Source organism: Anas acuta, chromosome 5 (assembly GCF_963932015.1).
Source record: "Anas acuta chromosome 5, bAnaAcu1.1, whole genome shotgun sequence".
Taxonomy (NCBI): Eukaryota; Metazoa; Chordata; class Aves; order Anseriformes; family Anatidae; genus Anas; species Anas acuta.
In genome coordinates, this window is record NC_088983.1 from 4,317,796 (window position 1) to 4,421,693 (window position 103,898).

General features: G+C 45.3%; 1 protein-coding gene across 2 annotated transcripts; it reads left to right on the forward strand.

Moving 5' to 3' along the window:
- Nucleotides 1-7,338: 7,338 nt before the first annotated feature.
- PELI2 (pellino E3 ubiquitin protein ligase family member 2) lies at nt 7,339-78,871 on the forward strand. 2 transcript variants are annotated; one of them, XM_068682377.1, is made up of 6 exons: nt 7,339-7,544; nt 32,055-32,184; nt 66,236-66,337; nt 72,395-72,592; nt 73,301-73,489; nt 76,533-78,871. In XM_068682377.1, exons 1-6 carry the CDS (start codon nt 7,468-7,470, stop codon nt 77,097-77,099), a joined length of 1,263 nt encoding a protein of 420 aa, XP_068538478.1. In that variant the 5' UTR covers nt 7,339-7,467; the 3' UTR covers nt 77,100-78,871. The 2 variants fall into 2 exon arrangements, with proteins under 2 accessions (XP_068538478.1, XP_068538477.1); XM_068682376.1 differs by lacking the exon at nt 7,339-7,544 and adding an exon at nt 27,508-27,590.
- The last annotated feature ends 25,027 nt before the right edge of the window (nt 78,872-103,898 follow it).

Sequence of the window (103,898 nt, forward strand, 5' to 3'; positions counted from 1 at the left end):
AAGCAGGGACATCTGCACTTGTTCTGTGCTCCCTTATCTTACCCCAGACGCTGCTGCAGCTCAGAGGAGCTCCTGCTCACACACAGACGTTTCGGAGAGGATCCAGCACGCGCTGAAATATTTAAATGTCTCGCCGTGCTCAGGCAGTGACCTCTGAATACTGAGGGACCCTTTTCTGTTCCTGATCCTGGAAATCGCCCGCGGCTTCTGCCTTTGTTCCGCTCGCCCCAGCCTCCATATGCTCCGTTCACACCCTCAAGTTATCGATGGGCTGCGTGTGGCAAACGTAAAGGTTTGCAGGCGGGGGCTGGCAGCTCACCCGGATTTTTGGCTGCTGCAGATGGGGCGAGCTGCGGGTCCGGCCATGCGGGTTGCACATTGGGCCAGCTCCTGGGCGAGGGAGGCTTCCCGTGGCCCCGCTCCCATCTGTTCCCAAAATCCCATGATTGCAGCACCAAGTAACTCACGCAGGGCTGTCAGGTCCTGCTCTTCCTAATAAAGATGCCAGCGTGTTCCTACCAACAGCCTCAGCACCTCCCCTGCACTGGGTTTTGCAGCCTGCAGAGAGGAGAATGGTCCACGTGTGTTTTCCTCAGGGCACGTTTGGGGAGTTTTTGCCGAATAATCAGCTGGGCAGGGGGCTGTGGGTGCTGCCTGGTGGGGGTTTTACCCTTTGGTAGGACCTCATCCTTCCCTGTGAGGTCAGTGAGGGTTTGCCACCGGCTCCGTGGGTGCTCGCTGTCCAGATGGGATGGATACAGGTGCTTTCTCTTGCATGAAAAAATGACCGGCAGCCTCATTTTTGACTAAAATACCTGAAACAGGGAGTCTTTCATTCCAGAAGGTGATTTTTATTAGCAAGCGGCTGCCTGTTCTTTCTATCCCTTCAATAATGGATTTTTCATTGCTTTGGTTGGACGTCTGCTCTATCTACGGCCACTAACACTTAGCAATGAATCCGTGTTGATTTTCTTTCAGCTCAAAGGCTTTTTTCATTCATCTTGCGTCTCTTACTGTCAAAAAAAAAAAAAAAAAAAAAGTCTCATGGTCTTTTTTCTCATGGTCTCGTGAGCTTCTCCTCGTGTTCCCATACAAAATCTCCCCCAGTTTAACATCACTGGTAAATCTCAGCAGCGCAGCTTACGGCCATGCCTTTTTTCTGGCCCTAAAGGCGAGGGGTTCTCACCCTCTTCCAAAATAACTCCGCTCCCTTGTTAAGGCAAGTCATTATCTGATGAGGTACGAGGCGTCTTCATCTCCTAATGATGCCAGCAAAAGCCAGCAGCAATCAGGGGGCTACCAGAATTGCATTTCCCAGTCATTACCCTATTGCTGAGAAATACACTTTTCGGCCATCCATCTGCTGAAGTGCCCATAATAATGACAACTCAACCGGCGGCTCGCCTGATCCCCACGCTGATGGTGATCCTTTCAGCTTACAAAGCTAACGACTTCATAATTGCCCACAGCCTGCAGGTGTAGGAGAAGCCACCATCGATAACTGCAGACGCTCCCACGGCCAGGAGGAAGGCAGTGCTGGGGGGCTGCCCTTGCGCGGTGCCTTAACAGGATGTTGCAGGACGTTGTTCCTTTGGCTACATCTTCCTGACATCTGTGCCCATCTGTTGTTTGCTTTCGCTGGGGTTTTGTTTGTTTTAATTTCTTTCCTCGTGCTTAGATTTCAAGGTTTTGGGGGTTTCAGTGTGGTTGTGTGTTTTTTTTTTTTTGAGTTTATCCATTGCCTGGCTGAAGGCAGCCTGGATGCCTGCCAGGAGCACCTGGCAATGCACTCACTTAGTAAATTATAGTAATGAAAAGAATGTCAGATGCTAGGAGGTGGTTACAGGACTTCACTGATGTATATACTTTGCAGACCAAACGCTGCTTTTAACATATTCAGCTATGACCCAGCCCCTCTTTACCCTAAGCAGATGCAGGGGAGAAAACTGATTAGCTGTGAGTTCTTGCTGCTGGAGAAGTCCGAAATTGGGAGTAGGATCTATTAACCACAGATCCCACAGACCTCAGCAAAACGATGTTATTTTTTTCCTTGTAAAATCAGGTGCATGTATAAGTGAGACAAGGACGGCGTGGTCCTGCAGGATGAGCAGGACCCCGTGGGTCCTTGGGGCTTTGGGATCTGCTCCCTGCTGGGGAGCAGCGTGTGGGATCGTGCCGGAGGCTGCTGCTGCAACGTGCTGGTGATCCGCTGCCTGAACGGCAGCCAGGGGACCCTCTCTCCTTTCTAATATGCAATAATTTCTAAAGCGCATTTCATTCTCTGCCGCGGAAATATGTGCAAACGGTGCTCGGTTTTAAGTGGCTTTGTGGGTGTTCCTGAATTGCTGCTGGGTGAAATCCTTCAGCGGCTGCAAACTGTGAAAGTTTGGGGTCTGAGGTTCACCCTGCTGGCATAGCAGAGCTCCCATCGCATCCCAGCTAGAAAAGAGGAGCTCCTCTCCCCCCTTATATCCTGCAGCGATTTGGGCATTCTCATTAAGTCCAGTGGATGAGGTCTGGTTGATTTATGGGCTGGCTGATTGTCGCTTTGTGGATGTGGACCCAGCCATCTGCTGCAGGAGCTCCTCTCTGGGCCTTCCCAGGGGAAAGTGTCATTGCTGGGGATGGTTTTTGCAGTAGGATAGGGTGATCTGATCCTGGGAACTGGTTGATCACCAGCTTTGTCTGCTGGGATGAAGGTTGGAGCAGCAGAATTTTCCCTAAATTGGGTCCAAGGAAATTCAAGGGAAGCTGTCCCCATTCCCTACCTCCCACCGTCGCTGTGTTAGTATTAACTTTTAAACAAAGAGGACATTAAGAGGAAAAAGGGCAACATCTTGGACAGGGAAAGTCCATTCATGGGTGAGCAACTGGGATGGGAGAGAGCATCCCACAAAGGGGACGTGGTGATGTGAGAGGGAACTCAGCTCTGGGGCTGCAGGCGGACCCATATCGAGAGGCGATGCTGAGAGCCGGGTTGCTGCTGCTTCTGATTTTGGCAGACTCATACAAAATATGTTTATTCCCCCTTAGCCAGCCCCTCAGGAGAGGAACTACACAGGTGAGCAGCTGGGGCACGGGGAAAAGTAATGCCCTTGGCTCTACCCCATAGGGAAAGGGATGGGGAACACCCAGCCAGGGACATCGCATATTTTCTCAGAATAACCCATGCTGTTGGAAAAGACAGACACGTTTACGTACAGCAGCTCCTTGGCACATTTTATTTGTCTTTGAGACTTCTGTTGATCTCTGGGCTAATGTTGCAAGAGAAGGACCTATAGTGACTAAAATCTCAGCGTGTCTTTGCTGAATGATAATAGCTCAATTAGAGCCAGTCATTAGGTAGATATGTCTAAGGTCATCTTCTCTGTGTACTTCACTTGGACGTTTTCTTGCTAGGTCCTCCTATAACTCTTTGCAGTCAGCTTAAAATTTTTGGCTTCTCAGCAAACATTTCCATTATAAGCGAGCTGCCCGGCCAAGGTCCCACAAGAAGACCACGGTGTCCCGGCAGTAACCTCTCCCCACCGTGAAAAGGAGAACTCCAAGCCTTTGGTTTCTCATGCTGTTACCCCATGAAGAACTTTCTTATCTCATGCTGCTTTTATTTCTTTCACAGCCCTTATGTGGCAAAACTCTCGTGAAATGCAGGTATGCGATCATCTTTTTTGGCTGCTTTAGAGGGAATGAATGGCTTACAAACTTTGACTTCTTTCTGCAAAAGCCCCTGCTGCCCTCTCAGGTTTATTAATTGTGTCCCTAAGCATCCATATTTACCTGCTTCTTACTGCATTTCCTACAGATTTGGTGGTACAGAAGCCAGACCGAGTGGATCACAGCTCTCAAGCTTGCCCATGATGTCAAATTTGGTGTTTCCCATCTGCTGGAGACAAACGCTGTTCATAATTCAGCCCTGTCATACCTGAACCTCTTTACAACCCCTGGGCCAGTGACATCTCACCCCAGCAATCTGCTCCGCTCTCAATTAACCTGTTTGTTTTAAAATCTCTGCTGCTGACAGTGGTATTTAAGAAGTTCCCCAGCCCTGATGAAGACAGCTTTGTTCTGGGAGCCTCCAGCCCCCATCCTGGTGCAGAGGCTTCACTAAGCTAAGTCACCATGATTTTATCCCTTTTTATCCCAATTTCTTTCACCCTTGTACTGTGGGCTGTCCCCAGCCTGTCCCTGATATATTTTTTTGTGCATCTCCATGCCTTTGGCAAACTGTTCTGTAACATCTTTTTTGCTTGTCTTGTTGTGGTTTTGTATTCACCAGTGTTTATGCTGTATTCCCTCTTCCTCATTTAGATGTAGCCTTTTGATGACTGCCTTTTTGCCTCCTAACAGCCTTTGTCACTCTGTGTAGCTACTCTGCTTTTTAAAACTCCTTTAGGGTCTTTAGGAAAGAGTTATGTGTTAGGCACGAGCCTGCAACACATTCTTAAGGTGCCACCATGATACTTGAGATCATTTTATCCTTTCAGCTCTTCCATTTTATTTTTGTTGCCATTGCCCTTTCTAAATTTTCGCTGCTACCGTAAATGAAAATTAAGTGGAAAATTAAGACATTACCAGGTCCAAAACATACAAATGTCTCCCAAATATTGTAAAGAAATGCAAACCTGTTTCAGTCTGGGTCGGGCACCAAAACCCACATGTAACACAAGGAACTGGAAGGGTCCTGGTGCCGTATTAAGCCCAGCAGCACATCCTTACCAGCCATCACCCTAAAAGCTGAACACAGACCTGCAGGATCATTGGCCTGGTGATGGAAACCTGTGCCCCTGTTCATTGCCAGAGCTGGGATGTTCATGTGCAACATGAGCCACACGTATGGTGGGAGGGCTATTGATGTCTTTCAATACTTTATATTTCAAGCTGGTTCCCTAAGCCCCGATTCATGAAAGCACTGAAGTACTTACTCTGAGTCCAGCACATCTGTAAGTACTTTGCTGAATTAGAGCCTTATTAATCTTCCTGTATTTAAAATAACTTTTTACTACGTTTTAAAAACAAACGGGCACGCATTATTTCTCCGTGTCTAGGATTTTTTCAGACACTGATTTTAATGCTCTCCTGGCTTTGCTGGATAGCCCTCCTGCAAGCTGCTGCCCTGGCCAAGCAGCTGCTCACGATAAAGCCGGGAATGAGCTGCCTTTCGCAAGGAAGGGGCTCAAAGTCATCATCAATTCTCACTTCAGGGGATGCTCCCCAAAAAAGCTGCCCCGAGAAGCTATGTGGAGCCATCCCAAAGGCGAGAGCGCAAGACAATTCGAGCTTAAAAATAATTGAATGCAGCTGTAGGTACATTTCTCCATTCTTTCAATGGACTTAGGGAAAAATGCCAGCTACGGTTTGTTTGCTCCAGTTGCAAAAAGGAATTTTTGGAGCTCTAGGAAGCACTGGTGTTGGTGTTGGTGTGGGACATGGAGCTGTGCAGTGTATGGCAAAGCAGCTCTCTGCCCCTGTCTCCACCTCGTTGCTCTCATTAGAAAATTAAAAGCAGGTTTCCAGTGCTGGGAGCAGTGGGTCCTTGGGAGCTGCAATGAGAAAACCAGCGCTTTAGGAAGAAAGGCCCTTTAACACCTTGTGGGGCTGGGGCTGCACCTCCCCTCTCCATTTTCCAGCCTAAAACAACCAACGTGGGACTGCCAAATGAAGAGGCTGTTACTGCTGCTCACCCCTCACTGCAACATAAGTCACTGTCAAAACAACAGACAGTCGCATTTCCAAGGGAAAAAAACTACATTAACCCAAAGCCCAGGGGTTATCTCACCGAATACACCTCCCTGAAGCCTGCTCAGCTCTTTTTCTCAGCCCTGCACTTGTCTTTTTTTTTTTTCAGCAATGCAAACCGGTGTATTTTCTTCATTCATTGCATTGCGATAGCACTCACGAACCTCTCTGTGCAAGGCTCTGTCCATTTTGGCCTCTTCTCCCCAAAGTGCACAGTGTTAGAAAATGAGAAAAAAGGAAACAGGCAAAAAAAAAAAAAAAAAAAAAAGATCTTCAAGGTCCTTCCTCATCCTCCATCCCCACAGGGCATGGGGGGCATGGGGGCAGGACAAAACGCTGTAAATCCAGCCGGACAGCGGGACTTTGGGCTTACAGGAAGCCTGAAACTGTTTCAGAGCACTCCTTGGAAGACAATTTCAGCTTGTTTACGCCATGTGAAAGCAAAGCTAACACGAAGGCCTTGCGTTTGGGGGGAGAGAGGGAAGGACTCGAAGAGGATGCAGCCAGGAGGATTGTTTTTCACACTGTTTTCCAAGCTGTATTTGTTTTCTTTGACAGTGACTTACGGCCCGGCTTTCTTTTCTATTTTGTTAGGGCAATAAAGAAGATAAATCTGTAATAATTCAGCTCTCTGTCTTTAATAAAACCTTGTCTTCTTCGCACAGCCCCTGGGAAGATCTCCATCCTGCAGCCCTGCAAGATTGGCTGGATTTTTCCATTTCACCTCTTCACCAGAAACGGCAGAAAAATAGCATTACCAAGAAAATTAATAGCTAAATACAATTTCAGCCAGGGGAAAGCTCCCGGCAGGAGGAGCAGGGCTCGCTCCCCAGCCCATGGCTCCGACCGGGGAAGATTTCCATTGAGGGCCACAAGCGGCAGCAAGGCCATTGAAATTACTTCTCTTTGTCCTCAAACAGGGTGCGGGGACCTCCATTTAGGGCCAGTGGGGATTCCCATCCTCCACAGGCATCGTTTTGGGGCTAATTTTGTGGGTTTTCTCCTTGGTTGGGTACTGAAGGAAAGCGAACGATGGGTGTGCTTGGGGGCTGCCACGGCCATGAGCAGCACAGGGTGGCGATCCCTTGGGTGTCACTACAGAAAATTTAGGGTTTTTTTGCACCTCACTGTCTCAACAGAAAATTTAGGTTTTTTTTTGTGTGCCCCGCTGCCTTTTTGGCCCAGTTTTGTGCTGCACAAGGCCTGGCAATGGTGGGACATAGGAACATGGGACCATGACGGGATGGCCTGAGGTGCCTGTGGCTGGGACGTGCGGATCTGGTGATCTGGGGCTGTGCGGGACCCTGAAGGGATCAAATCCCACTGTGGATCCTGGCCCCACAAGGGACCTGCACCCCCCACAACCACAGTGCGCGGCCCCTTTAAGCGCAGCCCCCTCCCCTTTACTCTATGTTTACATAACACACCGCGCCCGTACCACCACCACTCCCGGAGAAAAGGAGGGGGGGGGGAGGCACCGGCACCTCCTCCAAACCCCACCCCCTCAGCGGGGCGGCGAACGGGCGGCCGCGGCGCTCCTCCCCCTCCCCCGCACTTGGTACGCCCCGCGGGCGCTCCCCCCCCCCCCCCCGGGGTGTAGTGGCCGGCGCCGGGCGGCCGCGGGCTCAGAGCGGGGCTGGGACCGGCCCCGGCGGGAGGGGGGGGAGCGAGCGAGGAGGAGGAGGAAGCAAAAGGGGAGGAAGAAAGGGGGCGAAACCTCTTGGCGCCCCCATGTTCTCCCCCAGCCAGGAGGAGCACTGCGCCCCCAACAAGGAGCCCGTCAAGTACGGGGAGCTGGTGGTGCTGGGGTGAGCTGCGGATGGGGGCTGGTTTTTGGGGGGTGTGGGGGGGGCTGCGATGCTTCATCCCTCCTTCATCATCATCATCCTCATCCTCGTCCCACCCCCCTTTATGAATTTATTTGGTTTTATTTTATTTTTTTTCCTTCTTCGCTGGGCTTTGCGGGGTGCTGGGGGGGTGGTTTGGGGGCTTTGGGGGTCGTGGAGGGGTGGTTTTGGGGTCAGGGGGGTGTTTTTAGGGGCAGGGTTACGTGGAGGGATGGTTTTGGGGTCAGGGAGGATGGTTTTGGGGTCGGGGGTATGGAAACACTCAGGTTTCCAGCCGGGCGCCCCGTGCGAAGCGTTGTTCAGCCTCCCCCAGGAGCCGTGCCAGAGCTGCTGGGAGGTCAAAACCTTGATTTTTTTGGGGGTCGTTTGGGATTTTTTGGTTGTTGTTTTGCTCGAGGTGCCCTCCCGAGCTGGGCTCGCCTCTGCAGAGCCCAGTGCGGCCAGCCTGGTGCCTGCCAACCTTTGGGGCTCCTCGCGGCCATACAGGTCAAGATCCAGGCACCGGGGGACAACGCTCAGCTGCCAGCAAGAACACAGCGCCCAAAGACTCAAATTTAACTAATTTGGTTTGGGAAGAACGCCCGTATCAAAGTAAATCTGAGAAAGCAGCGATCTCGCTGTGCTAACTGCGAAAATGGAGGGTCCCCTCAGCTGGGCAACGCCGTCGCCGACAATAAAGTCTCGGCATAACGCTGAATCTTTAATTACAGCGGGGCCCGTGGATCGGTGCTGTGCTGCAGAGGCTTTTTTGTGCACAGCTGGAAGCGTTTTCCTTTCTGTTGCTTGACTATTTTTAGCCGCCGTTGAAAGTACAGAAGTATGAAATGTTTTGGCTCCGGTCTCACCATAGCAAAGTGCGGCGTGCTTGTATTTTTTTTTTATTTTTTTTTTTAATTATTTCCTTTCATATGGAAATGCATCGATCTCTGGCTTATCGGCTCTGCCCAAGGTCTTGATCTTCCCTGCAGTGTGTTGAAACACGCCAATAAAATTTAAATAAACTTCCGATCGCCCGAGCCTAGTTATTATTTGCCTATCAGCTGTTCCCTAAAGCTACTGAGCTTATATTGCCCTGCTATTGCGTGTACTTAAAAAAAAAAAAAAAAAAAAAAAAAAAAAAAAAAAAGACAGAAATCTTCTCGTCCTTGTAGTAGGAAGCCTGTGAGCTGGCAGCTGAGCGTGTCTGTGGCCGGTCTGTCTGCGTAGCCTGCAATGGGACGCGGCGAGGCACTGGCTGGCACGGATGTGGAGGTGATGTAGAGAGAGGTGGACGTGATGGGGACGGTCCAGGGAGTGCTGTGACTTCGATAATTACACTTGGGTTGGTGTTTTTGACGCTTTCGGGGTTGATTGCCACGTTTCCCATCGGATGTTTTAAATGGTAATGCCATAAATAAGACAAACTTGCTCTCTTTTTTTTTTTTTTTTTCTTTGGTGACTCAATGCGTGTGGCTGGGAATTCTTGGAACAGCTTAAGCATCTGTTCAGTAGCATTTAAAAAAAATTATAAATACCTGTTTTGTAGTTAAAAATCTTTCAATCTGGAGTTCAGTGTAGATAAGACAGGATAAATCTGCTCTGCTCGTCAAAGGGGAGACCGAGACCCATCAACTGCGAAAGCCTGGCCTTGCAGCTCTTGTTGTAACTGATAGCATGACCTCACAGCTAATTTGACCAAAAAAAGTTGTTCTGAGATACCTTGGAGTGTTTTTTAAAAAAAAAAAAAGTGTTGGTTGTGATGCTGATGAATAACTTCTGTCTTGAGCTGTGAGACCTTTACACTGGGTGGGGGAAAATGATGATGAACAAAGAAACTGAGCTGGCAAACTGCTGAGAGCTGGGTTTTTAAGATGATAAAACTTTCCCTTCGTCTTCTGCACTTACTCTGCCTTAATATTAAAGATGCTTCGATGCTTGGTGTTGACATCGAGGGGGAGGTATCCCCTGGTGGGTCTCCCACCTGGACCATCCTGAGTTGTCTCGTGGTGGCTGTGATCCCGTCTGTGCTTTGCAGAGGGTAAATCCAGGTGTCTGCAGTCGGTCACTGCAGCAAATGTGCTTCTAATCACTTCCCCCAGTAGCCCGTTACGTGCTTTCTGTAAGTGCTGTGGCAGTTTGTGTTTGGTTAAGGTTTTGCTGAGGTTTACATAATCAATGCTGTCGCGAACAAACCCGGTTTATATAAATCAAGCCAGGCAGGTCAAGATGGCTGGTAAAGAAGAGATCATCTGGCTGTGTACATCTGCTCGTAGCATCATCTGTTCACAAAAGGCTGTGGATTTCTTGAAGTAGAAACACTTGGAGTCTTTTTTTTTTTTTTCTTTTTTTTTTTTTTTCTTTGAGCATTATTTGAAGTTCCTTGGAAGTAGTATCCCATTAAGTGCTTGTTGGGAAGGAGATGCTGAACGCAGGGTGTCGTGGTGTTAGGGAATTGTTTGGTGTGCCTGGTCAGGGACTCAGAATGGGTCAAGATTTGGCTCTGGGCTGGACAAAACTGGGCTGCCCAGCGAGGTGGTGGAGTCACCATCCCTGGAAGTCTTCAAAAGACGTTTAGATGTAGAGCTTAGGGATATGGTTTAGTGGGGACTGTTAGTGTTAGGTTAGAGGTTGGACTCGATGATCTTGAGGTCTCTTCCAACCTAGAAATTCTGTGATTCTGTGAAAACCAAGCAGCTCCCTCAAGTTGCCTCTCCTGTGGCCCATGGCAATGTGGGCACGATGTTCACCATTGGGTTTGTGGCTGCTGCTTGTAAGATCTTTGCCTTTGGACTATGTCAGCACCTACCTTAGGCTGTGCATGCATATTTTTGCAGGCTTCTCCAGCATTTCACAGTGTTGGTGAGCAGCTGGGACCTCTCAGGTGAGCGGTGTGGGCAGTGGTGTCAGCTGGAGGAGGAGCACCAAAGCAGCAGGTGTCTTAGTGGCTGAGTTCTCTCGCAGTCAAAGATTTGAGCCCTGACATTAGATGAGCTGAGTTTGGTGTCCTACCACCAGTTCTAGGGGTTTCTGAGAAGTGTGTGCGTGTAGGTTTAATATTTCTCACTAACAAACACTCCTGTTGGCTATTCCTTAGCAAAGAAGTGCAGCACGTTGAGGGAAACTTTCTTACAGACTTTGTGGATTTTGCAGTATCCAATATTTATTTTGCGGAGCAAAAAATAAGGATTGTCACTCAGTCTTGTTACAGTGGCCACTTTGAAATCTGTCAATATTCACGTATAAATTTTCATTGCAGTAAATGAATGAGTGAACTTGTTAATGGTGATGCCCAAGGAGCTGCTGTGAGTTGTTCTGCAGCTCTGTTTGGTGTGGGCCACTGGACCTCCTTGGACAAAGAGACTTCATGCAGCTCTGCTTCAGTTTAACCTTTTTCAAAACTACAATTCTGATCTATGTTTACAGCGATAAATTTGATGATAACCTTTGGGAAGTTCTGATTGATGGGCTGCTCCGTACCTTGAGCAATTTAGACTTGAAGCTTGCCTTTTGTGTTCATCTGAAGGGACCTTCATTTTTAGACTCCTCTTTCTCACACCGGCTTTTTCTGACTGATCAGAGTTCCTCCTTAATCACTACCTTCGGGATGAGCTAAATAAAGTCCTTTAAGTGTTTCCTACTTCCAAGTACGTTTCCAGTTGTTAAATTATCTGTTTGGCTTTTCTTAGAACTCTTTTGTTAATCTTCCCGACCTGCACAGCGAGAGAAGCTGCTGCAGGGAGCCAGCAGCTCTGTCGGGTGCAGGAGCAACGTGTTCCCTGCTCGTCCTTGGTGTCCATCTCCTTCTGCTTGCGGTGAAGGCAGCAGGAGGAGTGGTCCTGGCTTTTGCTGCACTTGCTTGGGTTTGCTGCTGGATGCGAGCCCCGAGGCTTTGTTTTTGTGATTCTGTAATTTTCTTTGCTATGCTTTGCTGTATATATTAGTGAAACCGCTTCGGTACCCTGGGTTCTGCTTTTGAACCTTATTTTTGACTTTTGAACCTTATTTGGGAAACGTACTTCAGGCTTCGTTTAAAGGACGGAGTAGCAAAGACTGGTAGCCACCCGTTAAATGTGTTCAAGGTCACGATTCTCCCAGGGAATCATTTGCTTCGGCAGTCATAGCTGGAAGGCTGCTGTTCTGGAGAAACCGATACATAAATGTGTGTGTGTGTGTTTGATACTGATGGTGGCTTCTTGGGCACCTTTGAGCTTCGATTCTGTTAGATCTTAGATGCTACATATCAAGAATGTGATCAGTGCCAGCTCAGAGCTCGTGGGTAGATTAATCAAACACCGGGAATATTGTGTCTGAATAGAACATGAACTGCGGGGTAGGAAAAAAATCGCAGGAAAGGTTATATCCGAGGAAAGATGGGCGGATTTTTTTTCAATGAATTTATGTATGAAAGTTGGGTAGAGCAAAGGTTCTGCTTCATTTACACTGGGAAACAAAACACATCCCAGTCAGTTCTGTGACTGTCATGTTCCTTGGAGGACTTCTGATTTTCTCAGCTTTGCAGGAGTGCAGATCTGTGCTCAGCTGTTGGCCGCGTTCACAGCAGCTTGGTCCCGATGTAAAATCAGAGGGCAGGAATCTCAAACTCAGGAAGTTAAGATCTGTGTAAGTCGAAGCAAATCACAGCATCAAACATCTGTGGGTTTAATGCTTGTTATGGAGGGAGGACAAAAAAAAAAAAAAGGAAACTGGGTGCATTTGGGAAGCTAGGCTGTAATCCCTCTGGCATGTGCAGGCAGTAGGTCACATGTAGAAGTAGAAGACAGTTTATTTATTTTTTTAAATATGGAAAACAGACTGTTTACTCCGAGTAAACAAGTTTGATAAATGTAAGGCTTTGTTGCCTCTGCCTGATGCACTTCCCGTGCAGAGCCAAATAACTGCGCCTTTCCCCCCTTGGCAGAACCAGGGCTTCATAGTTTCCATTTTCAATTGGAATTTATAAATGAGGAGACGCTATGAAAGTCCACTTGGCTCTACTTAAAAATGTGCCTATAAAACTAGGAATGACTTTCTAGGCTATTAAGATTTGTTTTTTTGTTGCTGAAAGCAGCATCTTGTTGAAGCTATTTCATGCTCCATCTTAACAGCAGGCTGTTCTTCAACTGTGATTACAAGGTTGCTTGAGAACAGATTTTTCTGAAGAAGTCAGGAACTTTTTATTATCCAGTTCAAACGAAATTAAGGCTGTTTTATCCTCGTTTATTATCGAGTTAATGCTGCCCTTTAACTCGCTTAATTCTTGTTTGTTAGTAGTGATAGCACACGTCAACTCGATGCTTTGGGAAGATGCAGCCTTCTTTGTGGGTACTCCAGGCTGTGTGAATGGAGCGTGGCACTGAGCCTGAGCACCTTGCTGAAGGTAGGGTTTATCCGTGCAGAATGCCAGCAGAAAAAGACTTCCAGCTGTTTGCAACACACCTGTAGGCAAAAAGATGTTAAGGTGGGCTGAACCAGCCCTTCCCTTGTGTAATTTTTTTCTTTTGGGTGTTGCCTACACGTGTTTTTGATTCTGAATTTGCCTCTTGTCTGTGACTAGTATGGGTGCAAAGCCGAGTCTTATAAAGGAGACACCTCTGCCATGTTGTGCAGTTGGCAGTATGTCCTCACGTTTAGCAGGAGTGCTGCTGGTGGTGTCACCCAGGGATGTTTGGTTATTCTGCGCTGTCCTGTATGTGGCTCGCTTGTCCCCGGTCAGCAAGGCAGGTGAAATTGGGGAGGATTCAGTCCGAGTGCCCAGTTTCATGCAGCAACTCTTGTTTCCAGGTGTACTTCGTGCTGTCCGATAACCCTAAATCTCATTTCCGTTGAGGATAATTTTTATTTTATCAAGAAATTTGCTTGGTGTTTGCTCTCGCTCCCTTACAAGGTCAGCAGTGAAAAGCTCATGTGAGGTTTGTCCCAGCTCTGAACACTGAGGGACAGGAACAGGGATGCAAGTCTTTCCAGAAAGACTTGTAAGGCAAAGCTACTCACTTTTTTTTCTTTATAAACACTTAATTCAGTAAGTGGTGGTCTCATGCCATTCACTTCTACCACCTGCATGTGCTAATGCTGTATTGGAGGGATTCCTCTTTTCTTTTAGCTGACTTGTTTCCCTTTGGACAAGAAGCTGTTCAAAACTTTATACTTTAAGTAGAGGCTAGGATATTCCATCAGTTCTTTCTCTCTCTAAGGTCTCTACTATTCCTGGGTTATTTCTGCTGAAGCTCCTTTTATTCTTTTAGCAGGGAAAAGTCTGGCCACTTTGAATCAGATGAAAGGTTGTTTCCATGCCTACGTAAATGTGTGCCGCTTGTACCAGGGCTCCTTTCTCGTGTTTACTATTTAACAGGTCTTTGCTTCAGTGAGGTGTGAAACTCTTCTTTAGTTGGTAGCTACTTGTCAGTTCTTGCAGAGGAGTGACAATTCTCCTTTTATTTGTAAGATAAATATTATTTATTCTCATGGTTCAGGCAGCTACCGGTAGAGCTTTACGCAGTTTATTACTGGGTCTGGAGATCATCATGTCCTTCAGGTGCTTTGGGGTGGAGGACTAATTTGTAACTTCTCTGGCAAGCTGTAAGTAACTGGGATTAGACTTTTATAATCCTATTACTCAGTGGCTTGGGACAGGCCTTGCTTGACCACCAAGCAAGGGCAGGAGGGGTTTCCAGAGCCGCAGGTGAGTGTGCTGGGCAGGATGATAGCGGGAGCAGTGCTGTCCAGCTCTGGCACCCCATCTTACATCCTCCCTGGGTGATCAGATGTGCCCCTTGTGTCATATCCCTTATACATTTAGCCTTGTAGTCTGGCCGCACGTGTGAGTACTCTCCCTGGGTCTCTGTACTGTTGAAATCTGTAAAATTGGCAAGTTTCTGGCTGTGTGATTTAGAAACAAAAAGACTGGGGCAGCAAGGGAAGGGAAGGGTGGCAGGCACAAAGCTGTCTGTGGGGTTGTCTTCATGTCACAACGGGCACCATAGGTCAGGGGGTTCAGCAGGAAGAGTCACCTATCTTTTGGGGTTCGGCTAGCTCTTTTGAAATAAATGTCTTTCCTACTAACCCCAGCCACAAGCAGCACTGGTTGACTAGAGCTGGTAACAGAGCGTAAGGTGCAAGACAGACAGTCCTTATAGGAAAGCTTCAGCAACATTATTAGCAATGTTCAGAGTCTCTGAAAGCTTGATACCAAAGGGCTGTGTGGCCTGAGAATAGGGGGTTTTGGTACAATTGGGTTATCAGTGGTGTGTGAACAAAGTGGCACCGGACTTGGATTAGTTGGGTGCAGCATTTTCTTGTTCTGATTAGTGCAACTTCTGTGCCTAGCTATAGGGCCCTTCTGGGCAGGATGGGTGAGCATTGACTGTTTGCACGTGAGGTTTGTTCAGTTCTTCCAGGGCTCGACTATAAGGTCCCATAAGGTCAGCCAGAAGCATGTGTGCTGCTGCTTTATAGGGTCAGTTATTAGGTCAGGATGAAGAAAGAACAATTTGCCTGAAAACTTTCCTGTTTCACAACAGAAGGGCTCTATAGATGAAATGGATTATAAATGGTTGTGAAAGTGGGTACAGGCAACATCTACAGTGCTTCATTTTTTAATTTTTTATTAAAAACAAAGTAGTTTAGAGCTGAGCTTGATTAGGCACGATGTGAAGGTGCTGACTGCTGAGGACCTGTTAGGCACGCTTCTCTCGATAGCAGCTTGTTCCACTGGTAGGCAGGGAAACTGAGCAAGCCCTGTCTTGTGCTGCTGGAAGGGATTTATTTTGGCTGATTTTTCCCTATTTAATAATATCATCTTTAATATAGGGCTTAAGTACACCGTATATCCGGACCTAATACTCATCTGCCATATCTTATTGCTTATGTTAACTACAACATAGCTACATGTCTGACTGCAGCAGTTAATTGTGTTAAGCAGAGACAAAAGCAGTCATTTGCAGAGTGAGACAAATCCCTGAAATGTCAATTTATTGTGCTGCCTTCCCAGAGGAGTGGGGACAGGCAGGAAAACACAGATAGCTGACAGTGTGTTAAAAAGGAGAAGGCCTAAAAGCATTAGTCCTCTCCTTGAGTACTGTAATGCTAACTAATCCCTGTTGTGAAATTCTCCTTTCCTCCTTGCATCCAGTGAATTGAGGACAAAGGAGAAACGGTGGCATCATTTTTCTTTGATTGATAAACAACACTTTTTAGAAGGCGGTCATGTCCAAGTGTAGTGACGTGGTTAGTAGGATTTCTAATTGCTCCTCACCTTGAAATATACACGCTGCCTTAATTTTAGGATCCAGTAAGTTGATAAATTGTCATGAAAGAACTTTATTCTCCAAACTCAGTGGCTTTAGTAATGCTTAAACAAACAGGTAAGCTTCAAACTCACGAGGTATATCCTCTTAGGGCATATAAATGTCATGGAAAAAGACAAAGTGATACTGACTGTGAGGACAATTAGTCACTATATGAAAGTAAACTAAATAAATAGAAGCATCTAAAAGCCTAAATCTCCTTTTGCATATTCCAAATAAACTGGAGACCAAATGTGCAAACTCTCTAGCACGTGCCTTTAGGAAGAGTGAAAGAAATGTTTAGTCTAGACACAGAAGTTAATGGGCTGAAACTTTGATATAAGCACAGCTGTAGTTCTTCACGCGGAGCAGCACGACTTTATTTTGATTGTTGCTGTCTGATCTAGTAACGGCGTGGTTGTAGTCTTTGAAACAGAAGTAGTGTGCGTGTGCTTTTTGTAGGAAAAGACCGGACTGCTGAAAGATACCGAGAGCTATACAGTTCCCAAACATTCTGTGGCAGGGTTCTGCTCATCTCTATAGATCACCATGTATTTGAATGGAACATTAACTAATAAATCAAAATGTTCTTCCATTTGGCTGTTCTTCCAGCTCACTTTCCTCCTAGTCCGCACTCTGCCTCTGAGAGCAGAGAGCTGTGAAACCCAATGCCTGGGTTCAAAAATCCCTTTGGCTTCAGAGGGGAACATTTTGGAGCAATTAAGGTTCATTATCTTGTAGTAATTGTCCTCACCTTCCTGCTAAAAGACATGTAAGACATTGTTTGAATTATTTTCTGGATCTTAATGCTGGAATAGTTTCCTGGTGCATCAAGGGATGAGTAGTGAATTCACACGTTTCGTGTGCGGCCTCTTGTCGCGGCCTGTGGCCAGAGGAGGTTGCTGGGCCTTGCTGTGTGGCTGTCCCCGCTGGTAGAGCAGCGCTGGGGACAGGATTTGATCACGAGTGTTTGTTAATCCGATTCTGCCACAAGACTTCATTAAATGGGCTGTCAATACCTCAGAGGCTTTTGGCAAAAAAAGTACCAGTGAGTGAAACCAATTGATCTTAGGGCCGGTCTACGAGGAGGCAAGCGTTGGCTGACACGAGCGGCTGAGTGCCTTCCTCCATCGGAGCTAAATCTGGAGACAGAAGGGTGGCAATAGCCAAACGGGTTAAGAAAGCCATGCAAAAGCACTCCTCTTTTGTCTTTAGCTGGTCTTCACTGGAGTAAGGAGAAGCCTGAAGCACAAGAGGCCCCTTCACATGCCGCTGCCCACAGGACAGTACCAGCGTTATAGGAACATGCTGCCCTGGTCGCTGCCTGTGCAAGTTGCAATGCTCCAGGCTCTCTGACCAGGGTGAGATTTCCCTTAGTGTCTGGATGAAGCTGCTGGTTTACAGACTGCAAGCTGCTCTTTTGTTTTTTCAGGATGTGCGCCCTTTTTGTCATCAATTCCAAAAGGATTTCTTCAAGTAACTATTTTTGGTATTGAGCCCCTGCACCCATTAAAAGACTCTGACAGCGCTTTTCCAAAAGCACTCCAAATGTGTTCCTTTTTTTTTTTTTTTCGGTCTGAGAGGTAATTAAGCCTTTCTTTGCTGTTTCCACAATCTGCTTGCTGTCAGAGCAAAAGAGCCTTAACTTCTGACTTCTGTTTTATGCCTTCCTTTCAGTGTTTGAATACAAAATACTGTTGTTATATTGCTGGCTCAGCCTTGCCTTATCTCCTCGGTTGCACAATCACATTTCCAGCTGTAATGCTTGCATTAAAACTAGATATATAGCCTTTAAGTTGTGAGTTTACAGTCTGCAGAGGCGTGTGTAATATAGCAAATACCTTTCCATGTAAGGATTCAGGAGGACTACAAAATATAAAGTACAGTTCCTTCTGTAAGCAAAGCTAGGGGTTTAAGTGATTAGCAGGGTCTAAGTCAAGCCCAAGGTACCCTCCTAGTTTATTATGTGTGATGTGACTTTAAATTCAATGCAGGAATTGGCCTCTGATCATATGTTGTGACTTTGCACCTTAAACTTCTTCGAGAAAACTGGTTTCTATTAAAGCTTTGCCTACTGGAAATCTCTCAGCATAGAGAGAACAACTGTAAAATAATACTCTGTTAAAGAGGAAGCGGATCTTTCTATGGCAAAAATGATTTGTTCTTTCTCCTCTGGGCATTTTGTAGGCAGTGCAGGCAGGAAGGAAGGAACTGGATTTGGGGTTGGCTGGATTCCAGCTGCAGGCTCTATTCAGACCCCAGCCAGCGAGAATATGGGCTGATCTGTAACTTCTGGGCAGCGATGGCAGTTTGAGAAGAAACAGCCTCAGTTTTGTGAGCTGACGAAACTTGCTGCGAGTGTGTCAGGTGGTAAAAGCGTGCTGCTTTGTGCTGCGTGGAGGTAGCCAAGTGCATCGCAGATCAGTTCGTCACGCGTAAGTCAGGGGAGCAAAGCAGTTGAGTGAAATGAGTAAATGAGTGGTAGGCGCACACGTGATGCTTTTTAATATCCAGAAAATAAGCGTATTCATTTGTAAAAGTGGCAGCTGGTTCATGAGAACCAGATGTGCTAAGTGACTTTATGCTTCCCCCCCAGCCCCTGTTGCCACCGTTCTTACTTGCGCATGAAGTAGGCGGGTTTGATGCGAGTGACTGGAAATAGTCTCATGTTTGCTTACGTGAAGGTCATTTCCCACCTATATTCATGATTAACTTAATATAAAGAGCATTATGGTTAGGGAAAACGTGAAAACCTAAACCTTTTTTTTTTTTTTTTTAACTTTTCCTACTCCTAGGTGTTAAGTCTGCTCTTGCCATTTTTTGAAGAAAGGGGAATTTTGGTTATGCACAGGCCTATGCACAGTGTGGCATCATAAAATATACCAGTCATAGCTGTTGTCAAAATAATAATAATAAAAAAAAGGTATAGCATGTTGCACTTGACAGGACCACTTTAGTTTTTTATTTTTCTGTTCCTTGTTTTTTGTTTGCTTTGGGGCTGAGGAGGGAGGAAAGTCCAGATGCTGACGTGATACATTTTGGTTTGGAATAAATTAAGCTTACGTGAAGTGTAGAGAGATTCTATGGAGGTGCCTATTTCCAACTGATCATCGTGTTTGTAGCTTCTAGAACTGCTTAGGAATATTAAAGTGGTTTGAGACGAAGTGTTCAAGGCTCTGATGCTACAAAGGGCAGACGTGGGGTAGGGACAGAACTGGGTAAGGAGGTTTTAGGGTGATAACCCAAACAGATGGAGACAGCTATGAGGTAGCTGCTGTTCCCTGCTGCTAGAGGACTCCGCACCGCAATCTGCCGGCACTGCTGGCTCCCTGTTGCAGTCATTTTCCATCTGCCTCTGATGGACGCTCAGTGATTTACTGGAAGAGGTAGTGGCAGGTGAGGGCTGCAGTCTGTAACTGGAAACGAGGTATGTCATTGAACAGATTTTATTCCAAAGCCTCCCAACGCTGTTTGGGCTCTATTAAGGCGAATGTGTAACATAAATCAGCCCCTCACGCCCCCCTCCTTTGTTAGACATCAGGGATCCACGTGCCCCTGTTTGCCTCGCTGCTCAGGAAGAAGTTCAATTGGAGCTGTCACCGTAGTAGACAAAGAAGGAATCCAACTGCAAGACATGTTACCCAGAGGAAATCATGCTTTGCTGCCTCCTTGGCTTATGAAATTCCTCGGTTTTGATTGTTCTGTGTCACTATCATTGCTTCACCTCTACTGCTTGTAACATTTGTGGGATGTCAACCTGGAGTGAATGGGAACGAAGGAAAACGTTTGTCACTACAGCTAACTGCTGTGGAGAGGTCTGGGTGCAGAAGTGATCCCTACAGGCAGCCTGGGCCATGCCGTGAGGTCTGTCCCAGGTGGCTGTGAAGGCAAAATTCGGCATAGAAAATGTTTGTTGTGTTGTATGTGAAAGTCAGCATAGTGCCTGCCGATGGAAAGTATCGGTGGTAGCAAATGGGTTATTGGAAAAGCCTTCAATATGTGTTCTCAATGAAATGCTCAGTGCAGAGCCAAGACCTTGTGCTGGTACGTGCTTTTGTTTTGGATCAGCTCACCTCTGCTTTTTCAGTGGAAAATGATGTATCCAGAGAATAACCGAGTGTCTGTTTTTCCTGGAGAATCAGCCTTTTTGGAGACGTTCTGAAAACAGTCAGAAACTTTGGGAGTTACAGACAATGTCTTGTGTAGTTCAGCAGCCTCATCCTTTCACATCTCATATATGAGCTAACCGAGATTAGTAGTCTGTTACTCAATGTAAATCTTACATTTTCTGCAGGGCAAAAACTGGACTAAGTGCTTGTAAAACAGCCCAAAAGTCCCAGAGGAGAAGTTTGTTTGGGATTTGTCCAAATACGAGTGTTTCTCTAGCAGACTTTAGGCTTGTTATGTTGTAATGGGTGGTGCCAGGAGATGGACTTGAAATTTCTACAGACTGAAGATACTAAAACAGGCTGAGATGTGTTTCTGTACATCTTTCCTCTTGGTGGTAGAGTGGTGGCATCTCTCGTACAGGAGATTTCTACATAATGGAGGCAAACGCTGTAGCTCTTTCCTGTGTTTTTGCTAGGGCGTTTTTTGATAGGGAGGAAAGTGAAACAGTTGTGGGAGAACTTTACAAATAGTGTCTCACAGATATAACGTCAAAATTTTGACAGGGTAGCTCTTTTGACAGAGTATGCTCTTTTTGTGCAATAAACATGCAGTATGTTTAGGCAGGCAAGGGAGAAGAGGTAAAAATGCAGGAATCTGTCAAACGCTTAGGTACGTACAAGTACATATAACCTATAGAGATGTGTACATGTATTTATACATCCTCATGCACTGGCAGGGCATTTTTTGGCATTTCTTAGCATCATACATTCCTCTGGTTAGTTGGAAACAGCAGCTCATGGGCCCAGGTGCCCTTATAGAGATTGATGTCAGGTCGAAATATTTGTGAGGGCAACAGGGAATCTCTTGAGCCGGTCAGCTGCAATCGGTTACTTGATTTCTGTATCCCTGAACTAGATCTCTTCCGGCATGCTTTGCTGGAGAATCCACTTCCCACTGCAGTCTTGGGCTCATCAGCTTTGATTTCTACGGCTGAATTTCCATTTGGCTTGCAAATGCTGCTTTATGTCCTGTAATAGTGTTTGGGATTATAGCCTGTACTTTGGGGAACGCTGCTCTAAACAGATCCTCTGTATTCTTGGTCTGGTTTGCTGTATAGTGCTCCCTTGCCTTTAAAATCAAAGAAATCGGGATAAATAAAGAAAAACATATGGGGTGGCTTTTTTTTAAAGTTGGTCAACAAAAATAGTAATAGTGTGCTGCCTGTGTTTGTGGGTGTTGGCTAAGAAAAAGAGACTTCCAAAGGAAGAAAAAGAAAGGACTGTATGTGGTTTTAGCTTGTTTTCTGTTCTACAAACCCTTGTGCTGCTTGTGTGCATTACTTCGTATCAGCTGGAATGCATAAATGCAGGTTTTCTGAGACTTCACGTTGTAGAGCCTAACCAGAAATAGGCACTGCAGATAAACTAAGTGAAAATTGTGGTCCTCCAAGAAACTTAGCTGCTGCAGAGCCTACGGCGTGGCTGTAGGGTTTCAGTGGTGGCCTCTGTGTATAAACAGTTGAGCACAGTTAGCTTGTGACTGACCCAGCACGTGTCTCACTGCATCACTGACAGCGGCGTGCCTTCCCATCTGAAGATGTGAGCACTACAAAGCCTCCTGTTTGAGCAGTCATCGACCGGACTGCAAGAAGCTGTGAGTGGGATTCTTCTGGAGATCAGGATCTGAGCTTCTAGAAACAAAAAAAACTTCAGGCATACATCATTTATGTGACTTGGATTCATTCTCAGTAAGTGAATGCAAATGCATCGTAATTCCGAAATATTTATGGGGTTTGTCTTCTGGGATCAAGCATCTGTAAAGGTTCAGTGTTTATTTGATGTAACGTTTTGGGAAGCCCTCTTACGGGAAGAAAAATCTCAAGAACTTTGCGTTAAGGTGTAAGACTGCAACTCTTTGCAATTACAAAGCTATATGGAATCCGAATTGTTTTTTTTTTCTGATCAGCAGTAAACATCTAACAGCCTTGCAAAGTCTTTTCCTGGTTAGAGGTGACTGATTAACTTTGTTATAGATTATGATAAAAAGCAAACGCCCAAGGATGCTGTGAATTAGTAAGCTGTCAGGGTATTTTAATTCTGAAGAAGATATATTGAAGTCTGGCTCTCTGCACTACTGCACTGTTAATTTCTGCTCTATTAAGACTTGGGGTGGAAAAAAAATAATCGTAGCTTCAGCTCTGCAGCAATGCTTGCTTACCTCTGCTGAGGTTTTATCTTTACATCTACCTCGTAAAATGCCTGCTCTTGGTTTGTATTATTTGGAGAACACGAATTGGAAGGACAGACCTCTGGCAGTAACTCAATATTACATGCTGAAGGTAACCGTGGAGTGAAATCTCAGCTAGGTCGGCGTGTCCGCTCCTACAGGGCAGTGGTGGAGAAACACTTCAAAATGCATCCCGTTGGGGAGCTTACAGCGTGTGGATCTTGCTGGGTACTGAAGGCAGAAAGGAAACTCCTTGTTTTTTCCCTTTGCTTGCTTGTTCTGAGCCTGCTTGGAGCAGCCCATGCAGTAGACTGCCTTGCCTTTGGCTGTGCCGCCCTGATAGCAGTGATGCAGCACCAGGGATATTGAGGAAGCTGCTGTGTTAGGAGAGGCTGTAGCGTCTGCAAGTGCTACGCGGGAGGAAACCCAATTACTTATTTTCTAGTCCTGAGGCAAACATTTGGGGATCTGTTAAGCAGCTGGGATTGCAGAGGGAGCCGTGCATTTGTAAGGCTGTCTTCCCTGGGAAAGGAAGAGGGATGTTGAAATTGATATGATTTGACATAAAAGTTGCGGGTCAGGATACGGGAGCTGAGTGCTTCACTTTCTATTCAGCGTGCTGCCTCTGAGCTCACCTAGATTCATGAAATGGATGTAAATTTTCTCTCTTCCTCTGTGCTAAATGATACCGGAATGAACCTGAAAAGATTCTTGTCATGCTTGAGTGTTTGAAAAAGCTGTAAGTAAGAGACCCCGCAACTTCTTGTCTGCAGAATCACAAAAATATTACAGCTGCTTGTGTTTGGAGGACAAGCAGAAGTGATAGCTTTCTTATTTCGGTTATAAAATGTGAGCAGTCAAATAGTCCTTGATAGTGTTTTAAGGGGAGCATTTGGCAGTTTAGGAAATGAGTTGTCTGAATTGTGCCTTTGGGTTAATGGCCCAAACGATGCTTTGCATCCAACGTAGCTTCTCCGTAATGCTTAACGCAGTGCAGTTGCAGACATAACACAATTTTATTCCTCTTCATTCCTCAGACTAAAATTTGGGCAGTTTGCTTTTGCTCCTTCACGTATGTAGGAAGCACAGATGGGTTGGGAACATGCTTGGGGTGTCAGGGCAGGTATATTGCATAGTCTCTTGTCCCCCTGCATTACGTAAGGTCTTAATTTGTTCTAATTTTGCAACTTCCAGCCATTTTTGATCTGCTATTTGAGACTGTAAATTGTTTCCACGTAAAACTGTGTGTGGGTCTGATGTCTGGTGTTTTGGTTAAACAGACTTCCCCCTTCGCTGCTTTTCGTTCTCATCAAAACCCAGCTGTGCATTGTACTTTTTCCTTTTGAAAGGAATTTTGTGTTTATCTGACTGGCTTTGAATGGAGTGAAAGCCAGATCTGGCTTTATCATATCTGTCTGCATTTAGTTGAACAAAACGCTGTATCAAATAATTTCAGTGGTGTTTGGCTAGATTATAGATAACTCCCAGATGAATAGCGTTTTCTCTAGTACGAGAGATTTGGGGTTGGAAAGAAGATTCCTTAAACACGGTGCTTTGCCCACCTTTTATGCTCCTTCAGCTAGAAGAAAAAGCACGCTTTGAAATGAACTTGATTAGTTTATACCCTGTATTTTGCCGTGCACTGGGATTGCTGGTTTTATGCAGTGGTGAATGGTTTTAGTTGACAGCTTGGGAGATGGGCTTAAAGCGCTGAAGGAAATTGCCTCCTTGTTAAATGAGTGCTGGGGGGGAGCAGTAAAATGCTGGAAATAAGGATTGTTAAGGAAGTCATTATGTGGAAGAACTGATTCTCTTACCCTTTGCTTTCTAAAAAGAAACCCCCTTGCATTCTAATGCTCTTCTGGCATATTACTTACATTGGAATTGGGATAATAGTGTCTTAAGTGGATATCAAGTCTTGGTGTGGCTGTTTTTTTTCTTTTTCTTCCTACTGAAGGTAGCTGCTCTTTTTCCCTGCTAGCCAGATGGCTGTGGATGACTGCTAAGAAATGTATGATGTAGGTGCAGCTATACTCGTTCCTGTCTCTGGCTGTAGTATTTATCTGGGCTGCTTGGGTAGGTTTTCAGCTATTAAGTTGTTTGAAACAGTCGGGCTATTTGACTACTTTATTTGAAGCTCATCCTGAGGCTCTGGTAGTCTGCATCAGCATGTTCCTTTGGGCTTGTGAGGGGTATGAGCATTCATCAAACTCTTGTGCTGTTTGTATTGGTGCCTTGCCTATAGAAATCTATACAGCATCTACCCTCCACTGCTGCTTCTTGAAATATTTATTTCCGTGTTGTCAACAACACATGCAACTGAACATCTTATTTTTTTAATAACTAATGTTACAATGCCAGTTGAAATTTCTACTGAAACACATCTTTCAAAGCTGTGACAAAGGTCTGCTGTCCTCGGTTTCGCAAGAGTGGAAAAAAAAAACCAACAAAATATTTTCCAGACAAATTATCTGGGACAAGTAACAAACCACTTGTTAAGCAGAATTTGGTCAGAGTTTAAGAATTTTCTGAAGTTCCTCCTACTGAAGAAGAAATGTGAGATCGCTTGCACAAGTGTCAGAATCGTGGGTTTGGTTAAAACCAGTCTTTATATGTTAAATAGAAAATACAAATATAGTTGCTGTGATAAAAACCCAACCCCTGTGCCCCTCGTTTGGGACTGGTTGCTTCTGCCACTTGGCTTCTGTGTTTGCGTGCTCTGTAGACTCCTTTTTGCATCAGGGAGGGGGAATATCAAAATGACAGGGGCTTGGGCAGCTTGAAGGAAACTGAATATGTAGTGCAGGTAAAGCAGATTAAAAGCAGCTCTCAAGAGATTAATGTGGTATTTGTAAGCCAATAGTACCCTTTAACTTCATACAGAGGTTGAAATGTATATAGATCAGGTGCACATCTTCTTGGGTTGCCTGTATTATGTAAGCTAAACGTGCAGAAGGATTAGTCAGGTGTATTTTCTTCCTTAAAAAGAAAAGATAAAGATATTTTTTTTACGATTATGATCCTCTAATTGCTACGATGCTAGGGTGGTCCTGCTGCTAGTGGAGGGGATGTGTGGAGGAGCTGTGCTCCAGCTGAAGAACCAGCCTGTGACTTGGTCCAAACCATAGTGTGACAGCTCCTTTCATGACTTTATGGGGTGGGGGGATTGGGAAGAAGCCACAGCAGCCAGGGAAAGGTTTTTTCCCTGAAGAACCAGAAGGACACCCAGTTCTGTGCCAGAATGCTAAAGGAGAAGCAAGGTCACCCTGGAGAGCCCCTGCCACCTCCCACGTGGGTCCTTGCAGTGTTTTCGATAGATAAGGTTCAGCTTAATCTGAATACCCTGGGAAGGGGGGAAGTAGGTTCTAGCATATCTGATGTGTTGCAGGTGGCTCTGAAAGCCTTTTTCACAGTGTGCCACGTGTTCAGCTCATCCACACTTCTCTTTCTGATCAGAAAGAGGCTGGCTGCATTTCACCCTAAAAGCACAACAAGCCAAGGTGGCTCCTGGGTTCTTAATGGTAGCAGGAGCAATCACCACTATCTTTTGGACTGTAGTTAAAAAACCATTTGTAAAGGTCCGTATCTATAGCAGACCTTTCAAATAGTCTCAGTTTGACGAGTAAAAATATCCCCTCTAATCACTAGCCAGCCGTGCTAACTCTGACAGTCTGCCTAATAATTACAGGGGTTATAAGGTCAGGCTGCATTTCACTGAGCCACTGCAGCCTCTTCGGAGGCTCTGGGGCTGTACGGGTAGCACTAAACTAGGCAGCCAGTCCTAAAACCTGGTGCTGGGGACCAGAGGTTTGTGGTGAGCACACAGGATTGATCGCTGTGCCAGCAACTGTTCCAGAAGTACTGGAGAAGGGAACGCTTTCTGAGGTGTTTTATAGGGGTAGAATGACTTCCCAGTGCAAGTTACAAGAACAAATATTTGTTTCGGGGGGGGAAAATGCTGATTATAGCCACAATTAACTATTCCGACATAAGTTTCTCAGGGCTAATCAAGTTCACAGATGCAAAAACATTGCCTTAATTGGGGAAAGAGATGAGATTATTTGGGACTTCAGAACTTGCTTGTTTGGATTTTCTTGCTCTACAGGAAGACTGCTTTATTAAGCTGCTCTGCTGGTACAGTGATCAGGAAGCATTTATGCCTGTAGAGATGTCATAGCCAGTAGAGTCCAAGGTGGGACTATGTGCCTTTTGTTTAGGACTTCCTCCAAGGTTGCTTAAACCTTGTCTTGGATCTGTGGCCCTTGTTAATCAAAGGATGGAAGCCTTCATCTTACCTATGGGTTACTTGATGCTATAGCTAATAGTAAGGAATTCTACTTAAAGCTACTTCAGTTAGTGTTGTAACTTCTCAGAATCTTTTATTTCAGGGAGAAAAATCAGATGGGAATCAAATCCTCTAGCACAAGAGCCTGCTGTAAAATGGAAAAGAGAACAGGTTATTTAGGTTCCTTGGTGGATTTGGCAGGGAGAACAAGGAGCTTGCTTTGACCTGGATTTCCCTTGTTGCATGAATTGGGGAGAGCTGTAACTCTGAAGATGTTGAAGTCCTAGGACACATCTGTTGGAGATAAACATAACACTGTTTGAACGGTGGAGTGGGCTGGCTTCCCAGATTAACCGAAATGTTAACAGAAGTGGTGTAGATGGACTGGATCAAGCCCTCAGGTTGGGGATGGACTGGGTGAGGTCCTGCAGTTCTGTCTAGCTCCATCTTCTGCCTTCCTGTGACCAGCAAGCAGCTGTTTGCTTTCCCAAAGCTCCACGTGGTGAGAAGGGAAGGGTACATCTCTGGAACACAAAAGAGATCAGTCTTTGGTCAGTCTAGGCTTCTTGAGTTACCTCTGTGGGTTGGAAAAAGCTAGACTGAGAGTGCTGGGGATGTTGGCAGTAGTACCCTCCTTCCCACCTCTCAGGAACGTCTGCATTAGAGGGTTTTCTTGTAATTTGTGGCAGTCATCTGTGAAGCACTACAGTGTTTCGTAATCAAGAACCAGTCCTGCATGCACTGCCAAAACTTCAATCAATATTATTTTTAGAAGGAAAAATAGAAAATCCCAAACCATTGAAGTTACTATGCTGAAACAGTACGGCAGTTCTGTGTACAAGATGAATTGTTCAGTATGATGCAAGGGGGTGGTGTAAAGAATGAAATATCAGCTGTGGAATTACCTAAAAGGAAATGTAAGCTCATATATTTTGCTGCTGATATTCCATATATTGAAATTTTGTTTGCATTTTGATATAAACTAGCATGTGGATTATTTTTTGTTTTACTTTTAATCTATGTTCAAGAGAGTAAAAGTTGGATGCTTCAGCAGAAAATGGCTTTCCAGTTGGTCAGGACTCCAGCCTACAGTTGTGAAAAGCCCTCTGGTTGGATATTGGCAAGGTGAATAATGTATCTTTAGACTTATAGCATTGTAGATGTCATAACTGTAGGCTCACAGCACTGCCAAAGGAATCTTTCTCCTGCCCACTGTGCCTTTTTTTCCTCTTGTTGCTGCTCTGAGTGCTTCTGTGGCCTCCCAGTGAACTGGGGAGCAAGGTATTGATGTGGTTTAAAACTAAATTTAAAGCATGAATCTGGTTTTCTTTCCAATTCATGTGAACCAGGGAGAGAAGCTGGGAACAAAATAGCAAATGAAGGGTGGGACTGCTGCTTTTGGCTGCGGTGTTGGCCCACACCAGTTCGGTGGTGGTTTAAAATAAAAGCGTAAGCCCAACCTGACTTCTTGCTCTGTGCTGAGCATCTACTGCTGTACGATACCAACCACAGCATCAGCATGTACTTAAAAGGAAAAATTCACTCAAGCCTGACTTGACAAGGAAAGCTGTTGCTCATACTTTTGTGGCTTTGTTGCTCAGCTCAGCAAAGGATGTGCTCTGGGTCAGCTGCTCGAAGCTGAGACTCTGAAACGGGATGGTTTTCCCTAAAAATGGTGTATGCAGTGGAGCCCTTGGTATTTGTGAGGAAAGCTAGGTGAAGTCGCTCCTTTTTGCCCAGGGGAAGTATTACCAGTGAAAATTGCTACCTGATCTGTTGTAGTCTCCTGGGAGGTAGGTTGCATAGGTATGAAGAAATGTTTAAGTTTTACCATAGTTTGTATTTTCATGGCATTTTAAAACTTGGCTGCAAGCAGCAGTTCTGTGTGTGGTAGGTGGTCTCCCTCATCTTGGGGGTGACTTCCCTGAATTGAAATTAAACTTTTTTAGGTGCAGGTCAAGATTGCTAGAGCTCTTCCCCTAAATTGCATGGGTCTTGCTTAGCTCCTTTTAAAAGAAGACAGAAAAGAGAAAAGGAGAGCGGGGGGGACCCAAAATGCGACAACTAGTGGAACAAGCATCCTGTGAGTGGTTTACAACTTGATGATCTTCAAAGTAGAGCAGTAGGGTGCTACAGGACTGGTGGAAAACAGTTCTTGGCCTGTGGGAGAGAGCGTGTATGGTCTTGCTCTCCGGAGAGCGGTGGGGAGGCTCTTGTGGCATGTCCCAGCCCTGGGAACAGCGGGTCGGGAGTTTGCATGTCATTGTATAGCAAAGTCCTCCCCAGTTTGATGTAAATCTGCAGGGAACTGGCTTTGTTGGTGATGGTGCCCACAGCACCACTCCCTTATTTGCAAGGAACGGCGCTATCAGCAGAGCTATCCCACGAGGTTTCACAGCGCCGGTTGTCCTCGGATTGAGGAGCGTGTGGAAGAAACACGGGGCTGCTCTTCTCCCTGCCGTGTGGGAGCCTCTGGAGAGCTTCAGGAGCACCCCTCAGACCTGTGAGGGACCTGTGAGCCCTCCATGAAGGTGGATTTCTCCTCGTGCAGGTTTCCTTAGCTGGACACAACTGCACGTGGATGGTGCTGTGTTCCTGTGAGGCGGCTCAGCCCAGAGGGCCAACGAGCCTGGGCCAGCAGGGTGGGTGCACACAGGCCCTGCTGCAGCTGGGGAGATCCCGTGGCCTTAAAACCAGCTCCTTTTTGGCTCTTTTGAGGCTTTTTTTGCCGCTGGGGTTGTTCAGGAGGTGGCAGGGAAAGGTGGGGCCCAGGCGCTGTGGGGAGGGCAGGGCCGTGGTGCGCAGCTTGAGAAACCTGGCCTGGAAAAAAACAAAGCCCTCTGCGGGCTGCGGAGGGGGAAAAGGCAAATTCGGATGCTAATTCTTTCTCCTGGGAAACATTACTGGTATGCCAGTAGTTGTCCTATCTCCTTTTTAGCAGCCTCGGATCAAAATTAAGCTTACAAGTCTATAATTAAAGCATAACAAATAGTAAAAACTACTCGAGTCCTCCTGCCCATTTCACAAAGGAAATTTAGAAATTGGCACAAAGAAAACCTTTGTGAAAAACTTGTCACTGCTAATCAGGACGGATGAGTTAAACTTTCACTTTGCTTGCATTTCCTTCTTATTTGAAGCTTCCAAAAAGCCTTTTAACCTTGAGTGGCTTCTTTCTTTCCTTATTTAAAAAATACTTAAATCCCACAAAAGTGAAATGAAATCAGGTAGCCTCTCCAGTTATAACTGCTTTGTGGATATGAGGTGAAAAAATAAATAACCCTACCCTCCTGGTCTTAACTTTTGTTGAAACTTCTTAAATTTGGTGCTGTTAAATAGTTATAAGTACAAACATGTTCAATTATAGAATATAAAGCTAGTGATGATGCTACATATACACGACTTCTTCACGAATTATCAGTTTCTTGGGTTTTCAGGTACAAATACTGGTAGGAAGAACATTGTCTTTAACTCTCCTAGAGTAAAAGTTGCTGGCGTATTTGTGGTAATAGTGTCACTGAAGGATGGCACGTGTATATATCTGAAAAGATTCAATTTGCAGAATCAAATCACTCACGTGTTGAGAGCTTGTATTCGAGTTGCCTGTGGATCACGTTGATGTATTTTTCTATGAAGCAGTCTCTTTTGTGGTGAGAATCACCTGTGTTAACTGAGCGTGTGTGTAGGGTTAATAACAAGTTTCCTGATCCGAATAGGCATGAAATAAGTAATTTACTCCTGGTGTTCTGCTGCGCTGGGGGATCTTTGTTAATATTCCAGAGATACAGTAATCTTCCCTGTGAAAATAGGAGTGGGAGAACAAGTTCAACTGTAGCTCAGCTGAAAAGCTCTTAACTTCTTTTTGAATCCTGGGATCGTGTTTTTAAATATTTATTTAAACAAACAAACCTCAAGTCTGGCTTTAAATGTTTTTGAACATTTAAGCCCGTATGTACTAGAGCTTAAATTTGAGGCTGTAATCTCTGATCTGTTCTCATTTGTGCTTATGAACGTTCAGTGGTCCTGCAGCTCCAATCTCAGGTACTCAGGTGTTGTTCAGGAGAAGTTTAAACTATTTTTCTGTGTGAGGCTGTAGCCTTCAGCAGGGCAGTGCTGCAGGGCTTTAGCAACGAGACTGCCTGGTTTCATCTGCTGTACTTCTCTTTTTGCAAAAAGATTCAAATCTCTCCAAGTACATTTTCTTGTTAAACAAACTAGGTCGGTATGTATGCAAAACAGTAATGATATGAAAAGTATAATTCTGGGCTACTGCATTGCTTTTTCCTAGTCAGCAGTTGTCAAAGAATTTCTTGTACAACCTGAACAATGAGGTTGAGGTATCTGAAGACAGTGTGGTGGACACAGAGCTGAACTACTGCAAAGTGTAACTCTAAACAGATATATACTCCTATTTTTTTAACCTCTTTTGTTTTCCAGGGAGTTTGTCACCTTCAGATCTTCCTCTTCTTTCTCTCCAGATTCTTTTCCTTGTTGTGATGTTAGCTTTTAATCACAAAGACTGTAGGAGAGGACTATACGTGATCTAGTATAGAGCAGACCTCCCCAGTCAGTCTACTGAAATCTAGAAGTGGAATTGCAACTGTAGTCCTTCAGGGAAAAGTCAGAAAACTCTGCAGATCAGGTATGAAAGAGGCATCTGTGCAGTAAGTCCAAGCCCTGAGATAGCTTAAGCCCTGAGATAGCTTCACTGACCAGCTGCAAGTTGTCAGGGATGTTACAGGTGAAGGTGTTATGATGAAAAGTGCCTAAATCTTTCCTAAATCTTTGGGGAAATGTGATTTCTTTGGGAGGGGGAAATGTGATTTCTGTGCTTATGCACTGCAAAGAAACTTTGGTTGGTTCCTTCCCTGGGGAAGGAATTATCCCCTTGAGGCTTAATGCTTCTCTGAATAACTTATCCACTGGGGCTCTGTCCTGGGAGAGATGAAAGAACTGGTGAAGGCTACTGTGTTACACCTGATAAAGGCTGTTGTTAACAAGTCCTCAAATAGCCAGATAAATTAATAACACTCATGTCCTCCTTTCTTAATAATAAATGAAACCTTTATGATTAGATTTTAAGAAATCCTATGTGGCTAGACTAAAATTCCATTTCATTTACTTTGAATTGCCCCTAAATTGTGTGTGTTTTTTTTTTTTTTCCAAATCACTCCTTTTCTTCCACTTGTCTTCCATGAGCTTCTACTTCTTACGTGAGCTGTGGGGAAGGGAATGGTAGGGTAAAGCAGTTTTTCAAACTCCCCACGTCATGAAATTGCAGAAAAGATTTAGAACTTGCTCTTCCAAATTCCTTTAATTCTAGAGGTGAAGAACTATTTTTGTGGCTGAACAGCTCACTATCATTTGTAGTTGATGACCTTATTAGTGATGAGTAAAACTTCAACCATTGGTAGGAAAGGAATGTTGGAAGCCCCATAGTAATTTAGGAAGCGAAGCTTACTATGGCTGTTACATGTTTTATAACCACATCCTTGAAATCATCAGGATATCGTGACCAAATTGCTGCTTTCCTTTTCTGTATTCTAAATTGCTGATGTTTATTTAAATGACAAATGCTTTGTTTCATTCTAGGTATAATGGCTCCCTCCCTAATGGTGACAGAGGACGCAGGAAAAGCAGATTCGCCCTTTATAAACGACCTAAGGCAAATGGAGTTAAGCCCAGCACTGTTCACGTGATTTCTACTCCTCAAGCATCTAAGGTATGCAGCAGTGAGACATATTTTATTTTTCTTGTGATCCTGGGTTGAGAACAACTCATGCATCACAGCTGCCTGATTTACCTTGCCGTTGGTTCATTCTGTGGTAGTCAGATACATGTTCTGATGAAAAGTCTGCACTGGATTTTCTTTCTGGAGATGTGTATCTTTAATCCAGTTACTTATTTAAAATAGTCTTTAACCTCAGGTATGAGTTAATCTGACCCTCCTGCCCTTGTTCAGAAAGCTGATGGATTTATCCGAGTCATAGAATAGTCATGTGATGCAAACACAAGTAGTACTTATTCCTTTTTCACTGGAGTGTAGGATTGTTGTGTGTTTCCTCTTCAGGAAGAAAACTGAAATTGTGTTTTTAAACAAATAAAAAAACCAAAGAACGTGAAACAAAAGCTGTGATCCCTATACGCTATTCATTTTTGTTGCTAATAATATTGTGTATTTTTTCACCTGAGGTCTAGTGTAGGGAAAGAAGGAAAAGCATTACACTAAATATGTTAACATAGTAACTTATTAACATATAGAATTGTTTTGGTTAAAGTTCTGTTGGTAGAATGCATTTCATGGTGCAAAAAGTCATCCTAACCTCTCTCAAACCATTTTTTGCCAGAAGCCAAAAGTAGCTAGACCTTTGGTCAAACCAGAGGTCAGTCCTCTGGTGACCCTCACAAAAATGGGTGGTTTATACAGGGTATACATCACGTTCCCAAAACATGTATCAGGGAGAGGGCCATCATACTCTGATCTCCTAAGTGTGCTTTCCAACGTGGTTAAGAGAAGAGTATTGTTTAATGCACAGTATATGTTGTTTTCTTTCATAATACATACAATACATAGCGCCCACCCAAGCATATCAAAATGTACTATATCAGGGTGTTTTTTTCAAGACTTTATAGGACCTGCATAGTGTAGATGAATATGTAGTCTTTCAGGCTTGTGTAAATATTTTTCAGCATTCATATTCTTAAAATAAAAGTACTGGTGAATTAAATCTTCCTGATGAAATCAACTTTCGAAATAGGCCTGTATTATCTGTGTGTATGTTGGCAACCCTGGTTTGTTTCTTAAAATTTAATAAATTTAAAAAAAACACATTTCACATAGTTGATAGAAATGTACACATACTTGCACTGGATAATCTTAAGCATTTGGACTTCAGATAGTATTTTGGCATTTGATTTTCAAAATATTTAAACACCTGACAGACACCACAAGGTATCTGGTTAATGTACATCTGCTTTGTTATTGTAGTGCAGATAAAATATGTGCCATACAAATTAATGTCCTTATAAAGATAGCATAGGGCCTGAAATGTTGAAGTGTTTCCTTCGAGGATCTGGATTCAGGTGGCTGTCAGGTTGAATGTATTCTTTTGCACTTTATCTGAACCCTTATAAAAGAGCTTCTGTGTATTTATACTGTTGTCTGGGGCAAGGCTGGTGGATGTGTGCCAGCACAGTGGTGCAGTGGATTTCAGCTAGTGTTCTTTCAGATGCACAGAAATGACATTTACATTTTAAAACACTTTTTCTTAGGCTTTTCTGACATCCTAGACACCAGAGCCTAAATCTGTTTTTCCAGGAATGGCTTCTGCACACAACTGCTGTAAATGATTCCAGCAATGCAGAGAATTACAGAATAGACAGTGAGATGCTTTGTTCTTGGAAAATAATGTGCAACTTGACCTTAAAAAAATCTTTGTTCTGCTCTCAATCTTTCAGTTTAATTCTTGTTCAGGGAAGAAAAAAACAGTGGGAACATCTACTGCACCGGATATTACAAGTTTCCTCCCTTTACATGCTCCCTTGTAACTTTTCAGATATGAGTTCTCTGTTTTACTTTGCTTGTTTGTCACTGTGTGAACTGGATCTTTGAGTAGAAAGAAACACGGTATTCCTGGGCTACTGATACTTTCTTGGTGGTGGATAAAGCTCTGTCTCCATCTGCTTTGTCACTGCTGTGGCATGGATCCTTGAATGCTCTGCCTTGCTGGTTTTGTGCTAATTCTGTGAATGCAGCAGCTCCAGCACTGTTGACTGTCACCAATCCTAAGTTAGCGTGTCAGCTTGAAAACTGCAATAGATCATAAGAGCGTGCTTGTCATGTTCCATTGTCCCTGCTATGCAGGTGTCAAGGACAGCTGGAATAGCAATGGTTTCAATAGTAAATTTAGCTGGGATAATTGCGTATGAATCAGTGCCTTTTGTTTTTTTCCTCTGGAGTGCTTGTTTTTTGCCACTCTGCCTTCTGGAGGTGCTGAAGAAGATAATTTGGAGTTGTTTGGCCTCCTGAGGATGTATGGATGTATTCTGGGAGGAAAGCACTACGTGGGGTAATAAGTCACAAGGTTTTTCAGAGTGCTGAAACCATGCATACATATTTTCAATGTTACAGACTTCAGAAACTATTCTATTAACTCTGTGCTTAGGCACCATTCTGGGAATTTTCTAGTGTCATTCCTCTCCAAGGCTCTGGCCATTTGTTTGAGGCAGACTTTTCCATCAGGGCCAAAGTTTGTTGTATTGTAAGAAAACTCTTAGGCGTATGATACATGACGGTATCAAAATCATCAAGTCACAAAGCAGTGTGTCCACACTCTTCTTAAAACTTGAATGTAGAACAAGAATGGCCATTAATTGCTTGGATCTCCTGATGAAGAGGAAGTCTGTCACCAGGTATGATCGTATGAACCATAAAAACCTTCTGTAACTACTCACATCTTAGGTGCGAGTTTGTTCATAGCTCATCATGGCATCGTTAGAATTGCTGATTTTTATTTTCAAGCTTGTGAAAGCAGCAGTGAATAAACTCAACCAAACAAAAAGCCTTTAATTTTGTTAGCATTTTTCTTTATTTGGTTGAGTTTAACTGTTGCTTTCACATACGATAGTTAATGCCATGTCACTCAGATCTTTGTCTGCTGGTGTATGATAGAGTTACAGGCTTTACTTGGGCAGAAAGTTTCCAATGACTGTGGAACTTCATGAAAAGTTACATCCTCCCTCACTATAATGAGCTGGGAATGATGAGATGTTAATGTGGAGTTGACTGGGTTTCTTGTTGTTTTTTTCTTTGTTTTGTGGGTGGGTGTTATTTTTCATCTGGCGTATATAAGTATGTATGTCTGGCAAGGAAAGGGGGGAAAGAGGTGTCTGGCTGAAAAGAAAAATGGCTTAGAACAATGTTTGAGGACGGTATGTCTGTCTCACAGATCTGAAGTGGGTGACTAATACGCCCTGTCTCAATAAGACTGATCCCATTTTCTGCCAAGCAGAGACGTGCATCTTCCCATACGCATCCAAGCTGCTGGTTCAGCGGGCTGTTAGGTTAATGCTTTCCCCCTGTGCAAACTCCTCTTTCCTCCTCATCGCAGCCAGCACGAGCTCTTTGTTGGCTGCTGCTGCCTGCAGTTCTCCTGGCACGGTGGGAGACGACTCCTCCAGTTCTGCCTGGGTATGGGGTGCTGGCACCTGGCACCAGCAGTGCGGTTACTGCTGATACCGAACGCCCAAGTGATGTCATTGCCCACGGCCAGTTATTTCTGCATTTAGGTTTCTTTACGGGTTTCTAATGCTTTGGAACCGCTTTCATGGGTGTGTAGGTTAGAAAAATGAAGTGCTTCATGCGCTCGAGTTCCTCCAAGTATGCCTTTTGGAGACATGAATTGTGCACGGGGGTGAAGTGGTTGACATTAGCCCTCCAGGTTTCCCTAGGATTAGTCTGTAAGCATGAATGAATTCTGTGGTATCAGTATATAGGAATTAACTATAACTTCAGTTGTTGCTTACTTGCTATGTGAGACCTTCCAGTGCATTTTACTCAATGGACAGGAAAATATAAACAGCAAGTACTAAAAATATTCCTTTATAACGACAGGCTATTGTGTTTTGATACCCAAGCTTTCTTGTTGGATATTAATGCTGACTTGATAGCAGATTGCAAATGGCCTTTGAATTGCTGCGGAGTACAAAATAAAAAATAAATCTACCTTTAATATGCTTTTTGTGGAGGTACAACTTGGTATTGTCTGCCTTGGGATAAAAGTTTTCCTTTGGTAACCTGTGGTAGATAAAGACAATGTATTTTTCCCCTGTGAAATTACTGTTTCAAGCTGACTGGGAAAGATCTTTCTGACTTCAAGTCCAATTACCTGCCGAGTTGGCTTCTGCCTTGTGCTATCACAACAGCAGCTTGTATAGTCACTGGCTGGGTGCCTGCAGCTCACGTCGAGCTTCATGCTGCTACTGGAAAAGAACAAAATGCAGCCATACGAGTAATTATCGGGTCGGGGAGAGAGCTGCAGAGTGTGCTTTGAGTGACTGGAGAAAAGGAACGCGTGGGATTCTTGTGATTAGTTATCTCATGCAGATTATTGCACGTGCTTTGATGTGCTCTGGGAATTCTGAGCAAAAAGGCCCCGGATCCTTTTGCAGCTTTTGGTGCTGCTTCAGGATGAGAGCTGTAGAGCTCGGCTGCTGGAAGGGGGGCACGCTCTGTCCATAGCTCATCTCTTTCCTCTTGGGCTTATTTTTGGTGTAATCAGTTCATGGAGCACCAACTTGTTCTGAAGTAAGTTAATCACTTGTATCTTGAAAGTCCAGAGTTGTGCAGAGGCACGTGAAGCCCCTACCCCTTTGCTCTGGAAAGCAGTAGGGAATGGGTAAGCAGAAGAAAATGGTTAGACCCATTTCATTAGTGTGGCTTAATAAATAACTGTTACTTTGTTTGATGCTCTCCTTCCTAGGCTTTTGGGACCTATTGAACAGAATGCATGTCAAAGGTTTTGGAAAATCACTTTACAATGTTTTCTAACAAAAACCAGATGCTTGGTGAAGGAAGGGGAATTAAAATTGCTGAGGACTACAATTACTTTTTTTATGACTTAACGTTGTTTTTCTTTTTTGTGCTCTCCCTTCAGAGGGCAGACAAAAGATCAGAAAATGCTTTCCTTGTAAACTGTTTAAACTCCATCTGCTATAAATCAAGATTTAGAGGAGATTCTTCTTGAATTCAAGTGTCCTTTGGAAGTGGAAGAAGGAAGTGCTGAAGGTGTGCTGTGTGTTGTGTTTCCCCCAGGCGCTTCCATCTCATTTTCCATAGGGAGCCAGGCTGTATCCTGCCACAGCACAATCAGGTCACAACTTCCCTCACCCTGTCAGAAATAACCTGGGGGATTTCAGCCTCGTGGAGCTGGGTGAGCTAGAGGCTGTGCATCCCAGGTGAGCTTCAAGTCTGTCCGTACCCCAGCACATAAACACCCCTGTCCCTGATTTAAAGAGGAAGGTTTTGGACCATCTGGTGTGGTGGTGAAGCTTCATCCTGTTACACTTCCCTTATTCATGCTTTGATTTGCCTGGAATGGATCTGCTCTTAGAGGTACGTGGGCTGGTCTTAGCTTCTGAAAGCTTGGGAGAACCTGAGGCTGAGGTGTGTGGTGCTGCTCCTTGAGCTTTCTGTAGGAGAAAACACATCACTGCATGTTGGCATCATGAAGTGAGAACCTCCCCAGCGTGCTACAGATAATAAAAACCTGCTGTTGTGTTCCAGGGTTTGGTTTGGCTGTGCTGCAGCACGATTACAAACAGCCTGGTGCCTGCATACAACCGCTAGCAGCACCTGGGACTGGGAGCATCTCTGCTACAGGAATTCCCAGCTTCTGTTTTGGAAACTTGCTTCTTCACCTCAGTCGTGGGGGGACTTTACACAGACCTGAAGTGCAACTTACACGTTAGGTTCGAACTGCAGAGCACCCACAGGGAGAGGCGGTTGGATCCTAGGCTGTGCAGAGCGTGGATTTATGGCATGTGTTACGCAGAGAGCCTGTCCTTGCCTGAGATGTGTACCGCAGAGCTAAGACAGATGTTCTGGCGCTGTGAAGAAGCGTACGGCTGTCTGCATGCTGTTCTTGTGTTACCATCTTTCAGGGAAATTGAAGGTTCCTGGAGCATTTGTTGCTGATATGTGCATAGGTGGTTTCATGTTCAGAAGCAAAAGCGGTGAAAAGAGGAGCACGCAGCCAATAATGGATGTCTTGTGGTTGTTTTTTTTTTTCTGGTAACCCAAACTGTAGTGTCTCGGGGAAATTGCCTTAAATGGGTAAAGCCCTGTATTTTGGAAAAAGGAGGTAGCGTGTACTCAGTCACAGCAGCACGGAGCAGCTGTCCTGGAGCAGAGGAGCTGGAACCGCATCAAACAGTAGATGAGACTCCTGTGTGCTACGGGTCTGTTGAGAGGAGCAATTATTTGGAAAACACAGGAAGCGATTGAAGCCTCGTGGGCCAACAGAAACTTTTCAAAGCAACAAAGCGCTGCTATTCCTGCTTTACAAATTGGAAAATACGTATTTTCCAGAGGGCTTTGAGCTTTTGTTGATGGAAAGAACAAAATCTAAGTTTCTTTTTGGGGGGTGTCTTATGACATCTGCAAAAGGAGCAATTAATTTCATCTGTTCACTGTCAGTGCTAGAGGGGTGACTGAATTTTGAGGCTATGAGATTCCTCTTTCTGCTGCTTGTAGGTCTGTGAGAAGCGTTTATGCTTTATTTTAGATGTAGGACTGCTTCGTTTTGGGGTTCTGTAGTTTTGTTTCTACTCAACACCAAAGATCTCACAAAGATTTTAGAGGGAAAATGGGGAGAACTTTATCAGGATGATCACTTTGGAGGGGATGTAGCCATAGCCAAGTTTTACAATAACGCTTCATTCATTGAATGCTCCAAGCTCTTCAGTGTTTACAAAAATAATCTGTGTGTGGAGGTCACAGGAGCAACTCAGCATTCCTTAGCAGTAAGGTTTTGCTTCCACAAGGTCATAATCTTTTTTGGATCGTCCCATGAGGTGGCCTTCTGTGGAAACCAGCTTGTGGAGCTATTGGTTCCACACCACACCTCGTACTTACCTGACCTCCTCGTGAGACCGTGTGTGTGCTGTGTACAGACTCGCCTTGAAATTCTGCCGATGTCTCCTGGCCGTCGTGATTCTGCCAGTACTTCAGGAACTTCAGGACTCTGCAGATGCCTGCTGTGAGATAATGTGCGTGGTAATATATACTTTGGCCTTCTAATTCGGTAACAGCAGATGCCTATCGCTCTGACTCGAGGAAGCTAATTATAGGCCCAGCACTGCCAGCTCGCTCGGTGCTGCAGTACTCAGTTTTCCTCCAGCTCCCCATCAGTGCGAGTTCTGAGTCCTCTCTCCTCCACGGAGCTCACCACAGCCAGGGAGTGATGGATGATCTCTCCTCTGCTTTTTGATATTGGCAGGCAAGGAGAGGTACTGCTCCCTGTCAGGCTGAGAAGCTGGGTTTGGTGCACTGAAGTCGGGTTTGCATTTCCTCCCCCTAAAACTGTCACACTGATTATTGTCCTGGCATTTCCCTGGCTGCTCGTGGAATGGGACCAGTGTCTTAACCGTGATCTGTCTTGGGCTGGACTTATTCTGAGGTGCTGCTCTCTATGCCTTGGATGTTGACTCTGGGAGCAAGATTTCCCTGGGAATCGTTTCTGTTTTCTAGGTTTAAGATACTGAGATGCTGCTTTTCCCCCTCGACTCTCCTCCAGGACAGGGAAAGGAGAAACAAACATAGCTCTGATTTACTTATTTTCGACGTGGCTCCCCTGTGACCAAAGGTACTCTGGTTCCTCAGCTGCAGAATTGGTTCTCCTCTCAGGCCTCTCAGCTGATGGATGATTAGATGACAAAGCATTCCCAGTTTGCAACTTGAATAGCTCTTGTGTCTGAAACAGGAACGCTCAGCTTCAGTTAAGGATGCCCTCAAGAGCAGGGGAATGTGAAAAGAACACTTAAACTCCTCCTGGTGATAAAGACCAGGTTTTATGCTTGCTCTGCAGCAAGGCAAACTTCTATTTTTATTGCCAGTTAATCTCAAATTCAGTTCAGTTTAACTGAGGAGATGGCGTCTTTTGCAGGCCCAGACTTCTGGGGATCAGGACTTCATGGGGCCAGAGTTATGCTGTTTTCTCATTGTCACGAGTAAATTCATGGGATCAGACACTACCCAACAAAGTCCAAAGTTTTCGTGGTAGTGATGTGTGATATTTCCATAGCTGCGTTAAGACTGTTGTGGATTCTGTGCCTTCAGAATGGTTCAACTCCTGGAATCAGCCTCAGTGGTACCGTTGTAAGGTAACACTATTCCCAAAATAGGGAATCCTAGAGTCATTTAGGCTGGCAAAGACCTTCAAGATCATCAAGTCTACCTTGATCAACAGTCTACCTGACCAACCAAGTCCCATCACTAAGCTCTGTCCCTACATCTCAATGCCATGTCCCCACATCTCTTTAGTGCCTCCAGCGTTGGGGACCTCACCGCTTCCCTGGGCAGCCTGTTCTTGTGCTTGATGCTTTTTCCATGAAGAAATTCCTTCTGATGTGCAAGGCCACTGGCCTTCCTGACCATCTGGGCATGCTTCTGGCTCATGTTCAATCCTAGATGTTCCTGTTCGTGCCTAGATGCAGCTCCTGGGCAAAGCTGTCCTTCAGCCCTTTGAACCGTGGAGCCTGGGAGCCTTTTCCCCACAACTGGGTCTCCACCTCGTCTTGCTTGGAGCCTCACTGGATGGAGGGACATAAGCTGATGGCACAGATAAAAACCGACCTCTCTTTGAAGCTCTTCCCTTTGCAGCATTCTGTCTGTGCATCTGTTTAGCACGCAGTCTCCTTCAGAGCCCAGGATTCCAGCGGAGGTAATTAAGGAGATGATGTGGTTATGAAAAAGGGAGGGAAGGGTATAGCTTTCAGCTTGAGGTTTGAGAGTGGTGGCGAGTGTTACTGAAGCAAAAATTCTTTTATCTGTGTTGCATGAATGCCAATAAAGTGCACGAATGGTCAAAAGATCTTCAGCAATAATGATCGGATTTCTTTAGGTAGGATTTCTCTGGTGTCCACATTTGATGGTACTACTTCATATATCAAAGCTTTGTTTTTTAGGTTTCTACCAGAGTAGGTTGGGAGGAAACCTTGAATGGGACAAGGAATGACTGCAAACCCACAAAACTCGCAGGATGACTGAAACGAACCTGGGGTGGGCTTTGTGGGTTTTGATGCTGGTCATCACAGTGAGTCTTTTGTCTGAATTTTATAATATTAAGACATGCAGAAACATTCTCCTCCTTTCCTCTGTGTTTTTGTATGCTAGCATTTAGTCTTCCACACCAGTTTCTCTATGCTTCAGCCCACCAAAGAATCCTCCAGTGCTGCGGGTCAGCAATAAGGCAGTGCCTTGGTGGTCCAGGTGGGAGGCAGGCAGGAACAAAGCTGACCTCACTTCAGCACGGGCAGCTGCTCTTATTTTGTTCCAAATGAAAAACTGGCTTCGGAAAGCTGGATTGCAAAACTAATAGCTCATAAAGTGTTCTTCCTAACTTCTCCCTCCCCCTCAAAGCTCTCTCATATTCTTCTGTGGCGTTTAATCACAGAAATGACTCCGTTGCTGTTGTAATGTAATAAAATAAGCTGTAAGTCAAAATGTTGGCACTTTATTGCGGAGACTGCCCCTGTTCTCTTAAAATGTCACTCATACAATCCTGACTGTAACTGAGAAGGACCAGCTATGGTTTACTTGTAAAGTATATTTTTGTTCTTCAACATAACATTTGAGTATCCTTGTACTAGAGGAGCACATAGTGCGAGAGCTGCGAGTATTGCACGCCTCATGTGATACGTGTAAAAGCACAGGGCTCTTCCTGGGGAACTTCTTTTTCCTGGGAAATGATGAAGGATTTCACAGAGGAAGAGTTGCAGATCTGAATTCCCTTGGATGTTTACATTTACTAAAGATCTCGAGTAGATTGTGAAAAATCTGTCTCTTGAGTCACAGTAGCTCCATTCATTAACTTGAAATCTTTTTCCAGAAGTGTTTCTGTGAAATATCTGTGTAATGTGCAGATGTAGATGGTGCCATGTATGTTTAGCATAGTTTTTTTGTAAGCTGCTTTTATGGCTTTTACTGTAGAAATATTTTAGGGATGTGAGAAAAAAATGGAAGTGTTCCAATCATTTCTTAAATAATACTGCTTAAAAAAGAAAGCACTCAATTTTTTAAATAATACTGCTTTCTTTTTTTGACAGAAAGGATTCATGGCTTTCAATCAATGAAAATAAAACTTGCTGTAAAATTTGGGTAGAGGGCTCTTTAACTTTAAACAGGAGTATATGCTCGTTGTTTGACCTACAGTAGCGTACTTTGTTGCAGTACTGGATGTCAGACAAAGCCCCTTTACAACCTAACAGTTAAATCCTTTGGCAGAAAGCTTTTCTTCCTGTTTGCTGCAGGGCTTTAATTCCAGACGTTCAAGTTCAGAAGGCTTTTTCGCAAGGACTGGGCTTGAGGAACATCCCCAAATCCTGACAGATCAGTTTGCTCCTCCCACGTGTTTGTAGCATCCAAGCTTAAATTCTAATCCATGTTGCTCAAGATTAATAATCTGTTTTTTGGTATCTGCATACTTCCTGCTGTCCTGTCTGCTTTCATTTCAGTTTGCCTCATTTTGTGGCTCTGCTCACTGGATATAAATTTCTGACTTGAAACACTGTCCAGGGCTTGGGAAATCAACATTTGTGCGATCGCGGTGGTAAAGCGGAGGCGTTTCATCACTTAATCAAGAGATGAAACCTTTTAGGAGGAATTTCGTCTTCCTGCAGTCATGTCCTCTTCCAGATGAAGATTTTATTGCCAAGATGAAGTAGGACCCTGACTTTTCTCTGACTGGATAAATACTCGATTCTGTAGAAAATAGTTTAATCAAACTTTAGGCATAATGGTGGCTGTGCTGGTATGTATATATGAATACCAAATATTGATGACAAGGGAACACCATCCTATACCATGACCGAATGAATGTACTGAGGCTTTTCTAGACTGAAGTAGTAATTTGTTTTTATTTCGTGACAATGAAGGTGACCACGTGTAGCTTTAGAAGCACACAAATGCATGCTTTGAAAGGGGAGTGCAGAGACATCTTCCTAGGTCAAAGGTTTAGATGGCTTCAAACAAATCATTTAAAAAAAAAAAAAGGAATGTAACAAACAGTGTATCTGCCTCAGGTAGGATTGCAGGCTATGCAAATAGTGAGAAATGATAGTTCTGCCTCAACAAGCAGACATCACAGCTTTCACGAAGCAGTAATCCTGCCTGTTCCAGCCTGGCACGCAGTGTGTAGCTCCAGTGTTGGTGGCAGGGCATTATTGGTGTATTAACTGATCTGATACCCAACTATCTCGCTCCCAGCTGTAAGCGTATCAGCCCTGCCTAGGACTGCTCTGAATAAGCCACTGTGAGCTAGATAAAGACAAAACACTGCAGCAGTGCTCAGAGGTAGGTGCAACAGAGGTAGTCCAGCGTTTCATCAGCCTACCTGTTTCAGCAGCAGCTCCTGTTTGTGGAGGTGATTTGGGGTGTTGGGGTTGTTGTGGCTGGGGCTGTCTGGTGGCTCCAGAAGGAACTCGAGCAAGTTTGGGTGCAGTGGCTGCTGGACATTCTGGGGGGCCTCGTGCAATCTGTTGTCCTTCAGTGGCTCTTCTGCCAAATAATCAAAGAACATCTGCAGTCATTATTTTTTTTTTCCACATACTCCTGCCATGATTCAGGTTCTCCTTGTTCTGAACTCTAGGAAGGCTTCTGCAAGGAAATGTCACACCCAGAATTGTTTATTAAACGTGCATAGCTGTGTTAGTGTTTAGGGCTGGCTTTATTAGCCAGATGCTCTGTCCTAAATGCAGTGATTTACTGGCTTTCACTGCCCTTTCATTTGGCAATTTGTGAACTGAATTATTAGCACGAGTGAAAGATGACAAATCTCAGGTGCCTCAACTCCCTCGCTCTGCTTCTGTCTTGGGTTTCTCAGGCTCTGTTAACAGGAGAGAGCACTCTGTAAGGTTTGTTACAGGTACGTAATGTGTCTTCTGTGTCACTTGTGTAACTTTTCAGGTTGTGCATCAATGTGTATTTGAAGGACAATGAAAATAAAAGGTAGATTTTCTTTAAAAATGAAAACTTCCTCATTCCAATAGTAAGGATTTGCAGTCTCAATTCAGTCGTTGTCCAGAGCGTTCCCTTTTACTTGATGTGATGCTTTGCTGCTTATGCACCCCTTTATCTTTGTTTTATTTATACATTATTCTAGATGCCTCACTCATCTTGTTCCCACAGTACATGACTAGTGCTGAAGGAAACTTGCAGCCGAGGCGTGGAAGTGAGTGATTTCCAGTTGTAACCCTTTTCCATGAAGCATCTCTGATGCATTTAAATCTGCTGCTTTAGTGGCAGCTGCCCAGCCAGCATGGTATCAGAGCGCTTTTCCCTGCAGCCTAGTAGAAGACAGAGTGGAATGAGATAATTCTCTGATGCTAGGCTAACATAACGTTGTCAACAGCAAACAACTGCACGCAGAGCAGAGAGACTGAGAGCCTACTGAACGTCTTGGCGTGGTCAGCACTGTATTACCCTGATTTATGGTTGTGCCTTGCTGACTGAGTATATATTGCACTTTTTACTGGGGGCGGGAAACCCTTACCTTTAAAAACAGGGTGTGTGGTTATATTAAAGTGCTTTTGGCAGAAACTGAGATCGATACCTGTCTGGGGCTGGCTGTCTTGTCGTGAAGCATGCAGTTGGGTTGGTTGTGCGTGTAGACAGGGTGAAGGCTTCCTTTCTGATGTGGTGCTCTGTGCCAATCGCTGCGGAGTTGCTAGGCTGGGAGCTAGTTCCAAGGTGCCAGGATTTAAAGCATTTAAAATTTTGGGGGGTGAGGGGATATATTGCCTTAAATACTTAATAACTGACATGTAGGATCTGGCTCTAACAGTTTTAAAAGAATGTACTGTAATAATTTTTTATGGCTAGATGACACAATGTGGAAATGAAGAGAAGAAGAAGCTTGCAGTTTGTCATTTCCACTTACACATAATCTGCTGTGCATCTTCTGAAACTAAATACTATATCTAGGTAGTAATAAGTCCTTCTGCAGTTACTCTGCCTCCCAGCACACCTCCCCGCTCCCATCCCCTGCCAGCTGCTTGTCTCGTGGTCCCCTACTCAGTGCCCTTTTGTCATGGGTAAGGGATGCCAAGGGTCATGCATGAGGTTGTCCTAGTTGGCCTATCGTGGGCATCAGTGAGATGCCTTTTCTGAGCTTTTTAGAAAAATGCACTGAAAATTTTCTTCTTGGAGAGAAAAACGTCAGAACTCTACTTACAGGTTTTTAAAGAGACTTTTCCTTCTCATTCTGCATTCAATATTTAAAACATGTATGCGCTGCTCAGCGCTCACTGCTGTTTTACTGCCTTGTTCTACTGGAGTACACGAGGTAAAAAAGCAGCCTGCTCAGGAATTGAGCCTTGCTGTGTCCCAGTTTTCAGCCGTACCACTAGCACTTGCACCACGTTGATCCATCACTCCGTGGTGCTAGCATTTGACTATTTATTTTCCTCTTGAGCTGGCAAAACTAGACACTTGCTTTTGCCATAGCAGGTTTCTCCCCTCGTCTCTTAACACAGGCTGTGGCAATGTAGTAACAGAAAGGGAGGGGGGTGTGTGTTGGCAGAATAGCTGCATATAATATCGTGCATAGAAGACTACTTTAATCTAAACCATAGTGATGCTTTTCTACAAATTGCTTTCTTACTCATTTGTTTTTTAGACGACTGTGCATGCAAGCAGTTCTGAATGCTGCCAGTTGTGGCTGAAAATCCTCAAAACCTTCCCAGAATTTCTAGTTCTGAGCCTTCCTGAATAAACAGATCTTTGTAAAGCAAGAAGTTGCAGGACTGAAGGTGATTTCATTGCGCTGCTGCTTCTTTGTGTTTCTTTGAAGGGTGAAGGAGGATCTTGGAGTCGTAAATATACTTCTGTAATCAGGGTATTAGTTACAGCAGATCGTCTTCATTTGACTATTTTGTAGTGAAAATCACTATGTGCTTTGCCTGAGATGCACCAAAGCAAGCATTAAAAATTACATGTTACAGCTGACTTCAAGCTCCTCTGCTGTCTTTATGTTTTTCTTGGTACTGGAGCCTTTTGCTACTGAAGGGAAAAATGCAGGATACACGCTGTTCCTTCATAGCTATCATTTCCTCAAAACTATTATTTGGCTTGGAAGCCAGTCTGAGCAGAGAGTGTCAGTCATCTGCGTGTCTAGCAGCAGAGCACTGATTTGTGATCTCCTGGTGTCACAAATAAAATAAGTCTTTGCAGAGCTGGACGGGATTTCAGCTTGTTTTTCCTGCAGCATTTGCACTGGAAGAGCTTCGTGGTAACAACCCAGCCTTTTTGCTCCAGGAGGCATGTCTGTCCTCCTGTTCTCACAACTTTAACACGTTGTTCTTTCACGAATGCTTTTTTCCACGAGTGCTGTGTAATTTTTGTTTGTATTTCATTTATTTTTACTTAAAAAAAACAACAATTGTGCATTAGAAAAAAAGTCTGAACTTCCTAACAGAAGTTCCTCAGGTTGATGTGCTGTGATACAAAGCTGCAATTACTCTTATTGTTGTATTCCCCTGGGGTGTCATTAAAGTGGCTCTTCTTCAGCTGCCTCTTTTTCCCAGCGCTGTGAAGTTCTGGATTTCAGCAGACAAAACAAATATTTCCCTGTGTAGTATTTCACTCTTACAGATTGAACATCTAACCAATCTTTTTTTTTTTTTCCCTGTCCTTACAGCAACGGGAGAATCTGTGCAAGTTCTGGCAGACTTTCTAATCTTTAAATCCACTTGTTTGATAGTGATACAGCAAAAGTCTCAACTGGATTGCTGCATCAATTCATTCACTAAAGGGCAGGGACAATTGCATCTCTGAAATGGCTTTCGACTGGTGTATTTCTGAAATTGCTTAATACAGTCTGACAGGTACTCGGTGCTTTAACCCCTGAAACCTTACGCTTCAACAGGTTCATGATGGGATGGTGCCTCTTTAAGCAGGCTCCCGAAGTTTTAGATTTGATAATCTCTTGCCCCGAGGGTAGGAATTTAATGCTTCAGATCTTCCAGGCAATTAGTTACACATCACAGTTGTGCAGTTGTTTTCAGGTAATGCGCTATTGTTTCATAATGCTTTGTAAACCTTCTTTCATTTGACAATTTTAGCTATCAGAATCAAAGTTTGAGTCTTGGAGCAAAATTCTAATAAAGATGCATTAGGTTATAGGCACCAAAACTAGCTGATGCTTGTGCTTTCCACTGCGTAAGAATATGTCAGTTCGGTGCCTGACATTTTAAGACCCTTTAAAATGATTAAACTGCATATAATTCATGCTAAAATTTCATTTATGACTTCAATGACTTTTTTTTTTGCATTTTCATAGGCCATAGTTCTTTCTTTTTCCCAGGTGTGTATGGTGATATCTTTGTCAGCAATTAAGTGAAGAGTACAAGTCAGGCAAACAAATATTTAATTCCTATATATGTTTGTAGCAGTTTGGCAAAGGAACGTCTAATCATTTCAAAAGAATTTACTGAAGTCAGGATTTGCAATCTACAATGCTTTGCCCATGCCTGGAAAGTGAATGCTACCTATTGTTCGATATTTATTTTTAGAAATAGAGGTGATTAAGGGAGCTCTATCCAAAATATTTGTCTTAAGAGAACGTTGTGGTGAGGATGTCAATATATGGATCTGGCTCCATGCAAATCCCAGCTTGCTCAGGCTCCTGGCAAGGAGGAGAGGGGGGAAGATGTACTGTGAGCAGTGGAAACTAAACATTCTGGTGTTATACGCTGTTTTCTTCCATTTCAATGGAAGACAGGACTGTATGAAGGATGACCCTAACTTTATTGGCACCTGGGATTGTCATCTGGGTTGAAGACAACTTAGAGCACCCAAAGGACAGTCCATGGTAAGTGTGCTGAGTAGCATTTGTGAGAAGCGAATTCAGCAGGTTCCAGTCCAGAGAAATTCCTTCGGTGCCTACAGAATAATGCAAGGAATCTCTGCAGATCATCGCTTCAGAAGAAACTCTGTGGCATTTCTGTAATTTGCTGCAGATTTGCAGAAATGGAGTGGTAACATAATAAGGGATGCTTTCAGAAAGGACATGAGGTAGGAAGGGGAAATGTGGTTCTCTAAACTACTCCGCCAAGCTGTTTGTTGAGGAGGGGGACAGGGGCACAGCATGAATGCCATGATCTAGTTCCTCAGAGATTTCGGTGAGTTGTGCCCCTTACAGTATCTTTCCTGCAGTAAAAGTAACGAAGCTTTCTTTTAAGTTTATGAAGAACAGGCAGGAGCCTGGCTCTGTTTCCTTCCCAAAGGCAAGTGGGGATGATAAAGCTTGCACAGCACCTCTGCAGTGTCGTTTCATCTCTGTTTGCAAGCGTGTGTTGTTTGTATTTGGGGAAAAAAAGCAGAACATTGTGTCTGTATTCACAAGAGGCTTATAAAGCGAGTCCTAGCCTGATGACCACTAGGAAAACCACTTGTAATAGGCTGCATTTTCAGGAATCTGAAGTGGCCAAAGAGCAAGCCAGTGTTGGCTCGGTAAGTGATTGCAGTGGGGGAATTCCTGTAGAGTTTCAGCGGTGTGCTAGGAGCACAACAAGGTAACTGGCATTTAGGGACTGTAGGTGCATTTGTTACAATGCCCCATCGAGGATATGGGGTATTGTGGACGCAGCTCTGTGGGTAATGTGCTTTTGTCAATAATGTGCTCAATTTCTGCAGCTCCTCAGCACACAAGCCTGCCTGGTTAACGGTATCAATACCCTCCTGCATGTAGCAGGGAGCAAGTTGTGGTGGTTCAGCTGCCTAGCTGTGCTGTTACTATGGTAAATGTAAAGAAGGGATGGAAGGAAGCTTGCTTGTTTTTATCTGAGAGGGATGAAATAACTCCTGGTGTCCCACAGCACCGTGTGATGCTCTGAAGTGTGGATTACGCACAGAAATGGTAGGACAGTTGATGGATAACCTGTGTGTTGTGTTTTCCTTGTTCTTTAAGATTTTTTTTCTAATTATATACTGGTGTGAGAAATGAAGAAGAAATGGGAAGAAGCACCGTGCGGTATTAATATCTTAACCATTATCAGCTGACTATTAATTCATTTAAATCCCAAGAAATTATTAAGGAAACTTAATTTCCTGAGCCAGTTGCTAATGGGATTCCACAGAGATAAGCAATTTGCTGCCTTAAATGGACCATGTGAAATTGGAGGGGGGGGAGGAACCTACCCTAGCTCGACAAAGCCAGTAGCAGTTCATCTGTCAGAAGGGCAAATAATAAAGGTGGCTGCATAAAGAGCTCTGGGTGGGTTGGTGAGGTCAGTTTTCAAAAAGAAAAATGAAAAACATGTTGGTTTTAATCCAGCTATCACAGCTAAATATTTAGAGGCTTTGTCAGGTCCCAATCTCTTGCTGTAGGGGCTGTGTCTTGGAAACTAGGCTTTTCTGCAGTCAGTAAAAAGGGGTCAAACAGTTCTGGGGTGGGATAAAAAGGGACGTAGGGGTAAGGGAATGGTAGCATTGTATAGTCTGAGGCTGCTTAACAAAAGTCTGCGTGCAGTTCTGGTCTCAGCTCTTTGAAAACATTTCAGAAAACTGAAGAGGATGCGAACAGGAGTTGCAAAAACGATACGAAGGCAGGAAAAAGAGAGAGACCGACTTGTATGGCATCAAATGAAACCCGCCGGCCTAAACTAGCTGCTTTTTGAAGTCACTCACTGCGTCTATGGAGAAACTGCCACTTGGGTGGCAGAAAGTGGCTCGCACACAGGTTTGTCTCTGAAGCGCAGCAGCTGCCTAGCGCTTTGAGCGTGCTGCTGGCACAGCGCCGGGGCTCCTTGCAGCACATTCGGCTCCGCTCATCGGAGTGCTGAGCGCTCCCAGCCTGCAGCCACAAGCACACGGGATGCTGAAAGGCATCCTGCTCTACCAGGAGGGTCGATAACGAGAGCTAGACGCTGAAGCCAACTCCAAATGGGAAGCTTTTTAGCTAGGGAATAGCTAACTATTGGAAGAAGCTAGCAAGGAAAATGATCTATTCCATCTTGAAGCAATCAAATTGGCTTGGGTCAGTTTTGAGGAAGATTTTTGCCAAACTCCACTTATAAAACCCACTACAAGAACAACTGAATGAAATTGGAAGATGTCTGGTATGGGGAAAATTGGAGCTGGCTTTAAGATAAATTTTTAGATATAAATTTTAAACTCTGAGTTAGTTAATATTGATTTCTCCAGGAGAGCCCTCAAGTGCGCCAAGGCATTCGGTTGCTCTGAAGCAGGTGTCTGCTGCTTTCTTTGAAGTCTGTTTTTTGGGGGGAATAAGTCATACCACAGAAACTGTAGTGTTGTCTTTGGTGATGGAAGATGCCCCTGTGTGTTAAAGCACGCACCGCTGGCATTCCGTGAAGCTGGATGTGGAGGGTAAAGGATGCCATAAAAACAAATTACGGGTGGCTGTGAGTGAGTGCCAAACCTGAGGCTTTTTTTTCAGGTGTAGAAAATAATAGTGCTATGCTGGGGGGGGAGTAATATGTGTGCACAATGGGGATGGAAAACCTGGGGAGCTTTCGTCTTGGAAGATTAAAGGAAGCTGCTGGCTTTATAGCCCATATGTGATTTGTTGGTTCAGCTCTGTCTGCGGAGGCATCGTATTGCAGGGAAGGAGGTGAAAGCCTGTGCCTGCGTGGATGTGGAGGAAGAGTCTCAGCTGTTGGGTTTTCTCTTTCTGGTGCCTCATTAGACAAAGCAGATGCAGTCCATCCTTAACAGAGTAGAGATTTAAGAGATTATTTGCTGTTGTTGTAGAGGCTCAAGAACAAATTCCAATACCAAACCCCTCCTCAAACTGAAGCTTGCATCTGACCCGGGAAAGATTAAAAATCGGAACAGTGCTCTATGTAGTGTAAAGTGGCTATGTAGTGTAAAGTGGTTTATAATCTATAAATTTCTGTTTATAGCATCTGCTATCAGTTTAGATCCCTGGGCTGTCCATCCTAGCTGAACTTAAAGTGAATCTCTTGAATAAAATCTATTTTAAATCAGTTGTTAAGTACAGAAAGGAAGAGGTCAGAATAAGATAATTAGGTAAAAAGATGTTCTAAATGACTTATTTTAGTTACGTATGAATATATTACGTATATAAAAACAACTGAGGTTGACATGAGGATAAATTAAGGTAGTTGGGGAAAAAAATAGTTGAATGAAATTATCACAGAGCTTAAGTGTGGGAGAATCAGTATAGAAATTATTTCCATAAGGGGTCTGTTGGACAAAACATTCTGGGACAGTAAGTTATTTGAAGTCATGTTGCAGATGGAGTACATTCAGTTACAAAGGCTAACATCCTTCCTTAGGTATTTATAGAAGAACTGAACAGGAGTTCCTCTTTTTTTTTTTTCTGGAAGTAATTCTTTAAATAAAGCTAGCTACCTGTGTGATGATCTGTGTATAAAAGAATTTTTGTGTTGGTGTTGCACTCGGTGTGGTCTCTGTTTTTCCAACAATACCGTGTTATTAAATTCTGTTTTTTTAAGGGATAAGTGAATCTGTGCTAGCTTGTAGGGTGCTTGTTATGCAAACTGATAAGCTGTCTTCAGTTATAATTTTATTAAATGCAAATTTGAACGTGTCCTTCAGTTACTGACTTTGAAGAGATTACGTTTTTCTTTGCATTTCCATTTACTATCTTTGCTTTAAAAAAAATTCTTAATTTTTATCTGGCATTTGATCTGGACTGTCACTTTCATCTGTTGTCATTAATTAGTCATCTCGCTGGGTTTTGTAGCTTTACGTTCGTACTTTATGGTAGAACCAGTTGGTTGCAGTGCAGATTTCCCATGTTAACTATTTTTAAATCACTTTTAGCTCAGCTAAGTGGCGGCTGTTCAATTTTTTTGCAATTTCATCTTCACTGTCACTTCTGGTGGGGGGAAAAAAGCCTATTCATTAGTTTTCTACTGTCTGTGTTAAATAACCTGATCTCTTACATGTAGATAATATTTGTTCCTAGGAGGCCCTGGTAGCTGGTTCCTAATTCACCCCAAAACTTACCATTTGTACGTCGTGTCCTTGAAGATCCCTTTGGATGGCATCCAGATGTTCCAAGCGTGTCATGGAATCTGATCCAAGGCCATGTGATTCCAGTGCTTTATGTTTTTATACGTTATATAATTAATGTATCGCACATGTAACTTCATTTTCCAAGTCACGCAGCCCATGTCAATAGATAATTGCTCAATAGCACACAGAGGGCAGAGAAGCCTGGAGGTGAAGGTGGGGCAGAGGAAGGGGACAGTGCAAAAATACCAGATGCAGGACTTGGAATGCTTTCATGCAGCAACTCTTCGGTGATGGGGCTTTTTGGCAGCGGGCTGGCAGAAGGGAAGGAATCTTTTGTTCCTATCTGCAGCAGACACTTAGTCATCGATTGGGCGATTCGTAACACTTCAATTTTTGTGCTGCAGTCATCGAAGCTCTGAAACTTTATGAACATTGGTCTGTAGCTTACAGCAGTTGAATTTTATATTCATTTTGTGTGCCAAATGAACTTGAGAGCCTGTGTAACGCGAGCGGTCGAGGGGTAAAGTTTCAGCCCCAGCTGTGCAGATGGAACAGGCTGCCCTTCAGACAGCTCCCTGGGATGCAGGCAGGTGAGGGCACTTCTGCACAAGCTGTTCCTTTGGCAGGAGCTGGGCTGACGGGCTCCGAAGTGAGAGGGAGCGAGCGGTGATCTCCTCAGCGATGTGCAAAGCGCGTAGGCAGCGATGCTCTTCTCTTAGCCTGCAGGCTCCAGCTCGTGTGCTGCCTGCAGGCAGGAGCCTTGCAGCAAAAGCTTCTGGAAGTTCAGAGCTGCAGCTGGAGCATGGTGTGGTTGATGGACCAGCAAGTGTCATAGGCTCCTCGTGCTGTGTGCGCTGTGCTAGTGTGGAAGGTGGCAAGAAATGAAGTATTTGGGTAGGTTTTTGTTTCCATTTGTGTTTTTTTTTTTTTTAAGCATCTACTTGTAAACTTGGCAAATTGTGGCTGGGACATGGTTTAACTTTGAAATGTGTCCAGTGCTGCTACTAAAACTGATAGACAGTAGCTTGTATATTCAGATCTGTGAATTATTAAATGCAGGTCGTTATCTTGAAGTCATTTATGTCCTTTACGATGGGCAGTCTGAGAGCACTGAGTGCCAAATACTCGATCACGAGGCTCAGTAGGATTTAAAGCTCTACCAGGAGAGGAGCTGGACTGCGGTGGGGATTTTCAGACTTGTTCAAAGCTAGTTTAAACAACTGATTTAAGAAATTAAACTGCTTAAACCACCAAACAAAAAGCATGACTTAAATCAGTTAATACTGGGAGAAATGATCAATCTTTATCTAATAACTTGTACCCAGGCATTCTGGTAGCGGGGGGAAGAACTTGAAGTGCATTTTGCTGCAAGTATTTCCCCAAGCCTTCTGGGTTCTCCACGTAAAAGCAGACGGCTTTATCCTTAGGAGCACTTGCTGTTCTAGAGCACTAATCAAAACCATGCCTTATTTACAGAGGGGGCCTCTGAAGAGTGTTATGTCACTTCAATATTTCTTCTCAGCATTTATTTCATTTAATATAGGATCTGAAATCTGGTACATCCAGCTGCTGCTTTCCACAGAAATGGAGAAGTATCCCATAATTTGGTTACCGCGGCTTCAATCTTATGCTGTACCTTTTATGTGTTTAATTTTTTTATTGCTTCCGAACCTCGAGGCTTTGAGATATCGCTTTGACCCCGTGTTCAGATAACTTGAGCTTATCGCTGGAGGTACACCCGAGGAGATGTGTTAATACAGGACAGGATCGTCTCACTTATTTCTGAGCGAGGCTGCGTGCGTGCAACTGGGGGAGGGAGGCACATGGGTCAAATCAGTGCTAAAATCACGTGTGAGCTGCCCGGATTTTGAAGAGACATTCTCTTATCTAATGTTACATATTCATATAAAGCAAGTTTTCTGTAAAGCTTGCTTTAAATTTTAATAAACTGCCGAAGAGATAAGGGGTAACTTCTGGATGCGAGTGCGTCCAGCGCAGCCTGCTGAGCCCAAATGCCAGCGCTGCCTATTTTTAAAACAAATCTTTGCGGCTTCGGTTTTGAAGCTGGCACGATGCATTTAAATTACAGGGCCATCAATTTTCCTTCCCCACCCCCACGTGAATCAATCTTACTGAAAAATGATAGGAAACTTGCATTTGAGAACACAATGAGAATAACAGGAGCGCGGACCAATAGAGGCTACTAATCCTCTAATTACTTTCTGCGAACACTGGGAATTGGGCTGCAGAATATCCTTCAGTTCAATCTAGCGTAAGCTAAATTTATTCCTTCCCAAAGCCACGGAGGGAGGGATTTGCTGCCAGCTCAGACTGGTGCTGGGCTGCGGTGGTCTTTATCAGACAGAAGTGAAACAGATGTGGCCACTCCGTTAAATATCCATCTTCGGGCTTGACTTCCCCTGGGCGCTGGTTGCCCCGTGCTCACCCTTTCACACCCTGAATTTTGAAGTTTAACCAAATGATCGGGTAGGTTCGGTGCTCTGCTCTGGTGGGGCTGAGGATGTGATGTTTTTGTCGAAGAGGTGGTCAGTGTTGGACCAGGAAAGTTTTTTTTGGCTCTGCTCCGATATCAAAGCTGTTTACCAGCAGACATTCCCCATATTTTGGCTCAGGTGCTTTCATTCTTGTAAGTTATTCTGTACTTGCTTCTACTCTGTAGCTTGCTGTTGATACTCAGATTTTTAGCTCATATTCCACACCGAAGTTGATAAACAGGCAAAGGGATTAAATAATTGCCTTTTGGTCGAACCTCTCTATATTAGTATTGAATTTATTTTGTAAATCTGTTTAGCCTGGACTGTGAAAAATACTCGGAGTGACCGCAAGTGACAAAACACTTTGATAAATGAGCCCTGAATTGGATTGTTAGCAGCTTCTTACAATTGGGGTGGGTGGCCAGGAGTGGGATGCATACCTCTCCCTCGCAGCATCCTCTGCAGTTTACCAGCTAGGAGATGGCATGACACTGCCTCTTTGCATCAAGACAGGGGCTTCAATTATTTCCCTGCATAACTTTTTCTTTTTTAACACACAGTCTGTGAATCAGGGCCAGGCTTGTTGTCAGTTCTGCGCAGATCCAGAGACAGTACCAGAGGGGCTCGCAGCCAGCTATGTTTGGAAATGAGCTTGGCAACTGCACGAGGAGTGCAGCAAGCTCCTTGCTTCCTACTTGTTAGCGGGTTGATTTTTCAACTTCTGTGCAGCAGCATAAATCAGGATTGCATTTTCACTCCTGTTTAGTGTGCTAACTTTATGGCTTAAATCACTTCAGTAGCTTAGTCAAACAGTTTAAACAAAAAAAGCCTTGGTGTTTTTTTTAAATATACCGAGCTGCGTGTAAGGAATGTGAGTAAGTTCTGAACTTTACACAGGAAGGTGCTTGGGAATATGTCTAACTGATAACTGCAAAGGTTAGAAGTACTTTTTTCTTACTGTAGGCTCATAAAGATTAAAAAAAGGGGCATACAAGATGCATGCCATTAACTGGCACGCTGTTTCTTCAACTTGGATAGTAGCATCTGAACGTACACAGAGAACCTGCTGGTCAGACTGAACTTCATCCAGGTAGGAGACATCCTACAGGATCCCTTCTGCTCCCCAAATGCCTTACAGCAAGGATGCGAGGTGCCAGGATGCTTTAAGGTGGGCTTAATTTAATTTGCTTTTCCTCCGACGGTTGCTATCAATAATGTTTGTCCAGCTTGGTCAAGTACCAATTGAACTGTTCTGCAGGAATTCTTTTTGGTGGTAAGGAAAACACTACAAAGTTCAGTTTGTTGCAATGACTCGTTGCAATTTCTGTAGGAACCTGGCCGATGGAGAAGAACTGAACGCTTTTGGGTTTGTTCTATCAAACTATCAAAGATTGCCTCTCTTGGGACGATACTTGAGCTGTAGTGTGAAGTCTAGAAAGCAACTTCTGTCCTTTGTTGTCTTTAAAAAAAAAAAAAAAAAACTTAACTGCTTTCTATAAGCATTAAATGGCTTTTTGGCAAGAGTAACTTCACATCTCTTTTTTTTTTTTTTTTTTTCCTCCTCTTGAGGGATTTTTGTACAGCTGCTTAACAGGTCTGTTAAGGTAACTGTCTAGAGAGTCTTTGGCTGTCTTAATGCAGAATTGATTTGTGTCAGATTGAATTTATGGTTTCTGGAAGCTACAGAATGATATGCAGCCTCTCATCTTGTTATTATGTGCTCTCCTTTGGCAGGCTCAGATTGGTGCTCGTGGGTGCTTTGATTCACAGAAGCATTCAGCGCTGCTGCGCCGAGTGTACAAATCTTTCAGCCTGTGTATTGATAGAAACCCTTGAGGGGACTTTAACTATTTTTTGGCGTGTTTTTAGTTGAGGATTCTAATTTGTGGCTATTTTGTATGCTTGGCATAGCCAAATACGTAAGTGTAGCCAGGCATCTGCTGCTTTTGTTCGTGATGTATATAAATGAATGGGAGGCTGCTGGCACCAGAGCCTCTGCTACAAACGCTGCTGCATCCCTCCCTAATTACTGACACTTTGGTGGCTGTATCGGCAGTTTGGGGGGGATGTGCTCCAGCTGCTGTGGCAAAATCATGTTTATGCCGTCATATTTTTGATTTATAGGCTTGTAGTCTTCCAGAAGAAATCCTACCCTTAGTGAACTAAGGCCAAGGGTTTGGGGGTCAGGATTCTCTTTGGGAGGCCACGCATATCAGGGGAAGTCTTAGTGGTATTCAGCATGTGATCTTACTACAGTGAACAGCATATTCCATGTAGTTTTCAGTGCAGTGGGCTTCTTTTCCAGTCAGCCTTCTAGTATTTCTCTGCAAAGTGGCTGTATTTTCTGCTTTAGAAGAACTCCAGTCTCTTCAGCTTCTCTTGCTTTTGAATGGGAAGGTTTCTTAGGCTTCCTTGCTATGATGGGAACCAGCTCCATTTCACCATGGCAGTGAACCTTATTTCTACAGAAGCCCTCGCAGTGTGACCAGGTACTGTGGCTGTTGGCGTAGCTCAGGTATTTCCCTTTCCTTCTTCCCTGTTTGTTGCAGATAGAGGACCTTCAATGTTCGTTGTAAAGTAAAAGGTCTTCCAAAAGCAGTATCTTGACCAGGAGCATGTCCCAACTCTTTGGTCCTGCTTTCTTGGGCTGTTTTGCTTCCTTTGCACAAATAACTGTGAAATATCCTGCGGAAACCACCCGTCAAATTCATGCCTGCATGTGTCTAGACAATGATATCACTGCATGGTGGGCTGAAGTTGAAATGGGAACAAATGTGTCTTCCAAAAAGTAGCGTAACCATTCCCCCAAACTGGAAGAAAATAAAAATGACTTCAGTCTGCACTGACAGGTACATGCAAATCTAACCTGTAAGGCAGTGGGTGGATCTCTGTATGGAATCATCTAGGTTGGGATAGACTTTCAAGATCATCAAGTCTGGGAATCAGCCTGACCTACTGAGTGTCATCACTAAGCCACGTCCCATAGTGTCTGTAGTGAACAGTGAAGGTAATGAAAAGAGAATACACGGTGGAATAAATGAGAAATTGTGCTATGACTTTATTTTTTTGAAGTATGAATAAATTACTGTTGGCTCTCAGTACACGATCTGCAAAATTTCCAGGAATATGCATGTTCTGGAAGCCTGAGACTTCCTGGATTTTTCAAAACCAGGTCAGGTCACATCAAATAGATGAAACTCGGTGCAGGGCAGTGGTTAAACGTGTGTCTGCTGGGCTTCCAAAGCAGGTGTGATGTGCTCAGTGCACAACTACAGCAGGCAGCTCTGGAGCAGTCGCAATAGAAAGCAGAGTGCAGGCAGTAATTTGCCCAAAGGAGCCTTTTGGATTCGTGGTTATGCTGTGGGTGGTTGATGCATCTGACTCTGTCGTGGCTTATTGTGTGTGTCTGAGCTGTCTGCAGCTCCTGTCTGCTGGGGGACAAAATGGAGCAAGCTGGCCAAGGGGAGAGAGCTTCTAGGCTGTGTTTCAAAGATGCCTGAAAGATCACTTGCAATGTGATGTTACTTAAAAGAAAACGGAAGGGGAAATTAAAAGTCTTTAAGGGTTAGAAAAATTAAAAGGTCAGACTGGGAGGAAAGTGATTGATGGGTTTTGTAGGTCGGGTGTTGATTCACAACCATCAAAAGTTTGTGACTCTCCGAACAGTTCCCGAGGCTCTACGTTGTGTAGCTGTGCCTGCTAGGATAAAAATGCACCTGCTTCAAGCTGCTTTTAATACATTGAATTACAAAGCAGAACAGCTTGGGTTGCTTTACCACATCTGGCCAGGAGTCCTAGGTGCTAAGGTAGGACTTGGGGCTGCACTAATGATGGGTTTGGCCACCTTGCTTTCATCCCTGCAATGCAGGCAGCAGCCTAGCCGTGCATTTTGAACGCCTGCTTTTTGTCTGAGAAGCAGTCTGCCCTGGACTAAAGGCATGCACAGAGGTGGTGTACTCTGCAATTGTGTCTGCACAGACCCTGAGCCTCTCTACCTCGAGTTTGGGGGCTTGCCTTGTGCTCGAGGAGAGGCAGCCTGCGGGTGGGGTGTGAGCTCAGACAGTGCCACACGTGTAGGGTTTTAACAGATTTTAAACCATTAAAAAAATAGTTCATCTAATGACCTGTTACATGAGTATTTTTTAACTTTCCCCCTCAGTTTTAAATATTTGTTACTGTTAGCACAGAGATCATTTCACAAACAGACAAAGCTGTCTGAAACCGATAGGGGATTTGTGATATATTTCCACGCTTGTGGTTTTTGTTTGAAAAACACGAGCTTAGAAGCAGAAGACCAGCATTGCTGTGCTCAGCTTACCACCTCCTGAAGAAAAGTTTTCCCCGTAGGTAGTCGCAACACCTGCATGTGTTTGAAATATTAGTTGGCAATGAGTACTGAGAGCTGCCTGCAGAACTCAGTCCGTTTCTTTGTGGTGACATTAATTTTCCTTACCTGCACTTACTGATTCTTGAGGGCTGCTTTTTAACCATTTCAGAGCATCCAGGATATTGACACCTGAAAGATTAGAGATAAGAAGAAGTGTTAGCCTTGGTATTTATCTTTATTTTCTTTTTAAAGCCTAGATTTTGCTGACAAGGAGAGGAAGGAAGACCCCTGAAGGATGGGTTTGCGTGGCGCTGGGCAGGAAGCAGATGCAGGCTTGCCAAGCAGCTGGCCCGTGGCTCTGGTACCTCGTTTCAGCCCCTCCTGTTGCACACAGAGCCCATAAAATTTCCATGATAATGTCTCTTATTTTCTCTGCAGAAGCCTGGAGGACAATATATATAATAGCCGTATCAGTAGCTAGAGGTCAGCGTAAATTTTCCGTGTTACTTAAATGCGGCGCTGCAGAAGGAGTAATTCTGGGTGATTACTGCTGGGTTTAAGTCGAGACGGAATAAAACTGCAACTGGTTTTTAGTTAACAGTGCATGGACTGAAAATTGTCATAAATTGCTGGGAAACTTCTGAAGTGGCCACGCTCCCCTGATGTGGGCAAAATGTGTCCACACGTGATGTCTGCTGATGTCTGCTGGCTCTGGCAGGCAGTCCAGAAATCCAGTGGAAACAAGTTCTTCTCTTTAGAAGGACTCCTTCCTCGCTAGATAAAGCTTCCTTTTGCTTTCAAGCTGCAAGAACTTTGTCTGATGTCCCTGAGTGGTTCTATTTTTCAGAAAAGAAACCGAAGGCCAGCAGCCAAGAAAGCAAGCAGTTAACTCATGAAGGCGCTGCTGCTGTCATTAATTTTGCACGCGTCAGTGTGGTGTCGGTCAGCTTGACTACCGACAAAGAAAAGTAAAGTGTTCGCATAAATCACTTTATTGTCCTAACCCAACCTAATTAATGAAAGTAGGGTTCCTATTCTATGGGAGCAGCCCTTCCTGCGAGACATCTGCCTCTTTTCTTAATGGATTTAGCCTTCCCTTCTGCTGTGGTGGGGAAGAGTTGGTAACCATAATAATGCCAAGTCTGTCTCGTGATCTTTGAGGAGCTGGTTAGGCACAAGTGGACCGTAAAGCTTAAATTTCCAAAAGCAGGGGATTTTTTTTGTCTTGGAAGTACTGTCTGCAGACCAAAGAAAGCAGGAACATCTCTGTTTCTGGAAGTGGCCTAGAGCTGCTCCCCGTAAGCAGCAGAGAGAATTTGGAGATCTGCTCCTCCAGTTGATCCATCGACACGCTCCCTGCACGAAAGGTTTGATCTCAGAGTTAAATGAATGCAGTCACGCAGTGAGCTCCTGACCTGTTCTTGAACTGTGGGGCTGAAGGTGACTAAGGAAAATGAGCAACTTCATCAATGTCAGCGTGCCAGAAAGAGCTGCGGACACCAGCAGATGCTCCTCGATAGGGAACATCTGGCTGGTGGTGGGGGAGAAGTCCATGTATTTTTCCCCTTCTGGGGGAGTTCTGTAAGTAAATACAGAATCTCATACTAATGAGATATTAAAAAAAAAAAAAATACACCTGTACTTTGCAAGCCTTTCCTTGGGTGTGATCCTTACTCCAGAATGTTTAGCGTACTGCTTTGACCACCAATAGAGGTTGCATTCTTCAAATCATTCATAGGATTTGATTTCTGTAAGAAGTGTCTCTTAGTAATTCATTGCAGGATGCAAAATGGGCTTTCAGAGCTCTCAGAGAACGGCCCATAGAAAAGGGCTGGAAGGAGGACACGGCTTTCCTTCTCATATTTTGAGACATCTATCAATGGAGCAGTTCACCTCTTGAAAAAGATTTTCCACCTTAGGTCAGGATATTTTTCCAGACCCTTGTGGAAGGGGCGGCTTGCTGCTCGTTTACCTCCCTGTGCCTTGCTGGTCAATAAAGGCATTTCTGGGGCTGTGTTGACAACACTGACCATTTCCTGTTGTGCAACAACAAATTAAAGTTTATTCTGGGAGGTGCTGCCCTGTCGGGGCAGTGGCCACGGGTGGTGTCTGTGGTTAGGAGAGGTGGCACTTGGGGTGCTGTCACACTCCTGAGTAATGCTGTTTGTTTGCAGATGTGGTTGTATGCATGGCCCCTGGTTAAATGGGTATACATCTTGTCTGCTAAAGATTAAGTGTTTTCCCTCCTTTTTCTGTATCTTTTGCCAGTGAAAAGAGTTCCAAGAAATACTGCATGGTTTCTTTTTTTTTTTAACGTAACTTTTGTGTGTTCTTATTCCCCTTACCCGCAAGGCGTTTTCATGTCTGGGTAGAGGGCACTTTTACTTTCTCACTTCTCAAAATGGTAAAACTGGTAGCAGGCACCTTTCTGGGGACACGCAGGGGGAGCAAAGGGTTCGTGAGGGCTGGGATGTTGCGGGCAGGCTGAGTTGATAGCGAGTGCAAGGTGCTGTGATGAGGTTTTGCTCTCAAACTGGAGAGAAAGTGGCGAGAATGAAAAGTGTGTGTAGGGAAGCAAGGGAAAAAAAAAAGGCCGAGCATAATTGAAACCAGTGGGAAGGAAATACCCCAAAACTTGAAGAGCTGCTACCAAAGCAGGGGTGGGAGGGAGGTGGTGGTGATTGTTCTTTTAAGTTGAGTTGCTTGGGTCATATTTAGGTGAGGGTGGGACAGTGGGGCTTCTACTATCTACCTCTCTTCAGTCTCTGGTAATATATGGCACTTTCGATGTCCCGAAATCACTGGAATGCAAATCTCAGGGCTGTGGGAGCACCGTGTGGCCGAGCTAACTGCAGGGCTTCCTTGGAGTGATGGAGAGGAGAGGAGCCTTCTTCTCAAGGTAAACTGCCCCGACGTACAGTGAGGCTTGGAGCTGCTTCAGTGTCCTCCAACTGGAAGTCCTATGGAGGTGACTGCTGTGCAAACGTGAGCTCTGATCCGAAAAGATGCTTTTGGAAGTCTGGCCCTTCATGCCAAGCAGAGTACAGCACCCCAGTCCTCTCCTTTTGCTTTCATTTGGCAGTTGGACTTGCTGAAATCCCTCAGCCCCAGCGTGGACGTGGGGATGCTGGCACTGGAATTATTCTGGAAAACCTCCTGCTGCCATCGCTTGCTCCCCCTCTTCCTCTATGGGTTTTATGTCACTTAGCCCCCACTGTTTCCTCCAGAGGGATTACTTGAATTCAGCAGCCTGAGACAGCTAACCATATCAAACAAATTGCTGTGTGGGCAGCTGAATTAATCTACCCTGGATCTTCCCAACAGCATTCCTGCTGGACAGGAGGCAGCGCATGCTATGGCCAGTCTGAAGCCACGTGTTTCTGATTTCTTTGACGAGCTCGGGCTATATACCTTAGCAAGGTATTTTTTTTTCCAGCAGTTGTTTCTTTTGGGAACTCGTTCAATTTTTTGTGTGTTTTTTTTTTTTTTTTTTTTTTTTTTTCCTGTGCTCGGTTGCTGATTTTTGCTAAACTTCTAAGAACCTGAAAGATGTGAGAGCTGCTCTCAAATTCAGGTGCTGTTGGCCCGCGGTCTCAAAAGTTTGGTGGCCTTTTTTGCAAGCTTTGAAAACGTGCACTGTTGCTGTGGTGGGTCTTGGCGGCCACGAGCAGGAGGTGGGGAGGTCCAGGCAATGTTTGTGCCTGGTTTTTGGTCTTCTGCGGGTTAGTTCTGCCTGGAAGGTGGAGGTGGTGGTGTCCAGTCTGAATCTCTGAAGTCAGCTGCTAGAACTTGTGATGCTATCGTGCGTCTTGTGAGAGTCAGGACTTTTCAGAATTTACCAGAGCAATGCAATTAGGGACAGCCTCAAAGACTTGGGGATTTCATTTTTCAATCTCCAAGTCTTTGACTCCAAAGGAGTCAAAAAACAGTGAAAAAGAAACCTCTGTACTCTGGATGATAGAAACCAATGAGAATTACAAGGGGGATGGGGCAATCATCTGCAGGCTTTTTTGGGACTTGCAGTGCTGTGGTTCTGTAGCTCCTCAAGCTGTCAATCCTTCATGACTTTGCCTATGGCTCCATTTCACCTACAATACAGTTTTATTAAGGTATTTGCCCTACACTTGTCATAGTTCACTGTGCCAGTTTGTGGGTTTTGTGTAGTTCCTGAAATACTGTTACCTTTTTTTTTAGTTGGAAGTGGTCGATTGCTTTGAGATAAGCCATTAAAATAACAGCAAAATGTGTTTTGAATTGGAGCAACTGTTGGTGCTGAGTAGACTGCAAGGATATAAGTAAAAACATTTCTTGTAATATTCTTAGACTTTGAAAAACGGTTATACAATTCCAGGAAACAAAACGTGGCCTTTCATGCTGAAAATGACTGAGTTTAAACTCAGCCTCCTTAAAATGAGGAAGAAAAGATGGGAGGGAAAAGAAAGTACAGGTCATGCCCTACCTTCGTTTTTCAGAGTAGATATTGACCATGGCCAACCTAGTGGGAATTATTAGCATATCTAAGCCCTAAGTTCTGTAGATGAGGACATGACCTTATTAAATGTATGTCTGGTAGTACTTACCTTCCCACTTGTTTTGTGTTTTTTTCTTTCTTTTTTTTTCGATCAGACCTTAAAACTGCAGTTCTGGGTCTGACCAAGGTTTCTGTTTGATCCAGTATCATCTGACAAGAGCAGGAGCTTGGGGCACACATCCGTGCCTGGAATTTTACCCGGCTGCTGGTGGCCAGTGCTGTATGGACTGGCTGGAGTTTAAGTCAGGACCATCAGGTGAGCAGGTTGCCCACGGACCTGTCCTCCACTATGCACTCAGCTGCCACCTAGGTTTGTTTTTTTTTGGAAACAAACAAAAGTTTTGTCTGAAAGCTACTGCTTTCTGATATTTGAAATGGTTTCCTATAATGTATGAGTTGATCATTACCAGGTCATAATTAAAATGCCTGTTATAAGGGTCTCTTATCACTTTTAGTCTTTCTCTTATTCTTGAGGCACCTGAAAGCTGCTTGGGATTTGAGATCCCGTTGTTAGCTGTCAAGCATGCAAAGAGGAAAAGCTCTCGTTACGTGGTTCAGTCCTGCAATTCTGTGTTTTGGCAGGCCACAAAGCAGCAGTGACTTCATTTGCATCACATCTACTGGTGTTTGTTTTTGCAGCATACTGCACATCAGCGTGATGGTTATTACAAACCAGACTGTCCATTCCAAATGAGAAACTTACAATTTGTGATCCGTGGGGTGCTCTAACAGATAGCTCCTGCTTACCTCATGTTTTTTGGTGATCATTATGACTGTTGAAATAAAATCATGGAAACTAGACTGCATGGCTTGAAGACACATCACCTCCTAGGTGTTAAAAGCTTGCTTGCAGACAGAAGTACTGGAGGGAGCTAGGAGAGGTCATCTCACCCAATGCTTTGCCTCGGGGTATTATCACCTAAGCCTAAATCTTTAGCAGGTGCTGAAGCTGCGAAGAGCTTTCAGCAAGAGGCACATCGTTGTAAAAGCTGTCTCTAATCTGTTGCTGCAACTACTCAGTTTACCAAAAAAAAAAAATAAATAAAAAAATTGTCATTGTTTTCTCAGTATTTCATCAATGTATTTGCTCATCCTGACTAGGCTTTCAGTACGCATGTAGATGATTTTAATACCTCTCACACTGTGAAAAAGTTTTTAATGATCTGTTTAACAGTTATCTGCAGCATTAGGATCATTTAGACTTCTGTGAGATGACAGATGAGCAGAACATTATTAGTTGCTTAGTTGGACCAGGTACTTCTGGACATGTTTTAGTGGGTGACATTGGTAGTAGGGTGTTGGTTGGACCAGATCATCTTGAAAGTCTTTTCCAACCTTAATTATTCTATGATGCTCCCATCCCTAGCTGGGAGCTGTGATTGTTGTAGATGAAGAGCAACGTGAAGGAATGAAGCTATTGAGAGAGAACCTCTTGTAGGTAATGACCCCTTTCAGCAGAAAAGTGCAGAAAGCTTTAATTTACCTATTAAATCAGTACTTAAGTGTCTGCAAGTGTTTTCTGGGAAGTAACAGTCATTACCTTTCCTAATTGTGTGCTGTTATATGGACTTTATATTTACATTTATTTCCTTGTTAGCCAATAGACTTAGTTTCTTGGCATGTTCCACTCTATCCTGAAGCTTTTATCAGTGCATTTACATCGTACATCTCGTGCAATTACACTGACACTGCATAATCGTTTAAAGTATTAGTCTTTAAGCTTGAGAAACAATCACTAGCACCACAGAGATTTTGTGTGCGTCTCAGAGGTTCTGAAAAGATCATCCAGTCCCACCCTTTCTTATCTCTCTGCTGCGACAACTGTGCCCTTGTCTTTTGAAAAAGGGTTCTTACTGTTTCTTTCAGAGCTGTGGGTGCTCCTTTGTGGGAGTGATGTCTGTTCTGTTCTTGAACCAGTTCCTGGACTGGTACAATTATTTTTTTCTGAAAAAGACAACCTAGAGATGTAAACCTAGGAAGGCTTAACAAGTAAAGAACCAAGTTTTAACCAAACTGAGCAGAATAACAGGAGCTGTCCTCTTGTCTTTGTTTTAAATACTGAAATACTATTTAGTATTTGCCACACTTGTATCTGTAGCTACATTCATGTCTTTGCTGTATTCATATCTGTAGAGATCAGTTTCCTTTGGCAGACAGTAAGAAATACTCTTCAGTGTGTGAGGAAAACCAGGTTGAAAGTGCACGTTCTTCATTACAATTGTTATAAAACAGCCACTATCGTGTAACTAGAAATCTGCTGAACTGTAATGACATCTTTATGTCTGAAATCCTGGCACATTTAAATGGAAATCAGCTGTATTGCTCACTTATAAAAACAAAACACAATGAAAAGAACCACAAGATCTAGTCTTCAACGGGGTTACAATTTTCCCTGAGGCTTAGGAATTTAGTATAATTTCTCAGGTAAAACCTCAGAAATTTCTGAGTTTTGGAGTTGAAACTACGAAAACGGTAGGTACCAGGTACTTGAGAACCAGAAGCAAACAAGTGCGGCTTGGGATTTTCTATTAAAAACAGAACAAAAAGTCCTACCGTATTTATTTACTAAGCCTTGTAATACACTGTTATGAACGTAGTCAAAGGTGCTTATAAAGGAAAATAAATGTAATTCTAATATTTATGTGGAAACTAAAATAGATGTTTTTTGTTCAACAGGCTATCAGCTGTAAAGGTCAGCACAGTATCTCCTACACTTTATCCAGAAACCAGACGGTTGTGGTGGAATATACTCATGATAAAGACACAGACATGTTTCAGGTAAGACCGGTTCCTTTTTTTAAAAAGCAGCATGTGAAACCACAGTTCTGGATTATGTTCTTCCAGGTATTTTGTCTGTTCTGTGGAGTTTTCATGACCAAACCCAGCTGCCTAATATGAGAGCCCTTTGAAATTTTGAATTGTCTGTTCTCAAACCAGTGCCAGCACTATCAGTATCCTTACTGCCTTAATGCTCTTTGCTTTTTCTACAAGGACAGTGTCACAATTGTATAATTTGTATGAAAAAGAAAAAAATGAGTAGTCTGAATTCATGAATAAGCACAGGAATGCACCTTTCCACCTACTCCCCACCCCAGCTTCCAGTTAATTGAGTAACCGGAGTAAAAAGGAAGCAGATAAGGAGTAGAGCATGGGATAGGAAAGACAGAAAGTGAAAGCAAAGGAAGGAAGGGGCATGTGGGAGCTTTGCAGTGAAGGAGGCAAGCTGGTGATAGGGTAATAAAAGTGTTCCTGAAGGGTATGCAATTGTATCAAATAGTGTAGGGGACTGTGCCGGGTTTCTCTAAGCTATTTTATATCCAACACTTCTGTTTCTCTGCATCATCTAGCATTCTGGTAACCTAAGCTATTTTATTGTGTAATGCTTACTTTTATACCTAATAAAAGACTTGAGAAATACAGTAGAAAGTTAGACTTGAAGCTTGGGGGGAAAACAGACACATACAACCTTTTCCACTCTAGACTTATCAGGTCTGTCTTGTCAGTGACCTCTGTAATTAGGGTATCTTATCATGAATTGTTATCCCTCCTTGTTGAGTCTTTCACATTCAGAAGGGTCAGCAGTTGAGTGGTGTTGACAGAAGGGGAAATGACTCTGTCAAGATGAAAAGGTTCTTACTTAATGTGGCTTCTGTTCTTTTCTCTGTGTAACTTTCCTAATGTGACTTAGGCATGATTAGGTCCAAATAGAGATTGAGAAGAAACAGTTTAGTTCATGTGCTGCTGCATGAATGGATCATTAGAAAATGATTTCACGAATGAACTGAAATAGACTTTTGACTGGTGAAAAAGAAAGTGCAACCCATCCTTTTGGGTTACTATCTGATATTTGTTTTCTTTCTGCAAGGTGTTGTTTTTGTGCTTTGAGTAGCTCCAGTGAAACTCCTTCTGTATGTTGGTAATTTGAAATGCCATTTTTGATGGCTAGGATTTTTCTGCTGCTTTTATACACCAACATGAATAAAGAGGAGTTGCAGAACAGCTGCGTTTTCTGGTTGTATCTTATTGACGACTCTTGATTGTATAATAATGTAGTGGTAGTTACAGCTTTGTGTACTGGAGGGATGTCGAATAATGAGCTGGGGGGATTAGCTGTCACTAATGAAATCTAGCTGCATGAAGTGCGGAGATGCAGCACATTATAAAGCAGTGCTGCTCATACTGCACTTGGGGTGCCTCTTGTCTAAGGCAATAAGTTATGGGAGCTACTCAAGGATACTTTGGACCTATACCAGGATTTTTGGCTCAGAGGAATCATCTAGTGAAGTGTAGAATAGCCTGGCTAACGTGTCTTCCTCTGGTGCCCTTCAGCATCCCGATACTCAGAGCAGGACACTTCAGGGTATGCACTGAGCCAGCTTCATCTGCGCTGGGGTGGCTGCCACCAGAGCACACATCTTCCTAATGCTTTTCAAGCCCAGATCAGCTCTGGGGTGCCTGTTGAAATGTCACAAAAGCTCTCCTTTTAGCCCCTTTACGCAGGCCATTATCTGTCATACACCTGTAGTTGATACCTGGTTAGGCTTGTAACAGGCCCATCTTGATAAAACTTTTGGAGCCGAGTCATGTTTGTAGAGCATCTCAGTCCTTCTGGTGACCCCTCAAATGGCTAATTTGTCAGGGTTATGGCTGCTTTGTTGTTAAAAATTTGTCTTTTCAGCGCGGTTTGTTTCAGCCATCTTGATGTATCGTGCTGTGACTCCATCTCAATTTCCCCTTGAGCACTGTGTCCTGGTTGGTGTTTCCTCTGTCTGTAGCTGTCTTCAACGTGCTGCAGGCCTCAGCCTAGAAGGCCTGATGGCTGTGAAAATGGGAAAAGGAATAGCCTGATAGACTGTGGCAATGTTTTGCTGCTGAAGCCATTCTCAGACAGCAGCCTGAAGAGGCTTCTGTTGTTTAGGTGAGCCACTAGGCCTTAGTTATTCTCAAGAATTAGATTGTGGGCAGGCTGAAAAGTTGTTTGAGGGCTGTCTTGTGCTGCCCTGTAGTACCTGGTGACAAATTCCAGGTTGTCTCTAGGGCTCCACAGGATAAAACCTTACTGCTGATCAACCATTGCTTGCATAGGCAGTCCTTGGAGCTTGCTGTGTTCTTATCAAAGGTGTTTTCCTGGCTTTTATAGAACCCTGGTAAGGACATGGAAACTGAAAAGGGAACGATAATGCCAAGACCATAGAACTATCCTCAGCCCCTGGTTTTGGGCAGATTGCTTAGCTTTTATCTCAGCTTTCCCCCTCTGAAAATGGGGCAAAAGCACTGCACAGCCTCACTGAGGTAACTGTACTGAGGAATGTACAGAGGGTTGTGAATAATGCTGGCAGTGGGACCTAAAATAGGAAAAAGCAGAGGGAAGAGTTCTTGCTTTCTTTCTCTCCGTAGCCAGGGCACGACTTCTAACCCGTGAAGATTGAATCCATTCAGTTAGAGCTGATTTCTCTTTAAAGTGAGGGAGATTCAGTTCACAGAACCTCTCACCTCTTTCCTTCTTCCACTTTGAGAGCCTGTAGTCTGTCCTTTCTCTGAAGGAAAACGTGAGAAGTGTTGGTGACCTGTATTCTGCAGCTCTTCAGAAACAAGCAGGAAAACTTTGAAGACTATAAATGCAGAATTAGTTTCTCACGTTATGCTCTCCAAGCTTCTAACCAAGAAGAAACAGGAGTAGATATTAGCAGAAGTGAGGCACGTATGGAAAATGTGGAGAGACTGTACAAGGAGCAGTGAAAAAATCAGAAGGCATTGAAGAGCAGTGTCCAGGCTGTCAGACCATCCATTTTCTTGATACCTTCTGTAATGAAATGAAAATTAACATATCCTTATGCATGTAACTTCCCAGTTCACAACTGGTTTCCTTTATGCAATTCTGTAGTGAATTCTGAACGCAAACGCTACTGTGGAGCTCTGTGTTAGTGACATCCACGTAAAGTTTGCTCATTTGACAAGAAGGATGTGCGAATGTTTCATCTGCTGTCTCCCAAAGGCAAGTTGTTCCTTTTGTAATCAGCATATTGCCAAAAAAAAATAAAAAATAAAAAGCAACCCACACCATTTTCCTTAAGAGTCCAGTTACCATTCTGTTCATGATGCATTAAGGTGAAGTAGAAACTGCTCCTTCGTGGCTTGTATGGACAAGGATGGATTATACCTGTTAGTGCTACTAAAAGGACCCACAGTGCGTGTAGCCAGTACCCTAAATAACTACCGATATATACAGGAGCAGCTATATTGCATATGAATATTGGATTTGTGTTTTTCTTTTTTTAAAAAAGAAAAAAAGCCCTGCAGAAAATGCACGGTTCGCTTCACCCTATCAAAGTGAAGTTCTGTTGAGACTAAAAATCTACAGCAGTTACGTTATCTGCTGGCAGGTTGTCTGGTTTTGCCTTGTCTCAGGAGTGGGGGGGGGTTTAATAGCACTTCTTTGACTGATGGTAGACACCAGCAAATTGATTGACTGCCTGGCTTTTACAGCTCTTGACAACAACCTGTGGTGTAGACAACAGAAGCTGTCTGAGGCATCAGTTGGAAGATTCGTAGTGTGTTGTTGAGTGAAATAATATGGAGTATGGCAGAATTCAGAAGAAGAGCCCTGAAATACAGCCTAAAAATTCCTTAAAAGAAAAGCCTCCTATGCAATAGAGGAAAATGGAAGAAAACTACCAAATATAACGAAGTCTGTAATGAGTAGCTTTGAATAGTGGAAGGTGTGGAGTGATGGTGCTCTGCCTGCAACGTCAGATAAGATAAAATTGTTTTTCTAGTTGGTAAATGCTGATCAAATTTGTCATTTGTTTTTGAAGACTTTCTTCTCATGATATTAAAATCCAAAATAGAGTTGATATGGAGCATGGAAAACTGCTGAAGTGTAGCATGCTACATGGACTGATCATCTGGAAGGCTCTTTCAAAAGACAAACACAAATATTTCAAATATTTGGGGCTGTATAGACATAAATCTGACACAAATGAAATTTAAGGAAATGACTTTGCTCAAAATTTACTTGTAATCTCAGATTTTTAAAAACACAAAGATTTCTTTATAGACTTTAATATTTATATCTGAATATAATCAGATATCATAGACTATGACATGAGTTACTGGGGAACACATGCATACTTTGTCATCCTTTAGAGAAGAACCTGTCTTATTTTCCCTAATTGCATCTAAAAAGCTTTGAGAGTGATCTGTTAGGTTGCAACAGGCAGAAACTTGTTAGGAACAGAATGACTTCATGTTCATTATTTACCCTTTAGGAGAGCTTGCATGCAGGTTAGAGTCCAAAATTACGAGTAAGCTGCTGGTCAGTGCTGACTCTTAGCAGGAGCTGCATTGGGTGGGACATAGGAGCCTGGTGGTGGTAATATTGTAAGAGGAAGAAGAATAAAGCTTTATAACTTTTAGCTTGAACTTGTCAAGTTGCACGAATCAGAAATGTCCTGTACGAAGTAGTTTCTAAACTGTCCCTTGGGTGTTCTGGTAGTCGCTTTCTGTGAAAAATTGAAGTGCATGTTTCTTGATTAGACCTGGTTTGGTATTTCTGTGGTATTTCTGTGGCAAGCTCATCACATTTTCTACTTCAAGAACTGTGATACAGAGGAAAGAACTGAATGTGCCGTGAATTTCAGCATGTGCTTAAGAGTAACTGAAAAGTGGAACTGCAAGTATAGCAGTACGGGAAAGATCCCTGTACTGTTGCTATCAGTTCAGTTGTGGCAAGGCTTAAGTATTAAAAATATCACTCTTCTCAACTCCTGAATAATTTTTCTTCACTGTTTTAAACAGGCGTAATGAATTTAGTATGCAGAGTTGTTGCTGTTCATGATGGAACCACATGTGAGGGGCTTTGAGGAGCAAGGAGCTAAGCTGAGTGCAACTTCTTAGGGGGGGGTGATGTGATCATGTTTAGTGAAGAGGACATTTCACATGAATGTAGATTCTTGATAAGTAGTTCCATGTAAAGAATAGGCTTAATTCTGAGTTTTCTGTTTAATAACAAGTTGTCTGGAAAAAATAAATAAAATCAAACTTTTCTTTTCTTTGTTCCTCGGCTCTACTTTCCCAATTTTGCTCAAACTTGGCGCAACACTAATTTGCTCGTAGAAGTACTGGCGCAGTCTCATTGTGTTTGGTTGGCAGTCGAATCCCACTGTCCTTTTTGTAACAAAATTTTCTGTTCCAGATGTCTAGATGCTTCCAGTTTTTAGAATTAAAATTCACAGGTGGCAAAATTTAAAAAGAAATGAGCAAATAGTAAAAACACCTTTATTCGGAAGAAATAAAACACTGCAGATCAGTAGAAATGAATGTTTTTCTAATTTTTATTCATGCATATGCATGATTAGGAATAAGCTTAACCATATTGTGGGGTTTTACCTGAAAATTCTTCTGTTCTAGAACTACAAATTCTGAAAACATGAAGGTGGGTAGCTTTTTGTTATGATGTATCAAAATAACCAAGTTCTGGGTTTGAAATAAGTCCTTGATTTTCATGGCAAACTGACTTGAAACTAGACTTGTGAGCAAAACTTAACCATTTTCAAGCTAATTTTTTCTTAATTGAAAAAATTGGCCAGGCACGTGCATGAGTTGTTGTAAGTGAACACTTGTCTTGTGGTGCCAGTGGCATATTTATAGCTAGGACAAATGTGAAGAATAAGGACTAGTTCCTAGTTGGATTTTTCCATTCAAAAATTCAGTAGCCAGTAGATTCTTAATGGCATCAACCTTAACTTGACAAAATCTCTGATATAACTTGACCCTTAATGTTTGATACTTCTACAGCTCTTTCAAATTGTACCAACGTCTTTACTTTTTTTGCAGGTTGGGAGGTCAACAGAAAGCCCCATAGACTTTGTAGTAACAGATACTATTTCTGGAAGTCAAAATAATGATGAAACTCAGATTACACAAAGCACCATATCCCGTTTCGCATGCAGGATTGTATGTGACAGGAGCCCGCCATATACAGCAAGGATTTTTGCAGCTGGATTTGACTCTTCCAAAAATATATTTCTTGGTGTAAGTACTGCTACTGCTTATGCTACGTGTGAGCAAACTCCATTTTCATTCCTTTATGTCCAAGCCCCCAGATTCTCTTGTACGAGTCAATGACTTATCCTATCATTATTTTTTTATTACTGCGGCGTACCAGCCACGGTGTTAAGCAGAAGCTGCAGTTTTATGTGCCAGATTTATTACCAGCATGGACTCTTGGTGATAATTACTAATGAAGTTCTACTTCAGTAGCCTTTGTTAAAAGGTTTTTCTTTAGGTTTGTCTCTTATATTCTTGATATTCTTTGTGAGTCAGCTGCTGTTGTAGTTTTTGGTGCTGAAGACCAAGGAACATACTGGCCACAGTACGGAAACCAGTGCACGTGTTGCAGTGGTGTTCCTTTGCAGTGGTCAGAGGTATTTATGCTACTGACCTTGAAGTAGACCTCAAGGTCAGGTTGAGGTCCAAGTATCACCTGATGTGCAGAGTTCCTGCACATTATTTCCAACTGAGTTGGAAATAATATTCAAGATCATAACTAGAGATGCGTGAGCAAAAGATGTTGCTATTCTGACTGTGAAGGTTGTCTTAAAAATACTTGTTCTGTGGATCTCTGAGCTGCTGGCTGGTGAGGAAATGTAGCATTTTAGACACGACTAGCAAAACTTGGGGAAAGTTCAGTCTGTAAACTTTTAGACAAACTTTCTTTCCTGGTGTGGTTGTCACATGCAGGAAAAAGCAGCAAAATGGAAAAATCCTGATGGCCACATGGATGGATTAACAACTAACGGGGTGCTGGTCATGCATCCAAAAGGAGGGTTTACGGAGGAGTCTAAACCTGGAGTTTGGAGGGAGATCTCGGTCTGTGGTGATGTGTACACTCTGCGGGAAACCAGATCTGCTCAACAACGGGGGAAACTGGTAAGTTGAAAGCATCTGGTAATTAAAACAGAGCGAGGGCTCTGAAATCAATGAAGTATGCATATGCTACAGTACATTCTTGTTGCTGTTCTGTTTCTGCTTATACAGAATGCTGTCTAGTTTTCTGCTTGTGTCCCTGTTCCAACTGAAATAGTGTAGTGTAAAAGCTAAACAAACTTTGCTCTCGAATCCCTACCTCTTAAAAAAAAAAATGGCCTTTTGGGACATGGGAATATCTGTAAGTTAGTACTGCAAAAGGCATCTCCCTGTGCGCATAAAATCTTAATAGTATGCGTGCATGCAAAACAACTTTGAATAGCGCAGCTTCTGTTTGATTTACCTGCTACTCAGAAGATCAAAGAAACCCTGCTTAGTGTGTTCCTGTGTTACCCTATGGAGCGGGATGGCTTTGTCTTTACCAACAATGAAAAGTTTCATCTGCAGAGACCTGTGCTACACGTAAGGGATGTGCCCGCTTCTCCATAGAAGACAGGAGCACAGCACTCTTTTTCTTTCCCCTTCCCAAGATTTGAAGAGCCTAGGAAGGAAAAATGCTATCTTTGTTCTTCCTTTTTTTTTTTTTTTTACCTGCCCTTGAGGGGAAGGAAAAAAAAAAGAAAAAGAAAAAAACACAACCAAACACCAACATGCAGAAGTAATCCAGTGAAATACACAGACTATCGTATTCCCACTCAGATGAGCTTCGCCAGAAGTCCTGTCTCTGCCTAGGCTAAAGTGTTGTCCTGATTGCAGACCTGGAAGATCCTTCGTGCTTTACACCCTCTGCTATTTTTAGGATTTGAGGTGAGATAGGAGATTTTGAGAGCCTTCACAACAAACAAAGATGCCCTTTCTTTTTTGTAACTTCATCATCCAGCTGCTGGACTTTAAACGCTGACAGAGTAGTGCTGGAGAGGGATTTTTTTTTTTTTTAATCCCTCTCTTCATGACCAAAGTTATTTTTGTGCTGCAACCTTGAGTTCCCATTAGCTTGGTGGTGTTAAGAGTTATCCTACATGCTTGCACTGAACTGACTTTCCAGTTCTGCCACTTGCTTTGGTGAAAACTGATTGCTTTAAAGGGGGTAAGGAAAATGGAGTTTGAATATTTTGTTCTGCTTTCAGTAGACAGCCTGCAGCACATAAATTGTTGTGCCATTATAATGGTGGGAGGCAAACGTTGCCTCAGGGACTGGGACAGATGATGTTGCAGTTGTGCCCTTTGTACGTGGTTAGCAAAACACCTTATTAGTGCTACTAAAAGAAGGCAATACAAAAACAAATAAATTCCTTTTCCTGCATCCAAAATGACTCAGATTCTCATTTAAATAAAATTACATGGCACACTGGTATTGATGTGATCAGTATTCGTTGATTGGGTTCATAAAACCAAATGCACCCCGTATAATGAATTGAACATGTTGCATACGAGAGCTTTTTTCTTTTCTGGCTGTGAAGGAATTATACGAGAAGTGCATCAAATCAAGGATTCTCTCTACTTCAATTGCTGAGTTTTTTTCTCTGCTGGTAGTACTTTATGGTGGTGACCTTTTATCTGTAGTCTGCATTGTACTGTCTAGGTGTTTTGTGCAAGGATGATCCATGGTTAATCTGTGAATTTAAACTGGATTAGAATGTAAATGCCAAAGCAGTTGTCATTCATGCAATTCCTAGGCTGACATGATGACTTAATGTTGACCCATTTAATGTCTAGGGTATTTATTTTGCCTTAATGGTATTTCCTATTAATTTTCAATGTATAAACCTGGCTGGTAGGTCTGTCTTTTTAAATTTCACTTAGTATATATTCATCACTATATAACTGGGAGCAACAGCACAGTTTGCCTGTGTTTTCAACATTAAAATAAACTAGGGAATATTTCACCGAAGTGCAGTATATCTCTAGCATAATCCCTTGAAAATGTATCACACGTACCTGCTTTTTGTGTTTTGTTTTTTTTTAGTTGTTTTTTTTTATTTATTTTTTTTTTTTCAGATGAAAGAAACCTTTAAGCAGTGCACGTTGGGGCTGTATTTGCATGGAATACCTCACTGAATAAAGAGCTAACTAGTTTGGGGGTGGGGGGCTAATTGTTCAGAAGCTGAGGCTGTGTGGCTCTGGTTGCAGAATTTATTGCTTGAGATATTTGGCTGGTAATTCACTCTGCTGTAATGATATCTGTGAAAGTACCTGTGCACGTAGCTGGTATCGCATTTGTCATTTTTCCGTAATATATCTGTGGAAGAGTTGTTTCACTGATGAGGTACGCTGGGGGAGTTCGTGCTTCTGCAAAATGCTTTTATGCTTGCCACAAGCCAAAAAATAGTACCTGAGGAGAGGTCAGCTGGTCCATCCTGGGTGTAGCTGGTTTTGGTTAAAGATCTGCTGCTGTATGAGCAGCCCTCTTCCAACACACATCAACAGAGAATTTAGAGCACCCAACTAGTTCCCCTAAAGACATCCCTTAAGGAATGGCCAGTTTCCTCTTCAGTCTGTGGTCATTTACCTTAACCACAAGATCCCTGCCCCAGCCCAGGCTGCCCCCAGCCCCATCCAGCCTGGCCTTGGGCACTGCCAGGGATGGGGCAGCCACAGCTCCTCGGGGCAGCTTGCACCAGACCCTCATCACTGCCATCATAGTAAAGAATTTCTTCCTCATATCTAATTGAAACCTACCCTTTTTTGTTATAAAATATTACTCCTTGTCCTGTTGTCTTCTGAAGAACTCAGTGTAATGTAGCACCTTCCCAAAGAATTACAGGAAGGAAAGCTGTGCATAATAGCTAGTATTCCCACAGCATGTAACAGTTGTAAATTTAGTACCTCGTGTACAAGCACAGCATATAAAAGACCCGTGCTTATTATAAACCAAAATGTTGGAAAAGAGATGAGATGAATTTGAACAAATGGGGAACAAAACAGTAAGGCAAAATTAATTAGCATGCTAGGAAGAGTAACCATTTGAGAAAGAGGACACGCTTACAGATCTGTCTGTAGAAGTGGTATCTGAGATCTGACCATCATCTTTGTGTCCCACCTCTAGGTAGAAAATGAGACCAACGTCCTCCAAGACGGCTCCCTGATCGACCTGTGCGGGGCCACCCTTCTGTGGAGAACAGCAGACGGACTGTTTCACACTCCAACTCAGAAACACATCGAGGCTCTGCGACAGGAGATCAATGCTGCCAGGCCGCAGTGTCCCGTCGGGTTAAACACGTTGGCGTTTCCCAGCATCAACCGCAAAGATGTGGTAGAGGAGAAGCAACCTTGGGCGTACCTCAGCTGTGGTCATGTCCATGGCTATCACAACTGGGGACATCGCAGTGACACGGAAGCCAACGAGCGGGAGTGTCCCATGTGCAGAACCATTGGCCCCTACGTGCCTCTCTGGCTCGGTTGTGAAGCAGGCTTTTACGTGGATGCTGGTCCTCCGACTCATGCTTTCACCCCGTGTGGACACGTGTGCTCTGAGAAGTCTGCAAAATACTGGTCTCAAATCCCACTGCCTCATGGTACTCATGCATTTCATGCTGCCTGCCCTTTTTGTGCAACACAACTGTCTGGGGAACACAACTGCGTCAAGCTAATTTTTCAGGGTCCAATTGACTGATATCACTTTGCAATGACCACGATAACGTTTTCTTTAACAATTTACTGTGAAGATTTTGCCACTAACTCTAGATTTTACCTTTTTTTATAATGTTATTAATAGGGTGGTAGGGTGGGGATGGGGAGCTGACACGGAAATTGTGAGGGACTGTGGTGGAATGGGATGCATTGATACCTGGAACTCGACAGATATCAGTGGTGTTGCATGCTCAAAAGCAGCATATTCATGAAGTCTTCTTGGTCAAATTGTAGTATATTTGTAATCTTTTTATTAGCACCCTGGATCAGAAAAAGGTGTCTTAATGATTTTTTTAAGCTAAGATTTTTTAATGGAAAGGTTTTTTCTTCTAAACTTTGACAAGCCTTTAAAACCTATTTTTCAAATCTAGAAGGAACATACAGAATGTAACTGTCTTTAATTTGCAATATAATTTAACTTGAATAGTTTCTCAAGGAGCTAATACAGAATGTGTGGACAACCCTAGGTGAATGTTCACTAGAGATAATTGGATATGTAAGAGAAAAATTAGCTGCCTAAATTGTAGAGTATAAATGCTATTAAAATATCTATTATGGTATAACACAGCTGGCCAAAAAGGCATCAAGGATTACTTGAAACTGAGGAAATCCTGTTTGCATTGATTTCCTTTCAGTGTAATAGATATCCACTGTTCACTGCGTATGGTATATGGCTGATTTTCTTTCTTCTTTTTCCTCCCTGTTTAACCTGCATCTGGTGAAACTGCTTTACTGTTTTTTTACATCCATAGGTCTGGTTTGTAAGCCGGTGTTCTGTATATGTGTAGTCTGGCCTTTTTTTTTTTTTTTTTTTTTCCTGCTTAACTTAGCTTGCCCTAACTGCTCCTTGCATGCCCAGAACCATTGGGTTAATTGAGATGTGGCGACCCTTTAAAAACTGCATTAATGAAAGGGTAGTGCTGCAGCAAGATGGAAGGTTTAGGTACAGTTTATGCAGAGCTTATCCACATAGACCTGAATTCAGGAAAGCACTTAGTAAATGTTTGAATAGAAGCCCACGGATGGGACTGTTTAGTGCTTCAATGGATTGTGGTTATATGCTGTTATGTTTTGAAATAAAAAAATTAAAAATAAGTTATTATTTAAGCTCACTTAGTAGCCAAAATGCTGTGAGGAGAGCATCCTATCTAGTTCCAGTGAGTGTTTTGTTCACTTTTCAACTTGCTGCCATCTGTCACCTTTTTTGCAGATTGAGATGTGTTTGTATCCATTTTTTTTCCAAATGTTTGCAAATCAAACAGCATTCAAATGTAATCAAATATATGTATCAGGGTGGTGCATCTGAAGTGGATCACTTGAAATTCCTGACTTTTTAAGGGAGCTGATAAATGTTTACTATGGAGATAATTAAATCAGAATTTCATATGAGATGTACCCCGCCCACTGTTAGTTTCATTTCATACAGAATGATAACTCTTTGATTTGTGTTTTTTTTTCTTTTGCTCTCTGTACTCTTGGTATCTGAGGTATCAATCTATCCAGGTTTAAAAAAAAAAATGGGAGAAAATTATAACACCTAGACGAAATAGACCATTCAAGCTCAGTTCTGTTTAGTCAACTATAGCTTTTTGCTATATTTGTGCCCTTTGTATAAATATATAATTTATATGATTTTAATATATTCTGTATATATACTTGAATTGGCCTGTTCATATTTTGGTTGTAAAATTATTTTATAGTTAACCTTATAAACATTTTACAAGTCCCTTGCCAATGGTGATGGGATATACTTTGTCTGCTGCTGTTTTTAGTGTAATTTTGCTGTATAAATGTTCAGCATTTTAATGATTTGAAAATAGCTTTACTTTTCTTTTTTATTCTTTTGCTGCTTTGAAGAAACAGTTCTGTTCTGCAGCATTTTCTCTAAAAACCCAACTGTACAGCTTTGTCCCACTCGGAGATTGGAAATAGGACGAACCTCGTTAACCTAAAGCTATGTGCTTCTTCCTAGTGCCTTTTCAATGAGATCCTCTTGTGATTCCATGCTCTGACTCCTTACTCCCACGAGCCGACCTTGTGGCTAATCTTCATCGAGAATGGCAGCCCAGCCAGGTGGGAAAGAAATGCCTTTGGGCCTTCAATTCCTTCTTATGGTTTCTGTCATAACTGTGAAGGTGCCTCTTCCCTGTTGATATTCAGCTCCAGCTCCTCAGGTTCCACATGCATTACTCCTGGTTAGCATATACCTCATCTACGAGAGGCACTCTCACCTCCACCTTGTTCTTACTGGACTCTGAAATACCTAACTTTGGTTCTCACAAGAGATGCTATGAACACACTTTCAGGAAACGTTTGTTTGCTGTTGAATTAAGGCCTCAAGCCGTGTGTTACTGCTCGGGGCCAGGAGTCTTGAGCTTCCTCTATGGCAATTTCACCGGTCTGGGGTGGCAGCTGTGTTTTACTGAGCTTTAGCTGGTCAGGGCATGCATGTGTAGTCTCCTTTTGAGTGTAAATGGGTGTAAACGTGCAGGTTTTGAGGCATCTCCATTATCCAGCTGCTTTACTTGCTTCCTTTGCTGTTGCAGATTAATTGCTGCTTTGGGGCTTTGTAGAGCTATTCCCTGTGCAAAGTGAATGTACGGTGCTAGAGGAATGCTCCCTAGAAATGCCAGCACACCACTGGGTTGTGTTGTTTGGCTTGCATGATGTGGAAAGCAGGCTGATGGTTTGTATCTTAGGGAAACATCCTTTGGAAGGACTGTTTTAAGCAAGATTTTTTTTCTTTTGTCAGCAATTCTGTGGAACAACGAACACTGTAGGAGGGAAAACTTGCCTCTTATCTGGGGAACAAATTTCCACAGTTCCTTTGCATGAATTCAGGTACTTTGTCATTAACCAGTATTCAAATCCAGGGTGAGTCCCACAGAGCTGGATTTACTGGGAAGGCAGGAGAGTCTGTAGCATTATTTTTCTCAAACACTAGTGCCACGTATGCTGCTCTGACTAAATGACCATTTGGCTGCTTATCCCATTTCTCCTTCCCTTGTCTCAATAACCACACACCTTCACTGATCTGGTAACTCAGCTGGAAAAAGTAATTTCTAGAGAAATAAGACCAATTCTGTTTGGAGTGACTCGATTTGAGAACCACACTCAAACTTTGTTGTGAAAGTTGATTTCGTGATTTCAGTGTGATGATATTCCTTGTGTAGCATTTCAAGTGCTGGCGGTGTATTCTGTGCGGATTTTTTTCACCTGTTAACTGCTGATTCTATTTAAATGCTTCAAAACCAGCTTTGACTGCATAACGTCCAGCTAAAAGTATTTTTCTATCCTAAAAAAAAAAAAAAAAGCCTGTCATATCCATGCATGCTGGAGCTGTAATGCTTTCCTTTTTCCTGGCAGCTTCTTGGTAGAGTGCTGAAGTCTCAATAAGCGGCTCAGTGGTAAGCGTTGTTCGTATTTGAATCGTGTTCCAAATAGCACAAAGGAGTTAGCATGATACTGCATTTTAATCAAGATTTTTTTTTTCCAAGTGTGGTCACTTTGTGCCTCGGGTACAGTAGTCGTACTGTACTGGCATAGTAATTAAAGGATTGGTTTTCTTCCTGAGGGTGGGAACGGGGCTCAAAAGAGACGCGAGTCACTGTCAGCCCGGTTCCACGAGGGACAGATCGCCTTGAAGCAAAGCCATGCCAGGAGCTTTCAGACCTGGCTCATGCTCTAAAAAGCACTCACTTTTGTTGGGAAGCCCCAGGATGAATTGGAAAGGCTGGAACCACAGGTGGGCTTCCCAGCAAAATGTTCCTTGGGTTCTAAGGACAATTCATGGAATTGAAGGGTCCTGCCTAGAGCCAGAGCAGGGAGCAGAGGTGCTGAGTGGGGGCTCCCCTGAATTGGTGAAAAACTTCAACAGTCTATGAATACAATTTACGATTTTACTCCGCACACCACCCAAAGTAAACTGCTGGCTAGAACTGTGGTAACTCCCTTTGGTGCTGTTGCAGGAGCTGATCACCTTTGCTGCTCACTCTTTTTTCTTGCTGACCATTTGTTCTGGAAGTGGAAGCTTCTCCAAGACAGTCGTGTTTCACCAAGATTGTAGTCTTGACACTATGATGTGGTTAGAGAACTGTTGGTAGTGTTCTGGCCATCATTACTACTGATAGTGGTTTAAATGCATTTTTAATAGGTTAGAAAAACCAACCTGGCTTGACTCCTGCTCTTGATTAAAGGTAGGCTGCAAATACTCTTTTTTTGAGACAGGCCGTGCCTGTCTTTCTTTGTCAAAGGTGGTTCTGTCGTGGGTGATAAATGCTGTTTTGCCCAAGATTGTTGCTGACTTGCTGCATGGGGTGTGAAGTGACGGCTCCTGTGGAATCGATATGTAGAGCTGTCGATGTGAAGAGGTAGGAAGCAGAAGTCTGTCAGGCGTTCGAGCTGAGCAGATGTGGACAGCCCAGCTGCTGTGGAGAGCTCTGGCCAAGGATCCTCCTCCTCATTTACTCAGTTTTCAGTCTCTTGTGAGTTGTTGGTTCATCTCATTCTCGGCTCTTCCATGTAGCTGCAGGTAAACAAATAGAGCTTGAAAAGAAAACATGGAAGAAAGTATTAAGAGATACCTTTGGGCTTGCTTCTGTTCAAGGAAAACAAAGTGAAATTACAAGTGTCTCTCAGATTTTTCTCAGTATTCTTATTTTATAAGCACTCTTCAAGTCTACACTTTGTGAGTTACAAGGAAAAACTTAGAAGGTCGGGCTGATTTGGGGGATGGGGAGTGGAGAAGGGTTTCTAGGATGAAAAGTCAAAATGTACAAACCAAGTCCCACTGACTACAGCAAACACTTTGATATTGCAAGAACAGTAGAGCGAGCCTCGACAAGTGGTAAAGATACAGCTTTACTCTGTGTTGGTTGGCTTCTGTTTATTGGCAGCGGAACAAAAATAAGCTGCTTGGACAACCAAACTACAGACAAAACTGGTGGTTGTCAGGATTTCCTTTGACCAGGGCATATTTACGCTGTCCTGGTGGGCAAGCCAGTCTCAAGTCACCTTGAAGTCCCTTCTGTTTCTGTCGTGGTGATAAGGGATGGGCATTATTTTCCTCTTGGATCAAATACGTGATGAAGAGCCCCTGGAAGGCTCCTCAGTCCTTCGACCCAACCATAGGAAAAGCCTCATCCACACAATGAGCCCCGTACGATGGAGAAGTTATGTTTACCTTTGAACAGTGTTAGCAGCTGTTAAACTGCTGGGTATGTTTGTAACCTTGGTCTTTTATACACCACGTGAAATGGACTGAAATAATTTCTTTGCCGTTGTACCTGTGGAAGCACAAGCCATTTTACAGGAAAAAAATAAATAAAAAAAAATTGTTATCTCAGTATTGTCATCGACTCCTTCAGTTTCTTCACCTGCTGGCTGGTTGTCAGGGTTTGACTTTGATTTGCGAAAACAAATGAATAACTTAAAAAAAAAAAAAAAAAAAAAAGCTTCTCCTACTCTTTTATCCTATTTCTTCTATTCCTCAGCAAAAGCCTAAACCTAAACCTCTGAGGAGTCTTAAGTATTCAAGGTAGTGGAGTGTATTCAGGTGTGAGTGCCCTGAAATTTCAGTTAATTCCCTTCCCTGATTTTTAAATTGAACTGTTTGTTTTCAATGCCAGCTGCCTTCTTGCGGTGTTAACATAATTGCTAAATAAAAGCAATTTCCAGGAATAATATGCCTTGTGACTCTTGAAATTAATTTCCATAATGGTAATTCGCTGTTTTGTTTATATCTGTATTTGTCCCTTTTTGTATGCAGTCCCTGTGAATACGTAAGCTTATTTTTTTTAAATGAGCTAAAATAAATTGCTTTTTTTGGTAAGTGGGGAAAAAAGCATTGGTATGAGCATAACAAGGAAATAAGGATTTCTGCAACTTTCTCTAAATGTGATGGTTTGCCAGTGGGCTCACAGGCTTCTTTGTAAGGGGAAGGCATAAAAGTTGGAGGCTTTAAGTCTATTCAGTTCATGTTAGGCAAGACAGTAGGACAGTATCTTCCTAAAGATACCGTCTCCCTTGCTGCTTTTTCTCCTCTTTCTTCCCATTATGCAGTTCAAGATGCTGCGGTCTCGTCACTCCCTGTATCAGGGAGCGTGTAGTCCTCCCTGTAAAACTTCACTTTGCAGCGACTGCAGCTTTTGCTGCTGTGAAATGGTCTTTGTGAGGTTTCTGGAGCACTTGTGGTTACCGCCTTTCTCTCCCTTTCAAGGTAGTGCTGCATGGATGCATATTTTTAGGAGGAACTTAAGAAATCTCTTTCATGTGAAAGTAAGGCAGACAGAAGTTTGACAGCGATGTCTGAGTTGTCTCAGCCTGATTCCTTTTTTCCTTTTAAAAATTTAACCCAGTGAAATCTCATGTCAGACTCAAGATGAGGAAACAACAGCAGGAAGGAGTTCACAAGAACCCCAATTACATCAGTGTTTAAAATTATATAAAACTATGCAGTATGAGCAGAGTTGGTGGAATATTTGCCTTAAATGCTGTATTAAAACTCTGCAAAGGCAGGGCCTGGCCTTTGAACCAAGTTTAAATTTGCCACCTCTGATGAAGTGTCCTCCACAAGAGAAGCAGAAGGGAGGAAGGCCGAAGCTGGACGCCAACTCCCTTGCTCCATGAGTGCTGTTGCTGCTCTTTCTGGTCTGGTTCATAAATCTCTGGGTAGGAACAGAGCCGTGTGGGCCACGGGGCAAGATGAGCACATGGACCAGGCAAAGAAAGGGTTCTTCAGCTCTGTTGGCAGCCAAATCCTCTGCTCTGCTGTGGTGATGGAGGCACCCGTGGGCCCAGTGCCCTGAAGGCGCTTAGGGCCAGCTGTAGACACCTTAGGCCCACGTCCCTCAAACACCATGGTTAGCTGGGGCCCCTCACTGCAGGAAGAACAGGGAGTCGATCGAGAATGTGCAGAGAAGAGTGAGGAAGCTGGTAAAAAGGCTGGAAAATGAGTTCTGAGGAGACATTGAGGGAACTGGGGCTGTTTGGAGAGGAGGCTGAGGGGAGGCCTCCTTGTTCTCTGCAGCTACCTCAAAGGAGGCTGCGGTGAGGGGGGTGTCGGTCTCTTTTCTCAAGAGATGGCATGAGAGAAAACGGCCTTGAGTTGTGCCAGAGGAGGTTTAGACTGGGCATTAGGAAAAATGTCTTCATGGAGAGGGTGGTCAGGCACCTAATGGGCTGCCCAGGGAGGTGGTGGAGTCCCCATCCCTGGCGGTTTTGAAGAGACGTGAGGTCACGGCATGGAGGGACAAGTCTTAATGTTGGCATTCAGCAGTACCAACATTAATCAATGGCTGGGCTTGGTGATCATGAAGGTCTTTTCCAGCCTGGATGGTTCTCTGATTCTCTCTATGTTGAACCTTGCTCTGATAGAGAGGTTTCTTCAGCAGCAAGGTGATGTTTATACCTCATCAAGAGTGGTTTTGCCTGGGTCCTTCTGTGCCCTGCCGAGGGAAGATGCAGGAGGCAGTGCAGGCTGCTGAAAGCCTGCACCATGCAGCTGCACAGCCAGCTGGGTTAGCCATGAGAGGAGCTGGCCTCAGCCTCCAGGGCAATTCGGGATTTGGGCCAAACTGCCTGTCAACTTAAGACCACAAATCCAGCTCAGCAGCCTGGTGAAAGCAATGAGCAGCATCTGGCTGACCTCAGGGCTGTGGTGCGTCCCCTCTGCTCTTTATTTCTCTGCTTAAATAGGAAGATAGGAGCCAGGGAAGGGACCGCTTATGTCCATGCCAAAAGTCGTGCCAGCCCCTACAGCCCTCATAGGATATGACAGGTAATGCAGTGTAGGCACCTAAAGCCTAATCATGGTAATAATTGAGTCCCAGGGAAAGCATCAAAGCCTCAAGGAGGGCAGGCTTTGGGCCTGGCTTTTCCCTGCTCTGACCTTAGGCAGGAGGCTTTTCATTTTCCCTTCCCTATCTAAGGAATGGGAATCACAGGACTGCCCAGCCCTGCCCTGCCTGCAGGTCTGAAACAATGATTTAAGTGCTTTCTGACAGAAAATGAAGCTTCATTACTTTCATCTTGCAAGCAGCAGAAAATCAATCTATCTATCCTTTTGTATATCCTTATTTAACGTGCCTGTTTCCCCAGAGCCTGCTGATTTCGAGGGGGGGATACTCCCTGTGGGCAGTCTTCGCTACCTTCTCACCAGGCCCCACCGGTGCCTTCCTGCCATGCTCCTGGGGGATCTGAGTGCACGTAATGGAGAGTGTCCAGACAGCAAGGAGCCTCCAGAGCAGCAAACAGCAAGTGTTATAGGCAGTCCCTGACCTGCAAGGCAGAAATCTTTCCTCCCTTGCACACATGTGGGCCAGATGTCCTACCTCGCCTGTGCTGCGAGAGAACAAGGTGGGAGGCTCCTGAGGTGAGGCTGCCCACAGCAGGTGTAAAAAGGGCTCGGCCATGCCCAGAGCAGGAGACCTGATCCCGAGGAAGACGGAGGGAGCTGGATGAACTTGGCTGTGTCCCTGCTGTGTGTGTGAGGTTCAATGCTGCTGCCATGGGATCCCTGTGTGTCCCCCCAGGGTGGCATCGCTGCAGGCCAAGCATGGGATTTCCAGCATGTGGAAGCGCAGGAGTATCCCAACCTTGTTGGTTTTATTTGGGCAGAGTTTGCAGGCTGAAAAGGAGGAGATTCATATTATTATTATTAATTAAAAATAAATCGTAGCCTGGCAGTTAAGAGGTGGTAGCCATAGCCTCCCTGGGTGCCTGTTGCTGTTAAGGCAGAGGAGCAGCTGGCTTTTCCTCATCCCTTCCTTTCCTCATTCCCTCTTCCAGTTTCCAAGGAAGGTAAATTTTTGTTGGTGCTCACAAATGCAAAGCTCCCCTGTTAGATTACTTAAGTACAAAACCCCTCTGATTTGGTTAAAGTTTCCCTCACTGAAAAAACTTCAGTTTGCTCTGAGTAAATTCTGCAAACAAACATTGTTCTTCCTTCGCTGTTTCCAAAGAGAAGTTTTGGGAATTTTCTGTTCTGTGGAAGTTCATGGCATGTTAAACTCCATCTAGAACAACCAACTGAATTAAAATACTGAGAGCATCTGTAAGACACCATTTCCAGAGGGATTTAGATGTTCGAGTAAATGATTCCCCCTTGGCTCTGCTTGCTGGAATTACCATGTGTGCCAGCAAACGCCAGAAATTTCCTCAAAAGCCTGAAGTCTTTTCAAGTGATTCACCACAACAAGCGGGCTGGGAGCAGAACCCAGACGTTGTCTGCAGAGTTGAAAGACTTGGCATGTTTCAGATTCAGGGCCTGCAATTAATCAGTGCAGAGCCTGCTACAAACTAGGTCTCCGGCCCCTAATCTCAGCAAGCGTAAATCCATGTCTGGGTGTGGATGATGATGGTGAAGCTGCTGTCACAGCGTCTCCCCCAGCCTGGCTTTTTTTTTTTTTTTAAGGGAAGTTTTTGGAAACAAAGGTGGAAATTTGGGCAGGACTTGGCAGTGTGGCTGCCTTTGGCCTGGGAGGAGGTGGACCTATTGGTGACACCAGGTGTAGGGCAGCACTGACGACATCCTTGCGCTGACAATTTTTGCTGGGGGGAAAAATAATTAAATAAATAAACCTTGGATTTGGAGTAAAAAAATCTCTTAGCAATGTGAAAGCAGGGGGAGGTTTGAGCCCCGGACTCTCGGAGGCTGCTCTTTCCAGAGGGATACGATGGAGCTCCATGCTGCTGTATAACGGGAGCAATGTCACAGAAAATATTGAGGCTTAAGTGTTTTTTTCTTTGTTTGTTCTTTACTGAAAGCATTTTTTGCTTCATTTTTCTTCCCCTTGACCTTGTAGGGTTATGGATGCACACTGAGCTGCCCCCTGCCTTCCTTGTCAGCTGTCCTGAGCTCCTGCCTGGAAAAAGGCCAAAGCACCATCGCCCCAAAGCAAAGGCTCTGTATATTTCTGCTGAGCTTCTGCTTTCCCCAAAATCAGCCTGTGTGCCATCCTTATGGCTATATGGTTCTCCTTTTCTTCTCATTCAGGTATGCTGACAGATTCAAGCCCCTTTCACCCTCCTTCCCATAACCTTAAGCAGGATGAGATCCTTATGAGCCTTTCTGCATGCTATTTTCTCTGGCCTTAAAACCATTGCTGCTCCTTGGGGCACAGGCATAGGACCCTCTGTGGGTTACCCGCAGCATGCTGCAGTTAGTAACCTGACCAGTATCTCATTAAGAACAAGAGCACATTTGTTTAACATTTATTTTGTACAAAACCACCTAGTGCAAACAGTTGTTTTTGCATCTCTTTGTTCCCCAGGAGCTGAATCCTGCAGAGATGCAGGCGATTTTCTGCCCAGGATGGGTGGGGGCAGCCCAGGTCACCCCCCCTGTTGGGTCTGATCCTGGTCCCACCCCAACCCATTTTTCCACATTTCCAGAGCTGCCCCGACACCTGCGATCAGCTGGGCATTAGCAGCACTGCACTGGCTGCTGCTCAGCTCCAGTTTTCTCTTCCCTTAGCCCCAGTAATAAATGCCCTTTTCACCCAATCTATCGTAACACGAGTGCTCTCCACCCAGCTGTTTGCTTTTACGCATTTTCCTCTGCATCTTTCATCTCTCTTGACCAGAGGGTTTTTTTCCCGGTGATTTTGGCAGGAGGAAAAGCTCAGCAGGGTGGGGAGCACTGCAAAGGGCTGGGTGGGCACCGCTGCATGAGGCTGTGCTTAAATTCCCCCCACAGGAGCAGGAACCAGAGCGGTTTCTTCCCTCTGCATGGGGCAGGATGCGGCCGTGGGAAATGGGGCTTCGCCTCATCTCTGCATCCAGCGCCTGGCAGCCGCTCTGACTGACTTAGCCAGCCTAAAAATGCATTTTTCTGGGATTTTACCTGTTGGTTTGTGGACGTATCCTGAGGCTGCAGAAGCCAAATCATCGTTTGCTTTTCTAGCAAATCCCCATGCCCATCCCGTGGAGCACTGAGGGACCCAACACAGCCCCATCACGGTCCCTGCCTCCGTGCTCAGACGCAGACGGGACCTTGGACGTGGCTGCAGGTCCCTGAGGCTTCCCTCCAGTCATGGTGCTGTGGCCTCCTCCCAAATTTTCTACAGCTGCTTTGTTGTGAGGATTAAACAGCTGGAGCTGGGTGAATGTATCCAAATTGCTGCTTTTTTTTTCCCTATTTTAAAGCCCATCTGGTTGCAGGGAGAGACACAAACCTGAACGCACATCAAAAGAAAGCCAAATATAGAACATTTAAAAAAAAATAAAATGAAATTTAAGACAAATAGCAGCAAAGAACGAGTGAATTTCTAACAATCTGCTGACTTTGAAACCAGGCTCGTGACTTAGGAACATTTAGAGCTGCAGGTCCTGGGTGCAAGACCACAAAAGAGGCACTGCTCGGCCACAGCATCCCCTTTGCTCGGAGGGAAAACCACCGCAGCACCCGAGCACGCTGAAATCCCATCTGGAGACCCCTTCAGCCTGGCAGAAGCGATGCTCTGAGAGGTTTTCCTCGCTGGATTTTCTGCCGTGCTGCTTGTGCTGGGGATTGGTCCCTGCTGCTGTAACTCGTGGGAGAGCATCGGCACGGCTGCACCGACAGCACCGAGCTTTCCACGGGGGTTCAGCTCCTGCAGAGCGCATCCCTGTGCGGGCATCCCTGCCTGGCACCAGCCGACACACCGAAAAAAGGGACCCTAAAAGAAAAGCAGAGGGTTTTTTTCCCGATGATTTTGGCAGGAGAAAAAGCTCAGCCCGACAAATGGCCAAAGGAAGGCGCAGCTTCAGGCGGGGCCGTGCTGAAGGTCCCGGGGTGCTGCGCGGGGGCCGCGTGCGCAAGGAAATGGTTGCAGCAGTAAATAGAGCGATCAGCCACTTCTCCAGATGTACTTCGGGCTAGGAGGCCGAGAGGAAATTCCTAGCTGAATGCCTGTCTGTGGGATAATGCTGTTTCCATGGGCCTCCCTGCCAAGAATCACTTAATTATGAGTAATTAAAAAAAAAAAAAAAAAAGGAAAAAAAAAGGCTTTGATTTGGCTTAAAACTGCCGAGGGATGTGGGGACTGGAAAACGGAGAGAGGGAATAAACAGAAGTGAACCCAGTGACCTCCTGTGCGGGGGGAACATCGGGTGCAGCAGGATTGGGGTGCTGCTCATGGGGGCCGTGACCGTGCTGTCACCCCATGGGGACACCTCTCAGTGCCCTAAACACTCGCAGCTCCTCCTGGCCAAGGGCTTGCCAAGTGTGCCGTTGCCTCCTTTATTCTTCCTGGCAGCCAAGGCTCTGTTTTCTCCAAGGGTTTGGGGTTGGACCGAGGGCTCTGGCTCTCCGGCGCATGGAAACACGCCGCTTTCCCAGGAAAATGTGCCTGGATGGGGTGGGGATGGGGTTTCACAGCCTCAGATGAGGTGAAAAATCGGAGCCGCGGAAGGTTGCGGTCAAAATGTACCAGGATGCTTTTAATTTTCCCCCTTCCCTCCCAGGGATTTTGGTATGGGCTTTCTGAAACCCAACCCTTAAAAGAGCAAAATGATACCACCACGCAACGTTATCCCTGAGAAAGTAGGGAGGTTTGCTCAACCCTAATCTTATAGAAAATGGGGTGGGGTCGGTTTGGAGATCTCAGCCCTGGGGATGCGAGCCACCAAGAAAAAAAAAAAAAACTGTTTAATTTGAAAAGTTTCATTGAAAATGCCTTTTCCCAGCTGCTTGCTCCAGAGATGGAGACAGAGCCAACCTGGCACCAAAGGATTTTATTCTGAGGATACCTAAACCCCATCACTTGCCAGCAGAGAGTGATCGGGGCTGTTTGGGGTCTGGGCTGCCTTTTGGGAATGATGCCCTTGGGGGGTGCCTGCTGCTGCCCACAGCACTTGGAGAGGCTTTAGCAAAGCATAAAATTGGGATTTTTATGCAGTGCATCTGTGTTGTCCACATTTCTGTATCTTGGAGACCCGCAGTGCCAATGGGATGGGGTGGGTATGGACTTTTGGGTGTAATCGTGCACCTTTTGACCCCTCTTGGGCTGTGTTTTCTAGGTGATCACTTTGGAAACTCTCTGGGTTTTGTGAGAAAGGGGGAGCGAGCTGGAAGCGGTGCAGGGAAGAGATTACTCTGAAGGAAATGGGTGGGGAGGATGGGAGAGGAGGGGCGGGCTGACCGTGCCTCATGTCCAGGTTATTATGGCCACGAGGGCAGTAAAACAGCCGGGATGACGTGTCCGGGACCGCTCCCACCCAGCAGGTGATGAAGGCTGCCCATCCTCTTCTCAGCGTGTGAGCACCGCCAGCTCCCAGCTTTGGCTTTGGGTGCCAGCAAAAATAAAACACCATCAGTGCCCCGTCATAACAAAAAGTCCTTAAAATTTGGGTCGTGCAGTGGGGTCAGCCCTTAAAAGCAACGGAGCCGCATGTGGGTGTTTGGGGACCCCATAGGGGTGTGATGATGCCCTGAGCTGCTCCTGTTCCTATTTAATTAGGAAATGGGCACAGGTGGGGTGGCAGCAGCGGGGCTGGGAGTGTGCGGGGCTGGCTGGGTGGGCACCGAGGTGCCTGCCTGCCATCTGTGGGGTGCGGGGTGCCCCAAAATCCTGCTGGTCCCGGTGCACAGCCAGAGCCCTGCTCTGTTTGAATGGAGAAAGCTGGGAAAGGCCGAAGGGGGAGCAGGATGCGAGGCGCTGGTTGAAGTTTGCTCCCTGCTGTTGTTAAAACAGAGCCGTGAGCACCACCTCGGGCACTGATCTATCAGCTTTTCCCCATCATCTCTCCAGGATGATGGGAATAACTGGGAACAACCTGGGCTCCCTTGCTGTAAAACCATTTCAAGCCTTTTGCAAAAGGCCTGTAGGTTTTGACAACGCTCTCCGTATGAACAAAGCCGCAGTGATCATCCCGAGCAGCCCTGGCTGGGATCTTCAGCTGCCTGGGCACCGATGTGGGCTGAATACCAAGGATCCCTGTGGCTGCAGAGGAGATAAAACCAAATTTTTGCAGCAAAAGCTCTCTTAGCTGGGGTCTGCCAGGAGCTGGGGCTCCCACCGGCTCCCTCTCATGCTGTGAGGGGCAGCCAGGGGCTTAAACCTTTAAACCAAGAAGGTTTCTGCCCTCGTGTCTGCCTTTTGGCTTTCATCTCTTGTGCTCTTGATATCCTCAAGTCTTCTCTGGCTCGGAGACTTTTTTTTTTTTCCCTTTCTCCTGCCCTTCACTCAGCCATCAGCTTTCTGACGTGGGAGTTTTATTGGAATAAAAGTAGATTTTTATCTCCCCAGCCTGTTTATTAAACTCCCTCCCTCCTTTCACAGTTGGCTACCGCCCACCCGCCCAGGCGTTTGTCGATTCAAATCAGGTTTAATCAACTCGCAGCATCGGACACGGCAAAATTGGATTTCTGAAAGCCCAATAAAGCCGCGCTGCGGCGCGGGGAGCGGGGATCGCATCGCTTCGTGGCGGCAGCCGCGAGAAGCAGCCCACAGGAAACTCATCTGCTGGGCTCCAGCCGGCTGCTGGGAATGGATGAAGCCTCTCCCGAAGAAATATCGACTATTAGCAGGCCTATTAACACGCCGCTGCCAGAAATGACCGCCGGTAATAAATACGGCGGCAGCTTTCCATCGGCCCGCCCGTTCATCACCCTCTGGGGGAGCTTCCCTCGCTGCTGGGCTCTCCCCCTGGTGCCGCACGGACCCCGTCCCCTTTTGTCCCCTGTCCTTCCCCAAAGGATCAGGCTGTTTCGTGCCATGATCTGGGGTATTTTTCCCTTTATTATTTATTTTATTTTATTTTATTTTATTTTATTTTATTTTATTTTATTTTATTTTATTTTATTTTATTTTATTTTATTTTATTTTATTTTATTTTATTATTTTTTTTTGATGCAGCACACAGCAGGGCGAGGAGCCCCTGCAAAATGAAGTTCTCGCGGAGATGGGGAAGGGCAGGGCACGGTCCAGGCGAGTGCGATGCTCCTGCTGGCCAGCAATTAGGTTTCTTTAGTTGTGACGAGAGATACTGGCAGGCCTGGGTTACCCTTGGGTCCAATTTTCTCTCCTCCCAGCGATATTAATTAATAATTATGAAATTAACCCCGAGGGGAAGCCGATTCATGTATCAACAAGCCAGGGTGTCCAAAATGCCCCCCATCCCCTTCCTGCCACCTGCACGATGACAGAAACCTGAATGCCCCACGCCGAGCAAGGCAGCCCTCCATTGAGCATCCCATGCTGGAGATCCTGGTGGCTGGGGTCCCCTCGCTCCCCTGCCAGGGCTGGAGACGAAATCCCAGCAATTTCCAGGGAGGAGAAGGACAAGAGAGATGGCCGGGTGGGAATGGATGGAAGGGGCTGGCGGGGATGGAGAGGGAAACGATGACAAGGATGCTGCTAAAAAAGACAAAGGGCTGGGATTTTCCAGCAGGGAGCTTGGAGAAAAGCAAAATGCAGGAAAAAAGCACTGGTGCTGGTTGCTTTTTTGGATGTGGGGGGCTCTGCTGCTCTCCCCCCCCATGGAGAGGACCCCACGGCCAAGCACGAAGCCCATTAATTAAGCTTTGCCATCACAAACGAAGATGGATTCCCATAGGCATGGGCAAGCTCAGGAATCCCTCCCGTCACCCAGACCGCAGCCATCGCACCCTCAGCCCCCGGTCATTAAAAGGAAATTCATTTCGCCGGGTGCTGAAGTAAGCAAAGTCTCTGATTTCGGGTCTGTTATGACTGTTAACCAGCTAGATCTCGCTTTAATAGCTTATTTAAAGCGCCGGGCCGCTGACAGCCCGCGTGATGGATGGAGCTGTCAGCGCCGGCTTCGTTTGGAGAGGAGAGGAACATCTCTTCAGCCCGAAGCCCCATAAATCAAAAGGATGAAAACCGCCGAGTGCATTTTTTTCTGGACAGGGGTGTCCTTCTCCCCGCAGAGTGTAGCAGGCACTGAATTGAGCAGGGATTTATCTGGCCCCAAACCCCTTCTGACAGGTGCGTTCGTGGCTCCAGAGGAGGACGCGGGGCTGGGAGCAGCGAGGAAAAGCACCGGCTCCTTCCCGAGCCCACCACAGGGACCTGGCCATGTAGCCCCTTGTGAGCCATAACCCGAGGCTGCTTGGGGCCATCAGCACCCCAAAACTGCCCCCAGGGGACTCATCCTACCCACAGGCTTCCCCTTTCCCTTTCCCTTTCCCTTTCCCTTTCCCTTTCCCTTTCCCTTTCCCTTTCCCTTTCCCTTTCCCTTTCCCTTTCCCTTTCCCTTTCCCTTTCCCTTTCCCTTTCCCTTTCCCTTTTCTTTTTCCTTCCCCTTCCCCTTTCAACTCAAAGGACGAGCATTTTTTCAAACACACGCACCCAAGGCTCAATCCCAGCCCTTTTGAGGTCAAACCCTGCCTTTTTAAACACTCCCCAAGGTGATGCCCCTAAAAACACCATAAGCAGCACACCGGTATGCTGCCCCATGTGCCCCATGCCTGCTGGACACCCAAGGTGCCGCTGAACCCGGTGCCACCCATTTGGGATCTCTGGTGGCTCCCCCCGTGGCCACCCCAGCTCAGCAGTGGGGAGGGAGCCCAGGGGCTTTGCCCCCCACCCAGCCCCGGTTCCTAATGCCCAGGCAGCGCTGCTGATGGGGCACAAACCCAGGTCCATTTTCACACCGCAGCCAACACCGCGCTCCTGCAGCTCCTTCAGGCTCGCCGGTGGTCTCCGGGAGCCGAAGGGAGAGGGAAAGGTAGCGAGCCACGTAATTAGTTTTCGGTTCAGTGACGAAGATCACTTGCAAACAGGTAATCTCAGCCCAAGCAGGCTTCTTCACGGCGCTTCTCCTAATGAATGAGTGTAGCTGGCTGCTCCTGCCCCTTTTAATATTAATACGAACGCGTGCGGCTGTCTCCGGAATAAATAGGGCGCCTGGCGGCCAGAGCAGACCTCTTAATTTTGGGTAGCCCATCCCTCGGGTGGGCTCTCGGCCCCCAGCAGCCCATCGGCCTCCCAGTCCCGGCTGCAAATTGGTAACTGGGAGCCGAGCACTGAGCCCGGGGAATCGCATTTGCCATCTCCACAGCAGGACAATGGGAAGCAGTTTCACATGGGCGCGGGCAGGAGAGGGATTTGTACGTCAGTAATGGGACAGCAGCATCGTGTAAAACCTCTGAGCTGACCCGACCTCTGTGCACGACCCATCCAGCCCGAATTTGGGGACGTGGGGGGACACAGCAGGGTTTTTTTCACAGCAGTGCCCCTGGAGGCTACCAAGAAGTGGCTCTTCCCATCCAGCTCTGTGCAGACCCGGCCATCTGTGACTGGGGTCACGATTCGGCGGAGCTGGGGACACGGATGACCCTCCTGCTATCATATCCGTGCACTATTTAAAAATAGAAACTCCAATAATGATCTGTCTCTCCTGCAAGCCCGGAGGGGAGCGGCTTGATGAGCTTATCGATCCCACCGCTGTGCCCAGGAAGGGGCGGAGGAGGTGGGGATGCGCCGAGAGAAATCGGGGAGCAGCAGGGATGGGAGACCCCTGGGTCCGTGGGTACCCAAACGGTGCCGGCATCTCCTGCTTTGTGCCCCCAAATGTCCCACATTTGGGGCTGGCGTTCAGCTGGTGAGGAGGGGATGAAGGAGAGGGAGGCTTTAGGGTGCTGTGCCGTCCCCACAATCAGTAGTGGGGACGATGATGGGAAAAAGATGAGCAGGGAGAAGGATGAAGGCTGTGAGAGCTCGCCACATGGGGCTGGGACGTGCCAGCTTGCAGCAGGGTCCCCTGCAATGCCTTCACCCTCCTGGCCCTGTCCCCGACCCCTGGGACCCCACAGGTAAAGCTGGGGCTGTTCCCAGCTCGCTACTGGTTTGTGTGAGCACGGCAAAGCTTTGTCTTTCTTCCCAAAATCCAGGTGAATCCCTTCTTCCCGAGCCAGATGTCATTGGGACCTGGTGATGCTGCGTTCCCCCAGCCTGACCCCAGCTTCCCTGTTCCCAGCTGGAAGAGGGGATTCACTCTGCATCCCGTGAGCTGAGCCAAACCCCAAATCCCTGCACATCTGACAGGAAGAGAGGAAGGTGCTTGGGTCCCATCCAGGCATCGAGAAATCAATAAAGCAGCAGCGGTCAATCCTTGCCCTGGGGTGACTGCTTGGATCTGACCACAGCACCGGGCTGAAATTTGGGGTTTGTGCCCTGCCGCCGAGCAGAGCAGGGCAGCAGCATGGCCACAGAGCTGCCAGAAGCACGCAGCATGAAGCCAATATGTCTCCCGATGGATGGGGAGGGACCGGCGACGTTTTAAAAAAGTGATTTATGCTCTAATCGGTCTTGAAGCTTCATTATTCCAAGCATTAGTGTGTCTGATCCAGTGGCCTTATTTGTTAATGCACTGAAAGCAGCAGCAGATGTGCTATTTTTCATCTGTGACCCGATCAGCTCGCTGATTCATCTACTTCCATTTTCATTTTCCTGTCATTGATTTATTAATGACGGCTTACTTATCCGGAGCTCTTTCGGAGGGCTCCCACGGCACAGCCCCCGGAGAGATGCCGGAGGAGCCCCCTCCCCACGTTCCCCCGTTTTTAAACCACGTTCATCCTCATCGCCCCAGAGCTCGGCTGCTTTCATCATTCAGTAACTGCAACAACCTCTGCGGCTCGTGCAATTTGTGCACCATTTGTCTGCTGCTGGAGCTGCCTCGCTCTTTTCCTCCGCGGGTGGGGAAGGAGCTGGCCGGGGCTGTAGAAGGAGATGGTGTGGGGACGAGGGGGTCTGACCCTGCTCCAGCTGCCCAGTTGTGATCTAAATTATCTCCAGGGATAAATAATCCCCCCCTGCTCTTCCTCTCTGCCCCGTGTGCTGCTTGAGGATGGGGATGCCCCAAGGTTTTTGCTCCAGCGCCCGTCCAGGAGCTCCCCAGGATGGTGATGTCCAGGCTGAGCAAAGCCTCTCTGCTTTGGTCCAGCCTGGGAAAATCCCCGGGGCAGGGCTCGTGCAAGCAGCTCGATTTCCCCCTGGCTTTGAGAAGAAGCTGGTAAGGAGTTTGGTGCAACCATGGGGAGCTCATGTGGGTTTTCCTGCACAAGCAAGCACCGGCTGCACTGCCTGCTTCACCTGGGCTGTGCTGGACCTGTGGGCAGTGACTTTGGTTGTTCCTCCTCTTCTGAGAAGTGTCTCTATTCCTGTGTCTCTCCTGATTGTGAGCCTGGGACAGGTCTCTGGCTTGCCTTGTCTGCAGAAGGGGGTTTTCTTCCTGCCACTGCCCTCTTCGTGGATCCACCTGAGCAGAGGGACAGCAGTGCCCTGGTGGAGAAGCTGCGGCTGTCCCAGCCCCGTGCTGTCCCTAGGGTCCCCTCCCAAAACCTTTCCCTGCTTGCCACTGGGCTTTGCCGAGCTGCTCAGAGCAACCCTGTACCCCCAAATCCCTTCCTACCCCAAGGTGTCCTCTTGCTGAGCGACTCTGCCCTAACACCTCATAGCTTTCCAAAAACCAGGCAAAGAAACCAAATTCTGCACACAAACAAACAAACAAACAAAAAAAAGCAGAAATGCACCCACAGCTCCTGCAGGCTTTGGTTCAGCATCACTGCTCGCATGAGACCCTACAAATCACCCCTCATTCCCATCTATAATGCCTGGCAGTGCTGGCCCTGGGGACACCTCCCTGTGCTGCTGGGGCTGCCGTGGGGCTGGGGGTGCCTGTGCAGCCCTCCCCGGGTCCCAGATGTGCTGCTGGAGACCTCGATGCTTCATCCCATTGCTCCAGCATTGATTTCCAGCCTCATTAACTCCTTGGATCATCACAGCATACTTGGCTCATATGTGTTATCCTGGCCTTTAGCCTCCCTTTCTATATATATTTTTTATTTCTTTATATTTTCTTGCAGGGGAAATAAAGTTTCCTGATTTTTTCCCTGTGCTCCCTTCGCCTCACCTGACGAGTTTGCTGCGCTGATGCAGGATCAGAGCCGCCCGTGCGACAGCAGCAGGTCTGCCTTGCATTATTGGCACTATAGACAAGCCCTCGCCGCTTTTATAAATGTAAGTACCTTTCTGAATCAATAAATCAACATTAACACTGCTTTAAATTGGTACAACACGTCGAGGGAATTTGCTGGGTAATTCTTTTTCCTTCTGATTAATTCACTTTGTCCGCTTCGAGCCCAGCTGCTTCGGGGGCCGAATCCTCATCGCAGCACCTTGGATTTTCACCAGCTGAGCCAGAGCCTGGTGGTTTTCTTCTCCCTGGGAAGGGCCATGCCCAGTACCACGAGCATGGACAAAAAAAGTTCCCCAGCCCCTCCGGGAGCAGTGGTTTTGGTGCAGTTATTATCTGCTGGAGCCACGAGCGCGGGCTTTGTAAGGCTGCACAGATCCGCATTGAAAGGGAAGAAAGGAGCTCAGCGTTCTGGTCGGGGCTGTGAATAATGCTGGTTTTAAACCGCCTGAATCGAGTGTTTAGTGTAATACACCCCACCTGCTTCCCAGCCACAATTAGGGCTGCTGAGATCAAGCGACTCGCTTGGAAATGCCCCGAAGAGATGTTTGCACGTTGACACAATCCATTACCCTATCTCCACGGGTTTTATTGTCACTATTTATTAAGGACACTGTAAATGTGCAAAGCTGCCTCATTCTGCAGGGAAGAGGCCCTTAATGGGCTCGGGGGAGACCAAAAGCCCAGCCATCTGCGTGGGAAATCAGTGCCCCCCCTAAAGGGGCGAGACCCCCGGGACGCGCTCCGTGGGGCTGAGTTACGCCCCGCGTCGGAAACTTTCCCCACGTCTTTTTTTCCTAAAACATTTTGAAAACAAAGCCCTGGGGCACCTCGCTTCAGCTCATGTCTCCCCCACGGTCCCTTATGAGAGGGATTCAGCTCAGCCTTGCGTCTCTTACAATTATCAGTTTGCAGCCTTGGGGCTTCAGCCCCAAATGGGAGCTCTCTTGGCTTCCCCCCGCATCTTCCTCTGCCTTCTTCCTCTATTTCCCTTCCCAGCATTTTATTTATTATATATTTTTTTTCCACAGTGAATTTAGGTTGGAAATGCCTTTTTCATTTATTATTTAATTTATTATTATTTTTTTTTTTCCTGCTTGCTCGCAGCATCCTAATAGCCCGGTGCGCAGATTTGGGGAGAGCCGGGCGTGGATGTGGCGGCTTGGGCTGCCCTCTCTCGGCACTGCTGCTCGTTGCACGGAGCAAAACCAGCAAAAAACCCAGCTCGCTCGGTTACAAGCGCTGCTTTAAAGCTCTTCCACTCCTCTCCTCTCATTACATCGCGCTCAGGTTCCCCACTCGCTGCTTTAAGGTCACGGAGCATATTGCGGCTGGGCGATGCGGGCGCATCTGTCCGCCAACTTCCTTAATGAACCTTTTCAATCTCCTTTTTTTTTGGCCCACCGGTAGCTCGGACACAGCCCTTGGGGGAGTAATTAAGGCTTTTCACGACATTTGTGAATGTGACCTCCTGCCTCCCCCCCGTCCCGGTGTAAATCACTGCGGCGCACACGTGCTAAGTCACGAAATCCCCCTGAGCCACGGGGGCACGCGGCTCAATAGCGCTTGGCAAGTCCTGCGACTTGTTCTTGGCAGGCAGACTGCTGAATTTCATCAGCGAGATGGAGAAAGGTTACAGCCGAAGGTTACAGACAATCTCTCTCTCTTTTTTTTTTAAACAAAAATTTAATTTGGGTAGTCTCGAGCTGTTTAACCCGGCCTCGCTTGCCCGCAGCCTGCTGGTTTTCCCCTTCGCAAGGTGCTCGCAGGAGGGGTCCGGGTGCTGTTGTGTCATCCCCTGGGCTCTGGAGCAAAACCATCTGAGTGTGCAGCCCCAAAAACCCCTCATTTTGCTGCAGCAAAGGCTCCTTCGAGAGCCACTTGTCCTCAAACACCCCAGGGCTGGAAGCAGGACTGGTGTCTCCACCCTTTGCAGAAGCGGAAAAGAACCCCAAAGGCGCGTCCTGCTCCTGTTGGGTAAAACAGCCCTTTGGTTTCCAGGCAGCCCTATCTCGGGGGGGCGAAGGACGCGGTGTTCTCTGTCCCTGCGTTTGTCACACCGACCTGATGCAATATCTCGTGATTGCTAATTTCTCTGCTGTCTTTTTTTTTTTTTTTCTTCTCCGGGGCTCTTATCGGGGTTGGTAGATAAGGCAATGCGAGACTGAGCAAGTGGATGTGTCGGGCAGAAAAATAAATACTGTGCCTTACAACTTCTCTCGCCCTCCCATAAATTCCTCTGCAGATGCAGGATTAGCAAAGGAGTCTTTTTCTCTCCTCATTTATTTTATTTTATTTTACTGCAATTTTCGTCATCGCTCCTGAGACTTAACTCCCTGGCCAGTGGGTTTAAGGGAAGTGCCCACCTCGCTGTCATAGTACTTTGGGATGGAGCTGGAGCATGTCTGGTGTAAGGGCGTTGCTTTCCCTCCTGCAAATTGCCTTCCAAAAATCAGATTTATGGCCAGGTATCGCAGCGCCCACCCCTTGCCCCTCACCACCCCAAACTGAACGCCGGCCACAATATGCACTGCCAAAGCTGCTTTCCCAAACACCCCAATATTTGGGGGTCGCTGCCGACCCCAGTGGTCACTGCCCTGTAGGGATGATAGGAGCAAAACCCCTTGGCGTGCAGAAATCCCCGAAAAAGGGTCAGGAGGGGACTGCTGCAGTGGAGGCCCCTCGCTGCCTGCGCGCTGCTGCCACCTAATGCCCAGAGCCGGGGGAGAAGGTGTTGAAAGAAAATAAAAAACTCCTTTTCTCCAAGGAAATTTGTTTCTGCAGGTAAATAGGGCTCCTGGCCCAAGCGCCAGCATCCCCAAACCCTTAGGGATAATGTCCTTAGAGCATCCAAGCAAGGCTGCGGGGTGGCTGCGATGCCCTTAGGTGAGTTTTTTTGGCTGAGCACACCCAAAATCTGTAGGGAAACCTCGCCGCTCCTGCAGGCTCTGCTCCCATCGGCCTTTTTTTCTGCTACACAAGGCAAGGAATTGATTTCTTCCATAGCTGGGGCTGCAGCCTGGTGGGGAGGGGTGCTGAAAATGGGAATTTTTCCATCGGGTCACATCCTCTGGGGTCGCTCTCTCCGTGTCCTCGCAGTGCTGCTGCCTGCAGTGGGTTTTTGTGTGGGTGCTCAGCAGCGGGCTCCTTGCCCTGGGTCACTTCTGCACGGGGCTGCCTTTTTCGTGTGCTTTGGCACTCCCAGTTGTCACATCCCAATGAATGTCAGTGGGTTTAAGAAATGGCTTTTGTCCTGCTCACCAGGGTTGGGAAGAGGAGTCATGGGGCTGGTTGGCAAGACCCTAAAAGTAGTGTCTATTTAACCTCCTAAAGATCCTCCAAGGGTCTTTAATGACCTCACCAGCGGTGATTTTAGGTTTTCTTCCCGGTGCTCTGTAAGGGATGAGGAGGGCAGGATGCCTGTGAGGCTGAACACAATGCAGCATTTGGGGTCACAGCATTTGGGGTTGCCTCTGGCTTTTGGGAAGCTGCTGCTCAGCACTGGGTGGAGCAGGGCAGAAGTGAGGGGTGCTGGGGTGTCCGAGGCCGAAGGCTCATGTGCTCACAGGACCCAGCCGAGGAGCTTCCTTATGACTGCACCAAAAACCAAAGCTTTATTTTATTTATTTACTGCAAATGTCTTTAACTCTGTGCAGGTCCCCAGGGGTGCTCCTGGCCCTGCCACCAGCCAGCACGGCCCCAGCTCGATGGCAAAGCTCAAGCAGTCAGACACAGGAGCAGTGTTTGGCCTCCAGGAATTGCGCCAGGTAGGAAAAAAAGCTTTTTTTCCCTTTATTTTTCCTTTTTTACTGGGAAGACCTCATCTGCACACACACCTCTGGTGGTCACAGGGCGTCCAGCCGCTGTCTCTGGTATTTCTTTTGCCATTCCTGCATGCAAGGGGATTAGGTGGCAGCGGCTCTGTGCCGGCATTTGGGGTCTGAGTGCTTCTTTCAATTTAGCTTAACTGGGTGAGGAATTGACTTAAACTAGATTGATATAAGCCACTCTTAAAGATTTAAGCCCCGCCGTAAGAGGATGTGCTCATGGTTTTACACTGTATTAACCCAGGCATTTGAATAACAGCTCCAAGCTAGGTCTATACTTGGGTTTTACAGCAAATTATTGCAGTTCAGGCCTGCGTGGTTTCGTTTTTTGTTGTTGTTTTGTTTTTAATTAAATCAGCAAAAAATACTAATATGGATTCCCTTACACTGGTGGGAAATTATCACACTGTGGGTTAACTTGGGGTGGTTTGCAGCTTTCCCCAGAGCAGGGACAAGGTGGAAGCCTGGCACAATGGGAGGGGAGAAGGTTTGTAAACCCGGGTAGCACTTGATGTGCTTTAATTAGCAGTGAGAAAAGAGGAAACAAACTTTTTGGAATAAAAGAAAATGAAACCACTGCCTCCTGTGGCCAGCAGCAGAGAAGGAGGGAAGGCAGAGATGGCCCCGCTCAGGGGCACGTGGAGCAGCAGGTCCCAGGGCGAAGGTTCTCTGGTGATTTCTCACTCTAAACCCGGTGCTTTCATCCAATATTTCCATTTTTATGGCATTCCCATCCCTGTGCCAGCTTCGTCCCGCTCGCTGTGCTGGCTGATGGGAGATGTCAGCCCCACGTCGGGCCGGGCACCCGCTACAGCTACAAAGCAGCGAGTTTTGGCTAATCCCTCTCCTAGCACGGTGTATCCCTAGCACGGATACGCCGCTGCTTCCTAATGGTATTAATAATTCTCCTTTTATTTCTCACTCAAGCACTCTTGGAAGGCTCATCCAATTTAAGTCACAGCTTCTCTAGTTAGCGTGTGTCACCACGAGAGGGCAATAAATCATCTAATTACGATGATGGAGCCCGGTGTCCTTTCACAAAGCCACCCATGATGAACTTAAATGGATTTTAAACATTAATATAATAGGCATTTAGTAAAGAATGGGAAGGAAAAAGAACATTTTAAACAAGCCAGCAGGTTCCCCTGAATGTATTTGGGATGCGGGGCCTGGATTGGCCACGAAAATCATCCTGATGTGCAGGGGAAGGGAGCCCTGCCTCTTTGAGATGCTAATTCAGGTAAAAGCTCATTTTGAGGAGTGCAGACGTACTGACCCTAATGATTCAGAGCTATTTGGAGAGCTAATGGAGGGTTACTAATTTCAAAGCATATCAATCTCATAAATATCCACAGAGGATGTTCCCTTACCCACGCTTGTCCCGAGGGATGGCTGGCATGGCCCAAAGCTGGCCCTTCCCAAGGGGGCTGTAAAATGGCCCCATTCTTGTGGGTGTTTTGTGGCTCCTGCTGGCAAACCCCAAACTGGACCTTGGATGGTGGTGTGGGCAGAGGGCTCCCACCTCCTGCTGGGGTGACCTCAGCTGGTTGCCAGCCATGAGCTGCCTAAGGGTGAGGGTGGGAGATGTCCCCGAGTCACCCAGCTTTGGGGGAAGCTCGTCATATCATCCATTTGTCTCTGATGGGAGTCCCATCCTCGCTGTCCTCGTGTCCTCAGCTCCTAGGGAAAGGTCTGTGAGTGACAGAGATGCCTGGGGCTTTTCGAGGTCTGCCATACCAGATCTCCCTGGGATGTTCTGGTAGTTTCACCTCTGCCGTTTGCCTTCCTCTGGGTGTGATGGGATGAGACACGGAGCAGGCACATGCTATGGGGCAGGGAGAGACCAGAGCTTTTGTAGAGGAATCCAAAAGGACCTCGATGAACCATGGTCGGAAGTGAGCAGGATGGGGCTCCTCAGCGGGTATAGTTAGGAGGGAAAATGGGGACGCACCAAGTGCTAACCTGGAGGAGATGCCTGCTGTTGAAAGCAGAGCAAATCGCAGCCCAAGGCTGATATGGCACAAAATATGCACTTCATCTGGGGGTTTATTCCCGTGTGAGCCCTGCCAGGAGTTGTCCTGCCCTGTGTGGCCCTGCCAGGCCCAAGGGGAAGCACCATGTCCTGTCTGGGGCCTCAAAATGTTGTGAGCAACTTGGAGAGAGGCCAGCTAGGAGGAACAGAGGCCCCAGCACTGGGTTGATGGCCAGCAGGAGCAAAGCAATGTTGGTGGGAGTAATATTCCCTCCATCCTGGTGCCAGGGCTGGGGAGGGCAGGGAAATGCTGCTTGCCAGCACCTCCGCAGGGCCCCTGCAGCCCTGCACGAGCCTGGGCCCTGTTGCTTTGTGTCCCTTCAAGAACAAGGCTGGAGATTAGCCTCAAACTGCACCAAAAAAAAAAAAGGCAAGAAAGCCCACGTTGAACTGCCAGCACAGCTTTGATGCTGGAGGAGAGGTGCTGTAGATATGCCACCCACAGATGGATATCTGCTGTGAGCCCCGGTTACGGGCCCGTGTACGGATCTGTCCTCCATGAGTGCCTGGGTCATCAGGGAGGGCACCTGGGTCCTCCTGGGAGCTGTTTCCAGCCTCTTGCCCCTGCACGAGCAGTGGGATGGAGGAGGAGAGCATGGTTTGGACACGGTGTGGGGGCTGCACACCCTGGCCAGCTGCCTGCAGCAGTCCTGGGTTGGTGTTTCCCGTGCTTTACCCCAGATACACAACGGGAAGGCTGCGAGGTCCCAACCAGCACAAAATGGCCGAGGAGGACACGGCGACACCCAGAGCCCAACCAAGTTCTGTGCTGATTTGCACAACTAATAAAGATCCCTTAGGACTATGGGACTGAAAGGCCTCTGAGCTGATTAAATCTGCTTGATATTTAGGGTTCCCCCCCCCTGTTCCCCTGTTAAAGGACAGTCTCCTCCTTCAAAGTGAGTGACGGCCTAAAGTGCAATGCTGATTACTGCTGATTCTCACACCGATGCGGGGCGGTGGAAAGGGGGAAAGTAGGGGGGAGAAATAAAAATCCCTG

Bases quoted from the DNA above. Each gene is read 5' to 3' on its own strand.
- PELI2 (XM_068682376.1), top strand. From the start codon at position 27,508: ATGCTTCAGCAGAAAATGGCTTTCCAGTTGGTCAGGACTCCAGCCTAC. The intron at 32,185-66,235 runs GTATGCAGCAGT...TTTGTTCAACAG, and splicing joins CTACTCCTCAAGCATCTAAG to GCTATCAGCTGTAAAGGTCA. The intron at 73,490-76,532 runs GTAAGTTGAAAG...TCCCACCTCTAG, and splicing joins CTCAACAACGGGGGAAACTG to GTAGAAAATGAGACCAACGT.